Consider the following 139292-nt stretch of genomic DNA (forward strand, 5'->3'; position numbering starts at 1 on the left):
TAGAGGCCTGTAACATGAAAATAGCAACAGGCCTGCAATCTAGTGAGCAAGACTTTGGTTCAGTAACACAGGAGCCAAGAAAGAAGCCCTATTGATAACTGTGTGATTGTGTAAGTTAGGTTGAGCATGGAAGGACACAGGGAGGCACTGGGTACAGATTGTAAGCCAAAGGGGAGTAATGGAACATCTTAATAAGAAATGTCTTGGTACAAAAACTCCCTAAAAACTAATGCACATACTGACCTAGGTTCAGGACCGGGTCGGAATTGACAGCATGAAGGATAGTAAGTAAGCCCCCCTTCCATAAGGTGAGGGGTGGTAACTAGGCAACAGAGGGTGGTAACCTGGTACGTAAAGAAATGATGTAAGTTGTTTGTACCTGTCTATAAAAGGACACCGCAGAGGGTGCTCTCCGGCCGACCTTGGAGGGGGCTCACTAGGCGCCTGAAAGGCAGGTGTCATTGCCTAAACTTACAGAATGCACAATAGCTTAACTTTGACTAACTGCTGTTAATATCTGATATATGGCAATAGGCCTGCCCAGTGTTGGTACCTTGTCAACGCGGGCCATAGTGCCCAGTGGTGTAACATTGTACTGATCTCTTTACCAACTGGTAGAGCTTTGCATTTGACAATAAACCTGCTCAATTGATTTCAAATCTTGCCTGCATCTGTCGTTTCCGGGGCCTCTCAGAGATCTCTTGTGTTGACCCAAGTGCACGGGGTGCAACACTCTAGATAAAGGGAGTACCGATTGTTACGCATGCAGCCGAAAGTTTATCATCACCGATGGAGTAGAGGTCCTGTCAGGAGCACGCCAGGACGACCCTGACCAGACGACACTGACAGTTCAGACCACCGAGGTACGACACTCGATGCAGGCTCTAGCAGAGATGTTATAGCTGCTGGCTTAAAAGTCCTTGTTGCAGATCCTATAGCAGGATGGGTCCACAGTTCTTCCCAGCTCATGATTCCCCACGAGGCCGCATCTGGGGTCAGAAGCAAATCTGAAGACCGCATGGTGTCGACCACATGGCATATTTATATCTCCTTCCTCATTTCTTCCAGGCTTGCTAGAGTCACATGGCTAGTGGCCACGTGTGTCTTTGGCCTTCAGAGTTTCGCTTACTAGCATGTCCATAGGCAAACTTTCCTAGCCCATTACTCAAGCACATTCAGAGAGACTTCCAGTCTCCATACCGAGTACAGATTCCTAACTCCACACACAGCCATTATACAGATATATGAAGAGCAGATACAGAATCAGAAGAATGTAAGCTTTTGTTTGACCCCTCACATGGCCCCCTTTGTACCACTTTTGGGGTGAACAACCCTCCATGGGTGCAGCAGTAACCCAGCTGCTCCCCTCACAATCCAATAACGTGACAGGGTGGCAAAACAAATTCCCCAGCACCACTTTGCATCTGACCTTGTTGCAGATTCAATAAGTTCGGATGGTGTAAGCCCAAAAAGAAACAGGCGACCGCACAGGGAGTCCTCCTCCACACCCCAGTAGAGATTTCAAAAGGTCTCTTACCTCGTTTGGCACCTTCAGGGTGAAGGGGGATGGCCCGCAGCCCTCCGCTGTGTCAGTCAGGCATAGCCATCTGAGTCATGGCACCAAAATTGTGGAAGAAAACATTGTCCTCACTTTACATTTGTAAGCATCAAGTAGCCAGAGGCAGTTTATTTTGAGCTGCAGCAAGGGAAAAACTGATTCGTACGAGTGGGAGGGGGAGCCCCCCATCATAGAATCATAGGACTGGAAGGGACCTCGAGAGGTCATCGAGTCCAGCCCCCCGCCCTCAAGGCAGGACCAAGCTCTGTCTACACCATCCCTGACAGATGTCTATCTAACCTGTTCTTAAATATCTCCAGAGAGGGAGATTCTACCACCTCCCTTGGCAATTTATTCCAATATTTGACCACCCTGACAGGAATTTTTTCCTAATGTCCAATCTAAACCTCCCTTGCTGCACTTTAAGCCCATTACTCCTTGTCCTGTCCTCAGAAACCAAGAGGAACAAATTTTCTCCTTCCTCCTTGTGACACCCTTTTAGATATTTGAAAACCGCTATCATGTCCCCCCCTTAATCTTCTTTTTTCCAAACTAAACAAGCCCAGTTCATGAAACCTGGCTTCATAGGTCATGTTCTCTAAACCTTTAATCATTCTTGTCGCTCTTCTCTGTACCCTTTCCAATTTCTCCACATCTTTCTTGAAATGTGGCGCCCAGAACTGGACACAGTTCTCCAGCTGAGGCCTAACTAGTGCAGAGTAGAGCGGCAGAATGACTTCACGAGTTTTGCTTACAACACACCTGTTGATACAACCTAGAATCATATTTGCTTTTTTTGCAGCAGCATCACACTGTTGACTCATATTCAACTTGTGGTCCACTATGACCCCTAGATCCCTTTCCGCCATGCTCCTTCCTAGATAGTCGCTTCCCATCTTGAATGTATGGAACTGATTGTTCCTTCCTAAGTGGAGCACTTTGCATTTCTCTTTATTAAACTTCATCCTGTTTACCTCTGACTATTTCTCTAACTTGCTAAGGTCATTTTGAATTATGTCCCTATCCTCCAAAGAAGTTGCAACCTCACCCAGTTTGGTATCATCTGCAAACTTAATAAGCGTACTCTCTATCTCAATATCTACATCATTGATGAAGATATTGAACAGTACGGGTCCCAAAACAGACCCCTGCGGAACTCCACTTGTTATCCCTTTCCAGCAGGATTGAGCACCGTTAACAACAACTCTCTGACAACGGTTATCCAGCCAATTATGCACCCACCTTATCGTGGCCCTATCTAAGTTATATTTGCCTAGTTTATCAATAAGAATATCATGTGAGACCGTATCAAATGCCTTACTAAAGTCTAGGTATATGACATCCACCGCTTCTCCCTTATCCACAAGGCTTGTTATCCTATCAAAGAAAGCTATCAGATTAGTTTGGCATGACTTGTTCTTCACAAACCCGTGCTGGCTATTCCCTATCACTTTATTACCTTCCAAGTGTTTGCATATGATTTCCTTAATTACCTGCTCCATTCTCTTCCCTGGGACAGACGTTAAACTGACTGGTCTGTAGTTTCCTGGGTTGTCCTCACCCAGATCTTTGAATACAAATAATTATGAAGCAGTTTATATACTGTAACTTCCCATTACAAACACCAATGGCTAACAGTTATTTTAGTTCCACCCAGATGCTTCTTATCTCAAGGTCCCTGCCAGAGTCAGCATTCTATCCTTATCTATTAAAGAAAAACAGAGACAGCGTCTCTACAAATATAGCGTTGTCAAGCCTCAAAATTAATAACAGAGCAAGAGTTAGGCTAACAAACTTAAAAATGTCTGCACACAAATCCCAGCTTCCACAGTAGAACAGATCCACCCCCTGTCAGGGAGCCTCTGTGCTGTAGAGGAAGGTAAAAGGTTCAAGGAAGGAGAACATCCAACTGGAACAGAGGGAAATGATCTCATAGTTGGGAGCCTCTTTCCAGATGATGTCACAGTATCCTCTCACACTGAGGATACCCCCTCAAGGTGAGGGAATCCCAGTTATTATGAAAAGGCAGGTGTTAGTAATATGGGATTTGATCATTAGAAACATAGACAGCTGAGTGTGTGATGACTAGGAGAGCTGTATGGTAACTTGGCTGCCTTGTGCAAGGGTTATGGATCTCTATAAAGGTGGTATGTATACCCACTAAAGCTCATGAAACCATCTACATGTTTTCTTAGTCTTCCAAGTGCTGCTAGACTATTTGTTGTTTTTCAAGATATCTAGATAGACTTATATGTAGTGATTGGGAGGAGCCCCATGGTCATGGTACATATAGGTACCAATGACATAGGGAAGAATAGGGGAGAGGTCCTAGAAGTGAATTTAGGCTGCTCAGTAAGAGATTGAAATCTAGGACCTCAATGTTAGGGTACGTCTAGACTACATGCCTCTGGCGACAGAGGCATGTAGATTAGGCTACCCGACAGAGTAAAATGAAGCGGCGATTTAAATAATCGCCGCTTCATTTAAATTTACATGGCTGCCGCGTTGAGCCGACAGCTGATCAGCTGTTTGTCGGCTCAGCGCGATAGTCTGGACGCTCCCCTGCCGACATCAAAGGGAGTTGTCGACAACCCGGGTATGCCTCCTGAATGAGGCATACCTGGGTTGTCGACAACTCCCTTTGATGTCGGCAGGGGAGCGTCCAGACTATCGCGCTGAGCCGACAAACAGCTGATCAGCTGTTTGTCGGCTCAACGCGGCAGCCATGTAAATTTAAATGAAGCGGCGATTATTTAAATCGCCGCTTCATTTTACTCTGTCGGGTAGCCTAATCTACATGCCTCTGTCGCCAGAGGCATGTAGTCTAGACGTACCCTAAGTCTTCTCTGAAATGCTTCCAGTTCCACAGGCAGGGCTAGGTAGATAGGCAGAACTGCAAGGTCACAGTGTCTGCACAAGATAATCATGCAGCTAATTTTAGATGGGTTGTGGCATTGCCTCTCTTTCTTCTGTACCTGGTAGCTCTTGGCCAGGTGCCCAGCTCTGAATGCAACACAGAACGGTAGCAATACCACAACTCTCCCAACAATGTTGTGGCACCTCTCCACCCCCAAGAATTCCATTTTTGGTCAGGACCCTTACAATTATAGCACAGTTTTTTAAATCACCTGACCGTAACACAGGAAAAATTGGACCATGAATGTGATAACGAATTCCGCTTTTGTCTTTAGAAGAATTTTTAGACTCATGTACATTTATAATTTTTGACCTGAAGTTATGAGTATTGGCTCCGTACTTGTATTTCACATTTGCTTCTGGGGGATTATCAACAGGTTTCACCCACCTATTGTGAAATGGTCGCTAGTCAAATGAATATCAATTCTTCACTGACATTGCACCTCAAGTAGTGCCAGTCCACAGCTGAAGACTTTGATGTGTAACTTCAGACCAGCATGTATGCCATGGCTACTTGTCTAAAAGGACAGTCATGCATGGACAGGTGACTTGCTTATGTGACAAACTCCATTTTGTGAGGTACTTTCACACAATGATTACAATGGAATACCCTACATGTGAGCAAGGGTATAAAGAGATCCCTGGGGATTCCTCCATCTTTGTCTTCATTCCAGCTCATCACTTCAGGAACATCTTTGCTATGAATTGAGCACAAAAGCGATGTACGCCAGAGAGATTTAAGATAGTAGTTTATTCTACCTCCGCTACAAGCCTGCACCAGGAACAGTGCAATTAGTGTATTCAATTTGTTTTGTTTAAAAATTTTACTCTCAACATTTTCTTGTTTTTGTTATTAATAAATCTTTTGGTTTTAGATTCTAAAGGACTGGCACAGCAAGCTCTTTCAGGTAGGATCTAAAGTATAAATTGATCTGGAACTGTGGCAGATCCTCTGAGATCATGAGAACCTACCTGAATATTGTGTGACTAGTTTTTATAGCCTTCATCTGTGTAAAGTGTGGTACCAGCCGTGGCATAGGAGATGCTGAAGGGTTGTTCTTCAGTGTGGATTCTCCTGCATCTAAGTTCCTAACTCTCGCTGAAGGTTTTTTAACACTCAGGGCAGTTATACAATGTTCCACTTAATTTTTTCCACATGTGCAGAATGAGTTTTGTTAGGGGTACCCATAGGGAGGGATTATGTTACACACCATCTCTGTATTGGCACAAAAGGAAGTTCATGTGGCAGGAGTGAGGCTCAGGGAATTTAGATTGTGGGAAGGGACATAGGGCTGGGGCAAAAAGTTGGGGAGCAGAGGTATGAAGGCTGGCTCTGGGGTGGGGCTGGTGATGAGAGTCTCAGGGCGGCCATACTGGGTCAGACCAAATGTCCATCTAGCCCAGTAGCCTGTCTGCTGATAGTGGCTAGCACCAGGTGCCCCAGGGAGGGTGGACCGAAGACAACAATCAAGCGATTTGTCTCCTGCCATCCCTCTCCAGCCTCTGACAAACAACGGCCAAGGACACCATTTTATCCCCTGGCTAATAGCCTTTTATGGACCTAACCTCCATGAAATTATCTAGCTTCTCTTTAAACTCTATTATAGTCCTAGCCTTCACAGCCTCCTCTGGCAAGGAGTTCCACAGGTTGACTACACGCTATGTGAAGAACTTTCTTTTATTAGTTTTAAACCTGCTACCCATTAATTTCATTTGGTGTCCTCTAGTTCTTCTATTTAGGGAACTAATAAATAACTTTTCTTTATCGGCCCTCTCCACACCACTCATGATTTTATAGACCTCTATCATATCCCCCCTCAGTCTCCTCTTTTCTAAACTGAAAAGTCCCAGTCTCTTTAACCTCTCCTCATATGGGACCCGTTCCAAACCCCTAATCATTTTAGTTGCCCTTTTCTGAACACTTTCCAAGGCCAAACTATCTTTTTTGAGGTGAGGAGACCACATCTGTACACAGTATTCAAGATATGGGTGTACCATAGTTTTATACAGGGGCAGTAAGATATTCTGGGTCTTATTTTCTATCCCTTTCTTAATAATTCCTACCATCCTATTTGCCTTTTTGACCGCCGCTGCACACTGTGTGGAAGTTTTCAGAGTACTGTCCACGATAACGCCAAGATCCCTTTCCTGATTTGTTGTAGCCAAATTAGCCCCCATCATACTGTACGTATAGTTGGGGTTATTTTTTCCGATGTGCATTACTTTACACTTATACTTTAAACTTCATTTGCCATTTTGTTGCCCAATCACTCAGTTTGGCGAGATCTTCTTGGAGACCCTCTGTCAGGCGACGGTCAGGGCAGTGTGTGTGTGTGAATCTACCATCTATCTGCTGGTCGGGTTAGGTGTTTGATCTCCCGAGGTTCCAAGGGGACGCCCACCTCGTATTCATCTTTCCTAGGAATTGAGAGACCGGCCCTGGCCTGACACGCTGGAGTCGAGAGGCACAGAAAGGGGTAAAAATTGTACCTGGATGTGGTCCTTTGCTTAAGTATATATATACATAGTGTTAGAGCTCTTTAAAGATTAAGCTGCCACTTGGTACCATTATTTCTATTTTCTATCTTTACCTTTTTCCTGTAATCATTGTTAAGACCTATATATATATATATATTTGCTAGCATTTAAGAAATAGAGCAATAACCATTGTAACCATATGATTTATAAGCTTCTTTAATAAACCTGTAACTGTTTAAGCTTTAACCTGACTCCTTCAGTTGCTGTAATAGAACCATGCACAATTTAAAAGAACTTCAGCCGGTCAAAAAGGGACAGACATAGGGAGAGTTTGGGCGTTTGGATCTGTGTCACTCCCAGGTGACAAGATCTGTTGGGGCACCTTTCCAGCCTTTCCTAGGCTGCCCGCTGCGAAGGAACCCCTGTGTTCTAGCAGTTAAAATCTAAGGTGTAATAAGCTCTTCCTATATAACGGGGCATCTATTGGCCTGCTGGCCACCCTCTGCGATGGGACCCCGGTCCTAGCAGTAAAGACACGGATGTTAAACCTTTTCTCGGAAACACACACACACACACACTGTCCTGACCGTCAGCTGACAGAATTGGCATAGTCGGCAGGATTGTGCTATTGGTTCAAATGCAGCAGCATGAAGCCTGTCATGCTAGACATGGATTTTAGCTGTATAGAAAAGGAGTTTGCCCGAGAGGGATGGGGCAATCCTAAATGGGATAAAGAGATTTTAGGGAAAGGCACTTGCATCTGGCTGTTAAAGGGTGTGTGGCAAGCAGCCTGCTCTAGCTACTGGAACTTAGAAACAGAGCTGATCAGAGTGCAGAGAGAGAGAGAGACGAACTCTGGGAGCAATGCCAGAACCTGGATACCCGGGTGCGAACCCTAAATAAGGACATGGAGCACCTACAGGAACAGCTCCTCCTGAGGCTAGAGAGGGGAAGGAGAAAGTAATTAATAGAGAAAAATGAGCTTTTAGAGCTGGCTTTAGAACGTTGCTGGCTCAAGCCCCCGCTCTCCCGCCTTCCAGTGTAACCAAGATAAAACAGTGCAGCATTCCAGCCGAAGCTATGGCTCCAGTCTGTGAACTAATTAAAGATCTGGAAAAACGGGGAACCTTAATTCGTACCTACTCCCTGTATAATTTGCTCAGGAAGCGTACTCGCTGGGAACGAGCCCCCACCCACAAGGAAGCTCTGAGACAGCTGATAATGAGATACGCACTTATCAGTCTATGGTTCCGATTCACCTGAATGCCCCATTTCATTTGTACCTTACTGTGGGAAACACAGGGATGTCCTATGCCTTATGGCAAGAAGGAGAAACTGTACCCTGCCGCCCCAAACAGTTTGGCTCGAAGTTATGGAAAGGGTCACAGTTAAATTACTTGCCTTATGAAAAGTGCTTCTGGCAGCCTACACAGCACTAAGGGAAACAGAAGAGCTAACCCAAGCTCAAGCCATAACACTTCACACTCCTCTCCCAATCATTAAGCCCATATTGGAGGGAAAGGAGTTGCCACCGGGAATAGCCCAAAAGAAAATGACTGTCCAAAGATGAGCACTCTATTTACACCACAGACTCTGCTACAGCATGGATGTTATGAAAACCCTATGCTAAGAAGTTTAAAATTAGTAATAGCTGACTGCAATAAACAGTCAGATTTACCTATTGAAAGGACTCAGGAGGTGTGGGGGGAGCTAATTGGAAAGCCCACCCTCCTTACCAAATTGATACTAGATAAACCTGTGTCATTAGGAAAAGTCATTTAGCAAGAATTAAGACAGACCATAAGAGTAAAAAGTGAACTCTGAGGGAGTGTAGAAAGAATTAAGCGATTGTTGTAATATGTGAAGGGAAACCTGCTTTAAAAATGACACCTTGTTTCTTTGCAGCCTCTTCTCTTTCTTAAGCACTGTGCAAACCATCTAGGCAAAGAAACAATCAAATGTAAACATTTGTCTACGGACACTTTTGTTAAATCTGCAAGAGAAATTAAGGATTCTACTGAAACTTAATCGGTTAACTACATAAAAGAATGAGCTCTATATATTGTAACTCTATTTTGTGGGTTTCAACTGAACTAGTTTTATTTTGTTTTGAATTATGTCCTCTTGCTTAAAATTGCAAACAGACAAAGCACAAATTAGTTAGTGCTTGTGTTAGGCATTCAACTTTTAAGGTTAAATTTGCTCTCTAAGAAACCAAGTTATTGTTTTAAGAATCCAAATTCTGAAACTTCACTGTGTCTATGTTCAAGGCTAGTTGATAATACTTTTGGCTTGCTCTCAGATCCAAGGTTGTAAGTGAGTGTCAATCTACCATCTATCTGCTGGTCGGGTTAGGTGTTTGATCTCCCGAGGTTCCAAGGGGATGCCCACCTCGTATTCGTCTTTCCTAGGAATTGAGAGACCAGCCCTGGCCTGACACGCTGGAGTCGAGAGGCACAGAAAGGGGTAAAAATTGTACCTGGATGTGGTCCTTTGCTTAAGTATATATATACACATAGTGTTAGAGCTCTTTAAAGATTAAGCTGCCACTTGGTACCATTATTTCTATTTTCTATCTTTACCTTTTTCCTGTAATCATTGTTAAGACCTATATATATATATATTTGCTAGCATTTAAGAAATAGAGCAATAGCCATTGTAACCATATGATTTATAAGCTTCTTTAATAAACCTGTAACTGTTTAAGCTTTAACCTGACTCCTTCAGTTGCTGTAATAGAACCAAGCACAATTTAAAAGAACTTCAGCTGGTCAAAAAGGGACAGACATAGGGAGAGCTTGGGCATTTGGATCTGTGTCACTCCTAGGTGACAAGATCCGTTGGGGCACCTTTCCAGCCTTTCCTAGGCTGCCCGCTGCGAAGGAACCTGTGTGTTCTAGCAGTTAAAATCTAAGGTGTAATAAGCTCTTCCTATATAACGGGGCATCTGTTGGCCTGCTGGCCACCCTCTGCGATGGGACCCCGGTTCTAGCAGTAAAGACACGGATGTTAAACCTTTTCTCGGAAACACACATACACACACACTGCCCTGACCGTCGGCTGACACCCTCACAGTCTGCTTCGGTCTTGACTATCCTGAACAGTTTGGTATCATCTGAAAATTTTACCACCACACTGCTTACCCCTTTCTCCAGATCATTTATGAATAAGTTGAACAGGATTGGTCCTAGGACTGACCCTTGGGGGACACCACTAGTTACCCCTCTCCATTCTGAAAATTTACCATTTATTCCTACCCTTTGATTCCTGTTTTTTAACCAGTTCTCAATCCATGAATGGATCTTCCCTCTTATCCCATTGCCATGTAATTTACACAAGAGCCTTTGGTGAGGGACCTTGTCAAAGGCTTTTTGAAAAAGCTAAGTATACTATATCTACTGGATCCCCCTTGTCCGCATGTTTGTTAACCCCTTCAAAGAACTCTAATAGATTAGTAAGACAGGATTTCCCTTTACAGAAACCATGTTGACTTTTGTCCAACAAATTATGTTCTTCTATGTGCTTCACAATTTTATTCTTTACTATTGTTTCTACTAATTTGCCCGGTACTGAAGTTAGACTTACCGGTCTGTAGTTGCCCGGATCGCCTCTACAGCCCTTTTTAAATATTGGAGTCATGTTGGCTACCTTCTAGTCATTAGGTACGGAAGCTGATTTAAAGGATAGGTTACAAACCACAGATAATAGTTCAGCAATTTCCCATTTGAATTCTTTTAGAACCCTTGGATGAATGCCATCTGGTCCCAGAGATTTGTTAACATTAAGTTTTTCTATTTGTTCTAAAACCTCCTCTAATGTCACTTCAATCCGGGACAGTTCCTCAGATTCATCACCCACAAAGTACAGTGCAGACTTGGGAATCTCTCCAACATCCTCAGCCGTGAAGACTGAAGCAAAGAAATCATTTAGTTTCTCTGCAATGGCTTTATCGTCCTTGATTGCTCCTTTTATAGCTCGATCATCTAGGGGACCCACAGGTTTTTTAGCAGGTTTCCTGCTTCTAATGTACTTAAAAAACATTTTATTTCTTTTTGAGTTTTTGGCTAACTGTTCCTCAAAATCTTTTTTTGCTTTTCTTATTACATTTTTACACATGATTTGACAGTGTTTATGTTCTTTTCTATTTATCTCACTAGGATTGGACTTGCACTTCTTAAAAGATACCTTTTTGTCCCTCACTGCTTCTTTTACATGGTGATTAAGCCACAATGACTCTTTTTTAGGTCTCTTGCTATGTTTTTTAATTTGGGGTATACATTTAAGTTGGACCTCTATTATGGTGTCTTTAAAAAGTTTCCATGCAGCTTGCAGGGATTTGGCTCTAGTCACTGTCTTTTGTTTAACTAACCTCCTAATTTTTGTGTAATTCCCCTTTTTGAAATTAAATGCCAGGGTGCTGGACTGCTAAGGTGTTCTTCCCACCACAGGAATGTTGAATGTTATTATATTATGGTCACTATTCCCAAGCGGTCCTGTAACGGTTATTTCCTGGACCTGATCCTGCACTCCACTCAGGACTAAATCGAGAATTGCCTGTCCCCTTGTGGGTTCCTGCACCAGCTGCTCCAAGAAGCAGTCATTTAAGCCATTGAGAAATTTTATCTCCGCTTCTCTTCCTGAGGTGACATGTATCCAGTCAATATGGGGGTAATTAAAATCCCCCATTATTATAGACTTCTTTATTTTGGTAGCCTCTCTAATCTCCCTCAGCATTTCAATGTCAGTATCGCTGTCCTGGTCAGGTGGTCGGTAATATATCCCTACTGCTAATTTCTTATTATTGGAGCATGGAATTACTATCCATAGCGATTCTATTGAACATGTTGATTCATTTAATATTTTTATTTCATTTGATTCTACATTCTCTTTCACATACAGTGCCACTCCACCACCCACCCGGCCTGCTCTATCCTTCTGATATATTTTATATCCCGGTATGATTGTGTCCCACAGATTTTCCTCATTCCACCAGGTTTCAATGATGCCTATTATGTCAGTCTCCTCCTTTAATACGAGGTACTCTAGTTCACCCATCTGATTAGTCAGACTCCTAGCATTTGTGTAGAAGCACTTTAAAAATTTGCCACTGCTTATCTGTCTGCCCTTCTCTGATGCACTGGATAGAGATTTGTAGTGTGGCGGGTTGAGGGTATGGTTCCCTCTAAGGTTGAGGCCCACTCACCTCCAAAGCAGAGCCTCGCCATGGCTACTCAACTGCTCTGCGGTGGGTTGAGTGGCACACCGTGCTTGTTCTAGTGGCCCCAGCCAGGGCCAGGGCAAGAGCCACAGTGGGAATCTGCTCCAGCAGCCCAGCTGGAACCAGAGCCGTAACTGTGTCATGAGCAGTGTGTGCTTTGGTGCCCTCAGCCACAGCCTGCAGCCAAGGCCAGACCCAGAGGCACATGATGGTGAGGGACTGGCCTGTTCTAGCAACCAGGGCTGTGTGGTGAGGAGGTCTGGTTCCAGATCTCAAAAGGTAAATCTGCAGGTTATTTGAGGGATAAAATAGATGGCAAATGACTAGAAAAATGTTCTGTTCATATTTAAGAGCCTAAACCATGTCAAGAAGAACAATTATCTCTGACGTACAATAGTCTTGTCACTTGTGAAGGCATCAACTACATCACTAGTGCTGATTGTGCCAATGACTTTTTTTCTCCCCATGGAAGTTATTTCTCTCAGTCACACTCTCTCACACACGCATTGCATAGAAGCAACAAAAACTTTCTTAATGGACGTTGATTATTTTCTATTCATGCTAAATCAATATGCAATTGATGATGACATATTAAAGGGACTTTTCTATGATTCAAAGGGGTCTAAAGCATGCAGATACTTTAAGAAATAATCTAATTATAGATTATATGCCCTATATACAGTGTAGTAATATGGACTGAAAAAAAACACCTGGATGAAATTTTCTGGTGATATTCCTAAATTCATCTTCTGAATGTCATTAAGTTGCAGCTGCAGAATGAGCTTTAGAGTTAATGGTGAGGGATGGGGCATACCTTTTTATAGTTTACAAATTACTACACTGACTTGATTAGACTGGGAGGAAAGTGCAGGGGTTGGGATGAAAGGACACTACAGAAGTTAGGGGCAAAGGGAACACAATGCAGGGATGGTGGTAAAGGCTACACAGGATAGGGGTGCAGCGAATGGGGAGCTCATGGATGCAGGAACAGTGGAGCAAGGCTGAGTGGGAATGAGACTAGGTGCCAAGCGGGGAAGTTTCCAGGGTCAATGTGTGCAGGGACATGCACCTTGTTAATGATCCTTTGTTTCAGTATTTTTCTTCCAAAACCATTTGAATTGTGTGTGTGCATGCACGCGTGTACATGCACGCACGCAAAAATGCTCACTAACTCGTGTGTGGCACACATCCAAACAAGCACACAGGATGTCACTCTTTGTGCATAAGAAAATACTCACTCTATTCCTGGAAGGAAAATCTTAGAGCGAATACTGGTTGAGGGCTTCAGCTGGGGGTGTGATCTCAAAGATGGAGGGGACTGATGTGCAGGCCACTGAAAGGCTACATTGAGGAAAGAATTCCATAACCTCTCACTCCCCCAACTTAGGTGCTACTGTGAACAGGGAGGAGGAAAACACACCTCTCCCTGCCATGGTAGCTCTGGGGCTAAGGCCGTGGGATAGTCAATTGTACTCTGGCCACGGCAGGTGTGGGCTGGGGTTGAGACCACTGGGTAACGGTATCCCTCCCCACCAAAGCCCTATGAGCTTACATGGCATTTAGTAGGCTGTGGCACAGCCACCTGGCCACACAGCTTAAAGGGAACTCAGGTTATACGTTTCGCCCCTCTGTGGGTCATCCGAAGGCTAACAAGATTTGAGCTCTGACTGAAGCTTTCCCCACAGTCAGAGCAGCTGAATGGTTCTCTCCCCTCTGTGGGTTGTCGTATGTTTAACGAAGTCTGACCTGTGTTTGAAGCCTTTTCTGGAATCAGAGCTGTTATGAGGTGACTCTCTTGTATGTACTGTCCCATGACTAGTAATGCAGGAGCACTGACTGAAGCTTTTCCTGCAGTCAGAGCAGCTGAAGGGTTTCTCCCGTGTGGGTACTCCTATGACTAACAAGGTATGAGTTTCTACTGAAGCTTTTCCCGCAGTCAGAGCAACAGAAGGGTTTCTCTCCTGTATGGGTCCTCCTATGCGTAACAAGGTGTGACTTCTGACTGAAGCTTTTCCCGCAGTCAGAGCAATTGAAAGGTTTCTCTCCTGTGTGGCTCCTTCTATGGGTAACAAGCTCTGAGCTCCGACTGAATCTTTTCCCGCAGTCAGAGCAGCTGAAGGGTTTCTCTCCTGTGTGAGTCATCCTATGGGTAACAAGGTGTGACTTCTGACTGAAGTTTTTCCCACAGTCAGAGCAATTGAAAAGTTTCTCTCCTGTGTGGATCCTCCTATGTCTAACAAGGTGTGACTTTTCACTGAAGCTTTTCCCGCAGTCAGAGCAGCTGAAGGGTTTCTCTCTTGTGTGGATTCTCTTATGGTGAACAAGGTCTGAGCTCCCTATAAAGCTTTTCCCACAGTCAGAGCAATTGAAAGGCTCCTCTCCTGTGTGAGTCCTCCTATGGGCAACAAGGTGTGAGCTTCTACTGAAGCTTTTCCCACAGTCAGAGCAGTTATGGGGTGTGTCTCCTGTATGTATTTTCTGATAGTTCGTAAAGTCTGAGTGTTCATGGAAGCTCTTCCCAGAGTCAGAGCACTTGCAGGGCTTCTCTCCTGTGTGGGTCATCCTATGGGTAACGAGGTGTGATTTCTGACTGAAGTTTTTCCCACAGCCAGAGCACTTGAAAAGTTTCTCTCCTGTGTGGGTCCTCCTATGTCTAACAAGGTGTGACTTGTCACTGAAGTTTTTCCCACAGTCAGAGCAATTGAAAAGTTTCTCTCCTGTGTGGGTTCTCCTATGTCTAACAAGGTGTGACTTGTCACTGAAGTTTTTCCCACAGTCAGAGCAATTGAAAAGTTTCTCTCCTGTGTGGGTTCTCCTATGTCTAACAAGGTGTGACTTGTCACTGAAGCTTTTCCCACAGTCAGAGCAGCTGAAGGGTTTCTTCTTTGTATGGGTTCTCTTATGATGAACAAGGTCTGAGCTCCCTATAAAGCTTTTCCCACAGTCAGAGCACTTGAAGGGCTTCTCTCCTGTGTGGGCTCTTTGATGTTCAAGAAGAGTTTCACAGTCACTACAAATGCAGGGTGACTGTTGATGAGGGATTTCCTGTTGAGGGGTTTCTGTGTTTCTTTTCTCCCCTCTGCTCCTGTGACTGGAGTTACCCTGTCCCTCTCCTGGGTGGTTTCCCTGCTGCCTTTCTGGGCTATGCTGACTCTCACAGTTCTCTTTTTTCTCACATATCTGGAAAACATACCCTTCAGATTTTCCCAATAACATCCCACATGGAGACACTTGCTCCGGTCCTTCCTGCTGAAGACTCTTCTCATGGTTCTCAGTCAGCATCCCATCACCTGTTGGGATAGAGCAATAATCCAGACAGGAGTTATTCTCCATGATGAGCTGAAAGGAAGCTCTGAAAGAGGAATAGAAAAGGGGACACACACTCAAATAATGATCAAATTATCACCAGCTGAGTTCATCCTCCTGCTTCACAACCCTTCCACAGAGAAGAGAACCCAGTCTTTCCTCACCCACCACACACTAACTGGAGTTGAAGACAGACTGAACAGTCAGTTAGACTTCATGAAAACACAGAAGTTACATCTGCTATAATGAGACAGAAATTAGTTTGGAGAAATGGAGACTGATTGCTCACCTGTCTGGGTGTTGCTGATGATCTCCCCTTCCTCACAGCTCTGGGGATCTGGGACCCGCAACTCCTCCTCTAACTCCATCCAGGAGATCACATCAGTTTTGGAGACTTGAAATTCTGTTTGGAGAGCAATGAACCAAGTGCTGATCTTGTTCATTAAGGTCTGTGCCATTACTGCTTCCAGAGCCAGGATCCGAGTCACCCACCCAGAGAGTCTCTCTTCCCCACCTTGCAGACATTGGGCTCTGGCTGGTACAAGATCCCAGGATACACTCACCTGCAGTAAAGGTGCATCACTCTCTCCCCCCCCCCCCCCACCTTGGGAATGGCCCAGCTCATTCCTGAGGGGAGCTGAGCACTCTGTTGCACTCTCTAGGGTACAACTCAATCCCCCTCAGAGCCTGTTCCATCCCCCAGGCATCCCAGGGCTGGACAAGAACACACTGCTCAGAAGGGGAGCTCTAGTGAGGGCTTGCAGGTCTGACACCAAGGTCCCCAGACAGGGCTCAGACTGCAGCTGCCACATGGCAAGTCACTAGGACTTGGAGATGAAGGACCCAGCAGAGCTCTAGATCCCCAGGGCTCTGTCCACAAAACTTCTGGCTGGTGGCTGGGCTTCCCTTGATCTTTGGCTCAGATGCCCTACTTGGGCCAGAAGGAGACAGGGGAAGTTGCCGGAGTATCTAAGTGAATCCTTGGCTGGTTGCTTAAGGTCCTGCCTATGCGCCATACTCCTGATCCCAACTGCCTATGTCTGGGTGGGTCCTGCTAGCTACCCCAAGAGAAGCCCAGCGCCACCCTGGGCAGCCATGGGAATGGTAAGCCAGGGCAGAGCTGGGCCATGCTGCTCCTCTGGTACTTGGGGCTGTTGCTCAGCTCCCCCTCTGCAGCCTCAGTTCTACTCTGCCAGCAGCAGCCTTTGTGTGGTTTCCCAGTCTGGCTCTTGTGGCGAGCCTGGCCTTTGATTTGGTTCCCCTCAAGGCTGCACAGAATCTATCACCCTTACACCTTGTGAGTGTGTTCCCCTCAGCTTTGGCCCCACCCCTTCTCAGAACTTCATTTAGTGTTCAGAAGATCCACCTGTGACATGACCATGGAGATCATTATGCTACCGCTGTTACACAACTGCAATAAACCTTGTGCAAAGTGTGCTGAATGCTATGTCAATGGGAATGTTCTGATGTGATGACTATGATTATCTTGTTTATGTCCATTATTTTTTAACTAGAACAGGCTGGGCTTTGGCAGAATGGTGGGGCAGTGGGTACCAAGTAACCAGGAAAGTACATTCCTGAGCAGGAGGAAGCCAATCAACACAGAGATCTCCGTAGTTAATGCAAACACATAGTCCTAAGAGATGGCTCAGAAAGACATTGACCCTTGTGCACAAGAGTGGGATGAGGGGATAATGGATACGGATGTTTTGTTCAAACAGGTGGTAGAACAAATGGAATGCAACATGCATCTTGTTTGTGTCTATGTATGAGAGGGGAAGTCACAGGAGGGGCATATTGATGCTGGCTGAGGGACAGCATTCTGACTGCTGACTGAGCTAATACTGTTATTGGGCTGGGACAAGTCTCACTATACCTGTGCCTGAGGAGCTGGAACACTAGCACCCTGCTCCTTTTCACAATAAACTTGGCTGAGTGCCTTAGCCTCCGAATGGAGTCTGGGTCTTTCTTTGCATAACCCTGAGCTGTGCTGCATGGGCAAGCCACACGCTCTGCCAGTGCTGCTGGCATCAGAGCTCCAGAAAAAGCCACCCTGAACAGCCGTAATGACGCTCTGTGGCGCTAGCAGCAATTCATATGGCACTGCAGTCTCTACGGGAAGCAAAATTATCAATCACAGCAGTACCTGGGAATTCTGGTGTAAATCAGGACCCCACTGTGCTATTGGCAGGGCTCGCCAGCCGCACAGAAGCGCACATGCGTGGCCCCGTCAGCTTAAAATCTACTCGCCACAGGCGAATAGTTTGAGTAATTTGTCGAGCTTTGGCTATTGGGGTGCTCATATGGAGCTAAGCATCACTATTCTTTATTGTAGGTATCCTTCCCCAGCTCTGTGAAACAGGGACACACTGTAATAGCCAAGGCTCGACAAATGAGCTAATCTACTTGCCCGTGGCAAGTAAATTTTAGGTTGGCAGGGCCACATGGTCAGCTATTGCAGAGAGAGGTGATCACACACAGAGTCTAAGGAACTTCATCAAGGTCCCGCAGGAAGTCTGTGATGGGCAGAAAACTGAACACACGTCTGTTGAGCATGAAACCAGACATTCCCATAGGAATAAAAAGTCCCGACCCGAGGATATTTCACTCTAAAAAGACAACACAGATTATATGATTTATCTCCATTGCACACAGAGGCAAGTGAGCCCTAGAGAGAATGAAGCTGAACTTTTGAAAGGAAACCCAGCCTGTGCCTGAAATGCGAACGTGAGCAGAACTTTCCTTATCTACTACAGAGCTACCTCCAACAAAATACTTGCAGAGCTTGAACTGCCTCATCCACCCTCCCTCAGCCCCAACATCCAGACCCTCCCACTGGCAAGAACAAGCATGTCACAGACATTAGCTACAGGCAGGGAAGGACTCTGTGAACCGCAACCTCCTTCCAGTGGCTCAACAGACTACCACAAGGGGACACTGCAGCCAGACCCAGAACTCTGGTACCTGCTGTTCCTGCCTGAGCCCTTCTACTCACACCTCCGGTCAAGGCACTAGATGGGCAAGACAGGGGGAAGCGCAGTGAGACCTTAGATGTGGGAAGAGCAGCACCGCTGTTATGTCCCTAAACCTGCTCTCCCTGGGAGGGGGCAGGGAGGTGACAGTCTTGCACACAAGAACCAGGATGATTGTGGTAGATACTCCTGACATTGGGGGCAGAGGCAACAAATGACCCTGAACCAAACCCAACCCAGATGCTCCAGAGCCCACCCAGCTTCTGTTACCCAAGGAGACAGGAATCCTTACTCAGCCAGTTCACAGACTCATAATTCTCCTGCATCACATCGCCGTAGAGGGCTCTCTGGGCCGGGTGCAGCAGAGCCCATTCATCCTCAGAGAAATAAACAGCCACTTCTTCAAAGCTCACTGGCTCCACTTCCTGTCCCTGGCTCTGTAGGCCAGGGGCTGAGCTAGAGACAGACATAGGTGTTCTGCAGCCTGGCAGGTGGAGAAGAAGAATTGGAGACATTTCAGAAGGGGCTTTAATCCTTTCCACACCCCCATTCTCCCCAGACTCTGTCCCTAGTGACACGTGTTAGACTCTGCCATTGTAGGCAAAAGTTTTAGTCTAGAAATTACATAAACAGCGCATAGGAGTTAGATCCCAAATACACATTCATTTCTGTCTCTACCTGGCTTGAGTTATACCAACAGGCTGCATCTAGACTGGCAAGTTTTTCCGCAAAAGCACCTGCTTTTGCGCAAAAACTTGCCAGCTGTCTACACTGGCCGCCTGATTTTGCGCAAAAGCAGTGACGTTCTATTGTCCGAAATCAGTGCTTCTTGTGCAAATGCTTTGATGTTCCCGTTTGGGCAAAAGCCATTTTCCAGAAATGTTTTTGCACAAGAGGGCCAGTGTAGACAGCTAAAAACTGTTTTGTGCAAAAAAGCCCCGATGGCGAAAATGGCAATTGGGACTTTCTTGTGCAAAACCGCGTCTAGATGGGCACGGACGCTTTTCTGCAAAAAGTGCTTTTGTGGAAAAGCGTCCATGCCAATCTAGACGTTCTTTTCCACAAATGATTTTAACAGAAAAACTTTTTCGTTAAAAGCATTTGCGGAAAATCATGCCAGTCTAGATGTAGCCTTACTGCGTCTGCCACAATGGAATTTAGTTCTCAGCACCCAGTGTTTCGGATAACAAGCCTCATATTCATCTGCCTGAACATGGATATAAGTTAAATTTAGGCTGCTGTATTTAAAACCCTTAGTCTTCATTCATGGATTTGCAGCACAAACTTTGTTCTCTCATCTGACAGACGTTATAAACCCTTTCCACAACAGAGTCAGTGAAGTTAACACCACCATTCAGATGCTTATTATTAAACATGTGTGCTGAGTGTTTCCAGGGTGAGATCTTAAAATTCATGGTTTCATGGGATCAGAAGATACCCTTACTCACACAGTCTGACCCCCTCTGTGGCACAAGCCATTATACTTAGTCCAGTTACCCAGGCACAGAGCTCTGTTTCCCCACTGTGTATTTTCTAGAAAGTCCCCCAGTGATTTGAAGGTATCAAGAGATGGAGAATCCACCAGTTCTTTGATCATTTGTTTCAGCAGCAAATCCTCTTCTCTATCAAACATTTGTTCCTCTTTTCTAGCCTGAAATAGTCTGGCTCCAGTCGTCATTTATTGGCTCTCACTAAACCATATCCAGTCGATGGGGTGGGCAATTCATTTTGATGGGGGGCCAAATGGAAAGTGGCTAAGAGCTGCACTCTTCCATGACATTAATGCAGGAAATGCAAGGTCTGGTATGGACATTGGAAGAAGAAGGAAGTTTGGGGTAAGGATTTGGAATGCAGGAGTGATAGAGAGGTCTAGGAGGGAGTTTGGGTGAAGAAGGCAGACTGTGATCTACATCACTGGATTAGCCAACCACTCAGATAATTAAAGTAACTTTAATTTAGAGAAGTGACTTAGTGGACAAATAAGGGGCTGTGGGTTTCTGACCTCTGAGAGCTCTTGCATATATAGCTGCAGGAGGAGGACAAAGTTTGGGTATGCGGGGAGAGGGGGGGGGGAATTAGGAGGGGAAGAGAGAGGTTGAGGTGCCAGAGGTAAGCTCTGGACAGGAAACTTATGAGTGATTCCTGGCCAAAGGCAAATCACCTCAGGCAGGCAGGGAGCCTGCCCGATCCTCTCACAGGCTGCAGAGCCATGTGGGTATGTGAATAATTATGATCCAGAGGGGAGGGGACGCAGTGCTTTGTTTCTGGCCAGAAATCAGCCAATGAGATTGTCCTGGGGGTGGAAGCAGCCCCTGAAGCCTTTCCCCCTCCCCTCCGGGCTCACAGTCCCTTTCTGAGTGACTTACAGATGGGAAGTGGCATCCGTGGGGTGGATCCAGCCCATGGGCTGTATTTTGCCCAGGCCTGCACTAGACTTAACAGTCCTTGGGGACTCAGCAGTTTCTTGCCTTGAACAAACTGATACCGTGGAAGCCAGTCAGTTCTCAGCCTTTCAGCCTATTTATTGTTTGAAACCAATCCCATATGAAACTGACTGAGTAGTGAAATCTGAGCCTGAAGGTGCCATCCCTTGTGTGCTTTAACTTCACCCCTTTAGCATCACAAACCCATAGACCAGTGTGTCTCCAAGTGTCCACAGGTCCCCATGCAGTGCCACTAGGTCTCCTCACAGATCACCGGGTGAGATTTAGGGCTGTGAGCACCGTGGTCGCTGGGTTTGGTTGGTAACTTCAATGACAATCACATGAAGATGTTTTCACAGGAATTTTCTCACAGTTTAAAGAATTTCCACCAGCAAACTCACCTTGTCTGAAAGCTCCCAGGGATTTTCTTCTTGATCTCTCCAGTGCAGAGGGCAGAGTATCTGGTGGGAGAAGGAATAAGAGAGGTGAGATTCCAGGCTCTCCTGTTTATAACAATGTCCCACTCTGAACCCTGTGTTTCAACTGTATCAGAGACCAGACAGAGACACATGCAGGTATTTAGTATAAAAGAGTCTGAAATTTTCATTTCCTCTGTCACTCGGGAACCTCCCAGCAATGGAGCCAATATCCCTACAGCATCACACCAATCCCAGGAAAGAGAAGCTGTAAGTGAGACTTACTCTTCCCTCCTCACTCCCTCCCACTTGGTTTCTCATTCACTTACTGACTCTTATCATAACCTGGAACTGTGGTGGTGGAACATGTGGCTATCACAGTAACTTTAGCCATTTTGATCTCTGAATGGGCGGTTCAGAGTTTGCAGACCCCTGGCTATATCTGCAAGCAGATGGGTCTCTTCGCTCAGTGTCTCTAAGGAGAGCAGAGTGATGGCACTGTCATTCTCCATGTGAGAATTGAGGCAGGGCAAGGTTGGCTTCAGAAGCCAGATTCAATAGTCTCAGATACTTGAACCACTTTCCCTTCATACATCCCTTCTAGGTACCTTTGAACTCCCTCAGAGTCTCTGACAGAGCAATCGTTTTCTGGGAGAAACTGCTGACTTGTTCTTCTAGTTCAGGGGAAATCTCCTCTGGCAGCTGGAACTCCCCTGTCTCACACCTGGACAGAAACAATTCCATGTGATTGTATTTTGTTTACTGCTGATAAGTTCTGGCTAGTGAGTCTCAGCTCTAACTGTCCTGGAGCTAGAATTCCTCCAAATCTCCCATCCTGACAGCAGGGGTAACACATCTAATGGCCATGCAACCTTCCCTTGAGAGGTCCCACTGCTGTTCTTCACCTCTGGCCTGGGGAGACTGGCTGGGGGACTAAGGGGAAATTTAGTCTCCATGGCCAACTCACTCCTTGGCTCCCAGATGAAGGGCTGAAGGAATCTGTCCACTAGGGACTAGACTGAGACATCAGCTCCCCGTGCCCCAGCTCTTTCCACAAAGGTCTCCAAACAGCCCTTGAGTGGGACAGATTCTTGGTCCCTGCTACCCTGGGCTGAACGTGCCCAGTGCCCAGCAATAACAGGCCCATGTTCCATCCCACAGTCCTGAAGATGCCTGTCTCCAGGGAGGTGAGAGTTCTAGGAAACACTTTAGGTCAGACTGTTCCCTGAATGGGGAATTCCAGAGCCTGTAGTGCGAGGATGAGACTCTCAGAATTAGAAGAGTCAGAGATATTCATATCGAACATCTGGCTGTGGAGCGCTGGGAAGATGTGGTGCTAACATCAGCTCCAAGCCCTTTCCCTGCGCTGCACAGTATGAGGGGAGCAAGAACCACCTACCTGCTTAGGGTGCTTCTGATGTCCTAGAAAAGAAAAAGACACAGAAAAAAATTTCAGCCCCGTTGCACACACACAAGGGGACCTCAAGGAAGGGATTTTGCAAACATGGGAAGAGAGGCCCTGCACTGGCCCCAGGAACATGGATCCTCTGAGCGAATGGGGATTTGCCATCTCTAATAGTTCTGTGCCTGTATCTCTACAAAGCACAACAGTCACTCACATGGCAGCAATGAACAAGGTGTTACATTGAAATCTGACAGCTGGACCCCAGCACTTCGGATTCAGCAGCCTCCTTTCCCTGTGTGGGGAGATGGGATGTTTCTCCCTCAGTCTCACCTGCAGGAATTCACTTGCTGGCTTCTGACACATCTCCTCCAGCTCACCGATCCACTCACTGAGGGAGGAAATCTGCATGGAGAGCTTCCTGAAAGTGTCAGCCTGGAACCTCCCAATCTCCTCATCCAGCTTCTCCAGCTGCGTTAGGAGTCGCAGCTCGTGTTCCTCCAGGAACTGCCTCAGCTGATGAAACTCAGCCACAATCATCTGACTCTCAACTTGGATCCATTTCTGTGTGAAAACAGGGAAAGGGCTGGGCAGGGGCATGGACGGAGCTGAGGGCCCTTTCATGGGGAGCTGAGTGCACAGCAGGGAGACTTTCTTGGAAAACCCTAAAATTTGTAACATTTGACTATACTTTGTGATTACTAGGTAGAGGCATCTCTCCCAGCATCTCCTTTGGCCCGTGTACCTCTGAAACGGATGTTCCCATGTCTGTCATGGGCAGCATCTTCTGTTATTCATGGGCTCTGGGAATTCAGATCCAGAGCAGCAGGAGGCAGGACTTAGCACCAGCCTGACAGAGATACTCAGGGAGGAAAAAGAAGAAAACATGCTAATGTACCAAGTGAGCAGACAGCCCTTTAGGGGGACATTCAGCTCCCTTGGGGAGGATGTCTGAGACAACTAGAAAGGTTGGAAATTATCTCATGCACTGACATGGATGCTCAAGGCCTGTCTACATATGGATCTCAGCCAGCAATCCATGATCTAGGAGAAACACAAAGAAGCCCAACCTCACCAAGGCCACACAGGATTCTGCTTCCTAACACAGCCCTCCCACTGCCAGTCCCTACTGGTTCATAGCCACAAGAACCTACGAGATACTCCTGGCTTTTCCTTTCTGCTGTTGTTTTCCTTCTCAGCAGCTTTTCTCTCTCTTCCCTCAGCGCCTTCAAATGGGCCTCCAATTTTTCCTGAAGAAACAGAAATAAACACGAGGGCAAACCCTATGAGATGTTTGGAGCCCATTTGTCTGCCTTTAAGAGAATCCCAGTTTTGTGGAGCTCTGCCTCTGTCCAGCAGGGACTCAGCCCTGGATGTAGCTTTGTCCATAGAAAAAGACACAGAAAGAGACTGCAGATAAAGGACACCCGTTAGGGTGGTGGACGGATTGGTGGTGGCACCTTCATAAAGAATGATGCAGGTGGTTAACAATACTAATCATGTAACCAATTACAATTTTATCAGTGACAGTAATTTTTTTAACCTACTAACAGGCAGAGCAGGCAGTGGAAATGGGCTCTCCTGGTTCCAGGGTTCTCTCGCGAGGTCTGACGGGGGTGGCCACAAAAACTGCTGGCCGATGGTAACTCCCAGCAGCTGCAGACTGACGTTAGCTGCCTGAAGAACGCAGGCAGTGGGGAGTTTAACCGGTAACTGGCACCAATAAATATTAGCTCATCAATTAACCAGTTTGAACTCTTGCTACAATCCAGTTGAATCCTAGTTGTGCCTGGCATTGACCTGCACTTCCTGAAGCCCTGCTATGGGTGGAGTGAAGGTGCTCAGGGCCCCACACAGTATCCAGCCCAGCAACCTCATCTAGTGCCAGTTGCTGCATCAGAGTTTAACCCCTCATGGAGCAGCCCAGAAGCTCAGCATCCCAGTGGGAAACCTCTTCTCCCTGCTGGGCCTAGGGCTTTATCAAGGCATCTTTCTCTTCTAACAGCCACACTTCATCACTGTTCAGAGATGCTGAGAGAGAGAGAGCAGTGTAGTCTAACAGTTGGACCAGGGTTTGGAAATAAACTCTATCCCTGATGTGTTTGGCGACTATGAGCAACTTGCTGCCCCACCTACCCTCCCCACAGTTTGTCTAACTGGACTGTGACCTGCTCAGAGCAGGAACTTTCCCTCACTGGGTGTTGTGCAGGGCCCAGATCCCATTGTGGATCTATAAGGCAAATGACAGATTATTATTCCTGTTCATCCAATCAGTAGCAGCTTGTAACCGCCTCTTCTTCAATCGCAAGGCAGCTCTCTGACAGAGTAGCCTGTAGCTCCTGTAATCTAAACCTCTCTGATTAACACGTTCATTTGTGCAAACAGCCCTCCTGTCACCAGTGAGGGCTGGGTCTCAGGATTAAGAGAAACATTTCCCACAGGAGGTATCAGTAAAGAGTTGATGTAAGTTGCCACAAAGCCAGAACATTTACTTCTTACAGAATCTCTTGTATCATGAAGGCTTTTCAGACTTATTTCACACATGCTCCCGGTAACAGTCAATGAAATTAGCCTGTAATTAAAACCCAATGTTATTTCTCATTACATTGGACAGCAGTTCTGTACCTTGTACTCCTGGGAAGCTTCTTGTAAGGGCACCACCATGTGAGCTTGGGATCTGTCATACGCCACACAGATGGGAGTTTGATCCTCTTCACAGAACAGCTTCATAGCCTCCTGGTGCTCCTCGCACATCCCGTCCCATCTTGCTCTCTTTGCTGCTTGGAAACTCAGCTGCTTGGCTAGTTCCACCACCTTTACCAGCTGCTGATTGGGCTGGAGGGGTCCCTGCTGCTCAGTGCCTCTGCATTGAGGGCTGAGGGGGGCCTGGCGGAAATTGTGCTCACACTCCAGAGTGACAGGGGCTGTGAAATCCTCCAGACAGACAGGACATGTCACTTCCTCCCAGAAACTTTGCATGGGGCTCTCTAAAGCCATGGCTGCCTCTGGGCTGGGGAAGAGGAGTAGTTTCACTTTCCTGAGCTCAGCAATGGAGGGGCAGGTCCGAGGGGGCAGGTGCATGAGGTACCAGCACTGAGGATAAAAAAAAAATCAAAATTAAAAACCAAAAAAGCTCCCAAAGCTTTGTTCACCCACTGTCCACGCCAGGGCCTCTATTGGGCCCCTCAGCCACCTGCTCCAGCCAGACTCCCCCCCCCCCCCCCCCGTCTCTGTGCCCCTCATGCCAGGGCCCCTCCTCACTGTGTTCAAATCCCCCCGCCCCGCACACTCTGCAGCCCCCTCACAGCCCCTCTGTGCGCCCCCGGACTACACCCAGGTCTCAGACCGCCCCCACTTCAACAGCCCAGCCTGAGCATCAGGAAGCACCAACAGCCTGAGAGAGGGAGCTACACGAGCGGGGCTGGATGTTTGTGACGCGACCGCAGAGCCGGCCATTGCCCAGCCGGACCCCCCGGCTCCCAGCCGGACCCCCCAGCACCACAGGACGGTGGGTCACAGTCCCTCCCTCTGCCCCAGCCGCGCCAATCGCCACCCCCAGCTTCCTCACGCTGGGCTGCGGCCTCCCCCGCTCTGGCGCCCCCTTCCCCAGCCCCGCTGCGAGTAACGGCCCCTCCGGCCCCTGAAAACGGCTCCCGGCTTAGAGAGCGCGGCGCATGCGCACTAACCGCGGCGAAGTCCGCTACCTTTCCCTACCCGCGCGCGGAGTCAGACGCTGCTGCGGTCCGCAGCGGGATGGGCGGGGCCTGAACCAGGCCGGGGAGTGACAGCGGCGGAGCAGAAGGGGTGGCGCTGTCAGACCACGCATGCGCAGCAGCTCAGTGACTCCCACTGGGGTCCAGCGCCAGGGCGTAGCTCTGACCGGGAGCTGCCTGGTCACACCTCCGCCGGGGGGGGGGACTGTCCCTAGGCCAGAGGCTACTTCTGTCTGTCAGAGGCGGGCCGGGCCGGCCTGCAAGTGGAGAGAGGCATGTGCTGCTGGGCTGAGAGCTGAGCGAAGGGCGGGGGCTCGGTGCTGCCCGAGGTGGGAGGTTTCTGGCGGGGCCGGCGCGCGGCGCTGGGGCTCCAGGGTCCGCTCTGGGCCCCACGTGGCTGCGGCGGATTCGCGCGCGTTTGGTTGGTTGGTCTCGGGGCGGCGCGCGGCGGGAGGGGGGTGGATGCTCACCTGAGAGATTGTGCTACTTCCTCCTAGTGTGAGATCCGGGCACTGCGCATGCGCCGCAGTTCTCGTGCAGCTTTTGCCCTTCTCTCTGCCCGCACGCGCTGTGCGTTTTGCTTAGTCCCTGTTAAAAGCCTTTCGCAAGGGGGGAAAGTGGCTCAACGGAGGAGGCGGCTTCACATTGACTTGGCAGGGGGTGGAGCAGATGCAGGCGGGGCTAGGATGGGTTCTGGTGGGGGGAGGGGCGCCAGGTAAACGTTGCAACACAGAGAGCAAAGCCCCAGCACAGGCAGGGCAGGAGGACTTAAAACAGCTTCCCCAGTGGAAATGAGGCACAAGTCAGAGTGGTGGCAAAAGGGCTTTTTTATTTGCTTAAACATTTATTTTAATCATTTATTCACTTCTGCACAGAGCATGCTCAATAGGCCTGCAGACACCCCTGCACTTTGCCATGCCCACTCTATAGCTCTTGCGCAAAAACTTGCTGCCTGTCTACACTGGCTGTGTGTTCTTGTGCAAGAACACTGACGTTCTAATTTATAAAATCAGGGCTTCTTGCACAAGAACTATGACATGCCCGCTCAGGAATAAGCCCTCGTGCGCAAGAGCTCTTCCAGAAGAGGCCACTGTAGACAGGCAACATGAATTTCTTGTGCAAGAAAGCCCTATGGTTAAAATGGACATCAGAGCTTTCTTGCGCAGGAGAGTGTCTACACTGGCATGGATGTTCTTGCGCAAAAGCACATGCCAGTGTAGATGCTCTCTTCTGGAAGAGTTTTTGTACAAGAAGCTGCCAATGTAGACTTAGCCTTTATGTTTCTACTTACTACATTTTAAAGGTGTTCTAAAGACAGGACATGAAATTTCATAACATTTCTCTTGTCTTATTCCCGGGATTCCCAGAATTGCACTCCTGTCTCTGTATCCCATATTCATTGTTTTGCTCCTTGTAAATGTCTTGTACTGTAATTACTCTGTGCAATGCACAGTGTTGGGGGAAAAGATACGTAAGTCAAAGTACTGCTACTTTGCAACAAATATAAGTAAAAGCTAAAGTAACCTTCTGTAAATCTACTTGGCTGCGTCTAGACTGGCATGATTTTGCGCAAATACTTTTAACGGAAAAGTTTTTTCGTTAAAAGTATTTGTGCAAGAGTGTCTACACTGGCACAGATGCTTTTGCACAAAAACATTCGTGCCAGTGTAGACACTCTCTTGTGCAAGAAAGCTCCCATGGCCATTTTAGCCATCGGGCTTTCTTGCTCAAGAAATTAACATGGCTGTCTACAGTGGCTTTCTTGTGCAAGAATACTTGCGCAAGAGGGCTTATTCCTGAACTGGAGTGTCAGAGTATTTGCGCAAGAACCACTGATTTCATACATTAGAACGTCAGTGTTCTTGCGCAAATTCTTGTAGCCAGTGTAGACAGGTGGCAAGATTTTGTGCAAAAGCAAGTGCTTTTGCGCAAAATCCTGCCAATGTAGACACAGCCCTTGAGTAAAAGTACAAAAGTATCACATCTTAATTTGTACTTAGATACGCAAAAGTAAAAATTAGTTGTCCTATGGAAACCTATGCTTAACCACCTATGTTTTTGCAGGTAGCCATTATTTCTCTCTCTCTCTTTGTGTCACATACACAAACATGACCGAAGCCCCTCCTACACTCCAAACCTGTAGGCAAAAGCACAGGGCGTTCTCCCTAAACCCCTATCCCAGCCTGGTGCAAGTGATTGAGGTTGGGGGAAGAAGAGGGTTGCAGTGAGCATGGTGAGACCTCAGAAGGGACAGAGGAAGGGCAGGGCCTCAAAGAGGGGCTGGAATAAAGTGGGTGTTTCAGTTTGAGGAACATTTTACTTGCAAGTGATCTTGCAGTTAAAAAGGTTGGAGAGCAATGTTATAAGGAATGTGAGGCAGGAGAACACCAACATTTTAAAAATGGATTTAAAGAGGGCAAAAGAAACTGCTCCTGAAAGAAAATACTGGAAGTATCACTTTCCTACAGGGACCAGTGAGAAAGTAGTAGTGGAGGTAGGACATTCCTATGGGGAACAGTTACTTAGCCTGCAGTATAAGAAACTGCTATCATCTTTCACCCTAAGACCTAGCAAATTTCCATTCACCACTGTAGTGAGAAAGTCCTAGTGGAGATATGGAGAACAGTTACTTAGTCTGCAGTGTAAGAAGCTGCTACCCTCACAAACGCTAAGGCTATGTCTATACTGTGCATGGTTGTGCAAGAAGATATGCAGATGAAGTGCACGGCTCATTTGCATACCTAATGAGCCACCATTTTGCGGAAGGGGTTTTTGCGCAAGAAGGAGCTGCGTACACTACTCCTTGCACAGAAAACCCCTCTTGTGCAGAAGCCATTCTGCCTGAAAATAAGCAGCAGAACAGTTCCTGCACAAGAACGGTTCTTTGTGCAAGCAGTAGTGTAGACAACTCCTCCTTGCGCAAAAGTCCCTTCCGCAAAAATAACAGCTCATTAGGTATGCAAATGAACTGCAGCAATATTCATTGCCACAGCTCATTTGCATATCTTCTTGCACAGCAATGCAGAGTATAGACATAGACTTAGGCTGATTCCCGTCTAGCAAATTCCTGGAGTTCAGACCAACAATGACATTTGCTTTTTTTGGAGGACTTTTACAGAGTCTTTTACACTTTCATTAAAAGTATTTATAAGTGCACTTGTGTTATTTGTTTAGAGCTGTGTTTCTCAACTAGTGATATGTATGGGGGGTACTTCAGCACAACTGAAATTTGGAGAAAACTGAATTTGTTTTAAATTGTACAACATTTTATTATTTTTGTACATTTTACACGAAAAAAATCTCCTGCCAGACTATGATTAAGTTGTTTACCAAAAGTGTTGCAATGGTAGAAAAAAATTGTGTGTCTGAAAACTGTAGGTAATGGGGGTACTCAAGTTTTTTTAAATGGGGTACTTATACTTTTTTTTGGAAAAGGGGTACTTTATAAAAAAAGTTTGAGAAACACTGGTTTAGAGTAATCCTTTGTAAACAACTGATGGTCGACTCCAACATTGTTTTTAGACCAGTATTTCCAAAATGGTGTTCCATGGAATACTGGGGTTCAAAGATGAAAGTGATATTTCCAGTAGGAGTTTCTTACAGTAGCAATTTCTTATTTCTGGAAATCAGTAACTGCCCCCAAGAGCACAATCCTACAGGGAGCTGTTTTCAACACAGAAATTTTAGGAACTGCTGCATGTAGGATTGTGCTGCCCTAACAGCTGTTTCCTACAGTAGCACTTCCTTATGATCGTACCAATAAGACCGTGCTACCTATAGCACATTCCTATAAAGTAGAAGCTTTCGACATTACACCGACCATGGATTAACCTCGTGGTGGCCCAAGGGGGCCTGGTGGTTTGCTACCCAAACCTCTTCACGAATAAACAGTTCACACAAAAGGTCAGCCTACCACGCGTCATCAGTTCTGGGAGCACTGGAGTTCCAGTCCCGTGTATTGAGTTCCTGCTGGGGGCACGTGCCTCATAGGGGCTACGGCATGTCACTGGTGAACCTCTGTGCCCTGCTGCTTCACCTGGGTTCCTCTCCTGGCCACAGGTCTTCTACCTGTGTTGGTCAGAAGCATGTCAGCTGCGAGGGGGGTGTTCTGCCCATGATACTGCATGTGAAATTACTCAGGGGATGTTTGATTTGAGGATGATGAGAGGCACAGGCAGAATGCTGGGCGCACGGTGGGAATCTGGCTTCACCCCTGGTTATGCAGAATCCAGTGTTTTTCCAGAGTGAAATCAGACACCTGCCTGCCACTCTGGGACTGTCCCTTTCTCACCGTGTTCCCTCTTTGGAGCCTCAGTCTCATCCTTCATGAGCAAACCCAGGACTTCCTGGAATGTCACCTGCAGGAAACAATGTCAGCAACATGCTCCTGAAACTTACCGGAGTCAACAAAATATCTCCCTGATGTGACATCTGCATGGATATCTCCATCAGTAGATCAGGGCGGAGATGGCAAAAGATCTCCTGCAGGATTCAGTGATCCTTAATGAATATGGAGAGAACTGAGATTTCCCTCTTGTACCCCTGGGCAGCTTCTGTCACAGGGACTGCAGTGTGAGCCCCAAGGCCTGGCCTGGCCTGGCCTGCAGCCCACAGGGATAGGAGCTGATCCCCATCACAGCCATTTTAAACTCCCATGGAATTTCTCACACGATTGTCCCCTCCAAGGGTGACAGCTGGAGACATGCCCTACAACTGCTCCACACTGGGGTCAGCCAGGAATATTCAACACAAGGCCAGCAGTGTTACTGAGCTGTTATTGGCCAGCACAGCAAAATACACAGAGTAATAAAACAAATCTCAGATATTTAATTTATATTTAAATTCAAACTTACATTTCACATTGCAAAGAAAGATTCATACATTTAGTGGGACAATGCAAGTTCTTCCCTTGCTGACATTGTTCATATGCAAATGTTTTATCTTGGTATGGGCCCCTCACACTGAAGACAGTTTTATGGGGAAGAGTCTCTATTTCCAGCTTAATCTTCCCCTGTATGAAACAAGGGGAACAACAGGCAGCACTGGAACCTTGTGCCACCTGGAAACCAGTTCACTGGACAAAAACAACATGACTCCCTTGGTAGGTGATTATAGGGGATTTATTTTCAAATAATTTAGGTCATTCTTGAGCACCATGCCAGGAACTGCACATCGTGAATAAAGCTTCCAAATTCAATTACGACTCTGAAAACGTTCACATGGCATCAAATGGAAAACAGAACCAAGCCGACCTACCAATTCTGTGTGATATGTCTCCCCTCAGCCTTTGCTTGTTTGGTAGCTAATACCTCCCTCAAGAAATCAGCCCAATAAGTTATTTTTATCGCAGCACATTGCAGAGAGGAGATGAGTGGTGGAACCCGGAACAATGTGGATGATTTTTTTTTAGACATTTTATATTCTGTATGCCCTCAATAACCATCTTGTCACCTTGTGACAACAGTAATGTTTAACTGGGACCATTGGTATTTCTGTCTCTATGTTACATGGGATCTCACAGGGGTAGAACATTCTGACAGGAGGGTCCCAGTTTATCACCATTTGCTGCTCTGAGCCAGGTGGTGGGGGAAGGGAAACAGGCAGAAAACTTGGACAGAGCAGAACAAAACAGCCTGTAAAAATCTGCTGGGGCTGTGTCCCATGAGTGGGGGCTCCAGTCATCCAGCCTGGGCCTATCTTTCACACAGCCCTGAGGCTGGGGTCCCCCCTTCACCAGCTCACCCCTCCCCTCACTCCATCATGTTGGGACCAGCTCCCTCAACACAAGTGGGTTTGCAGCACAAAGCAGCCCCTATAGCAAGGCCACAGACCTTGCACTCCCGCCCCTGTGGCTGTTTGAGTCCTATCTTGGGCAGAGACTCCCCCAGGGCAGGAGATGCCAGGGCATTTCCTTCTTGCATTGGCCCCATTGCATGCACTGGGCTCCTCTGCCTGCTCTGTCATTTCTGCCAGGGGCTCTTCCTTGTAGGGGCTCTCTCACTTGCCTCTTCATTAATCCTCCATCCCCTTGTGATCTGGGCTCTTCCCTTCCTGCTGCTGCACCCACTCCCCAATCCTGGCCTCAACAGTTACCCTGACGTATCCGCACAGCTCTTGTCCCTGCGCCCCTCTGCCTCTTACCCCACAGCCTGCACCCCCTGCTCCTGACCCACAGCCCCCACGCCTTACAACCAGCAGTCTTCTCCCCCCTCCCCATCCCTTCTGCTGACTCTTCCACCCCTTCTCTGCCACTTTCCCCTCCCCCAGGTCACTGGTCTGGGGCTGGGAACAGAGGGGAAGGTCGGGGGTGGGGGGACGAGACAATGTCTTTGGTTCCATCTCCATGGGAACAGGCCTGGGGTTGGTCCTTGGGGGTTGCTGGTTCCATCTACATGACAGCCTGGGCCCATGCTCTGAGATCGACCCCCTGGCACTGGGTTTAGGGGGTGCAGTGAAGACCCTCCAAATCAAGCACTGGCCACTCTGCAGTTGCCCCCAGTGCTCTACCCAGAGGGGACGAGCAAGGGGACCCGGCAGATGGTCAGGGGAGTAGCATTTACACCATCCTCATCGTAACCAGTGTAGAAATACGGGTGGAGCATCCTGGAGAAGGTGAAGGTGAAGAGATGGGTCCTGTCAGTCATATTGTAAAATGAGACCTCACCCACCTCGTAGTCCAGGAAAATCCCCACCTGGCTGGGCCTGGCGCTCACGGGGAGGGGAGTGGAAGGGGCTCAGTATCCAACCTCAAGTGAAAGTGCGCTCTCCCCCTTCCTGCTCACAGATTCCTTGCAAACACCTAGACTGTGTCTACATTGGCATGATCTTGCGCAAATACTCTTTAACACAAGAGTTCTTGCATTAAAGTATTTGCGCAAGAGAGCGTCTACACTGGCATGTGCCTTTGTGCAAGAGATGTGCTTTTGCGCAAGAGCATCTGTGCCAGTATAGACACTCTCTTGCACAAGAAAGCTCCGATGGCCATTTTAGCCATAGGCTTTCTTGCGCAAGAAATTCATGTTGCCTGTACGCTGGCCTCTTGTGCAAGAACAGTTGTGCAAGAGGGCTTATTCCTGAGCGGGAGCATCATAGTGCTTGCGCAAGAAGCACTGATTTCACACATTAGAACGTCAGTGTTCTTGCGCAAGATCTCCCCACCAGTGTAGACAGGAAGCATGTTTTTGTGCAAAAGCGTCTGCTTTGGCACAAGATCATGCCAATGTAGACACAGCCCTAGAGCCCAGTCAGTTTTGTCTCCCACCTCCACCTCCCAGTAACACCTCCCGCTTGCGAACCCCTCAGCGCCCAGAACTTCAGGGTAAGTGTCAAATATCTCCGGGTTGTTGGGCAGAGCCTGGCACGTGTCTCCGTCTCTCACACGTTTCTGATCCTAAGACAGGACGAGGTCGGGATTTGCAGTGTCTAGATCCAGAGTCACGTCCACTGGGGAGGGACAGGTGATGGGGCCCAGGGGATGAGCAATGGGGCAGGTGCCAAGACCATGGGCGGGAGAGAGTGGGTAGACACGGGGGAGGGGGGGCTGGCTGGGGCAGGGGCAGGGAAAGGCAGAGGGGCAGGTCCCAGAGGCTGTAAGGGGGTGAGGAAGGGGCAGGTGTGGGGGACAGAATGGGGTGATGGGAGGGGCAGGCACAAAGGCCATAGGGATGCTGCCCACTGGGAAGACACAAAGGAGGGGGCATCAGAGCTCAAAGAGGAGGAGGAGGAGAAGTGACGGTCAGGGCAGTGAGTCCCTTATGACCAGCTGAAGTTCTTTTAAATTGTGCTTGGTTCTGTTACAGCAACTGAAGGAGTCAGGTTAAAGCTTAAACAGTTACTATTTTATTGTTACAGGGTAAACTTATCTGTAACACAGCAGTAGCATTTAACAGCTAACACAGCCACTACAAAGGACAGGACAGAAATTACACTAATAAGTCACTTACAGGTACCATGAAACCCCTTTGATTCTCTGAGCTCTTATTAAATGCATGCAAAATAGACACATAGCAGGTATATATTCTTACCCCTGCGTTCCAGACTTGGCATGGCCAGCGTCTTTCTCTCAATCCCTCGGGAAGAAGTAGGGCGAGGTTGGGCGTCCCACAGACCTCGGGAGACAATCAATACCTGCCAGCAGGTGTAGATGATTAAAGCTCAAATGGGGTAGGCTACTAAACCCCTCTTTATACCCCTTGGGTCATGTAGGCTTCTTCCTGGTCTCAAGTGGCCAATTAGAAAAAATGGCTTTGAATGCCAAGTTTCCCACGAAGGATGCAAAGCATAATTCACACCTGGGAAAATGCAGACAATGGGCACCTCTGATATGTGATGGGCGAAGATTTCTCTCCTGGGACAGTGCAGGCGTGTCAATTACTGGTACTAGCCATCAGGGCGACGGAAGCTAGCCCATTTACTGTCTGGTTTCTGTTTATGGTAGAGTCAGGGACAGGCAGCACACCTGCATTCCCAGGGCATCAAAGGCTGACTGCCTTTCTCTTGCTCTCTGGGCGGAGGGGGGGGGGACAAGATGGGGTTCATGTCTGGCTACAAGAAGGCATGGGCAGTGGGGCACAGAACAGGGAGAGGGGAGGGTCTGGCACTGGGGAAGGTGCAGGTGACAAGGAGACAAAGAGGGGTGAGGGGTAGGGCAGAGCCCAGGAGATACCAGGGCAGTGAGGGAAGGGGCAGTTATCAAGGGGGAGGGAGACAGAGATGGGCGAGGGAAGGGGAAGTCCCCAGGAGGAGTGGGAGGAGGGGCAGATGCAAGGAGGGCAGAGAGAAGGGGTTGGGCACTAGGAGGTAGAGGGGGACAAAGGAACAGGGAGGAGAGAGAGAGAGAGAGAGAGAGAGAGGTGTGGGGAAGGGCAGGCTGTAGGGAGGCAGAGGGGTGAGGAGATGTGAGCACCAGAAATGGGGTAGGGAAAGGGCCTCCACCACAGGGCCCAAAGAGGGGGCCAGGGAAAGGACTCAGGCAGGCAGAGGGGCAAAGGAAGGGGCAGGCCCTAGGGAGGCAGGGAGTTCACACTAGGGGACTAGAGCAGGGTGAGGGGTGCAGGGAGGCAGAGGGAGAGGGGAGGGGCAGGCGGCACTAAGGAGAAGGTGGCAGAGGAGGGGTGCAAGGAAGGGGCAGGCATCAGTGGGTGGGGGGACAGCGAAGGGTTTTGTGCAGAGGGCACCAGGGCAAGAGAAGATGGAGTAGGCAGCAAGGAGCAGAGTGGAGGAGAGGTGGGGGAAGGGAGGGGACAGCTGATGCTGGGAAAGAAAAGGGTGAAATGTGGGACCCTTTTAGTGTCTGAGTAACAGGCCACAGAGCTGTACTTAGCCTGCCCAATTGAGAGGATCCCCCAGTGGCTGGGCTCAGGGTACCATCTGTGACTCTCCAGAACGGCCCTGATCTCAGCCCACAGACCCGACTGCAGCCTGAACTCTGCTCAGAGCGACATGTCTCCTGGGCCCTGTGAGCAGCACAGATCCTCTGCCGCTGCCCCGGTGTCTCCCAGCACGGGCACTGGCTACAAAGCCCCTCTGAGCCCCAGGGGTGCAGGGGTCTCTAGCGACCGACCACTCCAGCCACCCCCCGGCTCCTCCCACCCAGCCCTGAGGCAGACATGCTGGGGATCTCACACCAGGCTCTGCGGGCACGGCAGGTTTGGCTACACAGCTGGACAAGTACTTCCCAGAGCCAGGGGAGGGGCAGACTCTGGCTGTGGGGTTCGTGCCCCAGCACTAAATAGCCCTGCAGAGCTTGGGGCCCAGGTGCTGTCACTGCCGATCTCATGTGACCTTCTCTGCTGAGCCCCCACCAGGTGTTGGGGCCTGCACAGTCACCCCCCTGCTGTGCGCAGTTAGAGCCTGCCCCCTGGCTTGGAGACTTGCTGCCCTGTGCCAAGCAGACAGACCCCTCGGCATTGTCTAGATTGGCCAGTTTTTCCAGAAAATCAGCCGCTTTTCCGGAAAAATTTGCCAGCTGTCTACACTGGCCGCTTGAATTTCCGCAAAAGCACTGACTTCCTACTGTAAGAAATCAGTGCTTCTTGCGGAAATACTGTGCTGCTCCCGTTTGGGCAAAAGTCCTTTTGCGCAAAACTTTGTGTAGACAGCTCAGATTTGTTTTCCGCAAAAAAGCCCCGATCACGAAAATGGCAATCGGGGCTTTTTTTGCGCAAAAGCGCGTCTAGATTGGCACAGATGCTTTTCCGCAAAAAGTGCTTTTGCGGAAAAGCGTCCATGCCAATCTAGACGCTCTGTTCCGAAAATGCTTTTAACTGAAAACTTTTCCGGAAAATCATGCCAGTCTAGACATAGCCCTCGTGTTTAAATAGGAGACAGGGCCCAGAGCCAGACCCTGGATTTGCCCCTGGGACCAGCCCCACTGGCCAGACACATCCAGAGTTCTCTCCCCAGGCTGCAGTGCATTGAGGGGACCCAGCTGGGATCAGGGGAGCCACTTCCTGTCCCAGGCCAAGGGAGCAGCGTTCAGATGGGAAGCATCTCTCAGCCTTAGCTCTGGAGTCACAACCCAGCTCCGTAACATCCCCCAGCCCCTCCTCTGGGCTCCAGCACCTGGCTTTGCCACCAGGATGCCTGAGGTCCCCCAGCTCCCAGCCCTGGCCTGTGGGGTCCATGCCCAGTGGTGGGCCCAAGGGTCTGGGGTTATTGCTTCCCCAAGGGCTGGGCTATCTCCCAGCCTGGGGCACTGACACAGCGCCGGAGGGAGAGAGGGGAGAAGGGGGCCAGTCTCTCCCGGGGGCAGGAGCTGGAGTCACCAACACTGGAGCAAGGCCAGTTACCTGAAAATCCTCAGGCTCGCCTGAGTCCTGGAATAAGCGGAGAGAGAGAGGTGAGAATTCCCACTGCAGAGCCCCCCCCCCCCCACAGCAGGAACACCCTGGCCCCTCCCGCCACCCCCAGCTCTACCCTGGATCCTCACAGAGCAGGGTCCCACCGCCTCTGACTCCCTTCGGCTGTTCTGTCCCATGCTCCCCAGCTGGGCTCCCTCTGCCCCGATCCCTCGTGCCTGCCCAACCCAGGGGCTGCTCCGGGCGGGGGAACAGGCTCCCAGCAGCTGCTGTGCCTGGCCCTAGGGCAGCGCCCCGGGATCCTCACCTCTCTCCGCAGCCAGTGCCCCTGGAAGGGAAGAGAAAAACCCATCACTGGCGGGGGCAGTGCACAGGGCTCATGGCCCAGCTCTGCCCCGCGCTGCCAGAGGGACCCTGGGGAGTGAGGCCCAGGAACCAGCTTCTCTCAGGCATTTCCACCCCCAGCCACTCAGGCCCTGGGATTTCACCCACACCAGAACAGGAGAGGTGCCCAACTCCTATGGGCACCAGTGGGAGTTAGGGTCCCAAGCTGCTCTGGGGCTTTTGAAACTCCCATCAGGCACCTGTGTGACTCGCCGGGCACCTGCCTAGCTCTGAGCATCTGGCCCAAGGGGTTCAGACACCGGGCCCAGGCATGTGGCTGGTGTCAGCCAGGGAGGCTCCATGAACATCCAGAGAGCTGGGACTCGGGCTCTGAGTCTGTGACATCTCCCATGGCAATCAGCTCCCAGCGTTCCCCAGAAACCTCCTGTCGGGAGGCTCGCCCTGGTCTCGGGGTTGCCACCCCCATCCGGGGCCTAACTCGGCCCGTCTGGGTCTAGCCCTCAAAGTACACTGCCCCTCTCTTAGGGGAAATACGGCCCAGCAGCCTAGTCCTCAGTTCGCAGGCCCAGCGGCCTAGTCCTCAGTTCGCAGGCCCAGCGGCCTAGTCCTCAGTTCGGGGTTTGTTGCCCTGCTCCCCACTTGCCCGGGTCTCGGGCAGCAGGGGTAGGGGGGTCCGGGCCCTCCCTCTCCACCGGACCCCAACCCAGGGCCCTAGTAGTTTCGGGTGGTTTCCACCACTGGCTCGGCGGGGGCTCCTCCCCGCAACGCCCCGAGCCCTCAGGGGCTTCTACAGCTCCCTGCCCTGGGTCGCAGCCTGCCGCGGTCCCACCTGTCGGCGTCGGTCGCCGGGCTGTAGTGGTCCTCCCCCTGGCAGCCGCAGAGTGGGCGGAGTCCGGTCCGGCGCTCGGGTCGCGGGTGGTCGGTCGGCGGCTCCGGCGTTGGGGCCGAGCCCGGCAGAGGCCCGGCAGCAGCACGCTCAGCTCCCTCGGCGACTCCCTCTCTAGCCAGTGGTCGCTAGCTCCTGCTCGGGCCACCGTCTGCCCCTTCTGAGCAGGCCAGCAGCCTTTTGTATCCCTGCTCCCTTTGGAGCATGCCCAGTAGGGCTGTGTGGGTGGGGCCTTCTCCGCCCCCGGCCCCAGGTGGTTTCCCTGGGCTTGAGTGCAGGGCGGGGCCGCCCCGCAACACCTCCCCCTGCCCCTCGGCCCACGCAGGCTGAGCTGGGGGACTCTCTGCTTAGCAGCAGGAGGGGGCGGCTGCAGGGACCAGGGCAGTGGGGGAGGCACTTTCACTCCCCGCACCTGTTCTCCACCATCCACGTCCCGCTGAGATCCTGTTGTTTTGCTCAGAGCAGCCCCACTCCTCCCCACCCCAGGCTCAAGAGCCCGCCAACCCCCCAGGAGCAGACCCTGGGATCTCAGGGACCCAGCTGGGCCTTTCCACGTCCCTTCCCACACCCTTATACAGTGAGAGAAGAGCCCCTAGCAGTGCCACCCAGTACCCAGGAATCTCATTATGTTTCCCTGGAAATTGTTCTCTCCTGGGAAGTCCCAGATTCTCCGCTCCAGTTCCAGGCACCTGGGCATCAGATGCGGCAACGTCGCCTCCTCACCCCTGCAGAGACACGAGGGTGTTATTGGTCTCCCACCTCGGCCCTTCAAAGCTAGACAAGGTTGCCAAGTGTCTGGTTTTGAACCGGACAGTCCAATACTTAAGCTTTCTCTCCGGGAAACAAATTGAGAAAATACCGGACACATAAATGTCTGGTATTTTCTAATTAAGTAAGTTTTATTATTTTCATGAGTATCAGTATGCAGTTGTGTACTCACACAGCATAAGCGTGTCTACCCGCAGGGGGGAAGGGGGGGAGTTGGGATGGGACGATGTGCAGGGCGGGCAGTGCCCCGGGATCTGCATGCGCCTGGGCTAGGCCCACTTCCCCCTGGCCGGTTCCCCCCCAGCCATCTCCACTCCCCCCCAACCTCCTCCCAGCTAGCCCTGCTCCCAGCTGGCTGGTTCCCTCCATCCCTTGATCTCTCCCGGTCAGCCCCTCTCCCCTCGACCCCCTCCTGACCAGCCCTGCTCCCCACTGGCCAGTTCCCTCCCCAATCTCTCCCACCAGGCCCTGTGGCTGGTTCCCCTCCCCCATCTGAGATCAAGTGTGTCTGGTATTTTTGTCAAAACCATCTGGCAACCCTAAAGTGAGACAGGGGAGTGAGTGGGGTCTGGGCCCCGGGCCCCAGTGACCTCAGCTGCCCAGGGAGTTTCCTGCCAGCACAACCTGCTGGGCCCAGCCTGGGGCCTCTCTCCAGCCAGAGGAAAAACAGCCTGGGCAGCACCCAGCTTGGCTCCTGCACATCCGGCCCGACGCATGTGCCCCACTGGGGCCTGGCTGGGCCACTCCCAGGGCTGAGAGAGGGGCCTGTTCTCCGGGCGCAGCCACTCCTCAGCTTCTCTGCTCAGCCCCCAGGGGCCTCGTCACTCCGCAGGGCGTGGGGGCTCTGGGATGGGGACACTCCTCCCAAGGCCTGGCCTGAGACACTCGGCTCTTTCCCCATAGCTCTCTCCCTATGGGTCATGCCAAAGCTGGGACCAGGTCCCAGCTAGGCCTTTGGGATGACAGGCCTCAGCCCTATTAACAGTCCCCTGAGCCAGCCAGGTCCCAGGGAAGGTTCCCCATCCCAGAGCTGTGGGACAGTCCCCTACAGGGTGGCTCATACCCTGGCAGTGGCCCCCCGGGCGGTGGGTACAGAGAGGGCAGGGTTCAGAGGGTGAGACAGTCCCATTGTGGGGGGCTGGATTCACAGCCCAGGCTCTGAGCCTGCTCCCAGCATGACGGGGGGGGGGGGGGGGGGAGATGGAGCCTGGACGTACCTGCTCTCGGTGCTTCTCACACCCTGGAAGAGAAGGAGACAGAGCAGAGAGTCAGTGCCCATGGCCCAGCCCAGCCGTCTGCTCTAGACGGGTCATGCTGCTCCCCTGCCCCACAGGGGGCTCCCCCAGGTGGGAGACCCACTGAAGGGCTGTGCTAGGGGAGCCGAGCCCCTTTTACATCTGCTGCTCTGCAGGAGGGGCAGGCCCAGCTTTTGACCAGCCTTCCCAATGGCCCAAACTCCTGTCCCTCGCTGCCCTGGGGCCCCGGCCCTGCAGCCACTGCGGGCCTGCTCCCTGTGCTGAATTACCCTGTGAGCCCCCAGTGACTCAGGGGGTCCCCTTCCTGCACTGGGCTCTGAGCGCATTTGACCCCTTCTCACCTGCAACAATTCCAGCACCGGCTGCTGACACTTCTCCTCCAGCTCCGAGATCAGGGCACTGAGCCAGGAAATCTCCTTGCCCAGGCAGGTGGCGTGTTCCTCCCTTCTCCTCCCAATCTCCTCGTCCAGCTCTCCCAGCCAGAGGCGCTCTCACTCCGCCAGGAACTGCTGCAGCCGCTCACACTCCCAGCCCACCAGCTGCCGCTCCACGTCCATCTGCCTCAGGGGGCACAGAGAGGGTGGGGCAGGAATGCAGGTGAACAGGGCCATGGGAAGTGGCAGGGCCTTGTCCGCGCTGCACGGAGCATTTCACTCCATGTCTTTGCCAGGCCTGCTGGGTCTGTCCCAGGTGTTGTTCCAGGGCAAAAGTGTCACCAAAAATCACCCCAACCTCCATCACTGCACCAACAGACTGAGGCAGGGGCGGCAGGTTTATATAATTTTTGGTGGTGCCCCATTAGCCACACCCTCTGACCCCTGCTAACCAGACCTCTGGAGGTAACACATTCAGGGCAAGATGGACACATGACCAGAAGTAAAAGGTGTAATGTCACCCCTCTCGAAGGACTTTTCCCACCATCCTCCTACCAACTGGGATTAGTTTGGCCCCCACCAAATCCCCCTCATGCAGATATCCTGAAATTGCTTTAACCCAATGTATGTGACATTAACTCGGGGACAGAGAGGCTGGCGGAAGTGTTCCCTCTAAAGCTATGTCTACGCTCGCGGCTTCTTGTGCAAGTACAGCCATTCTTGCGCAAGAACCCGCAGAGCATCCACACTGCCCGCCTGCTCTTGTGCAAGGAAATTAACAGTACGGCGTGGTAAGAGAGGGTGTCTTGCATAAGAGCTATGCTCTTTTCTAACAGGTGTAAGGGTATGTCTATACTACCACTCTAATTCGAACTAGGGTGGTAATGTAGGCAACCGGAGTTGCAAATGAAGCCCGGGATTTGAATTTCCCGGGCTTCATTTGCATCTTGCCGGGCGTCGCCATTTTTAAAATTCCGCTAGTGCGGACTCCGTGCCGCGCGGCTACATGCAGCACGGACTAGGTAGTTCGGACTAGGCTTCCTATTCCGAACTACCGTTACTATAGGAAGCCTAGTCCGAACTACCTGTCCGTGCTGCGTGTAGCCGCACGGCATGGAGTCCGCACTAGCGGACATTTAAAAATGGCGACACCCGGCAAGATGCAAATGAAGCCCGGGAAATTCAAATCCCGGGCTTCATTTGCAACTCTGGTTGCCTACATTACCACCGTGTAGACATACCCTAAGCTCTCTTGTGCAAGAGGGCAGTGCGGATGCTCAGCAGGGATTTCTTGCGCAAGAAACCCCTATGGCTAAAATGGCCATTGGAGCTTTCTTGCGCAAGAGTGCGTCCATACTGCCATGGATGCTCTTGCGCAAAAGCACAGCTCGCATATGGCAGTGTGGACATGTTCTTGTTCAAGACTTCTTGCACAAGAACCCTTGCGCAAGATGTTCTTGGGCTATGTCTGCAATGGCGGCTTCTTGCACAAGAGTTTCCTCCCATGAACAGAATGAATTGTGTTGTGCACCAGTACTGAGTTCATGTGGCTTGTTTGGATGTGCCACTGTGGCACCCAAGTTATTAATAAATACTTTATAAACCTCTACCGTTTCTCTCTGCTGCCATGTCTCCTCCCCTTGGTCCATCAGCTCTCCCAGTGCCTGCTGCCCCCCCAACTCCTCACCCTCCTCTGCTGTCCTGACTCCTGCCCTTCTCACTGCCCTCAGCCCTCCTGCAACCTGCCCTCCTGCAACCTGTCCCCCTCCACCAGCCCTTCTCTCCCCTCTGTGCGCACTCCTCCAGTAGCCCCACTCTGATCATATGAGCTACCCCTCCTTATCCCCTCTTCTAACACCTCCCTCACCTCTCTCCTCTGGTGCTGGTCCCTCCCCTGCAGGTGTCTGCCCGTCTGCTTCATCTCCAGAATCCCCTGGCATCTGCACCTTCCCTTAGCCCTGCACCCTCCTGGTGCCCCCCCTTCCCTTACTGTCCCTGCCCCTTTGCCCTCTTTTTCCCTGATGCCCACCCCCTCACCACTCTCTGCCCCCATTCCCCTCATGCCCCTCTGTGCCTTCACACAACTTGCTCCATCCCCACCTTTCTCATGCCCACACCTTCTTTCAAGCCTTCTCCCAGAACCTCCCCCTCCCCCCTGTAGCCCGCAATGCCCTTACACTCTCCTCTCCCAGCATCACTCTGTCCCCCCTCTCACTGACACCTCCCCTCCTGCCCTTTTCCTCATTGTCTGCACTTGGACACCTGGCATTTGTCTCTCCTCCACCCTGCCCCTTGGTTCCTTCACCTTTCTTCCTCCTCCCCCTCCACACAAGCCACTTCCTCTCCCACCCCTTCCTCTTCGCACAAGCCTCTTCCTCTCCCACGCCTTCCCCCTAGTTTTCCCCCTTCCTCTCCCCTACCTTCTACCTTCCACCTTGCGGGGCCGGAGTCTGCGCTCGGGCCCCAGAAGTTCCCGGACTTTGAACCCAGAGCTAGGCTGCGTGGCGCAATGCCACGCCGAGCAGTTTTAAAGTCCCGGGCTATGATGTCACGTGGCAGTTTTAAAGTCTTGGGCCATGATGTGACATCACACCCGGGTGTCTCCCCGCTCACCTGAAAACGCCATGCATGGCAGCAGCCGGCAAGGGGGAGCCGGACTGAAAGCTGCACATGGCAGGGACGGTCCGGGACCGGGGGGACACGTTCTGGGGCTGGGGTGGGAAGATGCGCAGGGAGGCTGGGGCCCGCTCCAGGCAGGGCCGGGGGAGAGACCCAGCTCTAAATATTGCTGGAGCATGGGCACTGTCCATGGACTGAGGTGCAGCCCAGGCCTTGGCAAATGGTGCCCAAACCAGCCGCTGGCATCTCTGGTGTATCTGACACTCACACCTCTGGGCTCAGCACAAATCTCCCCTCAGCCTGACGTTGCCACCTCTCTGCAGCAGTTTTACCAGCCTCACCCCTGTCTCCTGCAGGAGAGAGGCAGAACCAGAGGCTACTCCCAGTCAGCCTGGGCTGAACCCATTGTCCCCAGAGGCAGATGGACCAGGGTCCTCCAGGAGCCTGACCTGAACCCCACTGACCCCAGTGGGAACTAACGCCAGAGTAACAGAGGAGCCTGACTGTCACATTGCTGGATCTTGAGGGGAGCAGCCAGATCACTGATGCACCCATAGGTGGGGGTGTTGGCCCCAAAAATGGTATAGAAGGGGGCCATGTGAGGTATTGCTTATTATCTGATAATCCTATGTACGCTGTTCATGTGTTTGTATAATGTCTGTGTGTGCAATTATTAGCATGTACTTGTATGGACACTGAAGATTTCCCTGCATGTGGTTAAGCATTGGGCAGGGCCGAGGCTGTGGATATGCTAATTACCGAGGCCCTGTGAACAATGGCTCTCAATGGGCCAAGGACACACCCAAAGAATGGGGGCTGTCACCTGAGAGCAGCCAGCAGGGAACATAGAGAGGCTGAGGACCAGGTGACCTGCTGCATACCAGAAGAGGCCAGGAAGGAGGTATAAAGAGGCCATGAGGTCGATGCCATTTTGTTCTCAGCTCAGCACTTCATCCCAGAGGCAGCACTGCAGGGATCGAAGAGCCTGGAAGACCTGTGAACCCATCCTGACCCTAGGATGTGCAACAAGAACTTTTAAACCAGCAGCTGTAACATCTCTGCTAGAGCCTGCATCGAGGACTGGGAGATTCGGTGCATGTAACGTACTGTACTTTAATAACCTTACTCTCAGGCTTTTCTTTCTTGTAATAATAAACCTTTAGATATAGATTCTAAAGGATTGGCCCAGCGTGATTTGTGGGTAAGATCCAGAGGGTAAATTGACCAGGGATCTGTGGCTGGTTTCTTGGAACCGGACAGAACTTGTTCGGGGTAGGTGGGATTGGGTGCTAGGACCCCCCCACCTGTGTATAGGCCCGGGGCCATCTGGGGCACGGATATTGCTGGGGTGTCGGAGGGGTTTTGCTCGTGAGGCTTCAGGCAGGCTGCTGAAGCGCTCTGTGGGACTGGTTTGTGGCCTGTGTGGAGAGGTCACCAGTCTGGGGGCTGTAAGGAGCCCCGGATTCGAGCAATTCACCCTGAGCGGACGCCCTCAGCTGTGCCCAGACACGGCCCGGTGTGTCACACTGACTCAAACCCCAGTGGGGTCACTGTCCTGATTTACACCAGGTAGCTCTGAGCAAAGGCTGCCCCCCCACTGGTTGAAGAGACCCTGAGATGTGTCCCTGCATCGACTCTGAAACCCTTTAACCTTCTGATCAACCCAGATACCAGCCAGCACAGAGACCCCTGGCTGCTGTCGCTGCTCACCCTGTGCAAAGCAGCTGGGCAGGGCTGGGCACCTACCAGGAGCCCTTCACTCTCCTTGGCTCAGTCAGATTCCAGGCCCCGGAGCGTGTCTCTCTCCTCCTGCAAATGCTGCAGGCAGCTCAGGATTTGCTCCTGCAAACACAGAGGCTCTGGGGCTGCTTGGGGCCATTGGCTTGTGCCCAGCGAGAACAGTGCCATGGAGCAGTCAGGCTGGGGGAGCAGGTCCCCCCTCTCCAGCCCCCAGTAACTCCCCAGCAGCGCTGCTGGGCTTGGCCTAGCCCCATGTGGCTGGGTCGTGTTCCCAGGCAAGCCCCTGGCTCTACCCAGGGCAGGTCAGACACATGCAGGGGGCTCTGTTGCTACCCCTCTAACTCTCCGCCCTGCACAGCCTGGTCACTACCTTATACTCCAGGTCTGCCTCCTCGATGGGCACCGTTGTGTGCGTGCTGTGCTCCCAGGACTCTCTGCAGATCACACAGATGGGGGCTTTATCCTCCTGGCAGAAGAGCTTCAGGTCCTCCTGGTGCTTCTTGCACCCTTGTTGCCCCTCGAGCACTGGCTGGCCCCACTCGGAGCCGCAGGCATTTCACTAGCTCCACCAGGTTGCTCAGCTGGTAGTTGGGCCTCAGGTGTCTCTGCGGGGTGGTCTCTCTGCACTGGGGACAGGAAAAGTTGGGCTCCGACTCACCCCAGCACTAGCTGAGGCAGGCCTGGCAGAAGTTGTGCCCACACTCAATAGTCACCGGGTCTATGAAATACTCCAGGCAGATGGGACACGTAAACCTCATCTTGGAAGCTCCCGGCCAGGTCCCCGGCAGCCATGGCCCCTCTGCAACCCAGCCCTGCAGGTTGGTTTCATTTCTGAGAGTGAGGAAGCAGCATAGCCTGCTTTTTTTTTTCTAAGTAGGTTGCACAACTGGGAGTCAATCACACTCGCAGGACAGAAATGAAGAAAGTAAAAAAGCCCCACAGAAGTCAGTGCTCCAGAAATGCTCCCAAACAAGCACCTAAGAAAACTCCCAAGCAGGTACAGACACAGAATCTGAGGCAGTGGGTTGTGCCACAAAAGTTCATGACACTCTCCAGATTTTTTGCTAGTCTCTCAGATGCTACAGGGCCAAGGGTTTCTTAAGGCACCCAGAAGCCAGCGCTGCTCCCGTTTATAAGCATAGGCAGGAGCTGAAGGACTGTGTCCCTTACAGTGAGCTGGGACTGGGGAGGGACCCTGGGGCAGCTATGCAAATCGTTTGCTCCTGCTTTCTTAGGTGTGTTCACTGTCCCACAGATGCACTGGGGTTTTCCCCAGTGTCATCAATGGGCTGGTCCCACGGCCATTGCCAGTTACTGAGCAAAAATCCTCTCAGCTCTGGGGCTTTTCCTCACAGCTTTTGATTGTAGCATCGTCCCCTTTCTGGAGGGAAGCTTCTGCCCTGAGTCATTTTCCTTATTGGGGGGCTGAAGGGGCAAAGGGATTAACCCCCCTATTTACCTCTCATGTTTCACAATCAAATTCTGTTCCCCTTTGCACCCAATAAAAGCAGGGTGCTGCTGAGGCACATGACTCACCCCGTCATAATGATCATCAGAGCCAGGACCCATTTGGGGACCAATGTCTCCCAGCTGCTAAGGTAGGGCAGACCACCCCCAACAGGCTGTTTTACTGCCCCAGGTGGGGTGGAGAATGGGGGTGACAAGGACTGCCACACCCCCTCCCCAGGGGGCTGCTCTCTGCTTTGTTGCCCCGTTTCCCTGGGCAGGGGAGGGGCAGCAGCTGGGACCCGCAAAGTGGGGCTGAGTCTCAGTGGGGGATGTGGCTCAGTTGTGCTGTCACTGGCACAGAACAGCCACGTGCCTGCCCAGGCCCTAGGTCTGGGCAATGTGGACAGCTACCCCTCTGGGGCCACTGGGCCTGAGCTTCTACGGCCTGAGGGGAGGGGAACGCGAGGGGCTGGAGCAGGCGGGGGCGTGGCCAGGCAGCTCCCGGTCTGAGCTAAGCCCGGGCGCTGATCCGGGAGCGGAGTCACTGACGCACTGCGCACGCGCGGTCTTAGCGCACCGGACAGGTTTTCAATGCGTCTTCCCCGGCCCCTAACCAGGCCCCGCTGCGATTGGCCCCTGGGCGGAGCCCGCAGCAGCGTTTGACTGCGCGCGCGGGTAGAGAGGCGGCCGCCACCGCGCATGCGCCGCGCACTCTCCTGGAGGACTTCTAGGGGAGCGGTTGGGGCTGTTACTCGCCGTGCTCTTTCGGGCGGTGCCGGGACGAGAGCGGAGGCGCCGAGCGGGGTGAGGCGGTTCAATCGCTGCAGGGACAGCGGGGGATCCCTTTTGGGCCCAAATCTCGGGGGGTCCCGGCCCGTGTTGGTGCGTTGGGCTCCAGCTGCCGCGGGGGGGGCACGTGACTGACGGGCCGATGGAATCCCACCGTCCCGCTGCGGCTGCGTTGGGCTCGTGCTGCCCGGCAGCCGGGTTCGCTCTCCCCATGTTGCAGCCCCCTCCCCCGCACTGCGGGTTAGCGCTGGCACCCCCTCCCGCAGCCTAGGGCTGGCTCTGCTACGGGGGGGGGGGCCCAATTGCTCACCTCCTGGCCCTGTGTAGCGATGTGAACGGTTGGTGGCCTGTATGAGGAGCAAATGCTGATGGTCTGTCAATAGCCTTCTCCTCCCCTCCCCCCCCCCTTTCTGTCAGGAGACGCTGAGTCTGGCTCACAGTAAGGGGGTGGTTTGGTGGGGGTGAGGGGTCCGGAGGGGCGGGGCAATAACTGCAGCATCCCTGTACCTGCCCTTGCACTGCTCACGTGGCTCTTGCAGGGGAAGAGGGAGGGGAGCTTTAAAGGGGCCATGCCCTGGGCTGCCTCTTTGAAACACCATGGCTGTGTCTAGACTGGCAAGTTTTTCTGCAAAGTCATCTGCTTTTGCGGAAAAACTTGCTAGCTGTCTACACTGGCCGCTTGAATTTCCGCAAAAGCACTGACGATCTCATGTAAGATTGTCAGTGCTTTTGCGGAAATACTATGCTGCTCCTGTTCGGGCAAAAGTCTTTTTCTGGAAAACTTTTGCACTAAAGGGCCAGTGTAGACAGCAGAGATTTGTTTTCCACAAAAAAGCCCCGATCGCAAAAATGGCGGTCGGGGCTTTTTTGCGGAAAAGCGCATCTAGATTGGCTACGGATGCTTTTCCGCAAAAAGTGACTTTGCGGAAAAGCGTCCTGCCAATCTAGACGCGCTTTTCCAAAAATGCTTTTAATGGAAAACTTTTCCGTTAAAAGCATTTCTGGAAAATCATGCCAGTCTAGACATAGCCCATGTGCAGCCCCAGGGCCTGTTGGGGAGTCCTCCTGGGAGGCCCCATGCTCCCTGCAGCACTTTTACCTTTGAAAAGTAATAACAGCCAATGAATCTAAATGTAACATCTCTCCCCTACTTGACACACAAACCAATGGAAAATTCTTCAGCTCATAATGAGAGAGACCCAGATGCCAGGTAAGAATAATGCTGCCTGAGAGCTTATTTGTTTGCATCTTTTGAGAGGTGATGCTGCCATTCTGTCGATAAAGTGTTAACATTTGGAATCCCAGTGCCTGCTGACATGCATTGTGGTCTGACTTGCTAGTGACCTATTCCCCCTTCATTCCCTGCACCTGTGAAAACTCAGATTGGTAGCAAGGGCACAGAAATGCTCATTTTCGTGCCATTGTGAAAAGTTAACTCAAGGGTTACTGAAAAAAATGTTTCAATCTATCAGTGTTGATACCCATACTTATATATATATCGATGAATCTTGCCTGGCCTGGTTGTCCCTGCATGACCACAGATTATGCCCCCAGGGATTTTTTTTGTTTTGTTTTTAATTTTGTTTTGTTTTTTGTCATCAGTGTTGGTGCATCACGCACACACCCTCCAGACCTTCCCCCACATTGCTGAGCTCAGGATATTGAAACTACCCCTGTTCCCCAGCCCAGAAGCAGCCATGGCTGCAGAGAGTCCGGTGGAAAGTCTCTGGGAGGAAGCGCCACATCCCATCTGTCTGGAGGATTTCACAGTCCCTGTCACTCTAGAGTGTGGGTACAATTTCTGCCAGGCCCCCCTCAGCTGTTGGTGCAGAGATACTGAGCAACAGAGACGCCTCCGGCCCAACCGGCAGCTAACAACCATGGTAGAATTAGCCAAGCCGCTGAGTTTCCAGGCAGCAAAGAGAGCAAGATGGGACAGGCTATGTGGAGAGCACCAGGAGGCTCTGAAGCTGTTCTCTGAAGAGGATCAAACTCCCATCTGTGTGGGGTGTGACAGATCCCAGGATCAAACAGTAGCGCCTATCCAGGAAGATGCCCAGGAGTACAAGGTACAGAGTTGCTGTCCAGTGTAATGGGAAATAAGGTTGGGTTTTAATTAGAGGCTAATTTCATCGACTGTTACCTGGCAGAGGTGTGACATGGCACTTTAAAGCCTTCATGGTACAAGAAATTCTGTAAAAAGTAAATGCTCTGGCTTTGTAGCAACTTACAGCAAATCTTTTCAGTTACCCGATGTGAGAAATGTCTCTGAGGCTCTGAATCCTGAAACCCAGCCCTCACTGGTGACAAGAGGGGATTTTGCACAAGGGAAGGTGTTAACAATCAGAGAGGTTTAGCTCACAGGAGCTACAGGCCAGTCTATGGAAGTGAGCTGCCTTAGGACTGGAGAAGAGGAGGTTACAAGCTGTTACTGGCTGAGAAGCAGAAGTAATCTGTCATTTGCCTTATAAACCTACAATGGAACCAGGGCGCTACACAACACCCAGCAAGGGACAGTCCCTGCTCTGAACAGGTCACAGTATAGTTAGACAAATGGTGAGAAGGGAAAGTAGGGTAACAAGTTCCCTCATGGTCACCAAGCAAAGCAGTGACAGAGTTTAGCTCCGAGCCTTGCTGTCTCCAGGCTCATTCCAAGGCTATACTAATGACTAGGCTGCATTCCCACTGCCCCTCAGCATCACTGAAGAGTAATGAAGTGTGGCTCTTGGAGGGAAAGATGCTTTGTTACAGGCCCCAGGCCAAGCAGGAAGAGGAGGTTTCCCACTGGCATGCTGAACTCCTGGGCTGCTCCATGAGGGGTTAAACTCAGATGCTGCAGCCGGCACTAGAGGAGGTCGCTGGCCTGGACACTGGGTGGGGCCCCAATCGCTTTGAGTCCACTCACAGCACCACTCCAGGCAGCTCAGGTCCATGCCAGGCACTACTGGGATTTGACTGGGTTGTAGCCAGAGTTCAAACTGGTTAACTGATGCGCTAATGCTTATCGGTGCCAGTTACCAGTTCAATTCCCCCCTGTTCCCGGCAGTGCCCGCTTCCCCTGGCATCTAACGTCAGTCTGCAGCTGCTGGGAGTCCCCATCTGCCGGCAGACCTTGTGGCCACTCCTGGCAGATCCCACGAGAGAGCTCTGCCTCCAGGAGAGACCAGGTCTGCTACCAGCCTTGCCTGTCAGGAGGTTAAAAATACTGTCCCTGATAAAATTGTAACCGGTTACGTGATTAATATTTTTTACTCGTTTTATCTCCCACATCCCCACCTGCATCATTCTTTACGAAGGTGCCTCCACCAATCCGTTCCCCACCGTGAAAGGTATCTGCTACATCCACAGTCTCCTCCTGTCTCTTTTTCTATGCATAATGCCACATGCAGGGCTAAGTCCCTGCTAGACCGAGACAGAGCTCCACAAAACTGGACAGTGCAACTTAAAGGCAGACAAACGGGTTCCCAACATCTCATGGGGTTTGCCCTGGTGCTTATTTCTGTTTCTTCAGGAAAAATTGGAGGTGCATTTGAAGACTCTGAGGGAAGAGAGAGAAAAGCTGCTGAGATGGAAAGAGACAGCAGAAGGGAAAAGCCAGGAATGTCTGGTAGGTGCCTGTGGTTATGGACCATCAGGGACTGGCAGTGGGAGGGGCTGTGTTAAGAGGCAGACTCCTGTGTGGCCTTGGTGAGGTTGGGCTAATTTCTCTCTCTCCTGGATCATGGATTGCTGAGTTAGCTCTGTCAGCTTCCTTGTCAGTGGATGAGTTAATGTCTACACCTGTGACTCCCAGAAATCATCCCTGAGGGAGCTGAATGTCCCCCTGAAGGGCTGTCTGCTGGGTCTGCTCACTTGGTGCATTGCAATGTTTGCTTCTTTTTCCTCCCTGAGTATTTCTGTCAGGCTGGTGCTGAGTCCTGCCTCCTGCTGCTCTGGATCTGAATTCCCAGTGCCCATAAAAAACAGAAAATGCTGCTTATTACAGACATGGGAACATCCCTTTCAGAGGGACACAAGGGCCAAAGGAGATCCTGGGAGAGATGCTCTGCCTCGTGCCCACAGAGTAGAGTCAAATATCACAACTTTTAAGTTTTTCCAAGAAGTTCTTCTGCTGCGTATTCACCTCCCAATGAAAGGGACCCGGGTTCCATCCATGCCCCAAACAGCCCTCTCCCTGTTTTCATACAGAAACAAACACAAGCTGAGAGGCAGAAGATTGTGGCTGAATTTCAGCAGCTGCAGCAGTTCCTGGCGGATCAAGAGCGACTCCTGCTAGCCCAGTTGGAGAAGTTGGATGAGGAGATTGGGAGGCTCCAGACTGGAGCACTCAGGAAACTCTCTGCACAGATTTCCCATCTTAGTGAGCTTATAGAGGAGCTGGAGGGGAAGTGTCAGAAGCCAGCGAGTGAATTCCTGCAGGTGAGACTGAGGGAGAAACATCCTAGCTTCTCCTGTATCACAAGCGCTGGGGTCCAGCTGTCAGATCTCAGTGTAACACGTGCATTGCTGACATGTGAGTGACTGTTGTGCTTTGCCGAGTTACAGGCACAGAGACATTAGAGATGGCAAAGCTCGATTTGCTAAGGGAATCGATGGCACTGGGGCCAGGCCAGGGCCTCTCCTCCCCATATTTGCAAAATCCCTTCCCTGAGGTCCCCTGTGTGTGTCCAATGGGACTGAGATTTTTTTCTGTCTCTTTTCTCTAGGATGTCAGAAGCACTTTGAGCAGGTATATTGCTCTCGCTCCTCTCATGCTGCACCACACAGAGAAAGAGCTTGGAGTTAATGTTAGCACCAGATGTTGAATACAGATGTCTCACCCTCGCACAGTAGACTCTGGAATTCCCCATTCAGGGCACAGTCTGATGTCAAGTGTTTCCTAGAGCTGTCAGCTCCCTGGGGACTGGCTGCCTCAGGACTCTGGGGCTGGAACATGGGCCTGTCACTGCTGGGCACGTTTAGCCCCAGGGCAGCAGGGATCAAGAGTCTGTCCCACCCGAGGGTTGTTTGGATACCTGTGTGGAAGAAGCTGGGGAGGGGGGAGCTGGTGTCTCAGTCTAGTTCCCAGTGGGCAAATTTCTACAGCCCTTAAGGTGCTGAGGGCCAGGTGGAGGCCAAGGAGTGAGATGGGCATGGAGACTCAATTTTGTCCCCCAGCTGGTCTCTGTGGGCCAGAGGTGAAGAACAGTAATGGGTCCTTTGAGGGGAAGGTTGCATAGCCATGGACTTTTGCCCCTGCTCTCAGGCTGGGGGAATTCGAGGAATTCTAACTCCAGGCCTGTTAGAGCTGAGACTCACTCACCAGAACTTATCAGTAAATGAAATACAATCACATGGAATTGTTTCTGTCCAGGTGTGAGATGGGGCAATTCCAGCCACCAGAGGAGATTTCTCTTGAACTGGAAGAACAAGTCAGGGGTTTCTCCCAGAAAATGATTGCACTGTTGGAGACTCTGAGGGAGTTCAAAGGTATCTAGAAGGGATGGATATGGGGAAAGTGGTTTATGTATCTGAGACTATTGAATCTGGGCTGTACAACCAATCTTCCCCTGCCACAATTCCCACATGGAGAACGACAGCCCCATCATGCTGCTCTCCCTAAAGACACTGAGGGTATGTCTAGAGTGCATCCCTCTGTCAGCAGAGGGATGCAGATTAGGCAGGCTGACATGGCAAATGAAGCGGGGATTTCAATATCCTGTGCATAAGGGATCTGTTGAAAAAGGCTTTTTTCCTCAACAGATCCCCCTCTGCACTGCCTCTTTTTGCTGACCAAGTGCTGAGTCGGCAAAAACGGTGGCAATTTTTATGCAAATTAAGCACGGGATATTTAAATCCCTGCTTCATTTGCAATGTCAACCTGCCTAATCTGCATTCCTCTGCCGACAGAGGGATGCAATCTAGACATACCCTGAGTGAACAGACCCACCTCCTTGCAAATTGAGCCAGGGGTTTGTAAACTGACACTAATGGGAGTGTTCAGAAAGGGATCAAAATGGGTAAAGTTCCTGTGGTGGCAACACCTTCCGCCACCACAGCTCTAGGTTATAACAAGAGGCCGTAAGTGACTGAGACACCAAGTGGGAAGGGACAAGGAGGGAAAAAGTAAATCTCACTTACAGCTTGTTTCTCCTGGAATGGGGGTGAGGCTGCAGGGATGTTGGCTCCATTGCTGAGAGGTTCCTGGATGAGAAAGGAGACAGAAGGTTTCAGACCTTTTCATATTAGACACCTGAGTGTGTCTCTGTCTGGACTCTGATACAATTTAAATGCAGAGTTCAATGTGGGGCTATTATAAATAGGAGAGCCTGGAATCTCACTTCTCTTATCCCTTCCCCCACTAGACACTCTGCCCTCTACACTGGAGCGAGCAAGAGGAAAATTCCTGGGAGCTTTCAGACAGGGTGAGTTTGCAGGTGGGGATTCTTTACATAATGAGAAAATTCCTTGTGAAAACATCTTCATGGGCTTGTCATTAAAGTTACCAACCAAACCCAGCAGCCATGGTACGCACAGCCCTAAATCTCACCCAGTGATCAGTGAGGAACCCCAGGGGCATTACATGGGGACCTATGGACACTTTGAGAAATGCTGGTCTGTGGGGTGTGATGCTAAAGGGGTGAATTTAAAGCGCGCAAGGAATGGCACCTTCAGGCTCAGATTTCACTGCTCAGTCAGTTTCCATACAGGGTTTATTTCAAACAGTAAATAGGCTGAAAGGCTGAGAGCTGACTGACTTCCATTGTATCAGTCTATCCATGGTGAGAAACTGCTGATCCCCAGGGGGTGTTGTGCAGGCCTGGGCAAAATACAGCCCATGGGCCTAATTAAACCCGCCAAGCCATCGGATCTGGCTCACGGACGCTGGGGGAGCCGTGGGCTGGTTCAATCCTTTACATGTCCCAAGAGCAAGCTGCTCAGAAAGCCCAGAGGGGGGGGGAGGGTGGCGTCAGGTGCTGCTTTCACCCCCAGGACAATCTTATTGCCTGACTTCTGGCCAGAAAGGAAGCACTGTGCCCCCTCCAGCTCTTAATTATTCTCACACACACATGGCCCTGCAGCCTGTGTGAGGGATAGGCAGGCTCCCTTATCTGCCTGAGAGAGGTGCTTGGCTGCTCGTCAGGAGTCACTCAGGTAAGTCTCCTGGCCAGAGCTTACCTCTGGCACCCCAATCTCTCCCTTCCCCTCCTAATCTCTGCCCCCCTCTCCCCATATTCAAACTCTCTGTCCTACTACATCTATATATACAAGAATTTTCAGTGGTCAGACACTCATAGCCCCTTATTAGTTCACTAAGTTACTACTTTAAATTAAAGTTACTTTAAATATCTAATGAGTAGTTGGCTAATCCAGGTCATACCTGCTTCCTTCACCCAAACTCCCTCCCAGACCCCTCTCTCCCTCCTACATCACAGTCCCTTACCCCAGACTCCCTTCTGCTCCCAATCTCCATCCCAGAATCTGCATTTCCTCTAGTTAATGACATGGAAGAGTACAACTCCAGGCGCTTTCCAAAATTTTAGGGGGGGAAGCACTCTGTCCGCCACACATCAAAATGTAGTGCTCACCCTTGGTCTAATGGATATGTCTCAGGAGAACCAATATCTGAAAGCTGAAGCCAGACAATTTCAGACTAGAAAGGAGGCACAAATGTTTGATAGGGAAGAGGATTAGCTGCTGAAACCAATGAGTGAAGAACTAGTGGATTCTCCATCTTTTGATGTCTTCAAATCAACACTGGGCAATTTTCTAGAAAACACACTGTAGGGAAACAGAGCTTTGTGCCTGCGTAACTGGACTAAGTGTAATGGCTTGTGCCACAGAGGAGGTCAGACTGCATGACTAAGGATATCTTCTTATCCCATGAATCCATGTATTTTAAGATATCATCCTGCAAGCACTCAGTACATATGTTTAGTAAGCACCTGAATACTTGTATTCAGGTGCTTACTCTCTGTTGTGGAAAAGATTTATAAAATCTGTCATATGAGAGAGCCATAGTCTGTGTTTCAACTCAATGAATGAAAACTAAGGTTTTTAAATACAGCTGCCTAAATGTAACCTGTCTCCGTATTCAGGCAGGTGAATGTTTGGCTTATCGTATGGTTGAATGTGAATGTTGCATGTGTAGTACTGTTGTAACTCAAGCTAGGTACAGAGAGAAAAGAATATGGATTAGGGATCTAACTGGTGTGTGGTGTTTATGGAATATATAGACTCAAACTTTTGCCCACAATGGCAGAGTCTAGTATGTCTGTCACCAGGGACAGAGGCTGGGCAAAATGGGTCTGTAAAATCAAATAAAGCCCCTTCTGAAATTTCTCCAATTGCTCTTCTCCCCCTGCCAGGCTGCAGAACACCCATGTCTGTCTCTAGCTTAGTCCCTGGCTTACAGAGCCAGGAAGAGAAAATGGCTGTGGCAGAGCCGGTGAGCTTCGAGGAGGTGGCTGTTTATTTCACTGAGGAGGAATGGGCTCTGCTGGACCCAGGCCAGAGAACCCTCTACAAGGATGTGATGCAGGAGAATTATGAGGCTGTGAGCTGGCTGGGTAAGGATTCCTGTCCCCTCGGGTATGAGAAGCTGGGTGGGCTCTGGAGCAGCTGGGTTGGGTTTGGTTCAGGGTCCCTCATTGCCCCCACCACTAATGTCGGAAGTATCTGCCCCATTGGTCCTGGCTCCTGTGTGAGAGACTGTCACCTCCGTGCCCTGTCCCAGGGGAAGCAAGATCAAGGACATAAGTGGTGCTGCTCTTCCCACAGCGAAGGTCGCAATGTGCTTCCCCATCATCTTGCGTATGTAATGCCTTGGCCGGAGGTGTCAGTGGAAGGGCCCAGGCAGGAATGGCAGGTATCAGAGTTGTGGGGCTGGGTACAGCTGTTGTTAGGGCCTGCAGGGTCTCCTTGTGCTATTGTGCTGGGTCCCTGGAAGGAAGGCTTGGAATGCCCTGGTTGGCCTTGGAAGCTGAAGCTGTTGTGGGCAGCTGGCAGGGCTCCCCCAGACACAGGCAGTTGGGATCAGAAGTATGGAGCCATAGGCAGGCCTTGAAGCAACCAGCCAAGGGTTCATTTTGCTGCTCACATCACTTCCTCTGCCTCCTTCTGGCCCAAGTAGAGCATCTGAGCCAAAAAGCAGGGTGAGCAAAGCCCCCCAGCCAGGAGCTTTGTGGACAGAGCTCTTGGAGAGTTAGAGCTCTGCTGGATCCTTCCTCTCCAAGCCGTCGTGATCCGCCATGTGGCAGCTGCAGTCTGAGCCCTGAGTGGGGGCCTCAGTGTCAGACCTGCCAGCCCTCCCTAGAGCTCTTGGGTATGTCTTTCGAGGGAGAAATGCAAATGTAGACATATGAAATTGGAAATGAAGCATGGTTTTAAATATCCTACGGTTCGTCTGCATAATCGCGGACTGCTCATCTGCGGGCAGGACAGGCCCTGAGGTCATTGTACCCTAGAGTGTGCAACTGAGTGTTCATCTCACCTGGGATATCAGCTGGGCAATTCCCAAGGCAGGGGTATGCACATTTCCTGCAGGTGAGTGTGTCCTGGGATCTTGTACCAGCTAGACCCCAGTCCCTGAAAGGTGGGGAAGGATCCTCTCAGGGTGGATGACTGCGATCATGGCTCTGGAATCAGTAATGGCACAGAACTTAATGAACAAGATCAACTCTTGTTTAATTGCACACTGAGCAGGATTTCCAGTCTTCACAACTCATGTGATCTTCTGGGTGGACCGAAGGGAAGAGCTGCGGATCCCAGCTCTCCAGGGCAGTGAGGAAGGGGACATCAGCTGTGACACCCGTGCAGGTGAACAATCAGCTAAACTGACTCAAACTAATTTCTGTATCCTCCTAGCAGGTATCACGTGTGCATTTTCATCAGTTCTATCTTGAAACTTCAGTCTGAGGGTGCTGGGTGGAGGAAAGAGTTATGGGGAAGAAGGGTGAACTCAGCTCATGGTTATTCAATTTTTCCAACCGTTCTTTGGACATGTTCCCCCTTTTCTATTTGTTTTAGAGTTTCCTTTCAGCTCAGCACAGGGAATGACTCCTGTCTGGATTCTCTCTGTCCCAGCAGGTGATGGGATGCTGAGTGAGAACCAGGAGAAGAATCTTCAGCAGGAAGGACTTGAGCGAATGGCTGCTTGTGGGATGTTATTGGGTAGAGCTCAAGGGCATGATTCTCAGAGTCTTGAGCAAGGAGAGACCTGTAAGAGTCAGTGCAGCCCACACAGGTTGCAGGGAAACCATCCAGGAGAGGGGCAGGGTAAATCCAGTCACAGAAGCAGAGGTTTAAAAACAAACACAAAAACTGTTCAACAGAAAATCCCCCATCAACAGTCACCCTGCGCTAGCAGTGACACTGCAACTCTTATTACACATGAAAGAGCCCACACAGGGGAGAAACTCTTCAGCTGCTCTGACTGTGGGAAATGCTTCAGTCGGCATTCAAATCTTGTCAGACATAAGAAAATCCACACAGGAGAGAAACCTTTCAGCTGCTCTGACTGTGGGATATGCTTCAGTCAGAGCTCACTTCTTCTTATCCATAGGCGAGTCCACACTGGAGAGAAACCTTTCAGCTGCTCTGGTTGTGGGAAATGCTTCAATCGGAGGTCACACCTTGTTATCCATAAGAGAACTCACACAGGAGAGAAACCCTTTAGCTGCTCTTATTGTGGGAAAAGCTTCACTCAGAGCTCACTTCTTCTTATCCATAGGAGAACCCACACAGGTGAGAAACCCTTTATCTGCTCTGACTGTGGGAAAAGCTTCAGTTGCAGCTCACACCTTAATAGACATTTTAGAAGCCACACAGGGGAGAAACCCTTTGTCTGCTCTGACTGTGGGAAAAGCTTCAGTCGGAGATCAAATCTTCTTACCCATAGGAGAAGTCACAAAGGGGATAAACCCTTTATCTGCTCTGACTGTGGGAAAAGCTTCAGTCGGAGATCAAATCTTCTTACCCATAAGAGAACCCACACAGGGGAAAAACCCTTTATCTGCTCTGACTGTGGGAAAAGCTTCAGTTACAGATCGCACCTTAATAGACATTCGAGAAGCCATAAAGGGGAGAAATCCTTTACCTACTCTCACTGGGAAAAGCTTCAATCGATGCTCACTTCTTATCCATAGGAGAAACCCTTCAGCTGTTCTGACTGTGGGAAAAGTTTCAGTTGGAGACCACAGCTTTTTAGACATAGAAGAAGCCAAAGGGGGAGAAACCCAATACCACAGTTAGGGAAAACTTCTCAGCAAGCAGAATTAGGCCCACCTAGTGCTTTGATCCTGCCCATGAGGCAGTGCTAGGCCCTCCCCCTAACGGGCATGTGCTGTAAAGGAAGGAGCTCAGCCGTGCTCTTTCCTGCTGTTCAGGCACTGGAAAGGAGGCAGCCCTGGGGCTTAGACTCCACCACACAATGTGGGGCCAGCCCCAGAGGCCGACATACCGCTGTCGCTGTACTTCTGGCCTCAAATGCTGGCTCATGGCCACAGCCATAGAATCTTGTGCTTCTGGGGCCATGTGGCCATGGCAGGGGTGCCTTTGGGGTAGTTTCTGGGCTGCATAGCTGTGGCAGTGGCACCTCTGGTCACAAGCTACATGGCTGCAGCAGTAAAGCCTCTGGCCTCCGGGGCTGGCGCTGGACTTCGTGGCTGCCACAGCAGCAAAGCCTTCCTCCAGGGTGGCTGGGACAGCTTGATGCGAGATATTGTTGCTAGGGGGCATGAAGGCAGGTATTGTTCCCCCTCGTACCCAGAGCCCCTCCCATCCCAATCCCCATTTTCCTCCCCCACCAACACCCCGCACCCCCAGCTTACTCTTGACACCCCATCTTTCCTGGCCACATACTGCCCTTTGTGACAGAGCAGGTTAAAGGACTTGGGGGTAGGGGAGAAATGCTGCTCTAGCAGAGGGAACAGCAGCAATCCTGGCTAATTAGGGGCAGCTGAGAGAGGGTGGATGCAAATCAATTAAGGGCCAGGTGATGTTGATTGAGGCTGCCATGGAGCCACTTTAAGAACCCTCCCTGAGGGAGAGAAGGAGCATGGAGAGGAGGAAAACTATCCAGTGTAAAGAAGACAGAGTGGAGGAGCAGGAGGAACCAGCAGCTCTGCTAAATGCTACGGGGGAAGTGAGGAGTTGAGCAGGGGTGTTGGAGGGCTCCCTTACCCTCCACCATTCGGGGCAAAAAGAAGGCTTTCTGGTCAGTCGTGACTGGCCCAGGGCTTCAGTCCCATACAACATCCTTTATGCTAAGGGCCAGGAAGGCCCAGGGACAAAAACCTCTGCAGGTGAGAGCCCTGCTGTAGCCCTCAAAGTGTGGGATAGTGGACAGAACAGTGGTCAGGGTCTCAGGAAGGTCCCTGCCACACCTTGTTTCCTCCACCTGGCCAGACACCGCACTCCCAGCCAGCTTCTGTACTTTAGCTCCCTCCTAGATCCTGCACCCCATCCCTATCCTCTTGTCAGCCCTGGCGCACACACTGTATCCCTCTTTTTTGTCCCATCTTAGAGCCTGAGGAGGTCCATAAAATCCACTAACTCCAGCCCCCCAGAATAGTGAATCTGGGCTGTGGGAAGCCATGAACCTCACTCCCCCCTCCCTCTTCCCTTCCTTTTACCCCATGAGGCTGGGGCACTAGAGTAAGGTGTCTTAGTTAAGACTGCATCAGAGAGCGTTGGGAAGTTTTGGAGGGGTGGTTCCCCCCCTCCCTTCTCACTTGTGTGGTGCCCCGTGCTTTTTTTCTCTCCCCCTGAGAATCAGTTACCCCCAACCAAAAAATGATTCTCCACTCCTGCCTTAAATAAAGAAAACATTTAAATCTTTTGTGTTGGACATAATGTTTTACTTTATTTAAAATGAAGTTTGACAAAGTAACACAAGCAAGTCAAAACAGTTAACCTCCATGAATTTATCTAGTTTTTATATAATTACATCTGAGCCATTATGCTAGTGCTGCAGGTGTGCCTTTGAGTGGCACTTTCTGCCAGCCAATCAGCTTTGTGGGGGGGGGGGGCAACAGGCCTGGGATGTTGTCTTAGGCCAGCAAGAGAGCGGCCAATGCCCTACCCCCCAGGAGCTGGCTGGGGATCATGTGGCGGGAGCTGCTGCCACTTCCCCATCTGAGCAACTCTGCCCCCTGGGGCCTGTCTCCATCGCTCCTGTCACTGCTGGGCAAAGGGAGGCTGAGTCCCAGCAGCTTTCTGCCCCAGCAAGGCTGGCTTTTAGGGAGAGCAAATAGGAAGTGGGAGGGGCCACTGGAGGCTCTTAGTCCCCTGGCTGGCTCTGCCTGTGGAAAGAGGAAACAAAGATTCCTCATCACTGGAGAAAGTGGATACCGCTCCCACTGCCTCACGCATGCTAAACAAGCCCTCTGCCACTTGAGCTAACTCCACTCCAAATAATGTGTCCCACAAGCAGGGGATTCTTGTATATTTCAAAAGTGGCATGCCCACGTGTAGCCTAGAGTCAGATGGATTGTCCTGCTGGCCCAGGCCTGCATGCAGAATTCTGCATTCCTGCTGTGAAATGTTTGAAATGTGGACGTGCCTGCTGAGTAGTCAATGGAAATTCCATTGACTACTCAACTAGGACATTAACAAACATTTAACATCCTTATTTAAAACAAACAAAAGGAAGTTTTTCTTCACTCAGCACACAGACAACCTGTGGAACTCCTTGCCAGAGGATGTTGTGAAGATTAGGACTTTAATAGGGTTCAAAAAAGTGCTAGATAGATTCATGGAGGTTAGAATCCTCAATGGCTATTAGCCACGATGGGTAGGAATGGTGTCCCTAGCCTTTGTTTCTCTGGAGGTTGATGACAGGGGAGGACTTATGTGAGGGTTACCTCCCACTGGGGCATCTGGCATTGGCCACAGTCAGCAGACAGGACACTGGGCTGGATGGACCTTTGGTCTGACCCAGTCTGGCCATTCTTATGTTCACAGTGAGGCCTGTGTTTTGGTGAGTGGCCAACCACTCACATTAGGTCAGCAAGAAAGCGGCCAATGCCTCAGCCAAAGGGAGCTGGCTGGAGATCATGTGGAGGGATCCACTGCATCTCACATGCCTAGTGGCACTTTCCCAATGTGGCAACTCTGCCCCTCTGGGGCCTGTCTCCACTGCTCCTGCCAGCGCCAGGCAAAGGGAGGCTGAATCCTAGCAGCTTTCTGCCCCGGCAGGGCTGGCTTTTAGGAAGAGTAAGTAGAAAGGCAGAGGGCCCACTGGAGGCCCTTAGCCCCCAGGCTGTAAAAAAGAGGAGTGGGGCACTGGCAAATGTAGGTATCAATGCCATTGCCTCTTGCAGCGTTCTTGCGCAAAAACTTGCAGAGCGTATACACTGAACACGGGTTCTTGTGCAAGCAAATTTACAGTAAAGCGGCAGACCAGAGGGCTTCTTGCTCAAGAGATATTCCTCTCACCACAAGGAATAAGCCCTCTTGTTCAAGAACTCTTCCACAAGAGGGCAGTGTGGAAGGGCAACAGGGGTTTCTGGCACAAGAAACCTCTATGGCTAAAATGGCCATCAGAGCTTTCTTGTGCAAGAGAGCATCCACACTGCCATGGATGCTCTTGCACAAAAGCACATGATGGTGTGGATGTGCTCTTGCTTGCACAAGAACTCTTGCGCAAAACAGTTCTTGTGCAAAATGCCTGCAGTGTAGATGTAACCTCAGTGTCGGTCTGAGCATCCATCTTGCTTTGGGACGTGTCTCTGAGTCCAGAGCCTGCTGAGGCGGCTCTAGCAGTGAGGCCCCTCCCTGGCAGCACCAAGCAGTGAGAGCTGAGTGAAGGGGGAGGCAGGATCAGGGGGAGAAGGCTCCATGACTGTGTAAGAGGGAGGCTCTGCCCTGCCCAGTGGGGAATTGTTGGCCTCAGGTCACCCCATTGGGGACAATGGAGGGAGGAGAAGAGTTTTCCCTGCTATTGGGGGAAGCAGGCCAGGCCAAGGGCCTTTTAGCCACTGGGTCTGTGCAGGGCGGAGCCTTCTCTTGCCAGTTTCCTGAAAGGCTCTTAGCCTTTTGCTTATTTCTGTCCATAGCAGGCAGCTAAAAAGGGGGAAGTCACCAAATCCAAACCTCCCTGTGGCCACCATGGGGGTTGAACCCATGACCTTGGCATTATTAGCACCATGCGCTAACCAACTGAGCTAGTTGGCCTATGGGAGCCCAGCTCACAAGTGGCCCTTTCAGAAAGGCACCTCAGGCAACAGCAAGGACATCTCTGCAGCTCCCAATGGCTCTTCTGTAACAGGGCCACAGGAAACTCACTGTGATATAGGCTGGCTAGTCCTGCTGGTTTGAGGTTTGGTCAAGATGGCTGGTGGCCGGCATGGCGCACGGAGACCTAGGGCAAAGAGGCAGCTGGAATCTCGTGCTGCCAGCATCTTGCCTCCCAGATTCTTCCCTGTCATTGGCAGCCACAGCCCCTTTACCCCTGGGTCAGCCCAGGAAGGGAGGCAGGAATGGGGCAAAGTAGTGAGTCAGGCAGAGGGAGGCAGGAAAATTCATCATTCCTTGAAGGGCCACTGGCAACAGCTTCTCTCTTGTGCGCTGCTGCTGCTGCGAAAAATGCCCTGAGAGAGAAGTGGCAGCCTCAGAGCTGAGGGCTCAGCTGCCAAAATAGCTCAGTTGGGAGAGTGTTAAACAGAAGAGCTAAAGCCCAGGTGGAGCTGAGGCTGCATCACTGAACAGCTGGAGCCTACAGTGCAGAGATTGCACCTGCCTGGGCATAGCCCCCTTACACTCAGCACAGCAGAGTGTTTCTAGTGACATGTGACAAGGCAGGGGCTGTGCCGGGTCTCTGCCTTCCACAGCCTCTCCCCTGTCAGATCCGCATTCCCCATTGTGCACAATGGGCCACAACCCAGTTTCATTCTGCCAGGTGGGTGATTCTGCCAGGGGAGCCCTTCCTCTTCCTTTTCTCTCTGCACAGGGAGCATTGGAACTTGTGCCCAGACCCACATTCCCCAGGGGCAGGGATCTCCTTCTTGCTGTTCACAGGCAGAGCCAGCCAGCGGGCTAAGCACCTCCAGTGGCCCCTCCCTCTTACTATGGGCCTCTCAATAAGCCAGACCTGGCAGGGCAGGAAGCTGCTGGGCCCCTGCCCTCCTTTGCCTTCAAGTGTCTGTTTCAAAACCAAAGGTGAATCTGGATCATTGTGTCCTTGAGGGACAATCCGGCTGAATCCCTGTGTCCCTGCTGGGCGGAAGGAGGGGTCCTGGGCAGCTCCTGTTGCTTTCAGTTTGGCTTTGGGTTTGTGCATCTGGGTGAGCCACAGATTTGATGCCACATTCACGGGACCGTGAGTTCAAGTGAATTGGAACCTTAAGAAGCCAGCTGGGCTGAGTGGCCCGCTGTGAGCAGAACCTGCTGGGCTGGGCACTACTGCAACGTTCAGGCCAAAGGGGACTGTATTAATGTCACAGTGAGAGTAAAGGCAGGAATAGGCTGATCTCATTCTTGGAGCATCTGGGCACTGAGAACAAGCCCTTTGCCTCAAATCAAAGAACCAAGCACAGTCCTTACAAATCTTGTGGGGAGCCTCTTTCTCCCAAGTGTTCATTTGACATCAGAGTTTAATGTGCCAACTACTCTGTGCTGCTGCACAAGTGACACTACTTCCACCCAGTACCATGCAGTACCTGGAGGATTTGCTGTAGGCAACAAGACAAAGTCCTCAGTTACCTCTACATCATCCTAAAAGGTTCTCTCTGTGGCCCACCAGACTGTTTCCTATTGTCCACAGACAAGAGTAAACCAGATTCCAGCACAATTACATGTCCCACTGGGGGGTTTGATGCTGAACCCCACAGCTCAAATATGAGACCCCCACACTCTACCTGAGCTCTAGGAGCCAGGTTTGCTGGTTGAATTCTGTGTGGCAGATGATTTCAGGCTGAGAAAAAGGGCTCTTGGCATCTCCCTGGTGGTCTAGTGGCTAGGATGTAGCACTCTTGCTGCTTCAGCCTAGGTTCAATTCCTGGTTGGGGAAACAATCTCATCTATTCCTGTGCCAAGTCTTTCCTTACTCCTCCATGGCTGATGTTGTACCACCTATGACACAATAGTGGCTTATGGGGGGGGGGGGGGCCTTCTAATCTCAACAAGACAAGTCTTTCCAAAGGGGCAGAGCAGCTCACTTGTGCTGCCCTTCTCCTTTTACATATGGGCAGCCCTGCAGAAGCTTGGTGGCGCACACAGCACTAGCCCAGTGCACAGTCAGGTTATCATAAGATCTATTTGCTGAGTTTTGTTGTTGAAGGAGACAAAACAGAACTGGCTCCAGCCCCCACTCAGTAACCTGGGGAAGTGATGCACCAGGCTTAGGCCCCTCAGAGAGGCAATGATTCCCCACTGGCCAGGGCAGAGCCTCCCTCTGACACAGTCATGGAGCCTTCTCCCCTGGTCCTGCTTCCCTCCCCTTCTCTAAGCTCTCAAGGTATGTCTACATTACACAATTTTGTCCGAAAAACTGCCATTTTTCCTGACAAAACTTGAGGAACGTCCACACTACAACTGTGTTCTTCTGCAAGAAAATTGAAAGAACAGAGGGTTTTTTCTGGCATTGCTAATCCTCATTCTATGAGGAAGAAGCCATTTTCTGAAAGAGCTCTTTTGGAAAAAGGCATGTATAGTTGGGGAAGAAAGTTCTTTCAGAAGAAGAGGAAAGGGGGAAAAGCACAGGTGCTCTCGTGGCCATTCCATCCATAACAATCACAGCTTACATGCAAGAAAGCGTCCATTCGGTCCGGATTCTCTCTTTAGAAAAAGCAGATTGCTTTTTCAATGCACTTTTGCAGTGTGGACGGTCTCTTGCAAAAGAAGTTGGTTTTTTTTAAGGCCTTTCCAAAAAAAGCTTCTTTCAAAAGAAGCTGGCAGTCTAGATGTAGCTTCAGGGTACATCTACAAAGCACACTTATTTCAAAAAACGCTATTTTGAAAAAAAATTATATAGCTTGTTTTGAAACAGCATATCCACACTACAGGGAAGCCTCAAAATTAGTCCAAGGAAGGCTCCCCTAATGTGGACATGCTATCTTGATTTAGGAAGTACTGGGGAGTAATTACTTTCAATGGCCCTGGGCAGGAGCTATTTCAAAATAGCAGCAGTGGAGCAGAAGAGGCGTTATTCCTCGTGCAATTAGGTTTACAGATTTGGAACTAAGCCGTGGGTGGCTTTTGGGTAGAGCAAGTAGGAAGAGGGAGGGGCCACTGGAAGCATTTGGCCCTCTGGGTGGCTGTGCCTGGGAAAAGAAAAATGGGGACTCCTCCATCACAGGAGAACATGGGTATTGATCCTACTGCCTCTCATCTGCTAAGTAAATGCTCAACCACTCAAGCTAACTCTTCCACTCAGTGCTAACTCTTTTGGTGACTTTTACCTTCTCCACAGGGACGTCTGTCTTCTAGGTCAGTTATTCGTGGGAAAGGAGACGGCTCCAATGAGGCTCCTCCTCACACTCATGCTTATGACCCTCATTCTCTCTCTGGCCTCAAGGGCAGATCTCAAGAAGGAGACTCCCTGCAGCAAAGTCATTGGGGTCTCTGAGATGGCCCCTGACCTGCAGCCTGTCCCACCTGGCCATTGTCATGGACTCTCTGCGAGGTCATCGCCTCCCAACCTCCATTAGCCAAAAAGCTGAGATGCTGCAAAAGACCCTTGTGATGTCACTGCCACACCCACCCCTGCCATTCAGGGCTAATGTCTTGCCCCAGGCAGCCCCTTTGCATGACTGAGCTGCTCCCAGGGGTGAAAGTGACACATTTGTAGAGGAACTGTTCTACTGGGCACCACCCCTTGGGCATAGGGAGGCTCAAGGAAGGAAGGGGCGGGAGGGGTTGTGATAGGACAGTATCTGTAAGAAATTACAGAGCAGAGTGGGAGGCTCAGGGAAGGGATTTGGGGTGCATATGGGTGAGGTAGGGCTCAGAGTAGGGTTGAGGATATAGAAGTCAGGATTCAGGTCTTGAGGCTGAGCATTGAGGGGACCAATGGGACTAGAATCCCAGCTCCCTCTGTTCTGGGCTCCCTGAGGCCCATTAAGAAACAAGGGATTTCTCTGCAGTGCACTGAGGAGAGAAACCCCTGAGCCAGTGACATGGACTGATCTGGGTGCAGGCAACCAAGTGGGGGCAGGGCAGAGTGTTCAGTAAATCTACATGTGAATAGATCCATCTAGCAGCCACAAGGGCAGGGGTCTTTAGTCAAGGCAGCAGTGACTCTGAGGAAGGGTTGGGGGCTAATCAGATGAACATGAGTTTCCAAGGCCAGGCAGAAATGGATGAGGGGATGTCACAGGCTCTAGCACATCAAGAGGTAAAGAGAGGCTCCTGCTGCTCTTCCAGACATGCCAAAGCTTGGACAGAACCAGGGATTTTCAGCTGTTTAATCTAAGGTACTTGCCACTGAGCTACTGCCAACAGGTCAGGGGAGAAAGGCCAGAACAAGACCTGTTTAGCCACTGGATCTGTGCAGGCTGGAGCTTCCTCCTACCAGATCTCTGGCTTGGCTTCCTGCAAAGCCTCCAACAGATGCCTGACCTGACTTCCCCAGGCTGGCATCCAGAGGCATTCTCAGCTGATGTCACCCCCTCTCTCATGTGGGAGTTGGGCTCATCCCAGGCACAGGTCCAGGAGCTGTGCTTACCTGGGCACCAAGGGGAGCTGCAATAAGTGAAGAGACTGTGTTTCTGCCTGGCTTTGAACCAGGGACCTTTTGTGTATTAGACAAACATGATAACCACTACACCACAGAAGTGCTCCTAGACTTAAACTTGGACAAATATTCTGTTACTAACTCTTGGCCAATACTTAGGGGGAAACGGCCAAGCAAGAGCAGGGAACAAGACACCTGCCTTCCCCCGCTACTTCTGTAGACCTTTGCTCCTAACACTGGGAAGGTGGCAGAGGCTTTGTGACACAGGAGGGGTGACCCACGTCACATCCCCAGCATTTCCCCCCTGCATAGATGGACCTTTGGGGACAGATCCAGACTCCCCGACCTCTCACCCAGCTCCTGTCGCACTCTAGAGCAGAGCAGCCCCCAGGGGCAGGGCTGGGCAAGGGGCAGGAGCCGAGTTTACCTGAGACCTCAGGAACCCAGCATGAGGTACCATCCCAGTCATCTCTCTGACAGGAGCAGAAGGGGAGTATGTCTCAGGGGTTGTGTAGCTTGTTGCCCTCATTAGGGGTGTGGCCAAAACACAGTGCTTCGCTGTGAGCAGGATTTGAACCTGCACAGGGAAACCCTAGTGGATTTCTAATCCAACACCTTAACCACTTGGCCATCACAGCTCTAAGAAACTAAACTTCTGTACATAAATGTGGAGAAAAATTCTGTTACTAATTCCTTGGCCAACTCAGATTGCTGTGGGGTTAAGAAATTCTCTCTCATTAATTCTGTGCCCTCAGGAAGGGACCAAATCGCAGGAGGCCAGGTCCCCACCTGGAGACTCCAACCCAAACCCTGAGACCAAGGGGGTTGGCAATCCAGATGATCAATGTTTGCTGCACTTGTCCCTCCCCTCAACCCTGCCCAACCTCAAGGCCAACTCTACAGTCCCAGCAGCTGGGGGAGATGTGCATGTTAGAGCCTCTGCCCACTGCATTGTAGCCTTCTGTGCCCAGGGAGACAGACACCGCCAGGATGGGAAAGCTAGAAGGAAATAGGGAATGGCTGCACTTTAGGAGTCAAAGGTGTTGTCTGGGACCATAGAGTAGAACAGTTTTACAATCCTACCTGAGGAGGGCACCATAGCTTTGTTGGGTAAAGCACCTACCTAATAATGGGGATATCGAGGGTTCAGTTCCCAGTGACTCCTTGCTGTGGCCTTCACTCACATTTTCCTAGGTCCTTCTGGGACACAGAAGAGGCCTAACCTGACCAACCATGGAACTGCTTGCTCCTGAAAAGGCTGATTGGAGAGGAAAGTTGGAAAGAAGGAAACCACAAGCCCCTAAAGGCTTCTCTCCAACAGGTGAGAAGCACCTGATGTCCACATACCCTAACTCTCCATGGCTGCAGGAGCTGTAGAGATTGCACCCTCAGGATCTCTGAGCACTGACACCCTCAGGGAATCACAAGGGCATGTGGTGCTGGCTTCCTGTCCTAGCAATTGCAGTCAGAGCCCTGCCTTGCCTGTGCTAGTCACAGCAGCCTCTGCACCCGCTCCAGGCTTGTGGTTCCCTTCTTTCCAACACTCCTCCTCAGTCAGCCTTTTCCTGAACCAGCAGTTCCATGGTTGGCCAGGGGAGGCCCCTTCTGTGTCCCAGAAGGACATAGGAAAATGTGAGCAGAGTCTATAAGGCAGTACTGGGACTTGAACCAAGGATTTCCTGTTTATGAGACAGGTGCATTAGCCAGCTAAACCATGGCACCCACCCACAAAGCAAACTTAAAACTGTTCTACTTTATGGTCTCAGACAACACCTTTGATTCCCAAAGTGCAGCCATTCCCCATTTTCCTCCAGCCTTCCAGCCCTGGCAGTGTCTGTCTCCCTGGGCACAGAAAGCTACAGCTCCGTGGGCAGGGGGCTTTGGCTTCCTTGACCATGGGATGCTTTTGCAGGAAGGGCTGCTCAGCAGGGATGGGGTTCACCTGTCGAGGAAGGGAAGAGTATTTGGATTCAGACTGGCTAACCTAGTGAGGAGGCTTTAAACTAGGTTTGATGGGGGCAGGTGACCAAAGCTCACAGGTAAGTGAACAACATGGAAACCTGGGAGATGGGTCAGAAATGGGAGAGAGTGTGGGCTGTAACAGCAGAAATAAAGGAGGGATGCGGACCACTGGGAAGCAAACTCTAATCTGTGTCTTAGGGTACGTCTAGACTACTGGGTTTTGTCGACAGAAGTTCTGTCGACAGATACTGTCGACAAAACTTCTGTCGACATAGAGCGTCTAGGCACATTCAGTTCTGTCGACAAAGCAAGCTGCTTTGTCGACAGAACCCTGTAGTCTAGACTCAACCCTACAGGCAATAACACCTTCTGTCGACAGAACTCTGTCGACAGAAGGTGTTATGCCTCGTAAAATGAGGCATACCAGCGTCGACAAAACTGCTGAGTTCTGTCGACATTATGTCGACAGAACTCAGCGGTAGTGTAGACGCTGGTATAGTTTTGTCGACAAAAGTCCACTTTTGTCGTCAAAACTCAGTAGTCTAGACACACCCTTAGACACTGATATAGAAACACACAGGAATGATGGGTAATAAGTAGGAAGAAGTTGGTATCACAGGTACTTGGTGGGATAATACATGACTGGAATTTTGGCAGAGAAGGGTACAGCTTGCTCAGGAAAGGTAGGCAGGGAAAAAGGGAGGAGGAGTTTCCTTAGATATGAAACATGCAAACACTTGGCCTGAGGTGGAGAGGGACACAGGAGACAGACTTGTCGGGAGTCTCTCGGTGAGGTTAAAGGGGTAAAACCCAAGGGTGATGTCACTCTAGGAATCTATTACAGACACCTCCCAGGCAGAAGAGGTACATGAGGCTTTTAAAACAATTAACAAAATCATCCAAAGCACAGCTGGTTTCACACACACACAGCCTCACCTACAGCTGGGGACAGTTTGTAGTGAGCTGGAAAGAAACAGAAAAGGGGAAACTGGAGCCTGGCACAACCAAGTCTTAGGATTCTTCTGTGTCCAGATGTGCTAAGCAGCTGGCAGCTAAGCTCCCAAGTGCTGGTCTGTTCCTGCCCTCCCCAGGCAGGCAAATCCCCTCCTCTGGGTGTTACAGGCTGGACTTTACTTTTGGAGCTGTTGCATGTGAGGCAAACGTGACACCCGCTGCACTGCAGAAACCAGCCTCCTGCCTTTTGGGAAGAGGCCCCTGAAAACACTTAGCCCTCTGGCTGGCTCTGCCTGTAAAACAACAAAACAAACAACTCCTTTCCACTGGAGGATGTGGGTATTGATCCCACTGCTTCCAGCAGGTAAAGCAAGTATTCTACTAGTTGAGCTAATTCCCCTGCCTGTGATTTGCTCTCTTGCCCCACCCACCTTGTTCCAGAGCCAACAACGTCCCTTCTGATAAACCCTCATATAAAAGTCAGCAAATATCCAGAGAAGTTGCGGTTCCGTTTACAAGACTCTGCACAGCTCAGTTCCAATCAGCCGGTCTTCCCTAGAGCCTGGAACATCGACCGCGGCAGCGTCGCTCTTACGCCTAGTGTAGACACGGCCTTAGAGTGTCACAAACCAGCCCCAGACACATTCCTGGCTAGGACCAGTCACAGTCTGGGCTCAGTGAGGGTCCATCCTACCTGAGATGTGTGTGACACAAAAGCCTCCTGTTCCCTGCCCAGTACCCAACACTGGCTGCAGACACAGTGATATTTGGTGCATTAGCTGCTGTCCCTGCTGGCAGGGAGCTGTCCTGCACCTGCAGTTCATCCACCTCCCGGAAAGGCAGCAGCTCTGTGAGGGGGAGAAAAGCGGTGGTGGGGGCAGAGTTCAAGCTGGGGCATGTCCCTGCTTGTATAAATCGATCACTGCTGGGCCAGTGCGCTGGCATCCCTCATGTCTGGAGCATCCCACCAGGGAAAAACAAAAACTGTATCAAGAGATAAGGAGTCAGTGTCCCTCCTAGCAGGAGCTATAGGGCTTGGGGTCCCTCCTCACCAGGAACTATGGGGCCAGGGGAACCTTCACCCCCCAGCAGGAGTTGGCAGGTGCCATGGCGGCTCACACAAAAACAGGTGCATATGCCCTCAATATTGGTGCCCAGGACAAAACTTGCTCTGCTCCTGGAACAGGAACAGTGACTAGCAGTGAGACCCTTCCCTGGAAGCACCGTGTCAGATGGTTTCTTCTCAGCCTGCTACCTCCTGGATGCTGGGAGCAGCTGCCTGGTCTGAGGGCCTGAAGTTCCCTGGAGAGAGGGGCTGGGGCTGGTGACTGCAGGAAAACCCTTCTGCTGTGTCTGCGGCTGAGCTGCACAAAGGAAGATACAAGATCCCTGGTGGAGTCTTTGCCGGATGAACGTGCCTGAGGAAAGAAGCTGGAAGCACAACAGACACACAAAAGGGGCACGAGGGACAGTTTGAGTCACACACACGGCAGGGGGCACAGCACATCCAGGGACCTTATCCACTCACAGAGCCTCACAGCTTCTCCACGCTCCCAAACCCCACCATTAAATTGTCCCATGGGCCTCGCCCGCACCATGTTCAGGGCCTGGGGATTTTCCATCAGTTTGCCAGACCAAATAACTAGCCCCCCACTCATCTGGAGTCTCTGCCTCTCATGGGCCTTCTCACCCTCAGGCTCCGCTTGGTCTCCAGACAGACGCTGCTTTGTACAGCCACCTCCCTCTGTCTGTCACTCCTGGGCCTTCTAGAGCAAAATATACCCCTTCTTTCTGACACCTGGGCTTTTAGATCTGCATCTTACAGCAGCATTTGCTAGTGAGAAGTCTGAACAGCTTCCTTAGTGAGGGAGACAGCCACTGCAGAGCAGCCTTGCCAACTGTCTCAGAGAGCAAAGGAAGGTAAGTTCTTTGTCAGTGAAGGGACACTGACAGCCCAGGTGGGATCTGAACCCAAAATCCCTGGTTTAGGAGGCTAGTGCCTTGTCCATTAGGCCACTGGATCACACAGAAAACCCTCCCAGGTACAGAAATTCACCCTTCTAAATGTCCCTTCTTCAACTTTTAACTCCTGATTAAGCCCCTTTGAAGAAGCCAGATGCACAGGATGGGCTGATCACACCCCTCTGAAAATCAGCTTTCGATAGGTATTTGTAGCTGGCTCCAGGTCATGGGCCTTGAAATCTCATCTCCCTCCCAAAACCAGGGAAGTGTCTCCCACCGCTGCAGCCTCCTGAGGCTCTATGGCCGTGTCTGTACAGCAGGGACACCAACACTCACAGGTGCCACAGGAGGGCCCATGGCCTAGCAATGTGGCAGCCTGAGCAGCCTCTGATGTTCCCTGCTTGAGCCCCAGAACCAGCCCTGAGTGAGTGGGGGCAGAGGGAGCAGCTCACACGTGCCAAGGGGCTGGCCAGGGGCAGATGAGCCTGCAAGGCAGCAAGGCAGCAGTGACATCACAAGGAAGTTTTGCAGGACCTCAGCTTATTGGTTGGGAGGCAGTAACCTCGCAGAAGGATCATGGTAACCTCCAAGTGTGATAGGCTGCAGGGCTGGGGCAATCTCAGAGACCTCCATGGCCTGGCTATCTGGACTCTCCTTTGTGAGGTTTCCCCTTGAGGGCAGACAGGTTTAAGGGTCACATCTGGGAGTGTCTCTGTCTCTGTGAAGATTTCCCCTTTCCTCAGGCTGCAGTGGGAGGGGTCTGGGGTAGGTAGGTTTACAGGAGGGGCTGGCACTGAACTTCTGGGAGAAGCAAGAGAGAGGGTTGCAAACACCCAATGAGAATGGGATTTGAACCCATGCCTGCAGAGCATAATAGACTAACAGTCCATCACCTTAACCACTCAGCTACTTCATCTGTGCTGTAGAGAGTTGTTTCAAACCACCTGAAGTCAGCACTTCAGGGAACCTTTGTGCCACTCACTGGCAGGCCACGGACAACAGGGTGGGAAGGTTTTGGCTTTTCACAATTGTAACCCTTCTGCTGGGTAGGCCTGGCAGTAACCAGGGCTGGGTTCAATATCTTGGGGTCCATCTCACATAGAACCGGCTCGAGCCCCCACCCAGTAATCTGGGAAATTTATGCACCCCATGGCGCCTCTGAGAGGCAATGCTTCCCCACTCGCAAGCACTGAATCTGAGTGTAGGAAAGAAACATTTAATGAAACAGAGAGAGAAGTCATACGGCATTAACTTGGGGAAAACACCACAAACAGAGTTCATAACCCAAACATGAGCCAAGCCCCCCACCCCAGCCAAGAATCGCCAGAAATCCAAAAAGTCCGACACCCCAAAAGTCTCTGTCCCTGGTCCGTGCCACCCAGAGTCCCAAGGTTCACCCACAGGGTTTCACCTCCCAGCCTGGGTAGAAATGGCGGTGGGGGGGGGCTAGATAGGGGGCACCGTAGGATGCTAGGAATTATTAGGAAAGGGATAGAAAATAAGACCCAGAACATCTTACTGCCCCTGTATAAAACTATGGTACGCCCACATCTTGAATACTGTGTACAGATGTGGTCTCCTCACCTCAAAAAAGATATTTTGGCCTTGGAAAGGGTTCAGAAAAGGGCAACTAAAATGATTAGGGGTTTGGAACGGGTCCCATATGAGGAGAGGCTAAAGAGACTGGGACTTTTCAGTTTAGAAAAGAGGAGACTGAGGGGGGATATGATAGAGGTCTATAAAATCATGAGTGGTGTGGAGAGGGCTGATAAAGAAAAGTTATTTATTAGTTCCCATAATAGAAGAACTAGAGGACACCAAATGAAATTAATGGGTAGCAGGTTTAAAACTAATAAAAGGAAGTTCTTCTTCACACAGCGTGTTGTCAACCTGTGGAACTCCTTGCCAGAGGAGGCTGTGAAGGCTAGGACTATAATAGAGTTTAAAGAGAAGCTGGATAAATTCATGGAGGTTAGGTCCATAAAAGACTATTAGCCAGGGGATAAAATGGTGTCCTTGGCCTCTGTTTGTCAGAGGCTGGAGAGGGATGGCAGGAGACAAATCGCTTGATCATTGTGTTTGGTCAACCCTCTCTGGGGTACCTGGTGCTGGCCACTGTCGGTAGACAGGATACTGGGCTAGATGGACCTTTGGTCTGACCCAGTATGGCCGTTCTTATGCTCTTATGTTCTTACCTTATACGAAACTCCACCACGCTCCACCAGCTGTCTCCTTCCACGCCTCTGGACGCTCCGCTGGGCACCTGCTGCTGCTCCTCACCTGCCACCGTGCCATGCCACACTGCTGGTCGTCACTCCTCACCTGCCGCCGCTCCACACCATGCCGCTGATGGCCGCTCCTCGCCTGCTGCCACGCCATGGATGACTGCATCTCACCTGTCACCACTTCACTGGCTGCAATAGGTCTGGCACTCAGCCCAACCAGTGGCTTCAGCTCTTTAGCCACCAGCTGGACTGGCAAATGAATCCAGCTTTCACGGAGCTAGCAAAAGAAAAGACTCCTCAGGGAGTCTGCTTTAGATTGGTCCTTAAAACAAAGAGGGAAAGGTACAGGCCCAGTCTTATAGCTCACACCTGCTAGGTGTGAAGCAGGCTGACTCACACCCTTTAATCCTTTCCCCCAGCTCTGTTCACTCAACTCTGGAAGGGGGGAGGCTTGTTCTTCCGAGACCTCTTGCCATGATGGTGGTGTCTCTCCTGCAAGCATTGGTGGCATGTTTTACAGTTCCCACATTTAGGGGTAGCTTGATTAGTTACCCCCACAACAGTCCCAAATTATATACAATACTCCACATTCTATTCAAACACTGACCCTCCATCAGCACTGGCTGAATGGGATTTACATAGCCACACCTCGGATTCCCTCCTGAGCAGTATTTACATGTCAACAGTTAAAAGTTAATTATCTTGCAGAGCTAAACAACTGGGCTGTGTCTACACTGGGCCACTTATTCCGGAAAATCAGCCGCTTTTCCGGAATAAGCTGCAAGCTGTCTACACTGGCCCTTGAATTTCCGGAAAAGCAATGGTGCTCTACTGTACAAAATCAGCCGCTATTCCGGAAAAACTATTCTGCTCCGCTCGGGCATAAGTCCTTATTCCGGAACACTGTTCCGGAAAAGGGCCAGTGTAGACAGCCCAGTAGTCTTTTCCGGAAAAAAGCCCCGATCGCGAAAATGACGCTCGGGGCTCTTTTCCGGAAAAGCGCGTCTACATTGGCCACGGACGCTTTTCTGGAAAAAGGGCTTTTCTGGAAAAGCAGCCTGCCAATGTAGACGCTCCTTTTTCGGAAAAACTGAAAACGGAATAGTATTCCGTTTTAAGCATTTCCGGAAATTCATGCCAGTGTAGACACAGCCCTGTAGTGGGCACACCCACCCCTCCTTTTAGCTGGCTGACAGCAAGCAGCAGTTCAGCCCCTGCTTACACAATGTTCCCTGGGCTATTGTACAAAGCTCAGTGCTAGTAAAAAAACCCAGACACCCCCTGGCTACATCTACCCTGCAGACTTCTTGCTCAAGAATGGTTTTGTGCAAGAGTTCTTGTGCAAAAGGTCTTTCACAACGGTATGTCCACACTTCCATGTACTTTTCCACAAAAGGGATGAGAAATGCAGGTCCCACGTTCAGGGAGCTGGGTCATGTTCTCCTGCCTGACAGTCTCAGTCCTGGCTGAAGCCTGGCTACAGAGAGAAGAGGCCAATGCAAACAGCCCCATGGCTGCTAGGGAGTCAGTACATGGGTGAGTGGAGCAGGGAGCTGGGGGCAAAGTTGGGCTCTAACTCACTAGGGGTCGTCCCATAGCTCAAAGTAAGCAATGCAATTGTGTAGCTCAGTGGTCCCCAACCTTTTGAGGTTGTCGGGTGCCAGGGGGCGTGGCCGTTCGCCTGCCGGGTGCCAGGGGGCGGGGACACTTGCGCGCCCGGGGGTGGCCCCCCCCATAGCCACATGCCCGGAGGCGGCCCCCCCATAGCCACTTGCCCGGGGCCAGGGCCCCCCCATAGCCACGCGCCTGGAGGGCCGGGGCCCTCCCATAGCCATGCGCCCGGGGCCGGTGCCCCCCCCCCGCAAGCACCCCGCAAGCGCTGCGCGCCCGGGGCCGAGGCCGGCGCTTCCCCCTCCCCCCCGCAAGCGCCGCGCCATGTGCCCGGGGCCAGGCCAGCCTCGAGCACCTGGCGGGCGCATGCAAGTGCCCCCGCAGGCGCCATGGCGCCCGCAGGCACCGTGTTGGGGACCACGGGTGTAGCTTATTCCGTGTCTATGTTGAAATAGCTTATTTTGTAATTTGGTGCTGGCTACACAGCACTTATTTCAAAATAAATTGCAATTCTGAAACATCCCTCAGTCCTTGTACCATGAGGTTTACAGGGATGTCGGAATAGTGAGCCCGTTATGGTTTGAAATAAGGGGCTAGCTCTTAAAATGCGTCTGTGTGATATGAGCACCACGTTCTAAACCTCCAAGCTAGCCGGCCCACGGGTGTCAGTCTCACAAGTGGCCCTTTCAGAAAGGAGCCTTGGGCAGCCTCAGGGATGTTGTGGGCTCTGGAACAAGGTGGGTTCAAACAAACTGCAGCTCAGTTCTCAGCCCTTATTTTCACTGGTGGGGGCTCAGTGGCCCCCTCCCTCTTCCTACCAGCTCTCCCAAAAGAGACAGACCTGGCTCCCCTTCCTTTTCCCCCAGCAATTGTCATGCTGAAAAGCAGAGAGTGGAGGTATCAAGAGCAGTGCTCTATCAGGCTCTGTGGTGCACTGGAAAGCATGTTGGACTTCTAAACTGCAGTGGCTAATGTGAGCTCAGCCGAATGTTCAAAGACTGAGGGTTCAAGTCACTTGAGCTGCTTTCTCATTTCCAGGGCACAGCTTTTACAGAACAGGCAATCCTTAGTCTGATACTGGGGTGGGCTTGAGTCCAGACAGTTCCCAGCAGACCCCAGTGAGGGTGGAGGGAAGGGCTGGGGGTTGTTCTGAAAGGCTGCAGGTGCTGTTAGATGGTTTTGTCCCTCCCTGTCTTCTACTAGTGCTGAGCAACACTCAGGCTATGTCTATACTACACTGTTCTTCTGGAAAAAGTTATGCAATTTTTGAAACCCAATTTGTGTAGCTTTCTCTTCTGCTTTTTTTGGAAGAGGCTTTTCTGGTCTTTGTACACTGGGCCAAATGTCGGGCACAACCCCTTTTTAAGAACAGCCCTTCTTCCTCATAAAATGTGGTTCACAGGGATGCCGAAAAAGCACATCTGCTCTTCCAAAAAAAGCTTTCGGCAGAGCAGATGTGTTCTCTGGACTAAAGTGTCACTCTAGTGCAGACAGAGCCCAGATGTAGCATCTTATTTCAAGTTTAGGGTGCAGCGTAGACAGAGAGGTGACATATGATATGCAATTTGAGCTACGGAAGTTGTCATTTTGAGCTTATTTCAAAAACACTTTGGTATCTTTGCAGCACCAAATATTAAAATAACCTGCTATTCCGAAATGTCCCTTCCTCCTCATGGAATGAGGTTTTCAGGGACGTTGGACTACTTAGTCCATTGTATTTCAAAATAAGGGGGCACTGTTAACATACAGGATGGCTAGTACAGGTGTCTCCGTACCCCGAAATAGCACTGCAGCGTCAAAGTCGCCTTACAGGCCCACAGCAGGGAGCATGTTTGATGCTAAATTTTCATCCTTTTGCTCTTGGGATGCTCTGTTGCTGTCTGCAGCCACGCATAGGCCTGACTCTGCATTGCCAAGGCCCGGCTGCCAGACAAGAGAGAGGGCTGCAGAAGGCACAAATTCCTCTCTGGGGAGCCTGCAGGAAAGGAAGATGGAGTGTGAGGGGTTTGTGCAGCACCCAGCTCAGCCACCCCACTGAGATCTGAACTCAAATTGCACTAGTCAGAGTCCCGAGTGCTGCCCCTTACACCATGGGACCTATGCCAGTCACTGTTGCCTTAGCTGGGTGAAGCTGGAGTCCTGGCCCAGGCCCACTGGGACCAGCTTTGCTTGTTTTCCTTCCACCTAGAGCCCACTTCTTCTCCTGGGCTGCAAGGAGCATTCCTGGGAAGCCCTGAGACAGACACAGGACTCTGCTTCCCCACAGCCAGCCCCACCCCACAGCTTTTGGCAGAACAAGGTGGGGCTCTGTTCACCCTGCTGAGGTGCTGAGGTTCTGTCCTGCCCCTTCAGTTTCGCTTCCCTGCTCTGCCCCATTCCTGCCTCGCGACCTCCTTGGGCAAGTCACACAAGGGAGGCAGCAGGCAGAGGTGGCCCAATACACCAGCTTCCCAGGGCAGGGGAGGCCAAGCCACAAGCCTCCAGCAACTGCCTGGCCTCATTCATCTCGCTTCCCCAGGCTGGCACCAAGGGGCATTATCAGCTGATGTCACCCCCCTCTGTCACATGGGAGTTGGGCTCATCCCAGGCACAGGCTGGTCAGCAGCAGCTGCACTTACCTGGGCACCCAGGGGAGCAGCAATAAGAGAAGACCCCATGTTTTTGCCTGGCTTTGAACCAGGGATCTGCTGTATGTTAAGCAAATGCGATAACCACTACATCACAGAAACACCTATGGGCAGTGAAACTTGGCTGACTATTCTGTTACTTGCTCTTTCTAACACCCTGCTCTGCAGGGGAGGGGAATGCACTTTGTGAACACTGCACCTCTTGTTCTCATGGAAGTGATTAACCCGAGCTACCAGCTCCTCATTTCCTCACCAGCCCCTTGATATTTGTAGCTCTAAGCTAGAGCTGCTGTGGCAGGAGGTGAAGCTACAGAAGCTGACAGGGGACAATCAGCAGGTGGAGGGTTATTTTTTCTCTTCCCTGGGCTGATGTGGCTAGAACTGAGAAGAAAATCCTCTTCCCTTCTCCTCAGAAGATGGAAATTGCAGTTTGTTCTCTCTTTGGCTCTACTAAAGCTGGACCCCAGGCCTAGACTTTTTCTTTCTAAAACCCTGGTGAAAAGTGCGATCTAGTAGACTGAGAATGCGAGTTAAAGAAGGATATCAGCCAGCATAGTGCTTGAACCCCTGACCCTGACATTAAGAGGCTCATCTTTTACCAACTGAGCTAGCCAGGTTGTACACAATAGGCTTCCTAATATCCCATCACAGGGTATCAGGAGCCAAGTGTTCTCAACTGCCTGATTCAAGGATCTTTCTTGCTCCCAGTGGGGTGTTCTGGTCTTTGTGGGGAGGTTTGAGCTCAAATCCCACTTGCAACACACCCACTTCTTTCCCTACAAGGAACGGCCCCATTTCCATCTCTCCAGTGACAGGAGAAGGGGCAGGGTTCAGGATTTCATTTAGCACAGCAGCAAAGGGAGGTGGAGGAAATTCTTTGCAAATTCTCCTTTGCAAGCTTTGTTCTCATGACACTGAGTGTGACAGGAGGGGTGTGAGCTGGGGAGCCTGCCCGCCCCCACGGACGGGGCATTTGGGTGCACCCTGGGGCAGCAAGAATTCAGGCCTTCAGGCCAGTGCTTTGGGGACAATGTGTGAGCCCTTCCATAAGTATTTTCTGCTCCCACTGGGGAAGGTAGCTGGGCAGGACTGGTCTGTAGCCCACATCCCTTTCAGCCCCAGGTGCAGGAGGTAACAGAGAAGGGAGGAAAGTCCATGGCCAAAGCCTCCTCCCAGCAGTATGGCCCTGTGCAGAATCTGTGCATGATGGAGCCTCCTCCCAGCAGGGCTCTGGCCTGTTCTCTGCAAAGTGCTGAACACTTATTTTTTTGCAGGAAAGAGTGGGATCCATGCCCCCTGCTCCTCACTGACAGGAGTGTCATCTTTCCTCCTTTTCACAGAGGGTGGCTGTGTCTACACTGGGCCACTTATTCTGGAAAATCAGCCGCTTTTCCGGAATAAGCTGCGAGCTGTCTACACTGGCCCTTGAATTTCCGGAAAAGCAACGATACTCTACTGTACAAAATCAGCCACTATTCTGGAAAAACTATTCTGCTCCCGCTCGGGCATAAGACTTTATTCCGGAACACTGTTCCGGAAAAGGGCCAGTGTAGACAGCCCAGTAGTCTTTTCTGGAAAAAAGCCCTGATCGCGAAAATGGCGATCGGGGCTCTTTTCCGGAAAAGCGCGTCTACATTGGCCACAGACGCTTTTCCGGAAAAAGGGCTTTTCCGGAAAAGCAGCCTGCCAATGTAGACGCTCCTTTTCCGGAAAAACTGAAAACGGAATAGTATTCCGTTTTAAGCATTTCCAGAAATTCATGCCAGTGTAGACACAGCTGGTATGTCTACACTGCACTCCTCTTTCGAGGGAGGAATGACTAAGACTCACTAAATCAAACCCAGAGGACACCCCCACCGGTTTCCAGCACTTCTTTTCTTTGCTCCCTTTGGCTTCTCACTGTGGGGACATGGCCAAGCTCGACTGAAGGAACCGACTCCAGCTACGTACTGAGGGATGGTGAGAAGAGCAGACACATTGGCCAGGCACCACTGGGGGCTGCATCCCTCACCTCCCCCAACCTGGCAGGTGTCTGGGACAGCTTAGTCATGGGGCCACTCTCTGGGACTTTTCTCCCAGCTGCTTCACGTGTTGCCATTGCCCATCCAGAGGGAGGGAGGAGGAGAGTCACTCTCCATGGCTGCAGGAGCTGCAGAGGTTGCAGCCTCAGGATCTCTGGACACTGACACCACCAGGGAATCACAAGGGTGTGTGGTGCTGGCTCTCCTGTCCCAGCAATTGCAGTCAGAGCCCTGCCTTGCCTGTGCCAGTCACAGCAGCCTCTGCACTGACTCCAGGCTTGTGGTTCCCTTCTTTCCAACACTCCTCCTCAGTCAGCCTTTTCCAGCACCAGCAGTTCCAAGGGTGGCCAGGGGAGGCCTCTAAGAGCTTTTAAATTGTTTCTTATGGTCCCCCTCAAGGCATTTTTCTCCTCAGCACAGAAGAGAGAAGCTGTTGCCAGTGGCCCTGCAAGGCAAGATGAGCTTTGCCTGCCCCCCTCAGCCTGACTCACATCTTGGCTCCATTCCCACCTCCCTTCCTGGGCTGATCCTGAATGTGCCACGGGAGGGGGGTTTGGCCGCCTTCCTTCTGGGGGAGGGGGGAGAATCGTGGGAGGGCGCAGGCACAGGGGACTCTCTGCGCCCACTCCCCTCCTGTTCCCTCTCCCCACTCCCCTCTTGTTCCCTCTCCCCAGTCGCAGAAACCTTTTCCCACTGGCCCCCTGTTCCCTCTCCCCAGTTCTCTCACGCCTCTCCCCTGTTCCTTCTCCCCAGCCACAGAAACCTGTCCCTACTGGCCCTCTGTTCCTTCTCCCCTCCCGGCAAGGAAGATAAAGTTTTAAAAACATATAGGTGAGGTGTACAATAAAGTCCCTCTTAACCAGCTTGATATGTATAATATATGACACAATGTACTGAAACTTTTGTGTGTGGTGTGTTTTTTTTTTTCCTCAACAAAAAATCCTGGGCACCGGGGCCCCATGAAAACTATTCGAATTGGGCCCCGCACTTCCTAAAGCCAGCCCTGAGCAGGTGGCTGGGCTGGGATGGGCACTGGAACTTAAAACCTGGCTGGAGCTTGCTGCTTTCCCTGATGCCCCCATGTGTGCCAGGCTTTGACTCCTGCCCCCTTGGTGCTAATAGGTGCCCCCCTTTAAGCACTCTTTTAAATTGTTCTTTCTTGTCCCTTTCAGGGTGTTTTTCTCCTCAGCAGCGCACAAGAGAGAAGCTGTTGCCAGTGGCCCTGCAAGGCAAAATGAGCTTTGCCTGCCCCCCTCAGCCTAACTTGCTACTTGGCCCCATTCCTGCCTCTCTTCCTGGGCTGATCCAGTGGCCGAAAGGGGCTGTGAGTGCTGCTGACAGAGAAGAAGCTGGGAGGCAAGGTGCTGGCAGCAAGAGATTCCAGCTGCCTCTTTGCCTGGGTCTCCGTGCGCCATGCCGGCCGCCACCCACCTTGACCAAACCTCAAACTAGCTGGACTAGCCAGCCCATGTCACAGTGAGTCACTAGTGGCCCTGTCAGAGATGAGCCATTGGCAGCTGCAGAGACATCCCTCCAGATGCCTGAGGTGTCTTTCTGAATGCTAAGCTACTGTAGGATGGCTAGCTCAGTGGGTTAGCACGTGGTGCTAATAACACCAGGGCATAGGTTCAAGCCCTATGTTGGTCACTGTAGCCAGCTAAAAATCCTCTTGCTTTCCTCTGAAATCCTTGGGAGGGAGAATCTGTGGGAACAGAACTCTGTCTTCAGGGCCTCCAGAGGTGCTGGAATAACTATGGCCCTGGATGGTAACCAGATAACAGTGGCAGTTGGGCCAGCAGATGATGGGGGGGGCTTGGGCTGCCCTTGGTTGATACCAGTAATTGATATGCCTACATGCTGTCCCAGAAGAGGCATCTGCTGCCCCATCAGAAAAGAATGTCTGGTTCTAATGATTTAGTTACCTCCACTTCACAGGTGCAAATTAAGCTTGGGCAACTCCCTGTGGGAAAGGGTGTCACAAAGATGTTCCAACTTAATTGGCATTTTATGACAAGAGAAGCATCTATGTGACCAACAGGGGTATAAAGTGGGGTCCTATGCCCCACTCTAATTGGAGATCCAACCACATGCCTGCTGGCCAGGCAGTCCTGGACCCCTGAGACTTTTGGGACACCTTCATCTCGTACGGACTGCTTCCCATTGGGATTAAGAGAAACACTGGCTTTGCCAGAGTAAGGATCACAGAGGTGAGAATATACCTGCTAAGTGTCTGTTTTACGGGTATTCAGTAAGAGCTCAGAGAACCAAAAGGGTTTCATGGTACCTTTAAGTGACTTTTATTGTAGTTCTGTCTTGTCTTTGTAGTGACTGTGTTATCTGTAACACAGCAATAACATTTAACAGCTAAGCTTGCCTTGTAATAATAAAGCAGTAACTGTTTAAATCTTAACCTGACTCCTCCTGTTGCTGTAACAGAACCAAACACAATCAAACACATCTGCAGTGCCTCTTGGCCCTAGCGCTAGGCCCTGGGCTCCCAGCGCAGCAGCTGGTTTAAGGCCGGAGAGTGTTTCCGCCCCGCTCAGGGGTCCCGTAGGAAGCTCTCACCTGGGAGACCGTCACCGCCCCATAGGGAGCAGCTCTCGGGCACAGACACGTGGGGCGCTGCTGCGTGTAGGGCGGTGCCGCCACTGGCCGCTGTTTCCTATAGGAGCGCACCCTAGCGAGCGTACCCGTGAGAAAGTACGACCCGCAGCGCATTGCCCAGGCCTGGCTCCCAGAGGCAGCAGCAACATCTGTCCTGGGGAGCCCCTCCCCGCGGGGCTGGGGGCGTGGCCCGGCATCTCTCGATCTGAGGTAAGCCCTGGCACTGGATAACCATCAGAGTCATTGACCCGTTGCGCATGCGTGGTCTGACCGCGCCCGCCCCATTCCAAACTCCACGGCCGAGTTTTCAGTGCGTTCCCGACCGTGCTCAGGCCCCGCTCACTCCGCAGCGGTCTTCTGCAGCGTCTCGCGCCGCGCGCCCTTAAGCCGTTCTGAGGGGCCGTTGGCGCCGTTACTCGCTGCGGGGTTGGCGCGGTTGGGGGAGGGACTGTGACCTACCGTCCTGTGCTGCTGGTGGGTCCGGCTTTCGGTATCGGGGCGGGCTCTGGGCGGCTCCGGCTGGGCAATGGCCTCCCCTCGGGCTGGCTCGCTCCCGCCCCGCCCCGCCTCTGTGGTCGCGTGTTGCTCCCTCTCTCGGGCTGTTGGCGCTTCCTGACGCTCACGCTGGGCTGGGCGGGCTCTGAGCGCTGGGTGCGGTCCGGGGCTGTGAGGGGGCTACAGAGAGTGGGTGGGTGGACGGGGGAGTTAAACACAGGGTGAGGAGGGGCCCTGGCCCGAAGGGCGCAGAGACGGGGGGGAGGGTCTGGCTGGGGCAGGTTGCTGAGGGGCTATGGGGAGGCCCTGGCGAGGGCAATGGGTGAGCAAAGCTTTGGTTTTTAATTCTGATTTTTTTTGTATCCTCAGTGCTGGTACCTCACACACCCACCTCTCCGGACCTGCCCCTCCATTGCTGAGCTCAGGGAAGTGACATTGCTCCTGTCCCCCAGCCAAGAGGCAGCCATGGCTGCAGAGAGCCCTGTGGAAAGTCTCTGGGAGGAAGCGACACATCCCGTCTGTCTGGAGGATTTCACAGCCCCCGTCACTCTGGAGTGTGAACACAATTTCTGCCAGGCCCCCTTCAGCCCTCAGGGCAGAGTCACTGAGCAGCAGGGACCCCTCCAGTCCAATCAGCAGCTGGTAAACATGGTGGAACTAGCCAAGCAGATGAGTTTCCAGTCAGCAAAGAGAGCAAGATGGGATGGGGTGTATGGGGAGCACCAGGAGGCTCTGAAGCTGTTCTGTAAAGAGAATCAAACTCCTACCTGTGTGGTGTGTGACAAATCCCAAGCTCACATGGTGGTGCCTTTACAGGAAGCGGCCCAGGAGTGCAAGGTACAGAGTTGCTGTCCTTTGTGATGGGGAATAACACTGGGTTTTAATTACAGGCTACTTTGACTGACTGTTACTGGGCACAGGTGTGAAACAGCTCTGTAAAGCCTTTGTGGTACAAGAGATGTTGTAAAAAGAAAATCCTCTGACTTTGTGGCAACTTAAGTCAAGTTTTTATTGATACCTGATGTGGGAAATGTTTTTCTGAGGCTCTGAATCCTGAAACCCAGCCCTCACTGGTGACAGGAGGTTGTGTTTGCACAAGGGAAGGTGTTAACAATGAGAGAGGTTTAGATCACAGGAGCTGCAGGCCACTCTGTCAGTGAGCTGCCTTACGACTGAAGAAGAGGTTATAAGCTGTTACTGATTAGATGAACAGGAATAATAATCCGTCATTTGCCTTATGGACCTGCAGTGGCATTTGAGCTCTGTACAACACCCAGCAAGGGACAGTCCCTGCCCCTGATCAGGTCACAGTCTAGTTACACAAACTGTGGGAAGGGAAGGTGGGGCAGCAAGTTGCTCATAGTCACCAAGCGTGTCAGTGACAGAGTTTAGCCTCGAAGCCAGGTCCAACTGTTAGACTACACTGCTCCCTGTCCCTCAGCATCACTGAACAGTAATGAAGTGTGGCCCTTAGGAAGGAAAAAATGCCTTAATAAAGCCCTTGGCCCAGCAGGGAAAAGAGGTTTCTCTCAGGGATGCTGAAATTCTGGGATGCCCAATGAGGGGTTAAACTCAGATGCAGCAGCTGGCACTAGATGACGTTGCTGGGCTGGATGCTATGTGGGGCCCCAAGCGCCTTCAGTCCACCCATAGCAGGGTTTCAGGAAGTGCAGGACCATGCCAGACACAACTAGGATTCAACTGGATTGTAGCAAGAGTTCAAACTGGTTAACTGATGAGCTAATATTTGTCGGTGCCAGTTACTGGTTAATCTCCCCACTGCCCCAGCAGTGCCCGCTTGCCTCTGACAGCTAATGCCAGTCTGCAGCTGCTGGGAATTCCCACCGGCCAGGAGTTCTTCTGGCCACCTGCGGTAGACCTTGCGAGAGATCCCTGGCCCCAGGAGATCCTGTTTCTGCTACCAGCCGTGCCTGTCAGCAGATAAAAAAACTCCTGTCACTGATAAAATTGTAATGGGTTACATGATGAGTAGTGTTAACCACTTGCATCATTCTTTACGAAGGTGCTACCACCAATCTTTCCCCCACCGTCACAGGTGTCCTGCTGCATCCTCAGTCTCCTCCTGTGTCTTTTTCTATGGACAAAACCATGTCCAGGGTTGAGTCCCTGCTGGACAGGGGCGGAGCTCCAAAAAACTGGGACTTAAAGGCAGACAAATGGGCTCCCAGCATCTGATGTGGTTTGCCCTCATGCTTATATCTATTTCTTCAGGAAAAATTGGAGGCCCATTTGAAGACTCTGAGGGAAGAGAGAGAAAGGGTGCTGGGAAGGAAAACTGTAGCGGAAGAGAAACACCAGGAGTATCTGGTAGGTGCCTGTGGCTATGGACCAGCAGGGACTGGCAGTGGGAGGTCTTTGTTAGGAGGCAGACTCCTGTGTGGCCTTGGTGAGGTTGGGCTAGTTTGTGTTTCTCCTGGATCATGGATTGCAGGGTGAGATCCATGTCAGTGCTTGAGTTAATGTCCAGATTTTGTGGCTTTCCCAGACATCCTCCCCAAGTGAGGTGAATGTCCCTCTGAAGAGCTGTCTGCTCACTTGCTGTATTAATGTGTTTCCTTCTTTTTCCTTCCTGGGTATCTCTGTCAGGCTGGTGCTGAGTCCTGCCTCCTGCTGCTCAGGGTCTGAATTCCCAGAGCCCATGAATAACAAAAGATGCTGCCCATGACAGACATGGGAACATCCCTTTCAGAGGGACATGGGGCCCAAAGGAGATGCTGGGAGAGACGCCTCTGCCTAGTAACCACAAAGTAGAGTCAAATGTCACAAATTTTAGGGTTTTCCAAGAAATTCTCCCTGCTGCACACTCAGCTCCCCATGAAAGGGCCGTGGACTCCATCCATGCCCCTGACCAGCCCTTTCCCTGTTTCCGTACAGAAATGGACCCAAGTGGAGAGGCAGATGATTGTGGCTGAGTTTCAGAAGCTGAGGCAGTTCCTGGAGGAAAAAGAGCGACTCCTGCTGGCTCAGCTGGAGAAGCTGGATGAGGAGATTGGGAGGCTCCAGATTGACACTGTCAGGAAACTCTCCATGCAGATTTCCCATCTCAGTGAGTGGATCAGTGAGCTGGAGGGGACGTGTCAGAAGCCAGCAAGTGAATTCCTGCAGGTGAGACTGAGAGAGAAATGTCCCAGCTCTCCACACAGGGAAGGGAGGCTCCTGAATCACAAGTGCTGGGATCCAGCTGTCAGTTCTTGGTGTAACTCCATGTGCATTGCTGCCGTGTGAGTAACTGCTGTGCTTTGTAAAGTTATAGGCACAGAGCTATATAAGAGATGGCAAATCTCGCAGGGAATCCATGTTCCTGGGGCCAGGGCAGGCCTCTCTTCCCATGTTTGCAAAATCCCTTCCCTGAGGTCTCTGTGTGTGTCCAATGGGACTGAGAGTCTTTTCTGTATCTTTTTTTCTAGGACGTCAGAAGCACCCTGAGTAGGTATGTGGCTCTCACTCCCCTCACACTGCACAGCGCAGGGAAAGAGCTTGGAGCTGATGTTAGCACCATGGGTATGTCTAGACTACATGGCTCCATCGACGGAGCCATGTAAACTAGTTTACCAGGCAGAGGCAAAGAAGCAGGGATTATTTAAATCCCCAGTGTGGCAGTCTAGACGCGGATCAGTCGGCTGGGGAAGCCTTTGCCTTAATGAATTCTAGACATACCCCACATCTCCCCAGGGCTCTACAGCCAGATGTCAGATACGAATATCTCTGACTCATTTAATTCTGAGAGTTTCATTCTTGCGCAGCAGACTCTGCAATTCCCCATTCAGGGCACAGTCTGACCTCATGTGTTTCCTGGAGCTGTCACCTCCCTGGGGACTGGCTGCCTTAGGACTATAGGGTGGAACATGGTCCTGTCACTTCTGGGCACATTCAGCCCACGGCAGTAGGATTCAAGAGTCTGTCCCACCTGAGGGTTGTTTGGAGACCTGTGTGGAAGGAGCTGGGGAGCAGGGAGCTGGTGTCTTTGTCTAGTCCCTAATGGACAGATTCATTCAGCCCTTCACCTGGGAACTTCTTGTCCCTCAGTGCCTGGAGGTCAAGGAGTGAGTTGGCTATGAAGAGTCATTTCCTCTTTTGTTCCCCAGCCAGTCTCCCCAGGCCAGAAGTGAAGAACAGCAATGGGACCTTTCAGGGGAAAGTTGCATGGCCATGGGATGTGTTACCCCTGCTCTCAGGCTGAGAGAGAATCAGAGGAATTCTAAGCCTAGGCCTGTTAGAGCTGAGACTTACTAGCCAGAACTTATCAGCAGTAAATGAAATACAATCACATGGAATTGTTTCTGTCCAGGTGTGAGACGGGGCAATTCCAGCTGCCAGAGGAGATTTCCCCTGAACTGGAAGAACAAGTCAGAGATTTCTCCCAGAAAACAATTGCACTGTCGGAGACTCTGAGAGAGTTCAAAGGTATCTTGAAGGGATGAAGGAGGGGAAAGTGGTTCAAGTATCTGAGACTATTGAATCTGGCCTCTGAAGCCAACCTTCCCCTGCCTCAATTCTCACATGGAGAATGACGGCCCCATCACTCTGCTTTCCTTAGAGACACTATGTGAATAGACCCAACTGCTTGCAGATAGAGCCAGAGGTTTGCAAACTCTGAACCTCCCATTCAGAAATCAAAATGGCTTAAGTTACTGTGATGGCCACGTGTCCCACCACCGAAGCTCCAGGTTATGATAAGAGGCAGTAAGTGAATGAGAAACCAAGTGGGAGGGGGTGATGAGGGAAGAGTAAATTTCGTTTACAGCTTGTCTCTCCTGGGACAGGGGTGAGGTTGCGGGGATGTTGGATCCATTGCTGGGAGGTGCCTGAGTGAGAGAAGAAATCAAAGTTTCAGACTCTTTCATACTAAATACCTGAGTGTGTCTCTGTCTGGTCTCTGATACAATTGAAACACAGAGTTCAGAGTGGGGACATTGTTATAAGTAGGAGATCCTGGGATCTCACCTCTTTTATTCTTTCCCTCACCAGGCACTCTGCCTTCTGCACTGGAGAGAGCAAAAAGAAAATCTCTGGGAGCTTTCAGACAGGGTGAGTTTGCAAGTGGAGATTCTTTAAATGATTAGAAAATTCCAGTGATAACATCTTTATGGGATTGCCTTTAAAGTTACCAGCCAAACCCAGTAATCACGGCGAGCACAGCCCTAAATCTCACCCACTGATCAGTGAGGAGACCCAGGGGCACTGCATGGGGACCTGGGAACAGCTCTAAGAAACACTGGTCTATGGGTTTGTGATGCTAAAGGGGTGAAGCTAAAGCACACAGTGGACGGCACCTTCAAGCTCAGATTTCACTGCTCAGTCAGTTTCAATATGGGGTTGGTTTCAAACAATAAATAGGCTGAAAGGCTGGGAGCTGACTGGCTTCCACTATATCAGTTTGTTCAAGGCAAGAAACTGCTGGATCCCCAAGGGCTATTATGTCTAGTGCAAGCCTGGGCAAAATACAGCCCATGAGTCAGAACCACCCCACCAAGCCATCGGATCCAGCCCACAGATGCCACTCCCCATCTGCAAGTCACTCAGAAAGCAACTGTGAGCCTGGAGAGGAGTGGGGAAGGCTTCAGGCGCTGCTTCCATCCCCAGGACAATCTAATTGGCCAGTTTCTGGCCAGAAACAAAGCACTGCGCCCCCTCCGCTCTGCGTCATGATTATTCACACACCCACATGGCCCTGCAGCCTGTGAGAGGGTCAGGCAGGCTCCCTGCCTTCCTGAGATGCTTGGCCTCTGCCCAGGAGTCACTCAGATAAGTCTCCTGTCCAGAGCTTGCCTCTGGCACCCCAAGATGTCTCTTCCCCTCCTAATCTCTGTTCCCCACTCCTGCACTGCACTTTGCATACCCAAAATCTGTCGTCCTGCTACAAGAGCTCTCAGTGGTCAGAAACCCACAACCCCTTATTTGTCCTTTCAGCCACTTATCTACATTGAAGTTACTTTAAATATCTAATGAGTAATTAGTAATCCTGAGTCCTAGATCATAGCCTGCCTCCTTCACCCAAGCTCCCTCCTAGACCCCTCTATTTGTCTTGCATCCTAAACCCTTACCCCAAACTTCCTTCTTCTCCCAACGTCCATCCCAGACCCTGCATTTCCTGCATTAATGTCATGGAAGAGTGCAGCTCTCAGCCACTTGCAATTTGGCCCCCCCATCAAAATGAAGTGTGCATGCCATCAACTGGATAAGGCTCAGTGAGAGCCAATAAGTGAAAGCTGAAGCTGGAGTATTTCAGGCTAGAAAAGAGGCACAAATGTTTGATCGGGAAGAGGATTAAGTGCTGAAACAAGTGAGCAAACAACTGGTGGATTCTCCATCTCTTGATGTCTTCAAATCACTGGGGGACTTTCTAGAAAATACACTGTAGAGAAACAGAGCTTTGTGCCTGGGTAACTGGACTAAGTGTAATGGCTTGTGCCACAGAGAGGGTCAGACTGCTTGACTGAGGATATCTTCTGATCCCATGAATTTAAAGATCTCATCTTGCAAACAGTCAGCGCACGTGTTTAATAATAAGCATCTGAATGGTGGTGTTATCTTCATTGTCTCTCTGTTGTGGAACGGGTTTATATCGTCTCTGTCAGATGAGAGAGCAAAGTTTGTGCTGCAAATTTGTGAATGAAGACTAAGGGTTTTAAATAGAGCAGTCTACATTTAACCTATGTCCATGGTCAGTCAGATGAATATGTGGCTTATCAGAAACACTGATTGCTGAGAACTAAGTCCCATGGTTGCAGATGCATTAATGTTGTAACTCATGCCAGATACAGAGAGAAATGAATATGGATTTGGGATCTAACTCCTGTTTATGGAATATCTAGATTAAAACTTTTGCCCACAGAGTCTAGCTTGTGTGTCACCAGGGACAGAGTCTGGGGAGAATGGGTGTGTGGAAAGTATTAAAGCCCCTTCTGAAATGTCTCCAATTCCCCTTCTTCTCCTGCCAGACTGCAGGACACACATGTCTGTCTCCAGCTCAGCCCCTGTCTTGCAGAGCCAGGGACACAAAATGGCTGTGATGGAGCCGGTGAGCTTCGAGGAGGTGGCTGTGTATTTCTCTGAGGAGGAATGGGCTCTGCTGGGCCCTCGCCAGAGAGCCCTCTACAGGGATGTGATGCAGGAGAATAATGAGGCTGTGAACTGGCTGAGTAAGGATTTCTGTCCCTTTGGGTAACAGAAGCTGGGTTGGCTTTGGAGCAGCTGGGATGGGTTTGGTTCAGAGTCATTCATTGCATCTGCCCCCAATGTCAGGATTATCTCCCATAATAATCCTAGCTCTTGTGTGAAAGACTGTCCCCGCTGTGCCCCCTCTCAGGGAAAGCAGGTTCAGGTGACCATAAGCCTGGGCTATTGTGAACGTGCTGTCCTGGGCATCTTTCCTCAGTCACACCCAAATTCCCATTCCCATCTAGATTGTGGTGCAGTGCCCAGGAAAGCTGAGGCACACACATGGGGTTACTACAGGACAGTAGAAATCAAATAACAAAGTGAATAGAGTGATTACATTCCTGACTTTGTCACATCCCCCACCCTGTTCTGCCCTTCTGCTCTCAAGATGTCTTAGTTACCCCAGTCCCAAGTAGGATCAGATTGTGCTCAGGGAATATTTGTTGTGACACACACTCTGCCCAGATTGCATGTGCCTTCACCTTGCCTGATTTTTACCCTGTGCAGGATTCTCCATTCTCAAACCTGACTTGGTTGCCCAGCTGGAACGAGGGGAAGAGCCGTGGGTCTCAGATTTCCAGTCCTCGAAAGAAATGGAAATCCTGAGAGTCACCCGCACAGGTGAGGAATCAGGGAAACTGACACAGAAACCATTCGGAAAATGCAGAAAAAAGCTGGGACTCCCAAAAATGAGCAGTGAGCAAGAGCCCTCAATTTTACCCCATATCTCCCTGGTAGGGCTGCAGGTATCATCCTAACAAAGACCTGTCACAACTCCCTAGTCATTCTGTTAGCTATCAGGAGTTTCCTCCCTATGTTTCCTTCCCTGGAAATGTTTGGATGGGATGTGGAGGCAGAATCCAATGTCGCGGTCTCTCAAACTATTATTGTGTTGTGCTTTCTGTCTTTGCCATTCCCCTGTGCGTTCTTACTTCCCAGCACAGACAGTAACTCCTGCCTGCATTCTCTCTCCCAGCAGGTGATAGGACAGAGAGGGAGAAAAAGGAGGAAAATCAACCGCATGAAGGTTCTGGCACCGTAGAATCACAGGACTTTTCCCAATATGTAGAACAATGGGAAGCCTGGGGAAATCAACAGAGGGCAGAGAGGCATCTGAAAAACAATTCAAGTAGGAAAGTGGAGAAATCCAGTGAATGTGGGAGAGGATCTAGTGATCCCAAGGAAACACCAGCCCAGCAGGCAAATCACAATGGAAAGAAACCCTGTGAATGCTCAGACTATGGGAAAAGATTGAATGAGGAGTCAGGCCTTATTCTGCCCCAGAGAGGGCACACAGGAGAGAGAGACTGCAAGTGCTTGAAGTGTGGAAAAAGTTTGATTGAACTGTCATCCCATATTGAACATGAGATTGTCTGCAAGGGAGAGAAATCCCATAAATGCTTTGAGTGTGGGAAAAGCTTCTCTTCGAGATCACACCTTAGTAGACATCAGCAAACCCACACTGGAGAGAGGCCATATAGATGCTTGGAATGCGGGAAAAGCTTCAGTCAGAGTTCATACCTTTTTATACATGAGAGAATCCATACAGGGGAGAGACCATATAAATGTCATGAGTGTGGGAAAAGTTTCACTTGGCATTCAGAGCTCATTAGACACGAGAGAACCCACACGGGAGAGAAACCATACAAGTGCTCTGACTGTGAGGAAAGCTTCAGTCAGAGCTCAAACCTTACTGTCCATCAGAGACTGCACACAGGCGAGAGACCACATAAATGCCATGAATGTGGGAAAGGTTTCTCCAAGCGATCAGTCCTTACTGTCCATGAGAGAACCCACACGAAAGAAAAACCATATAAATGCCATGAATGTGGGAAAGGTTTCACTATACAATCAGCCCTTACTGTCCATGAGAGAACCCACACAGGAGAGAAACCATATAAATGCTATGCATGTGGGAAATGTTTCACTAGTCAAACAGTCCTCATGAGACATGAGAGAACCCACACAGGAGAGAGGCCATATAAATGCTGTAAATGTGGGAAAGATTTCACTTGGCAATCTGCCCTCATTGGACATGAGAGAACACATGGGAAAGAGAAGCCATATAAGTGCTTGGATTGTGGGGCAAGCTTCAGTCAGACTTCACACCTTATTATCCATCAGAAACTGCACATAAGAGAGCCTGTATAAATGCAATGTGTGTGGGGAAAGCTTTCGGCTCACCTTATACCTGACTAGACATCAGAGCATCCACACAGGTTTTGCATCAGCAAATTCCTCAGGGAAGAACCCTCTGGCCCGTATGCAGGGAGGGAGAGAAGGCTGCAAAAGAACCCCCCTACAGTCCCGCAAATAAGTATACTGCAGCCAGTCAAGGGAAAGCAGGGGAGGTGCACTGCCTGAGCCTTCCTCCCCCATGTTCTGGTGGACTGGGGGAAGGCTGAAGCTGATTTCCCCATTTACTTGGAGGACCATGGAGGGAGGAGGATCTCCAGTTTGCTGCTATACCACTCCTGCACCACATACCTATCCCAAATCCCCTCATATACAACCGACTCCTGAATCCCCTCATCGCCAGCGCCCATCATCAAATTGGCAGAAAACACCCTGAATACATGCATGAAACTGGATTTGACTAGTTATGATGTAAACTTCAAAGAAATGTGTGAAAAGATGCAGAAATCCCATTAAATAGTCTGTGAGTGTGTTTCATTTATGCTATTAATAATCTCCATGTCAATTATCAATCATATTTAGTTATATACTTTCAGTCATGCAAACAGGCATTTTTATATGGCTCTTTGAGAATCACTTGTTCTGAGTTTTGATGTAGTTCAGCTCTTTGGGGTTTGAAAAGATTGCTGACCTGCACTCTAACAAAAGTATTTTACACACCAGGCCTTACACAGGAATAATTCTGAGTGTGAGTGTGAGAGAGAAATGTGAGGTGCAAACATTTGACTGCATCCCCTTTCCTCCATGGTAAAAAGTTATTCCTCTCCCCATGAGGAATAAACCCTCTTGTGCAAGAACTTGTCCACAAGGAGGCAGTATGGACAGGCAACAGGGGTTCCTTGCTCAAGAAAGCCCTCTGGCTAAAATGACCATCAGAGCTTTCTTGTGCAAGAGAGCATCCACACTACCATTGGCGTTCTTGCAGAAAAGCACTTCTCTTGTGCAAAAACACATGGAAGTGTAGACGCACTGTTGCACAATACCTTTTCCACAAGAACTCTTGTACAAACAGTTCTTGCACAGGAAGCTTGCAGGGTAGATGTAGACAGGGAGCTACGTCTAGACTGGCATGATTTTCTGGAAATGCTTTTAACAGAAAACTTTTCCATTAAAAGCATTTTCGGAACAGAGCGTCTAGATTTGCACGGACGCTTTTCTGCAAAAGCACTTCTGTGCCAATTTTGCGGAAAAGCGTCCGTGTTTTTCTGCAAAAAAGCCCCAATCGCCATTTTCGTGATCGGGGCTTTTTTGCAGAAAACAAATCTGGGCTGTTTACACTGGCCCTTTTGCTCAAAAGTTTTGCGCAAAAGGACTTTTGCCCAAACGGGAGCAGCATAGTATTTCCGCAAGAACACTGACAATCTTACATGAGATCGTCAGTGCTTTTGCAGAAATTCAAGCGGCCAGTGTAGACAGCTGGCAAGTTTTTCCAGAAAAGTGGCTGATTTTCCAGAAAAACTGGCCAGTCTAGACAGCTGGGGTGTTTGCGTTTGTTACCAGCACTGAGCTTTGTACAACAGCCCAGGGAACATTATGAAAAGGCAAAACCTTCTTTCCCTGGGTGTCCCTGGCCAGCCAGCGAGTGGCACAAAGGTTCCCTGAAGTGCTGACTTTGTGTCGTTGAAGCAGGTTTCACATAGCTGCAGTGAGGTGGCTGAGAGGTTAAAGCAATAGACTGCTGATCTATTGCACTCATGGGTTCAAATCCCATACTTGTTGTGCATCTGCAGTCCTTCCTCTTGCTTCTACCAGAAGTTCAGTGTCAGCCCCTCCTGTAACACTGCCTGCCCCAGCCCCCTGCAGTCTGGGGAAAGGGGAAATCTCAACAGAGACGTTCCCAGATGTAACAAAAGACAGGCCTATGCAGAACTTTAAAGACTAACAAGATGGTTTATTAGGTGATGAGCTTCTTAAAGTGCTACATAGTCCTGTCTTTTGTTTCAGCAAGACCAGACTAACATGGCTACATCTCTAGTACTACTCCCTTTCTGCCCTCAAGAGGAAACTTCACAAAGGAGATTCCAGGCAGCCAGACCATGGTGGTCTCTGAGTTTGCCCCACCCCTGCAGCCTATCCCATCTGGCTGTTGCCATGGACCCTCTGTGAAGTCACTGCCTCCCAACCAATGAGCTGAGGTGCTGCAAAAGGACCTAGTGATGTCACTGCTGCCTGGCTGGGCCCATGTCCTGCCCCTGGACAGCTCCGTGGCATGTTTGAGCTGCTCTCAGGGCCGACTTATCCAGTAGGCATAGTGCCTAGGGCCCATGATACTTTTCGGGGCCCACAAAAATGTTTTAATTTCTTTTAAAATTAGAAGAAAAAAAATGAACTTTTAGGGTTAAAGAAAATGTTTTAATTTTTTTCTCAAATCAGAAAAAAATGAAACTTTTAGGGCCCACAAAAATCTATTAAATTTTGCCTAAAACAGGAAAAAAAAAATGTTGGAGTACTTAAAGTTATATCAGAAATAATTTTTAATATTTTTTTTATGTAGGAAGGGGCCCATGAAAGCAAAAGTGCCTAGAACCCATGAAAGTCATAATGTGGCCCTGGCTGCTCTCCTTGTGCCCCCCCACTCAGTCAGGTCTAGTTCTGGGGTTCACTCGGGGAACATCAGAGGCTGCTCAGGGCACCACATGCCCCCAAGGTCGCTTTTTAAATGTCAGGGCAAGCCAGGATCTATCCCATCCCTTTTCCCCAAAACCCCACCCCGTTGTTGAGCCCCTGCTCTCTCCAAACCGTTCCATGGATTATCCATTGCTAATAGACACTCTCCACTAATGACATAATTATATCCCAGCCATTTTGCTAGGGCTGCAGCTGGGGAGAACAGTTTAATTTAAATAATTAAACAGATTAAGTGTTTGATCATGTTAGTTGATCAAACTTCATTTTAAGTAAAAGAAAACATTTCGGCTAGCACAAAAGGTTTCGATGTTGCTTTATTTATGGCAGGGCTGGGGAACATTCTTTGGATCAGGGGCCACTGATTCACAGAAAAATCAGGGGCCACAAAAGTGAGAAACAAAAACACTCTTCCAAAGGCCCCCAGCCTTTTCTGATGTTGGCCCTAATTAAGACACCTCCCGCCTCTGGCGTTCCGGCCCCCATGGTGTGAGGGGAAGGCACAGGAAGGACTGAGGTTCAGATTTACTTTTCTGGGCCTCCAGAGCTAGTGGATTTTGTGGACTTGCTTAGGCTCTGGGGTGGGGACAACTCTGAGGGGTTAGTGTGCAGGACAGGGCTGCCAGCAAGTGGGATGCAGGACGAGGTTAGGAGGGCAGGATCTGGAAGGGAGTTTGGCAGCAGGAGAGGGTGTGGGATGGGGGTATGAGAAGAAGTTTGGGTGCTGGAGGGGGTTGGGGCAGTAACTTAGAAGGCTGAGCCTGGAGACCCAGCACAAGCTCCCAGCTGCATGGGAGCATGGGGTAGAGCTGGGAAATTGACTTGTTTGCCACTTGTGGGTTATCGACCCCTCATCTAAGCTGTTTGTTAGTAACTGGCGGGTGCCAAAGGACACACGTCCGAACAGGTGCATACGAGCTCATTATTGCTGCACAAGACAAAATTCACTCACTTTGTGGATGGAAGCTCCTAGGCTATGTCTACACTGGTAGGATCTTGAGCCAGAGCTATGCAAATGAGGCTAAACGTGGCATATTGCTGAGCCTCGTTTGCATATCTAATGAGCCACCATTTTTGCAGAAGAGGCTCTTGTGCAAGAAGGAGCTGTCTACACTGCCCCTTCTTGCGCAAGAAAAACCCTCTTGCGCAATGCCATTGTTCCTGAAAATAATCAGTGTAACAGCATTGCGCAAGAGCTTCTTCCACAAAAATGGCAGCTCATTGGATGTGCAAATGAGGCTCGGCAATATGCCACGTTTAGCCTTCTTTGTATAGCTCTGGCGCAAGATCGTGCCAGTGTAGACATAGCCCTAGAGGGAACAGTAATTGGGAGTGTCTCAGGGGTTGTGTAGCTTGGTGCCCTGGTTAGGGGTGTGGCCAAAACACAAGTCTCACTGTGAGCAGGATTTAAACCTACTCAGGGAAACCCTATTGGATTTCTAATTAACCATTCGGCCATCAGCCAAGAGCACAGTAACACCTCAGGGCCAGGGAAACTGGTAAATAATCCCAGTGTCCAGGCCTGATGTCACCTGCCACATAGAATTCACACAGCAAACCTGGCTCCTAGAGTATAGGGGGAGCTTGGGAAGGTCGTTGCTAGGCAGTGGGGTGAAGCATCAAACTAGAGCCTTCTGTGGGGCCTGTGAGTGTTGCTGTTCCTGCTGTATAGACTCAGCCATAGAGCCAGGGAGAGATTCACTGAACAGGCCAAGGTCACTCAATGAGTTAGAGCCAAGATCTGCCCCCTGCTCCACCCACCAACGTGCTGACTCCCTTGCTGCCATGCAGCTGTTTGCATTGGCCTCTTCTCTCTGGAACCAGGTTTAAGCCATGGCAGGGGGCTGGGTATGGGGGGGTCTGAGTGTGGGAGGGGCTGGGTGTGTTCCTTAGGCTCAGCTTTTCCCTTTTTTCTACCCTAGCATGTGCCCTGCTGTAAAGCAGAGAAAGGAGATGCGGGAGAGTTGTAAACTACAGGGCTTCTAAGTTGTGGTTCTAAGTATGAGTCAGAGCAGGCATTCAAAGATGGTGGGTTCGAATCACACCAGAGTCACTTTAGCTACTCTCTGATTTCCAGGGCAGCTTTTACAGAACAGGCTGGACCTGCACCTGTTGCATGATGGGAGAGATAGGGAGCTTGTGATCCCAGGACCTCTGTGTGCGACTTCCCGGGGGGTGGGGGGGTCACTACACACAGAAGAGAGCCCCTGGGTACCACACACTGACGACCGAGTCCTACTCCAGGTTCATCCCAGTGCTCTGGCTGTGAGAGACGTGCCTGTAACTCCCTGCTGGGAGCGTGGGCCCTGCCCTGCCTGATGTGAGAGAGGACAAACACAGGGCCAGTTGACAGTGGGGCCGTCCAGCCCTTCAGCCGGATTCAGACCAGGCCGGCGGGAGCCTCTCGCGCTGGCCAAGGGGGATTCTGCACTTGCTGCCTTGGGAGCCAGGGTCACATTGCAGAGCTCCCCCAGGGCTATCCCACAGTGCTGCCAGGCCAGCTCCAGCTGCTCTCCTGCTCCTTCAGCAGCATGGCTGCATTTTATCCTTCCCCTTCAGTAACAACCAGCCATTCCCCACCCAGCCTCAGCCACTGTGGGACCCGCTGGGCTGCAGCTGTGGGAGACAAGCCCCTGATATTGGGAGGGAGACGAGATGTCAAAGTGTTGAGTTTCGCCCATGACTCGGAGCCAGCTGCAGATACCTACTGAGAGATCATTTTCAGAGGTGTGTCATCAGCCCTTCTTGTACATCTGGCTTCTTGAAAGGGGTTCAGTCAGGCATCTAAAATCTGAGGAAAGGACATTTAGAAGGGTGAATCTCTGTCTCCGGAGGGCTGTTTTCTATTTGCTGCAGTGGCCTAATGGGCAAGACACTGGCCTCCTAAGCCAGGGATTGTGGGTTCAAATCCCACCTGGGGTGACCGTTTCCTAATTTTCAGTAAGAGTCTTCCTTTTTTCAGCGAAACAGTTGGCAAGGATGCTCCACAGTCGCAATTTCCCTTAGTACAGCAGCTGTCCAGACCCCCCTCAGGAGCAAATGCAGACCCTGGTGTTAGGTGCTGGGATTTGCTAAAAAATGGTGTTGGGGGGATTTGCTAAAAGCTCAGGTGTCCGAAGTGAGAAGAAAGGGGAAAACATTGATCCAGCAGGCCCAGGAGTCAGACAGAGCTGGGTCTGTCTGGAGACAAAGGGGAGTGTTAGGGTGAGAACCCAGAGGAGGGAGGGGCTAGTTATTTGGTCTGGCAAATGGACAGAATATCCCCAGGCCCTCAGTGTGGAGAAGCTGTGGAGCTCTGTGAGTGGATGACGTCCCTGGCTGTGCTTTGTGACCTGCCATGTGTGAGATTCAAAGGCTATGTCAACACTGGTGGATTCTTGCACAAGAACCCCTTTGCAGAAGAATTCTTGTACAAAAAATCGTCCACACTGCCAAGTGCTTTGGTGCAAGAGCATCCATGGCAGCGTAGATGCTCTCTTGCACAAGAAAGCTCTGATGGCCATTTTAACCATAGGGGCTTCTTGCACAAAAAATTCATGTTGCCTGTCTACACTGCCCTCTTGTGGAAGAGCTCTTGTACAAGAGGGCTTATCCTCGTGGGGAGAGGATTAACTCTTCCAGAAGAAGCCCTGTTTTACAATGCTGTGCTGTAAATTTCCTTGCGCAAGAACGCACATGCAGTGTATACAGCCAGCACCTTTTTGCACAAGAACATCCATTCTTGTGCAAGAAGCTGCCAGTGTAAACATAGCCAAACTGTCCTTTTTGCCCCTTTTATGTGTCTATTGCACTTCAAGCTTTTTTCTCAGGCACATTAATCAGACAAAGACCCCACCAGGGATCTTGTGTCTTCCTTTGTGCAGCTCAGACACAGACACAGCAGAAGGGTTTTCCTGCAGCCACTGGCCCCAACCCCTCTCTCCAGGGAACTGCTGCCCCTCCGACCAGGCAGCTTCTCCCAGCATTCAGGAGGCACCATGCCAAGAAGCCACTGTCTCACTGACACGGTGCTGCCAGGGAGGGGCCTCACTGCTAGTCCCTGTTCCCATTCCATGAGCGGAGCAAGTTTTGTCCTGGGCAACAATACTGAAGTTGTGTGCACCTGTTTGTGTGTGAGCCCCTATGGCACCTGCCAGCTCCTGCTGGGGGATGGGGGGGACCCAGGGCTCCATAGCTCCTGCAGGGTAGGAATGGAGAGACCCTGGGACCTATAACTCCTGAAGGGGAGGACCCTGACCCCTTATCTCCTGATGCAGTTTCAGTTTTTCCCTGGCAGATACTCCAGACATGAGGGATGCCAGCGCACTGGCCCAGTCTGGGCCAGCAGTAATGGTTTTTACACATGCAGGGAAATGCCCCGGCTTGAACACTGCCCCCACTCCCCAGCACTTCTTCCCCTCACAGAGCTGCCACCTCTTGGGGCGGTGGATGAAGTGTAGGTGTGGGACAGCTTCCTGCCAGCAGGGACAGCAGCCAAGGCACAGATATCGCTGTGTCTACAGCCAGTTTTGGGAGCTGGGCAGGGAACACTCAGAGGAGGGGATTCGCCTGCCTGGGGAGGGCAGAAACAGACCAGCACTTGGGAGCTTGGCTGCCAGCTGCTTAGCACATCTGGACGCACAATAATCCCAAGACTTGGTTCTGCCAGCCAGCGGTTTCCCCTCTTCCGTTTCTTTTCAGCTAACTACAAACTCCTGTATCTCCTGTGTCCATCTCCACCTCAGTCCGAGTTTGTGCATGTTTCATATCTAAGGAAATGCCTCCTTCCTTTTTACTTGCCTACCCTTCCCGAGCAAGCTGTACCCTTCTATGCCAATATTCCAGTCGTGTATTATCCCATCAAGTCCCTGTGATACCAACTTCTTCCTGCATATTACCTGACAAACTAGAGGCTTGAAAGATTGTCTAGGGGTGGCGTATATTGTGGCAAGGGACTGAAACCGGGGGGAAGAAAAGCCCGAACTTAAATGCATTTTACCAATTACAAACTTTATTGATTACAGCCTAGCTATATTAAATCACTGTCTCTGATTCGTTTAAGACAACGCAGAATGCAGATGAAAAATACAATGAATATAGCTAATACAATAATAATAAAAACGCCTCCTATGGCCAATCCCTCTATGGTTATCCTGGGGCAACCAGTGGGGTTAGTCATTAAATCACTTACGTATTACGTATCTAAACAACCTTTTCAATTTTTACTTTTAAATCCTGAATAAGCCTAAAGATAGTACGATTATGCAAAGAGTTAGTACAACGCAATATAATATCCTATTGCTACCAATTTTAAATAATTCTAGACTAAGCTATTAATAACACATTAAGCAGTACTTACAAATCCAGCAACAATGATAATACAAAAACACAAAAGAATGTGCAGCATGCTCAGGACTCATGCACCCCTTCTTTCGACTCGGTGGGGTGGGGGGAGGCGGCCTCAGGTGATCAGCTCCTCTACCAGGCAGGATGACACGCGCCTTCTTATTGTAACACGGAACCTCCTCGAGCTTAGGGCTCAAGATCTTATATACTATGATTTGATATCCGGTAACATATTAGGGTCTGTTCTTGGCATAACTTGATAGGCTAAGGGGGTTCGTATAATGAGATAATGTGACAATATTGCCCTATATAGTTTGCCTGGTGTCTACCTGATAGCCTCATGGACAGTGCCTGATGTAGACATGACTGGTGTACATGACAGCTATGTTTCATTTTTCCTGTTTTTGATGCTGGCCTTGGCCGAACTGATATATGTGACAGCTCGCCTCTCTGTCCTTGATGCCAGCCGGGTTAAGCTTTTTTGGCCGACCGCAGCTGTATTTCATCTCCTTATTCTTATCTCCCTGTTTTGGATACCTGCCGAGTTAAGTTCCGTTTACTGAAAACTGCATCAAGTGCTCAGAAATTATGCTTCTCAGAGTGCCTTTTAACTTTCGTCTCTGGGTTTGCTTTAACAGCCTACATTCTCTGTGAGAGGCCTTAGTGTGGCAGTATGGGCAATACGCACAAGGCCATGGTCAAAAAGACCTGCTCTGCAACATTACCCATTGTTCCTGTGTGTCTGTACCAGCATGTAAAACACAGATCAGATTTTGCTTCCCAGGGGTCCTGCGTCCCTCCTTTATCTCTGCTGTTACAGCCCGTGCTCTCTCCCATTTCTGGCCCATCTCCCAGGTGTCCATGTTATTCACTTACCTGTGGGCTTTGGTCACCTGCCCCATCAAACCTAGTTTACAGCCTCCTCACTAGGTTAGCCAGTCTGCATCCAAACACTCTTCCCTTCCTCAACAGGTGAACCCCATCCCTGCTGAGCATCCCTCCCTGCAACAGTGTCCCATGGTCAAGGAAGCCAAAGCCCCCTGCCCACGGAGCTGTAGCTTTCTGTGCCCAGGGAGCCAGACACTGCCAGGGTGGGAAGGCAGGAGGGAAATGGGGAATGGCCACACTTTGGGAGCCAAAGGTGTTGTCTGGCACCTTAAAGAACAGTTTTAAAGAGCCATTGGATGTGTGCACCATGGCTTAGCCGGCTAAAGCACCTGCCTTATAAACAGGAGATCCTGGGTTTAACTCTCAGTGGTGCCTTGTTGTAGCCTTTGCTCACATTTTCCTATCTCCTTGTGGGGGACAGAAGAAGCCTCCCCTAGTCAAGAACTTATTTCAGCTGGAATGGATGTTTCAAGGGCTTGATTCTGACATGCGCTAAGGTTGTGTCACATTATTGGATTTTAAGGTGAGCAGACAGATCACCTATGGGAGGTTGTTTGCCCCAAAGTCTGTACAAAGGGGGCCATGTGTGGTGTCAAATGAAAGCTTATGTTCTACTGATTCTATATATGCTTCTCATATACTTGTGTGATGTTTGTGTGTGGAGTTATGAATATGGACTCGGTGCTGATACTGGCCTGCACTGCCTGTTATAAAGAAGGAATGTCGAGTGAATGACTGTGCTAATTAGCAGGGCTCCCAAGGACAATGGCGCTGAAGGAGCCAAATACACACCTGAGGAATGCGTCTGGAGATCTGCAAACCAGCCAATATCATGGCTGCTAACATGGGACACAGGGATAGGTCTCTTGGCATGTGATTTGCTCCAGCTTGGAAGGTACCAGAGATGGATATAATATGCCTTGAGGTGAACTCCATCTTGACTTCAGTTCTGCTACTGATCCAAGATGCAGCCTTGTGAGGGACAGAGAGCTAGGAAGGATTGTTGGCCCATCCTGACATAGGATGTACACCAGGGGCTTTTAAGACAGAAGTTTACAACATCTCTGCTGAGAGCCTGCATCAAGAACTTGGTGTCTGGTGCATGTAACAACCTTATTCTCAACCTTTTCTTTCTTTTATTAATAAATCTTTAGATTTTAGATTCTAAAAGATTGGCCCAGCATGATCTTGTGGGAAAGATCCAAAGTGTAAACTGTCTGGGGATCTGTGGCTGGTTCTTTGGGACCAGAAGAACCTGTTCAGGGTAGGTGAGATTGGGTACTATAACCCCTCACCTGTGTGATAGGCCTGGGGCTGATTGTGGTACAGGGAGAGCTGGGGTGTCTGGGGAGTTTTGCTTGTGGGGCTTCCTGCTGGCTGGATTGGCAGCTGAAGCGCTCGGCGTGACTAGTTTGTGGCCTATTTGGGAAGGTCTCTAGTCAGGGGCTGTAAGGAGCCCTGGTTTTGAGCAATTTGACCTCAGTGGTGCCCAGACCCGGTCCGGTCCATCGCAGGCTGCTCTGGCTCTTTCTAAAGGAGCCTCAGTGTCAAAAGCATTGCCAATATTAATGACTTTATGGGTGAACAAAGTTACGGCCAGGTTGGGTCAGACCAAAGACCCCTCTAGCCCAGTGTTCTGTCTGTCTACAGTGGCAAGTGCTCCAGAGAGAGTGAACAGAACAGGGAATCCCCAAGTGATCCACCCCCTTCGCCCATTCCCAGCTTCTAGCAAAAAGACCAGGGACACCTCAATGCTCTGGTTTGCAGGACATTGGGGTGTCTGTCAAAGCACGTGTGTGATGAAAGGGAGGCTTTGGGGGTGGGATTCAAAGTGGTTGCCTGCCCAAGGCAATGACCCGCTGCCTCCTCATGCACATGCACAGATTTTTTCTCTGATAAACAGAGATGACAAGTTCTACGGCCCTGTAGTGAGTCAGCATGGCCTGTCGCTGACTCAGAGGTGGAAACTCCCTTTAAAACCGTTTGGTGGGCAGTGCCAGAGTCACCCAGTCGACCCACAGGAAACAGGAAACCAGGACTGGGTGTATCAGAAGTGCAGCTCCCAGATCAGTTGGCTCTCAGCCACCGAGCAGGGCAGAGGCTCTTCTCCAGCGGCAAAGGGCCTTGCTAGGTTGCTCTCCGATGGATGACTGGGTTGGGCCACCCAGGCCGTTACCAGACCTCGAACTGAGGCCTTGTCCACACCAGCGGCAGCTAGGACAGGACCCTGAGACACACTGGCAGGAAGAACCGCTAGTACCCATCCTCCAACCGAACCCCCAGATGGTCTGCAGGACCCAGCAGAGTGGGCCAGACCACCTGGGCTGGTAACAGACCCAGACCCCAAGCCCATGGACACTCTGCCACACCTGTTGTCTTTGCCCAGTACCAACGAGCAGCCTCCAGCCCAGGTAGGCCCCCAGGGGAACTGGGAAGTTGCCCAGGGACAGCTGACCTTGAGGCAGCTGAGGAAATGGAGGTTGGTTAGGCAGCACGTTATGGCCGGGAGCCCCACTGATCCACTGACCAGAACGGCATGTTATGGGCAGGAGCCCTGCCAATCCAGTGGTGGCTATGCACCACTACTAGGGCTCTGAGCTACGACATGGTGGAGTAGTCAGGGCCCACGTCTTCCCCACCCCCTTTTCCTTGAGTGGCAGATTCCCCCTGTGGGGCAACCCCCCCTGCTTTTCTTGGCTCTCCACTTGGAAGGAGATCTGACCCGTGGTGCTGCCTGTGATCAGGCCTGCACCATTTAACGGTCCTAGTGTTTGACTTCTTGTATCTTGCTTTGCCCTGACGCAGGGCTGGGGCTCACCAACTATTCTGCAGTTCACCGGCCCACTATTTACAGTTAATTATCACCCAGACCCGGATTGGTCACTAGGCCCGTTAATTGGCCGGTTGTTAGGCCCACAAGATTCCAGACTTGGGGAGTTATGTGAGTCAGCAGGGCTCCTGCTGACTCTAACTACTACAGGCCCCTTAGTGCCCAGGCTCCAGGAAATACCCTGGCCTGGGACCTGCCTTCAGTGCCGGCTCTAGGCTGATTCAACCAATTCCCTCGAATCGAGCCCAGTGCTTAAGAGAGCCCCACGCCCTAAAGCTGTGGTCACCAACCGGTCAATCGCAATTGACTGGTTGATCACAAGGCCTTGACCAGTTGATCGCGAGGCGTTCAGCCCCCCTCCCCACCATTTCCCCCCCACTCCCGAGAAGCCCCACCACCTACTTCCAGCGTAGTGCCGGCTTCCCACAGGGTGGACGGAAGTCCTGCCTGCAGCTTTGTGCCATTTCTGGGGGTCCCAGAAGTGCGCTGGCTTCTCCCCTCCCACAGCTCTGTGGTGTGCCGGGCTCACTGCGGGAGGGGGTGTGGGCCCCAGAGGAGGAGCATGGCGCCAGCGGCTTCCCTGTGCTGCAGGAGGGGTGAGTCGAGCACAGGAGTTTCCCTGCACCACGGGAGGTTTGGCTGCACCACAGGAGGGGGGTTTGGCCCCGGGACAGGCACGCGGGGGGGAGTTTGGCTGCGCTGCAGGAGGGGGTTTGCCCCAGAGCAGGGGTGCGCAGGGGTTTGGCTTCAGAGCAGGCGCTTGTGGGGGGGTGTGACGGCGCGTTGGGGGTCCCCCGTCTCCTGCACCCTGAAATGGCACAAACAGACTGCACCAGCCGGTGGAATAGAGGAAGTTTATTGCCTCTCCAGGATACAGCACAGCACAGCTGGAATCTGGTCACAGAGCTGGGCTAGGATGCCTCAGGCCCCCTTGAGATGGGGGAGACTGGGCCCCTAAACTCCAGCCCCTTTCCCTAGGCTGTCTCCTCCATGCTTCCAGACAGCCACTAACTACCTCTCTTCCAGCCCTGCCCCCCAGCCAGGGCAGCATTCCACCTTCCTTTGTTCCTCTCCATGGGGGGTGTCTGGCCATACTGGGTTGCATAGTGACTCATCCTGTTTTGCTGGGTCGTGGTACCCACGGCAGCCAGGGGGGGGGGGGTTACCCCAGAGCCAGCAGCATAGAAACCAGCCAGGTACCCCCACTACGTCACAGTTCTCCCCCCTCCGAGAGCGAACTGAGCAGGGTCACTCCGCTCGTGACCTAGGGAAGTTCGGGTCCTCTGCGTGGGAACCCGCCCTGGGGACATGGGTGCTCCCCTTGACTCGGGTCGGCCGCGGCGAGGCCCCACATGAATTGGCTTCCCTCTGTCCACTCGCCACCCCGCTCCAGGGCGACTGGCACAGGCCTGTCCTTGGGGGTCACACCCACCCTTCCGCTGGCCTTGATCTCTGGCCAGGGTCTCTCGGGCCGGGGCCATGAGCCCAGCGAGCCTTCTCTGGACAGTCAGGGCGGCTTCCACCCCTGATGCTCCATCCAGGGAGGACTTCCCCTCCCATAACTCTCTCAGCAAGCCCAGAGGGCCCTCTATCTGGGGTAGAGACCCCCAAGCTGCTTTCCTACTGTCTTGGGCCTTCCCGCCCCTCTGGCAGGAGTCACAGGACCGGCAGTACCGCTGCATGGCTGTAAAGATTCCCGGCCAATAGAAGTGCTGGAGCAGCCTCAGCCAGGTGCTCCGGATCCCCCGGTGGGCCCCAATGGGGACGTCGTGGGCCAAATACAGCAGCTTGAGGCGATACTTTTGGGGTACGACCAGCTGCCGCTGGACCCCCCATGCCCTCACCTTCCTGGGGGGAAGCCATTCCTGGAACAGGAGTCCACGCTCCTGCAGGAATCTCTCCTGGCCACCTCTCCCCCGGGGCTGAGCTACACGGAGGCCAGCCTGGTCCCTCAGCCTCTGCAAGGAGGGGTCTGCCTGCACCTCAGCCTGGAATCCAGCTGCTGAGGCAGGGATCGGGACCTGTTCCCCACCTTTACCTAGGTCCGGAGTCCCAGCCTGGCTGGACCCCGTGTCCACTGGGATGGGACCCTGAGGACGCTGCCAGGAGTCCTTCCCTGGACCCACGTTGTCAGCTCCCCGCTGGCTCTGGCTCTGGGTAGTGACTAGAGCCCGCTGGGATTCATGGGGCCACTCCTCTAGGTCATTCCCCATCAGCACCTCGGTGGGCAAGTGTGGGTGCACCCCCACTTCCTTGAAGCCTTCCTTCGCCCCCCATTTCAGATGCACCCGGGCTACAGGCACCTTAAACGGGGACCCGTCTATGCCCTTCAGGGTCAGCTGCGTGTGGGGTAGTATCCGCTCTGGGGCCACTATATCGGATCGGGCCAGAGTCACCTCCGCCCCTGTGTCCCAGAAGCCCGTCACCTTCCTACCATCCACCTCCAGGGGTATGAGGCACTCGCTCCGCAGGGGCCGTCCTGCCCCCACCCGGTACACGGAGAAATCCGCCTCCTGAGAATCAGACCTCCTAGGGGAGGTGCACTGAGCACCCTTCCCCTCTCTCTGAGCTGAGGTTTGCCTGCCAGCCCCTGCCTCTGGGGCAGCCTGCCCTTCCTCCCGCCCCAGCCAGTTAACCCTGGAAAGTCCCCGGTCCTGGGACCTGGTGCACTGAGCCCTCTTGTGGCCTTTTTGCCCACAGCAATGGCAAGTTAGGCTTTGGGCTGTCTCTGTCCAGGCCCTGGCTGGTTCGCTGGGGCACAGACGACCTGTTCCTTAGTCTCGCCCCGTAGTTGACTCCCTCCGTCGCTCAGCTGAGATCCGGTCTCTGCGCGGTTCCCTTTCTCTCCGGGACTCCCGTTCACACCCGGACCGGCTCTCCGTGAACTCATCCGCCAGTCTCCCGGCCTCCTGGGGGTTCTCTGGTCTCCGGTCCTTGAGCCACAGCCTCAGTTTGGGTGGGCACGCTTCATAGAACTGTGCCATCAGGACCAGCTTGAGCAGCTCCTCTGCGGTCTGGGCTCCGACTCCAGACACCCACTTGCGGCCATATTGTGACAGGCGGGAGGCCAGATCCACATAGGTCTCCCGTGGCCCTTTCTGTACCCCCCGGAACCTCTTCCTGTACATCTCGGGGGTCAGCTCGAACTTGTGCAGCAGGGCCTCCTTGACTCAGTTGTAATCCCCTGGCTGTAGGTCCTCTAGCTGACTGAGCACTCCGGCCGCCTCCTGGTTCAGTGCGGGGATGAGCTCCTGCAGCCAGTCAGCTGGGGGAACCCGTTGCAGTCCACAGGCCCTCTCAAAGGAGCTGAGGAACCCGTCTAGGTCGCCCATGTCCTTCAATTGGGCCACCACGAGCCTCTCCAAGCGTCTGGCAGTCCCGGGACCCTGGGGCCCATCCGCACTTGGCGCAGCCGGGGCCCCGCCGGTTCTCTGCTCTGCCATGGCCAGCTCATGCTGTCGCTGCCTCTCTCAGTCCTGGCGATCCCTTTCTCGATCTTGGCACTCCTTCTCTTGGTCCTGGCGGTCCCTCTCTCGGTCCTCTACTTCCAATTCCTTGATCCGCAGCTGGATCTCCAGCCGCTGCAGCTCTGCTTGGCTGGCCCCTGCCCTAGATGGGCTACGGCTTGCAGTCCTCCCGGGAGACGCTGTCTCATCTCTCCAGTGGGTTCCAGCGCTCCTCCCCCTCTCTGAGACTGACACACTCTCAGGTGGGGTCTGGCTGCCTCCCCTGGGGATAAGATCCTGGCCCTGTGGCTGTTCATTCTCTTCCAGCTGGGCAATCAGCTGGGCCTTGGCTGCTTTCCGCACAGGCAAGCCCCTCTCTCTGCACAGCCCCACCAGCTCTGCCTTCAGGAGTCGGGCGTAGGCCATCTGCCCGCTGGTCCCCTCGGTGCAGACTCACCAGTCTAGTGCTGCAGCACCCCACGATTCCCAGGAACCGCTTCGCTCTGTCTCCAGCACGCCTGGCTCCAGGGCTCTTGCTTCTACTGCGCCTTGTCGCTCACCGCTGGAAGCTCCATCCATGGGGTGCAGTGCATCCCACTTCTGACACCAGTGTGACGGCGCGTTGGGGGTCCCCCGTCTCCTGCACCCTGAAATGGCACAAACAGACTGCACCAGCCGGTGGAATAGAGGAAGTTTATTGCCTCTCCAGGATACAGCACAGCACAGCTGGAATCTGGTCACAGAGCTGGGCTAGGATGCCTCAGGCCCCCTTGAGATGGGGGAGACTGGGCCCCTAAACTCCAGCCCCTTTCCCTAGGCTGTCTCCTCCATGCTTCCAGACAGCCACTAACTACCTCTCTTCCAGCCCTGCCCCCCAGCCAGGGCAGCATTCCACCTTCCTTTGTTCCTCTTCATGGGGGGTGTCTGGCCATACTGGGTTGCATAGTGACTCATCCTGTTTTGCTGGGTCATGGTACCCACGGCAGCCGGGGGGGTTACCCCAGAGCCAGCAGCATAGAAACCAGCCAGGTACCCCCACTACGTCACGGGGGGGTGGCTGTGCCGCGGGAGGGGGGTTTGGCCCCAGAGGAGGCATGCACTGGCTTCCCTTCGAGAGGGGGCGAGAATCCTGGGAGGAGGTGGGTGCAGTGGACTCCCTCTCCCCAGCTGGCCCCCTGTTCCCTTTCCCCAATCCCCAGCCACAGAAATCTATCCCCGCACTTCCTAAAGCCGAGTGGCTGCGTCTAGATTGGCATGATTTTCCGGAAATGCTTTTAACGGAAAAGTTTTCCGTTAAAAGCATTTTCGGAACAGAGTGTCTAGATTGGCACATATGCTTTTCCCCAAAAGCACTTTTTGCGGAAAAGCGTCCATGCCAATCTAGACGCGCTTTTCCCCAAAAAAGCCCTGATCGCCATTTTCGCGATGGGGCTTTTTTGCGGAAAACAAATCTGAGCTGTCTGCACTGGCCCTTTTGCGCAAAAGCTTTGCGCAAAAGGGACTTTTGCCTGAACGGGAGCAGAATAGTATTTCCACAAGAAGCACTGATTTCTTACAGTAGGAAGTCAGTGCTTTTGTGGAAATTCAAGCAGCCAGTGTAGACAGCTGGCAAGTTTTTCCGGAAAAGCGGCTGATTTTCTGGAAATACTGGCCAGTCTAGACACAGCCCTTGTGTATAGCTTTGTATAGTGAGGGGCACAGTTGCTTATTAGCTCAGACATTTAGTCTCATTGGCCCTTATGGGGAAGGGGTTCTTCCCCTCCCTTGCATGACCTGTGCAAAGCCCAGACAAAATGGCAACACCTTCGGAGCTGGGTGGGGGCGGGAAGGCGAGACATGACTCTGCCCTGTAGCTGGGGATTTAAAGGGGCCATGACTTTTTGTGTGTGTGTGCGCAGTGTTTTGGTTTTTTTGTTTTGCTCAACAAAAAATCCTCGCTGCCAGGGCCCCATTGAAACTGTTCAAATTGGGCCCCGCACCTCCTAAATCCAGCCCTGCCTGGCTCTAGCAAAGTTCAGGGCTGGGTCTCTCCTTTCTGCCCCACCTGCTCACCCGCTCCTACAACTTCACCTGCCATCCCCAGGTGATTTAAAATGGCCCAGGGACTCCCTCCACCAGGGGCAGATGAGGATTTTGCAGGCCCCAGGGCAGCACAATTTTGCGGGGCCTCCCCTTTGACACGACGCATGCACAGGGCTTCTTGAAGCGCAGGGCCCGGGGCAGCCACCCCGCTCACCCCGCCCTATATCTGCCACTGCCCTTCACCAGCAGCAGCACAGCAGGGCAAGAGCAGTTTCTTGCCTGCTCACTCCATGTGCAGCTGCTGGCACATCCCTGCAGCCCCATGGTGGGGCCCCACCCTGAGTGCTCTGTGGCCAATGGGGGCTGCAGGAGCTGTGCCTGCAGGTAGCTGCACATGGAGACCCCTGGTCTGTTTGGATCAGTGATGGGATTGGATCTGGTGCCTGTCCTTGGGTAGCGACTACAGAGTCACAGCCTGGCCAGCTCCCAACTTCTATAGCTCCTGAGTCAGGAGCCCTGAAATTATGAGATTGTCCTTACCATCAGCCTTAACATAAAACTATAAGGCTGTGTCTACATTGGCATGATCTTTAACGCAAGAGTTCTGGCATGTGCCTTTGCACAAGAGATGTGCTTTTGCGCAAGAGCATCCATGCCATTTTAACCATCGGGCTTTCTTGTGCAAGAAATTCATGTTGCCTGTCTACATTGGCCTCTTGCACAAGAACAGTTGCACAAAAAGGCTTATTCCTGAGTGGGAGCATCATAGTTCTTGCGTAAGAAGCACTGATTTCACACATTAGAACGTCATTGTTCTTGCATAAGAACTTCCCACCAGTGTAGACAGGCAGCATGTTTTTGCGCAAAAGCAGCTGCTTTGGCGCAAGATTGCACCAATGTAGACACAGCCTAAATGTTGGGTTCTTTCTAGCCACCCTCTGCCTTCTCAGACTATCAGCTTGCACTCTGATCGTGCACACATATACATATTATACAATAATGAAACTTCCTTTGTTTAGGAGAGAGAAACTAAGAGACTCACCTCATCACAGGCTTCCAGGAGCTGGAGCTTTAACAAACACCAATTATCATAAGACCCATTATAGAATCATTAGTGTTGGTGACACTGTGGCTGCTATACAGAGAGCCAGAGCAGCCTTAGTGCACATAAGAATCGTGCCTTTGAAACACTGAAACCAGCTTAACCATGGCTTTGTCCTTTGAATTTTATATAATTAGACATGGAAGTATCTGACTGTATCAGTAGGTACCTCTAAATATTGATTTCACTCCACACACACCAACCATGAAAATACTCCCATTGTCAATCATTAAAATGTACCAAGGGGCACAGTTACGAGCAATGTTCCTAAGAACTTATTAGACTTTGATTTACAAATATTCATTTTGCTTATCTAGACATGTGCTGTGGGCAGTCTGCATTTTAATGGTTATAAAGCTTTGGCTTTTGCAATCTCTCCCTCTTCTCATGAAATCGTTATTGTCTGATCAAAACAGCTTCTGATTTCAACCCCCCCCACCCCCTCCCTGCCACTGCTGCTGCCATGATCTCCTACCAATAACAAACTGTAAATGGATAAACATGTATTGAATGCTTCAAACTCATATTTTTGTGCAACTGTGTGAATGTAAATGATTAATACATATAAAATTGCTTAAAATACACATGCCAACATTTTGTATTAATAAAAGAAAATTCTGCCCACCTGTCACTCCTTACCCACAGCCCCTCCTCCTGCAGGCTCATGGTGCTGGGAAGGACCCGGCCCATCACCTGCTACTGCAGGGAATAGAAAAGGGGATACACACTCAAATAATGGTCAAATTATCATAAGCTTAGCACCCTTCACAACTCTTCCACGGACAAGAGATCCCAGCCTTTCCCCATCCACCATGCTCTGGCTCAAGTTGAAGACAGGCTGAGGGGTCAGACAGACTTCAGGAAAACACACAAGTTACACCTGCTATAAACTGGTTTCTGAGGCAATTTAACTGATTCCTCACATGTGTGGGTGCCGCTGATGATCTCCCCTTCCTCACAACTCTGGGGATCTGGGACCTGCAACTCCTCTTGCTCCACCCAGGAGATCACATGAGCTTCAGAGAATGGAAATCCTGTTTGGAGAGCAATTAATCAAGTGCTGATCTTGTCCATTAAGGTCTGTGTCATTACTGCTTCTAGAGCCAGGATATGAGGCACCGACCCAGAGAGGCTCCTTTCCCCACCTTGCAGAGACTTGGATCTGGCTGGTATGAGAACCCAGGGCACACCCTTGCAGTAAAGGTACATCCCCCCGCCACCTTGAGAATGGCCCAGCTCTTTCCCCAGGAGAGCTGAGCACTCTGCTGCACTCTATAGGGTACAACTCTGTCCCCCTCAAAGCCCATTCCACCCCCCCCCCCATTCCCAGTATCTCAGGGCAGGTCAGAGACACACTGCTCAGAAGGGGAGCTCTAGGGAGGGCTGGCAGGTCTGACACCAAGGCCCCCAGACAGGGATCAGACTGTAGCAGCCACATGCCAGGTCACTATGACTTGGAGAGGAAGGACTAGCTCTAACTCCCCAAGGCTCTGTCCACAAAGCTCCTGGCTGGTGGGCTGGGCTCCCCCTGCTCTTTAGCTCAGAGGTTCTACTTGGGCCAGAAGGAGGCAGAGGAAGTTGTCTGAGCAGCTAAGTGAATCGTTGGCAGGCTGCTTCAGGGCCTGCCTATGCTCCTGACTCCTGATCCCGACTACCTGTGTCTGGGTGGGCCCTGCTAGCTGCCCACAACAGCTGCCGTTCCCACGGCTGCCCAGCGTGGCATTAGGCTTCTCCAGGGACCAGCCAGGGTGGAGCTGGGCCATGCTGCTTCTCTGATGCTTGTGGCTGTTACTCAGCTCCCCGTCTGTAGCCTTGGTTCTACTCTGCCAGCAGCAGCCTTTGTGAGGTTTCCCAGTCTGCCTCTTGTGGCGAGCCTGGCCTTTCATTTGGGCCACCTCCAGGGAGGCACAGAATCTACCACATTTGCACCTTGTGAGCACCTTCCCCTCAGCTTTGCCTCCACCCCTTCTTGGACCTGCATTTAGTTTTGGGAAGATCCACCTGTGATGTGACCATGGAGATCATTGTGCTACCACTGTTACACAATGACAAGAAACCTTGTGCGAAGTGTGCTGTGTGCCAAATCAATGGGAAAATTCTGATCTGATGATTATGATTATCTTGTTTAAGTGCATTATTTTTGAACTAAAACAAGATAGGCTTTGGCAGAATGGTGGAGCACTGGGTACCAACTAACCAAGAAATCACATTCCTGAGCAGGAGGAGGGCAATCAACCCACTGCCTGAGGAGCTGGGACACTAGCACCCTGCTCCTTTCACAATAAACCTGGCCGAGTGCCTTAGCCCCCAAATGGAGCCTGGGTCTTTCTTAGCGGCAACAGGAAGATTGTGATGGGCAGAGAACTGAACGCAGGTCTCCTGAGCATGAAACCAGACATTCACACAGGAAGAAAAAGCTCCTACCCGAAGATATTTCACTCTAAAAAACAAGACAGATTACATGATTTATCTCCATTGCACACAGAGGCAAGTGAGCCCCAGAGAGAAGGAAGCTGAACTTTTGAAAGGAAACCCAGCCAGTGCCTGAAATGCAAGGAAAGATCTGCTCACGTTTCTCTACTACAGAGCTACCTCAGACAAAATAATCACAGAGCATGAACTGCCTCATCTACCCTCACTCAGCCCCAGCATCCAGCCCCTCCCACTGGCAAGTACCAGCATGTCACAGAGATTAGCTACAGGCAGGGAAGGACTCTAGGAACTGCACCCTCCTTCCAGTGGCTGAGCACACTACCACATGGAGACCCTGCAGCCATTAACAGCAGCCAGACCTCTGGTATCTGCTGTTCCTGCCTGAGCCCTTCCACTCATATCTCTGGTCAAGGCACAAGATGGGAAAGATCGGCGGGAAGTGCAGCGAGACCTTCGGTGTGGGAAGAGCTGCACCATTGTTACATCCCTGAACCTGCTCTCCCTGGGAGGAGGCACGGAGGGGACAGTCTTTCACACAAGAGCCAGGATTATTATGGCAGATACTCCTGACATTGGGGGCACTGGCAATGAATAACCCTGAACCAAACCCAACCAAGATGGTCCAGAGCCCACCCAGCTTCTGTTACCCAAGGGGACAGGAATCCTTACTCAGCCAGTTCACAGCCTCATAATTCTCCTGCATCACATCTCCATAGAGGGCTCTCTGGCCCGGGTCCAGCAAAGCCCATTCTACCTCAGAGAAATACACAGCCACCTCCTCGAAGCTCACAGGCTCTGCCACGGCCATTTCCTGTCCCGGGCTCTGCAGGCCAGGGGCTGAGCTGGAGACAAACATGGGTGTACTGCAGCCTGGCAGGGGGAGAAGAGGAATTAGAGACACTTCAGAAGTGGCTTTAATCCTTTCCATGCCCCCATTCTGCCCACTCTGTCCCTGGTGACACACATGCTAGACTGCCATTGTGGGCAAAAGTTTTAAGCTAGATGTTCCATAAATAGCGCACAGGAGTTAGATCCCAAATACACATTCATTTTTGTCTCTACCTGGCTTGAGTTACAACATTACTGCATCTGCAACAATGGGATTTAGTTTTCAGCACCCAGTGTTTCTGATAATAAACCATATATTCATCTGCCTGAACATGGATGTTGGTTAAATGTAGTCTGCTGTACAGGCAGTCCCCGAGTTACGCGGATCCGACTTATGTCGGATCCGCAGTTACGAACAGAGTTTGCTGCCCGTCTCCCTGGTCTGCTGGTTTCCAGCAGACCAGGGAGACGGGCAGCAAAGCCGCGGAGCATGCGGGCAGCGGACAGCCCAGATGCGCCGCGGCTGTCCCGCTGCCGGCGTGCTCCCTGGCTTTGCTCCCCGTCTCCCTGGTCTGCTGGAAAGCCGCGGCGCGTCTGGGCTGTACCGCTGTCCCTGTGCTCCGCGGCTTTGCTCCGGACACCTGTGGTACAGCAGCTGGGGCGCTGCCGGTTGGTCCCGTAACGCCGCTCTGGGCGCTACTGGACCAACCCGGCAACACCCCATCTGCTCTGCCCCAGGCGTCCTGATTCAGCCACTGCTGATCAGTTTCAGCAGCGGCTGAATCAGGACGCCTGGGGCAGAGCAGCTTGGGGTGCTGCTGGGTTGGTCCAGCAGCACCGAGGAGCGGCGCTACTGGAGCAACCCAGCAGCACCCAAGCTGCTCTGTCCCAGGCATCCCCAAGTCAGCTGCTGCTGAAACTGACCAGCGCTGACTACAGGAAGCCCGAGGCAGAGTTGCTCTGCCCCGGGCTTCTTGGAATCAGCCGCTGATCAATTTCAGCAGCAGCTGACTTAAGAACCCCAGGCGTCCCTAAGTTGAATCTGTATGTAAGAACTGGCGTCCAGATTCAGCCTGTTGAAACTGATCAACGGCTGATTCCAGGAAGCCTGGGGCAGAGCAACTCTGTCTTGGGCTTCCTGTAGTCAGCTGCTGGTCAGTTTCAGCAGCGGCTGAATCTGGATGCCAGTTCCGACTTACATACAGATTCAACTTAAGAACAAACCTACAGTCCCTATCTTGCACGTAACCCGGAGACTGCCTGTATTTAAAACCTTTAGTTTTCATTCACAGATTTATAGCACAAACTTCGCTCTCTCATCTGACAGAGACGTTATAAACCCTTTCCACAACAGAGTCATAAGAACGGCCGTACTGGGTCAGACCAAAGGTCCATCTAGCCCAGTATCCTGTCTACCGACAGTGGCCAGCACCAGGTGCCCCAGAGAGGGTGGACCGAAGACAACGATCAAGCGATTTGACTCCTGCCATCCCTCTCCAGCCTCTGACAGACAGAGGCCAAGGACACCATTTTATCCCCTGGCTAATAGCCTTTTATGGACCTAACCTCCATGAAATTATCTAGCTTCTCTTTAAACTCTATTATAGTCCTAGCCTTCACAGCCTCCTCTGGCAAGGAGTTCCACAGGTTGACTACACGCTGTGTGAAGAAGAACTTTCTTTTATTAGTTTTAAACCTGCTCCCCATTAATTTCATTTGGTGTCCTCTAGTTCTTCTATTTAGGGAACTAATAAATAACTTTTCTTTATCGGCCCTCTCCACACATCCACAGCGGAATTGCCCCATCTCACACCTGAACAGAAACAATTCCATGTGATTGTATTTAGTTTACTGCTGATAAGTTCTGGCTAGTGTGTGTCAGCTCTAACAGGTTTGGAGTTAGATTTCCTCCAATTCTCACAGCCTGAGAGCAGGGACAACACATCTCATGGCCATGCAACCTTCTCCTGAAAGGTCCCATTGCTGTTCTTCACTTCTGGCCTGGGGGACTATAGAGGAATTGAGTCTCCATAGCCAAGTCACTCCTTGGCCTCCAGGCACTGAGGGGCAGGAGGTTCCTAGGTAAAGGGCTGAAGGAATCGGTCCACGAGAGACTAGACAGACACCAGCTCCCCCCTCCCCAGCTCCTTCCACACAGGTCTCCAAACAGCCCTCGGGTGGGACAGACTCTTGGTCCCTGATGCCGTGGACTAAATGTGCCCAGTGCCCAGCTATGACAGGCCAATGTTCCACCCCACAGTCCTGAGGCAGCCAGTCCCCAGGGAGGTGACAGCTCCAGGAAACACTTGAGGTCAGACTGTGCCCTGAATGGGGAATTCCAGAGTTTGCTATGCAAGGATGAGACCCTCGGAATTAAATGAATGAGAGGTATTTGTATCTAACACCTGGCTGTAGGGCCCTGGGGAGATGTGGTGCTAACATCAGCTCCAAGCCCTTTCCCTACACTGTGCAGAGTGAGGGGAGTGAGAACCACTTACCTACTCAGGGTGCTTCTGACGTCCTAGAAAAAAAAGACACAGGAAAGAATCTCAGGCCCATTGGACACACACGGGGACGTCAGAGAAGGGATTTTGCAAACCTGGGAAGAGAGGCCCTGCCCTGGTCCCAGGAACATGGATCCCCTAAGTGAAGGGGGATTTGCCATCTCTAATAGCTCTGTGCCTGTAACTCTACAAAGCACAAGAGTCACTAACATATCAGCAATGCACATGGAGTTAAATTGAGATCTGACGGCTGGACCCCAGTGCTTGTGATTTAGGAACCTCCCTTCCCTTTATGGGAACCTGGAATGTTTCTTCCTCAGTCTCACCTGCAGGAATTCACTTGCTGGCTTCTGACACGTCCCCTCCAGCTCACCGATCCACTCACTGAGACGGGAAATCTGCATGGAGAGTCTCCTGACAATCTCCTCATCCAGCTTCTGCAGCTGGGCCAGCAGGAGCCGCTCTTGTCCCTCCAGGAACTGCCACAGCTGCTGATACTTGGCCACAATCATCTGCCTTTCCGCTTTGGTCCATTTCTGTATGAAAACAGGGAAAGGGCCGGTCAGGGACATGGATGGAGCCCGGAGCCCTTTCATAGAGAGCTGAGTGCGGAGCAGGGAGAACTGATTGAAAATCCCTAAAATTTGTGATATTTGACTCTACTCTTTGGGTATTCGGCAGAGGTCTCTCCCCCAGCATCTCCTTTGGCCCGTGTCCCTTTGAAAGGGATGACTCCATGTCTGTCATGGGCAGCATGTTCTGTTCTTCATGGGCACTGGGAATTTCAGACTCAGAGCAGAAGGAGGCAGGACCCAGCACCAGACTGACAGAGATACCCATGGAGGAAAAAGAAGCAAACATGTTAATGCACCAAGTGAGCAGCCCTTCACAGGGACAATCAACTTCCTTGGGGAGGATTTTTGGGAAAGTTACAAGGACTGGACATTAACTCATCCACTGACATGGAAGCTCAGGGCCTGTCTACACACGGATCTAACCCAGCAATCCATGATCCAGGAGAAACACAAACAAGCCCAACCTCACCAAAGCCACACAGGAATCTGCCTCCTAAAACAGCCTTCCACTGCCAGTCTCTGCTGGTTCATAGCCACAGAAACGTACCAGATACTTCTGGCTTTTCCCCTCTGCTGTCATTTTTCTTCCCAGCAGCTTTTCTCTCTCTTCCTTCAGAGTCTTCAAATGCGCCGCCAATTTTTCCTGAAGAAACAGAAATAAGCAACAGGACAAACCCATGAGATGTCTGGAGCCCATTTGTCTAAGATAGTCCCAGTTTTGTGGAGCTCTGTCCCTGTCCAGCAGGGACTCAGTCCTGAATGTTGCTTTGTCTGTTGCAAAAGGGACAGGAGGAGACTGCGGATGCAGCAGCACACTTGTGAGGGTGGGGGACAGATTGGTGGTGGCACCTTCATAAAGAATGATGTAAGTGGGGATGAGGGAGGTAAAAAGGGTTAAAAATACGAATCATGTAACCAATTACAATGTAATCAGTTACAGTATTTTTTAACCCGCCGACAGATAAGGTCAATAGCAGATGTGGGCTCTCCTGAGAGCAGGGCTTTCTTGCGAGGTCTGCCAGGGATGGCCACCAAGGCTGCCAGCAGGTGAGGACTCTCAGCAGCTCCAGACTGACATTCGCTACTGGGACAAGAGGGCACTGCCAGGGACAGAGGGGGGGTTTAACCAGTAACTGGCACCAACAAGCATTAGCTCATCAGTTAACCAGTTTGAACTCTTGCTACTATCCAGTCGAATCCCAGTGGTGCCTGGCATAGCCCTGCACTGCCTGGAGCCCTGCTATGGGTGAACTCAAGGCACTTGGGGCCTCACACAGAATCCAGTCCAGTGATCTCCTCTAGCGCCGGCTGCTGCATCTGACTGTAACCCCTCATACTGCAGCCCAGGAGTTCAGTATCTCAGTAGGAAACCTCCTCTACCTGCTGAGCCTGGGGCCTGTAGCAAGGCATCTTTCCCGCCTAAGGGCCACACTTGACAGAGAGGTGGGAGGAATGCAGCCTAGTGGCTAGTGGAGAGAGCAGGGTTCAGGGCTATACTCAGTCACTGATGTGCTTGGTGACCATGAGGGAATTTGCTGTCCTACTTTCTCTTCCCACCACTTGTCTAACTAGACTGTGACTTGCTCAGGCCAGGGATTGTCCCTTGCTGGGTGTTGTGCAGGGCCCTGATTCCATTGTGGGTCTATAAGGCAAATGACAGATTACTACTGCTTCTCAGCCAGTCAACAACAGCTTGCAACCGTCTCTTCTCCTGTCCCAAGGCAGCTGACTTCCACAGACTGGCCTGTAGCTTCTGTGATCTAAACCAGTGTTTCTGAACCTTTTTAAAAATAAAGTATCCCTCCCTCCGCCCCAAAATATAAGTATCACTACTACCTACAGTTTTCAGACACACTTTTTTTTTTCTACCATTGCAACACATTTGTTTAAATAACTTAATTGTAGCAGTGCAGGCGATTACATTTTAAGAAGTACAAAAATAATAAAGAGCTGTAAAACTTAAAAAAAAAAAAAAGTTCAGTGTTCTCCAAATTTCAGTTGTGTTGATGTACCAAGTACTCTTAAGGGTACTCATACCACTGGTTGAGAAACACTGATATAAACCTCTCTGATTGTTAACACTTTCCTTTATGTTAAAACCCCTCCTGTCACCAGTGAGGGCAGGGTTTCAGGATTCAGAGACTCAGAGAAACATTTCCCACATCAGGTATCTGTAAAGATTTGATGCAAGTTGCCACACAGCCAGAGGATTTACTTTTTACAGAATCTCTTGTACCATGAAGGCTTTAAAGAGCCGTGTCATACCTGCGCCACAGATAACAGTCAGTGAAATTATCCTGTAATTAAAAAACAATGTTATTTCCCCTTACACTGGACAGCAACTCTGTACCTTGTATTCCTCGGCAGCTTCCTGTTTGGGCACCACAGTCTGAGCCTGAGACCTGTCACACACCACAGATGAGAGTTTGATCCTCTTCACAGAACAGCTTCAGGGCCTCCTGTGCTCCCCACAAACCCCATCCCATCTTGCTCTCTTCGCTGCCTGGAAACTCAGCAGCTTGGGTAGTGCTACCATGTTGGCCAGCTGCCAATTAGGACGGAGGGGTCCCTGATGCTCAGTGTCTCTGCACTGAGGACTGAGGGGGGCTTGGCCAAAACTGTGCCCACACTCCAGAGTGACAGGGGCTGTGAAATCCTCCAGACAGACGGGACATGTCGCTTCCAAAGACTTTCTATGGGGCTCTCTGCAGCCATGGATGCCTCTGGGTTGGGGAACAGGAGCTGTGTCACTTCCCTGAGCTCAGCAATGGAGGGGCAGGTCCGGGAGGCTGGTGCGTGAGGTACCAGCACTGAGGATACCGAAAAAAATCAAAATTAAAATCCAAAAAGCCCCCAAAGCTTTGTCCACCCATTGCCCCCGCCAGGACCTCCACTGGGCCCCTCAGCAACCTGCCCCAGCCAGACCCTCCCCTCCCCCGCTGTCTCAGAGCCCCTCATGGCAGGGCCACTCCTCACCCTGTGTTCAAATCCTTCCTCCCCCTCGCGCGGGCTCTGCAGCCCCCTCACAGCCCCTCTGTGCGCCCCCGGCCCGCACCCCCCATCCCGGCGTGAGTATCCGCGAGCTTGCGACCCCTCTCCCCCGCCATTGTCCCCGTGAGCCGCCCGACCGTTACCCCCCCGTCCCCTTCCCACCGCGCGGCAGTTGTAGCCGTTGTGCCCAAAGAGCCAACAGGCGCCGCGCGCAGGCTGGTGTCAAGATCCCCCCACAGTCACCGATTCAACCTCCCAGCCCCCCCTCGCTCTCCTCCTCCGCCCCCCCGGCGCTGCCCAGAAGCGGAAGTAGCAGCGCGGTGAGTAACAGCCGCACCAGCTCCCTCAGGATGCAGCCGGGCTCGTGGCGGGGTGGGCGGGGCCTGAGTAGGAGCAGAGAGGAACGTGGGAGCGGGCAATGAAAAGCCGGCAGAAGGGGGTCAGACCGCGCGTGCGCAGTGGGTCAGTGACTCCGGTGGCGGGCCAGCGCCAGGGCTTAGCCTCGAGCCGCGCACCCAGCGTTCCGCTCCCTCCACCCCCACAACCACGCGCGTTCCAGCCCCGGTCTGCGCCTGCGCGGTCTCAACCGCGGCTATTGCGCATGCTCCAAGGAGGGGGCGTCCTAGGGCGCTGACTCCGAGCCCGGCTGCTGGGGCGGGGGCTGCTCGGGGCCGCACTGACCGCGCGGGTGCAGGGGGGAGCGGATGTGACGGGCGACCCATGCACTGGCCGGGGCTGCGAAACGTTTTAGCTGCAGCCCCTGAAAACCCGCCGAGGCCCGGCCTGGCTCCAGGGCCGGAGAATCCTTGTTCGGCGTCAGCTCCAGGCGGCCTGGCTCGCGCGGGCAGGCAGGTGCCGGGAACCTACGGCCTGGGGACCAGTTATGGCCCCGCCCCGACCTGCCTGGATCTGGGCCCTGAAGCTCGGGGACCCCCCCCCCGATATTGGGGAGTCTGCCCTGGCTTTCTAGACACCCCCGCCGTTGTATGCACCACCACAAAATTTACTAGGCTGAACCGCCCGTGTGTGGTGGATGTGAGGAGTCAGGGGCCCTGTCAGTGAGGTTTTCTGGGTTTTGTTTAGTTTTGCTTCTCGCTTGAATGCCTTTGGCCACAAAAGTCCCCCCCCCCCCCAACACACACTTATGTTTAGGAGGGCGGGGGGGTTTGCAGGAGAGGCAAAGTCTGTGCGGGGGCCACGCTGATGGTGTGGGTGAAGAGATCCTTCAACTGGCTGCACAGCCAAGAGAGGAGCCAAAGAGTAAAATTGGGACAGGCGGCAGGATTAAGAATAAGATCCAGGCCTTCCCAGGAAAAAATACCCAAGGGTGGGGTAGGGGAGTGCATTTGCAGTGTTTGTAAAAATACAGGAGAAGGGACAGCACCCACTTCCCAGCTCTGTGTGGGTGGCTAATGCCTGGAGAAGATGCCCCTTTCCTACTTGACAGGTGGATGCTGCCCAAGGGGGTGAGATTCAGCAGCTGGGGGTTGACTGTGAGAGCTGTTGTTTTGCCTCCTGCCCAGCACTCTAGTTAGTGAGAAGATGTCCTGGGTTAAAGGCCTGGTGCAAGGTTCTGGTTTGTTCTTGTTCCATATTTTCTGTCTCCCTCCCCCCATCAGAGCTGGTGAGTCCTGCTGCTGCCAGATCCCTGCTCCCCAGCTGCCCACCCACAAATAGAGAGCAGGTGCGACTGGCTGCCCCAGGGAGTGTCTGCCAGACTGGGTTCAGAGGAGAGCACCAGGTTCAGTTTTAGAGTTGTAATAGTCTAGTCCATGGGTTCCCAACCTGGAGGAGTGGGTGTGAAGAAATTCCAGGGGGAGTGCGAGGCAGCTCTCCCCCATCAAATTTTGCTTTCAAAAATCAAAAAGGGGGCTTGATGCCAAAAAGTTTGGGAACCAGTGGTCTAGTCAGTTAACCAATTAAAGAAAAGCTTATAGGTTAATGCTATAGACAACATATGCCAGTAAATTTTTTAGCAGGCTGGCCAGTCCTGGCTTAAAGTGGATCTGAGACTTCCCCATGCTGTATGTCTGCATTTAAAGTGTTTTAGGAGATAGATCCGAGAGCTCAGAGGCTGCTGTCACCCTGTGCTACTTTCAGAGGTAGCAGAACAGGGCGACAGGCAGCTGGTCCACGAGAAGAGCTGCTTTTTAAATGGGCTCCTCTCTCAGATCAGGTCTTGCCTGGCACTCTGCACTACTGCTTCTCATATATAGCAGCAGTGTGGAGTCATGGGGGCCTCCTCAAGAGTCAAGCTGGAACACATTGGCTGCTGGCCGCACCCCGAGGGGCTATAGAATAGTTGAATGAGATAAGAATTCTTGAGGTTATTTGACTGTTCTATTAACCAATATTTAACAACCCATGTCAGCTTTGCCAGACACCCAATCATGTGACAGAAGTGGGTGTGGGGGGGGGGCAGGGGTATACCCCTTCCCTTTTGAATCCTAAAGCCTTAGTGATAAGAAGGCTCCAGCTACACAGTCATTATGCTTAACAGGGATTTGATGTCAATTTGAACTTTTGTGCAGCTCAGTTCTGATGGATTGCCGCTGAGCTCACTTGAATACGAGTCATTTTACCCTGTGTCCAGTATCCAACATAGGGAAGTATTGTCACCCTCAACCTGGTGCTTTCTCATCTCACCGGCCACTTAGGTAGATTTTGCTTCCTCAATGTTCACTACCGGCCAGGGTTTAAATGTGAAAGCTCCGAGATACTTTAGAAAATAATTTTGTACTTGCAAACTTATTACCAAGATCTCTGTTTCTGAAAGTTATTCCCCATCCTGCAGCCACTGAAGTACCCACCTTACTTTTCTCTTACTTTATTGTATATACGGATATTTTTCAATTTGCTCGTATATTTGTACTTCTCACGTTTTTCAGTGCTAGTTTTCCTGTGTGCTACATCTGTTGTTACAATACATTCCAATGAGGTTCTTCTCCTGACGGGCTGCAGAACACCCATGTCTTCCCCCAGTTCAGCCCCTGCCCTGCAGAGCCAGGAACGGGAAATGGCTGTGGCTGAACCAGTGACCTTCGAGGATGTGGCTGTGTATTTCTCTGAGGAGGAATCGACTCTGCTGGACTCGGGCCAGAGAGCCCTCTACTGCGATGTGATGCAGGAGAATTACGAGGCTGTGAGCTGGCTGGGTAAAGATTCCTGTCCCCTCACGTATCAGAAGCTGGGTGGGCTCTGGAGCAGCTGGGTTTGGTTTGGTTTGGTTTAGGGACCCTCATTGCCCCTGACCCCATAATCTGCCCCAATAATCCTGGCTTCTGTGTGAGAGACTGTCCCCTCCATACCCGCTCCCAGGAGAAGCAGGTTCAGGGACATAACAATAGTGCGGCTCTTCCCACAGCCAAGGTCTTCATGTGCTTTCCACCATCTTGCCCATGTTGTGCTTTGACCGGAGGTGTGAATGGAAGGGCTCAGGCAGGAATGGCAGGTACCAGAGTTGTGGGTCTAGGTCTGGCTGCTGTTAGTGCCCTCAGGATCCCCTTATGGCAATGGGCTGAGCCTCGGGAAGGAGGGTACAGTTCCCAGAGCCCTTCCCTTTCTGTGGCTAATTTCTGATATGCTGTTTTCTGCCAGTGTGAGGAGCTGGAGCTGAGGGACGATGGATGAGGCAGTTCACGCTCTGCGAGCATTTTCTCAGGGGTGGCTCTGTAGTAGAGAAATGTAAGCAGAGCTCTCCTTGCATTTTAGACACAGGCTGGGTTTCCTTTTAAAAGTTCAGCTTCATTCTCTCTGGGACTCACTGGCCTCTGTGTGCAGTGGAAATAATCACGTCATCTGTCTTGTCTTTTTAGAGTGAAATATCTTCGGGTAGGGACTTTTTCTTCCTCTTTGATTGTCTGGCTTCATGCTTAGGAGATCTGTGTTCAGTTCTCTGCCCGTCACAGACTTCCTGTGTGACCTTGATCAAGTCACTTAGACTCTCTCTGTGAGGTCACCTCTCTCTGCAATAGCTATTATAGTGTGTCCTTGTTTCTCAGGGCTGGGAAGGATACTTATACTAAAGAGGTCCATATGAGCACCCTGGTAGCACAGTGTGGTTCTTATTTACACCAGAATTCTCAGGTGCTGCTGTGATTGATAATTTTGCTTCCCGTAGCAAATGTAGTTCCATATGAATTGCTGCTAGCACCACAGAGACTCTTTACAGCTGTTCAGGGCACCCCTTTCTGGAGCTGTGATGCCAGCGGCACTGGCAGAGCGTGTGGCTTGCCCATGCAGCACTCCACAGGGTTGTCGCTAAGAAAGGCCCAGGTTCCATTCAGAGTCTAAGACCCTCAGCCAGGTTTATTGTGAAAGAAGCAGGGTGCTAGTGTCCCAGCTCCTTGAGCACAGGTACAGTGAGACTTGTGCCAACCTAATAACAGTACCAACTCAGTCAGCAGTCAGAAGGCTGCCTCTCAGCCAGCATCAACATGCCCCTCCTGTGACTTCTCCTCTCATACATTGACACAAACAAGATGCGTGTTGTGTTTCATGTGTTCTACCCCCTTAGCCTCCTGTCTGTTTGAACAAAACATCCGTGTCCATTATCCCCTCATCCTGCACTTGTGCACAAGGATCAGTGTCTTTCTGAGCCATCTCTTAGGACTGTGTGTTTGCAGCTACTGCGGAGATCTGTGTGTTGATTGGCCTCCTCCTGCTCAGAAATGTACTTTCCTGGTTAGTTGGTACCCAGTGCCCCACCATTCTGCCAAAGCCCAACCTGTTATAGTTAAAAAATAATGGACATAAACAAGATAATCATAGTCATCACATCAGAACATTCCCATTGACATGGCACTCAGCACACTTCACGCAAGGTTTCTTGCAGTTGTGTAACAGCGGTAGCACAATGATCTCCATGGTCATGTCACAGGTGGATCTTCTGAATACTAAATGAAGGTCTGAGAAGAGGTGGGGCCGAAGCTGAGGGGAACCCACTTACAAGGTGTAAAGGTGATAGATTCTGTTCTGCCCTGGAGGGGAACCAAATCAAAGGCCAGGCTCGCCACAAGAGCCAGACTGGGAAACCACACAAAGGCTGCTGCTGGCAGAGTAGAACTGAGGCTGCAGAGGGGGAGCTGAGCAACAGCCACAAGCACCAGAAAAGCAGCACAGCCCAGCTCCGCATTGCCTCATCCCAGGAGAAGTCCAGCACCATCCTGGGCAGCCGCGGGAATGGCAACTCTTGTGGGCAGTTGGCAGGGCCCATCCAGACACAGGCATTTGGGATCAGGAGTGTGGGGCATAGGCAGGGCCTAGAGCAGCCAGCCAAAGATTCACTTAGCTGCTTGGACAACTTCCCCTGCCTCCTTCTGGCCCAAGTAGAGCATCTGAGCCAAAGAGCTGGGTGAGCTGAGCCCCCAGGCCAGGAGTTTGTGGACAGAGCTCTTGGGGAGTTAGAGCTCTTCTGAGTCCTTCCTTTCCAAGTCCTAGTGACCTGCAATGTGACCGCTACAGTCTGACCCCTGTCTGGGGGCCTCAGTGTCAGACCTTCGAGTCCTCACTAGAGCTCCCCTTCTGAGCAGTGTGTTCCTGTCCTGCCCTGGGATGCTGGGGATGGAATGGGCTGTGAGGGGGATTGAGTTGTATCCTACAGTGCAACACAGCGCTCAGCTCTCCTGTGCCATTCCCAAGCTGTGCCATTCCCAAGGTGGGAGGGGGAGGGGGAGGTGCACCTCTACTGCAGGTGAGTGTGTCCTGGGCTCTTGTACCATTCAGATCCCAGTCTCTGCAGGGTGGGGAAGGGGCCTCTCTGGGTGGGTGAGTCAGATCCTGGCTCTGGAAGCAGTAATGACACAGACCTTAATGAACAAGCAATTGGTTAATTGCTCTCCAAACAGGATTTCTATTCTCTGAAGCTCATGTGATCTCCTGTGTGGAGCAAGAGGAGTTGCAGGTCCCAGATCCCCAGAGCTGTGAGGAAGGGGAGATCATCAGCAACACCCAGACAGGTGAGCAATCAGTTAAACTGACTCAGAAACCAGTTTATAGCAGGTCTAACTTGGGTATTTTCATGAAGTCTGTCTGACTCTTGAGCCTGTCTGCAACTCGAGCCAGAGCATGGTGGGTGGGGAAAGGCTGGGTTCTCTTCTCTATGGAAGGGTTGTGAAGAAGGCAGATGAACTTAGCTCATGATAATTTGACCATTTTTTGAGTGTGTGTTCCCTTTTCTATTCCTCTTTCAGAGATTCCTTTCAGCTCAACGTAGACACTAATTCCTGTCTGTATTATTTTTCTGTCCTAACAGGTGATGGCACGCTGACTGAGAAGCATAAGAAGAGTCTTCAGCAGGAAGGACTGGAGCAAGTGGCTCCATGTGAGATGTTATTGGGAAGATCTGAAGGGTATTTTCCAGATGTATGAACACGAAGAGGGCTGAAACAAAATACAGGACTATGTAGCACTTTAAAGACTAACAAGATGGTTTATTAGATGATGAGCTTTCGTGGGCCAGACCCACTTCCTCAGATCAAATAGTGGAAGAAAATAGTCACAACCATATATACCAAAGGATACAATTAAAAAAAAGAGAACACATATGAAAAGGACAAATCAATTTTCAGAGCAGAAGGGGGATGCGGGGGGGGGGGGGAGGGAAGGTAAATGTCTGTGAGCTAATGATATTAGAGGTGATAATTGGGGAAGCTATCTTTGTAATGGGTAAGATAACTGGGGTCTTTGTTGAGACCCACGCGTAGAGTGTCGAATTTCAGCATGAATGATGAGGAGAGAGCTGTGAGAGTAAGCATAGCCCAGAAAGGCATCAGGGAAACCATCCAGGAGAGAGACAGGGTAAATCCAGTCCCAGGAGCACAGGGGAGAAAAGAAACACAGAAACCATTCAACAGAAAATCCCCCATCAGCAGTCACCCTGCACTTGTAGTGTTTGTGAAACTGTTATTGAACATCAAAGAGCCCATACTGGAGAGAAGCCCTTCAAGTGCTCTCGCTCTGGGAACAGGTTCAGTGAGCACTCGCACTATATGAACCATCAAAAAATACATACAAGACACCCTCCCATAACTGCTCTGATTGTGGGAAAAGCTTAAGTAGCAGCTCACACCTTGTTAGATATAGGATGACCCATACAGCAGAGAAACCTTTCAATTGCTCTGACTGTGGGAAAAGTTTTATAGGGAGCTCAGACATTGTTACCCATAGGAGAACCCACACGGGAAAAACCCTTCTAGTGCTCTAACTGCAGGAGAAACTTCAGTAGCAGCTCACACCTTGTTAGACATAGGATGAACCACACAGGAGAGAAACCCTTCTACTGCTCTTACTGTGGGAAAAGCTTCAATTGCAGCTCAGACCTTGTTACCCATAGGAGGACCCACACAGGAGAGAAACCTTTCAATTGCTCTGACTGCGGGAAAAGCTTCAGTCAGTGCTCCTGCATTACTAGCCATCAGATAATACATACAAGTGAGTCACCTTATAACAGCTCTGAGTGCAGAAAAGGCTTCAAACACAGGTCAGACCTTGTTAAACATACCCCACAGAAGAGAAGCGGTGAGGAGTCCTGTGGTACCTTATAGACTAACCGAAGTGTTGGAACATAAGCTTTTGTGGGCAAAGAGTCATTTCGTCAGATGCCACAGAGGAGAGAAAACCATTCAGCTGCTCTGACTGTGGGGAAAGCTTCAGTCAGAGCACAAATCTTGTTAGCCTTCGGAGGACCCACAGAGGGGAGAAACCTGTAATCTGAGTTCCCTTTAAGTTGTCTGGCCAGGTGGCTGTGGTGCAGCCTATTAAATGCCATTCAAGCTTATAGGGCTTCGGTGGGGAGAGATACCTCTACCCACTGGTCTAAACCCTGGCCCACACCTGCCGTGACCAAAGGACAGTTGGCTATCTCATAGCCTCAGTCCCAGAGCTACCATGGCAGGGAGAGGTGTGTCTTCCTCCTCCCCTTTCACAGTAGCACCTAAACTGGGGAAGTGAGAACTCATGGGATTCTTCTCTCCTCAATGTAGCCTTTCAGTGACCTACATGTCAGTCCCCTCCATCTTTGAGATGATACCCCCAGCTTGAGCCCTCAACCAGTATTCCCTCTAAGATTTTCCATCCACGAGTGGAGCGAGTTTTTTCTTGAGCACAAAGAGTGACATCCTATATGCTTGTTCGGATCTGTACCACCATGGCGCGCGCGCGCGCGCACACACACACACACACTATTTAAATTATGGAAGAAAAATACTGAAACAAAGGATAATTAACAAGGTGTATAATCCTGCACACACACACCCTGAAAACTTCCCAGTTTGGCACCCAGTCTCATTCTCACTCAACCTTGCTCCACTGGTCCTGCATCCGTGAATTCCCCATCTGCTGCACCCCCATCCTCTGCTCCCTTTACCACCATCCCTGCATTATGCCTCTTTGCCCCTAATTTCTGCAGTGTCCCCGTCATCCCAACCCCTGCACTTTCCTCCCAGTCTAATCCAGTGAAAGTGCAGTAATTTGTAAAGCATAAAAAATGAAATGCTCCATCCCTTGCCATTGACTCTGAAGCTCATTCTGCAGTTGCAAGTTAATGACATTCAGAAGATGAATTTAGGGATATGAGCAGAAAATTTCATCCAGCTCTTTTTCGTCAGTCCCCATCACTACACTGTATAGAGGACATATAACCAATAATTAGATTATTTCTTATAGTATCTGCATACTTTAGAGCCCTGTGAATCACAGAAAAGTCCCTTTAATATGTCATTATCAGTTGCATATTGATTTAGCATGAATAGAAAATAATCAACATCCATTAAGAAAGTTTTAGTTGCTCCTACACAGTGCGTGTGAGAGAGTGAAATTGAGAGAAATAACTTCCACAGGGAAAAAAATAGTCATTGACACTATCAACACTATTGAGGTGATTGATGCCTTTACAAGTGAGAAGACTATAGAGGATCAGACAGAATTGTTCTCCTTGACATGGTTTAGGCCAGTGGTCCCCAACCTTTCGGGGCTGCCAGGCATCCGGGGTTAGGGCTACTCATGCGCCGGGCGTCCACGGGCGGGGCCACTCGCGCACCAGGCATCCACGGGAGGGGCTGCCCATGTGCCACATGCCCGGGGCCGACACCATGCATGCGCCGTGTGCCTGGGGCCGGCACTGCGCATGCGCTGCGCGCCCAGGGTAGGGACCGCCCATGTGCCGCGTGCCCGGGGCTGGCACCACGCATGTGCCGCGCGCCCGGGGCAGGGGCCACCCATGCACCGCATTTCCGGGGCTGGCACCGCGCATGCGCTGGGGGCGGGGCTGGCCCAGGTCATTCAGCAGGCACACATAAATGCCCCGGCGGGCGCCATGGCACCTGGGGCACCACGTTGGGGACCACTGGTTTAGGCTCTTAAATATGAACAGGGCCCAGGACATTTCTCTAGTCATTTGCCATCTATTTAATCCCTCAGATAACCTGCAGGTTTACCTTTTGAGATCCTGAGGTGGAGCTCTTTAGTGAAGTGGAGCTGGAACCAGATGTCCTCACCACACGGCCCCGGTCACTAGAACAGCCCAGTTCCTCACTAACACATGTCCCTGGCTCTGGCCTTGGCTGCTGAAGCAGCTTCTGGAACCACCCCACCACCACATCACTCTAGGCTGGGGCCACCAAAGCCCGGGTGAGGTGCACACCGGCTTCCCTCTGGGCGGGTGGGAATCCTGGGAGGAGGTGGGTGCAGGGGATTCTCTCACCCCACTGGACCCTGTCCCCACTGGAACCCTTACCCGACCAAGGATCTGTGGCCCATGGAGGACTTTAGTCATGGGTGAAACTTGACGCCTTGATGTCTCTTCTCCCTCCCAAAGTCAGGGTCTTGTCTCCCACAGCTTCAGCTTCAGCATGGAGCCACGCTGGTGCTAATGCTGCTCATGGGGAAGGGAGCAGGTTCCTCAGTGGCTGGGACTGGGCGGGGAATGGCCAGTTGTTACTGAAGGGGAAGGCTAAAAAGCAGCGACGTTGCTGAGGGCACAGGAGAGCAGCTGCGGCTGGCCTGGCATTGCTGTGGACAGCCCTGGGGGAGCTGTGCAATGTGACTGTGGCTTGCAAAACAGCAACTACAGAATCCCTCTCGGTGAGTGTGATAGACTCCAGCTGGCCTGGTCTGAATCCGGCTGAAGGGCTGGATGGCCCCACTCCTGGAGTGTCAGAGCCCCTGTCCACCGGCCATGTGTTTGTCCCCTCCCCCACCAAGCAGGGCAGGGCCCATGCTCCCAGCAGGAGTCCCAGCCAGTTACAGGCACCTTGCTTGCACCCAGAGCACTGGGATGACCATGGAGCCGGAATGGGCAGCCCATGTGTGGTACCCAGGAGCTCTCCCCCTGGGCTGTGATCCCCAGGGGACTTTCACACACATGTGTCCTGGGGTCACTACCTCCCTGTCACTCCAAACCAAGCAGAAATGCTCATCTCTTGCTCTCTGCAGCTCCTCTTTCTGCCCTGGCAGGTTCTGCCCCTTCTCCCACTGGTCTGGGCCTGGCATCCCGCCCCGAACTGGAAACACAGAAAGCCCCTTGGCATGAGCCTGGGCAAACTAGAGGCCTCAGACCTGTAGTTTCTGAGAGGCTTGTTTGTGCCTTGCCTTCTCTGCCCTTGGTGGCCTGCTCTTCCGACTGCCTCATGGGTGCTGCTCGGCAAAGGAGGCAGCAAGGCAGGAGTAGGGGGAAGGAACAAGTCCCCCTGAGGCCGACAGCTCGGGCTTAAGACTCCAGCCCCAGCACAAAACCTTCAGCTGGGCCCGTGTTGATCCCTTCTGCCCCCGCACAAGCTCTGAGGAGACAGGAGGCCTTCTCTCTCTGGCTCCCAGACCTTTTGTTTTCTGTTGCCCAGGTGCAGGGACCCAGATTCTACAACACTCACAGGCCCCACAGCTGGGGGCTGGTTTGATGCTTCAGCCCATGGCCCAGCAACAAGCCAAGTTTGCTGTGTGAATTCTGTGGGATTGGTGATGTCAGGCTTGGGCACTGGGATTATTTACCAGTTTCCCTGGCCCTGGGGCACTGCTGGGCTCATAGCTGTCGTAGCTGAGTGGTTAGTGTGTTGGGCTAGAAATTTCATAGGGTGTCCTTGCATAAGTTTAAATCTGCTCACAGTGAGGCGTGTGTTTTGGCCACACCCCTAACCAGGGCAACAAGCTACACAACCCAAGACATTCCCCATACTCCCCGTCCCCCATCAATCTCCTTCTGCTCCTTTCAGAGAGATGCCTGGGATGGTGCCTCACACTGGGTCGCTGAGGTCTCAGGCAAACTCTCAGCTCCTGCCCCTCCCCCAGTGCCCAATGGTTCAGCCTTACCCCTAGGCTATGTCTAGACTAGCATGATTTTCCACAAATACTTTTAACAGAAAAGTTTTCTAGATTGGCACGGACACTTTTCCGCAAAAGCACTTTTTTGTGGAAAAGCATCCGTGGCCAATCTAGACGTGCTTTTGCGCAAAAAGACCTGCCATTTTCGCAATTGGGGTTTTTTTGTGCAAAACAAATCTGAGCTGTCTACACTGGCCCTTTTGTGCAAAAGCTTTTGCGCTAAAGGACTTTTGCCCAAACGGGAGCAGCATAGTATTCCCGTAAGAATCACTGATTTCTTACATGAGATCATCAGTGTTCTTGCAGAAATTCAAGTGGCCAGTGTAGACAGTCTAGACACAGCCCTAGAGTGTGACAGGAGCAGTGTGGGCCAGAGACACTTCCCCACAGGGGACAGTGGGGTGCATATGGTGAGGAGCAAGAACCCAGGTCATCAGGTCAGTGGGTTGGGGGCAAAATGAGAGCCCTGCCAAAAGTTTCTTTTCTGTCCACTGGAGAAGGCAGCTGGTCCCAGGGCACAAGTCCCTTTGAGCCCCCAGATGAAGGAAGAAGCTGAAAGAGAGGAGGGATGGAGGCTGGGCCTGCACAGGGTCTGTGCATGATGGAGCCTCCTGCTACCACATCTCTGGTCTCCTTTCTGCAAAGCCCTTGGCCTCTTTCTGGTTTCTGCTTCCCTGTCCTTAGCAGGCAGCTAAAGGAAGAGAGGCCACCATCCCAACTTTTTCAGTGGCTGGCATGGGGCATAAACTCACAGCACTGGCATTATTAGCACCATGCACTAACCAGCAGAGCTAACCAGCCCACAGGTGTTAGCCTCACAAGTGGCCCTTTCAGAAAGGAGCCTCAGGCAGCTGCAGGGATGCTGTGGGCTCTGGAACAAGGTGCAGAACGCTTGCTTAGCATGCAAGAGGTAGTGGGATGGATGCCACATTCTCCAGTGGCCCCTCCTTCTTCCGACTTGCTCTCCCCAAAAGCAAGCCATGCTGGAGCAGAAAGCTGCTGGGCCCTGGCCTCCCTTTACCTGGCAGTGACAGGAGCAGTGGGGACAAGCTCCAGGGGGGCAGAGTTGCTCCACTGGGGCTTTCAAAACTAGACTGAAAGAGCCATCTTCTCCCCCCTTCTTGCGTGCAATTTCTTTTCTCTTCTTTCAGTCCCACTCATGTCTCCCACAGCCCCAGCTTCTCTGCTCTCTGCCTCGGAGTGTTTTCCATCCCTGGCGCTGTCACTCTTTGGGAGGGGATCACCTTGCCTGGGGAGAGAAGGAACAGACCATCCCTTGGAAGTTTGCTGGCTTCTGCACAAATCCAGCAGTAGAGAAATCCCAGCTTTTCCTGTTTCATTCCCAGCTGGCAGTTTCCCTCTTTTAGTCCTTTGCAGCTTCATGGACCATTTGAAAGTGAGAAAACAGGTTTCTGGCCTGAAGTATCAGAAATCTCCAACTCACCTAATTAATACAGCACATCCCTTCCCCCTTTGCAATCACACTATTCCCCATTTTCCTCCAGCCTTCCCGCCCTTATGGTGTCTGGCTCCCTGAGCACAGAAAGCTACAGCTCAGTGGGCAGAGGCTCTAACAATCACATCTCCCCCAGCCAGTGGGACTATAGAGTGGCTAGTGCTCCTCCTCTCACCTGCAGCTAACTTGGCTCAACGCTGAGCCGTGTGAATCTTCCCATCTGTTCCTTATTCATCATTAGCCACTTGCCCAGATGTAGCCGCAAGGGGGGGCTCCCTTTGCTTTCCACAATCACTGGCAGGGTTTCCACGGCCAGGTCATTTTCTTTTCACAAGAAGAGATACAAACATGGAGCCTCATAGACATGCCGGGTTTAGCAAGGAAGATGAATGTCACCAGGACATGATGCTCTGGAGTGTCTCTGCCTTGGAAAGTCATTGGAGTGCTGTCTGGGGCTTCACCTTTGCTCCCTTTACACAGGGTAGAGACGATTTCCTAGAGTGAGAGGGGAAAAGTGAAGCGCAGCAGAGATATTCTGAGATAACTCTGGAAGCGTCCACACAGCCTTTCCATTGTTTTGAAGTAATTTCAGAATAACAGATGACTTATTTTGACTTCTGTAAACCTGATTCTACAAGGTATAATGCCTATTCTGAAACAGCTATTTTGAAATGAGGCATGTATCTACACTCCACTGCTTCCATTTTGAAATAGCCCCTCAACAGGGCCATTCTAAGTTATTCCTCCTCGGTGCCTTCTGGGGCTCTAAGTCAAGACAGCAAGTCTACATTAGGGAAACCTGTCTTGAACAGATGCTGAGGATTCCGTGCAGTGTAGACGCGCTATTTCAGAATAACTATTCCAGACTAGCTTATTTTGAAATAGCCCTCAGTGACTGATGATGATGAGAGCAATAAGGTGAAACAAATGAGAAAGGGGGGTGTAGCAGGAGGGACAATGTTTCCGTGAAGTGCTGCCTGTTTTGGCAGTGAGAGGAGCAGCAAAGGAGATGTGTTAATGATGAAAAGGAAGGAGAATAGTTGACCTACGGTTGGTAAGGGCACATCTACACGCAGCAAGTTTGTTATTTCAGAATTATTTAGAAATAATAAGCCCTCATTTCAGGATGAACAGCACTTCTTTCAAAACTGTTATTAATGCCCAGTTCTTCCTGGGGTTCTAAACTGATGTAGCGCATGCACTTTAGGGAAGCCTGCTTTGGACTAATTTTGAGGCTTCCCTGTTTTGTGGACAAGTTATTTTGAAATACTTATTATGGGAGCTATTATTTTGAAATAACCGTGTAGTATCAACATACCCTGAGGCTGTGTCTACACTGCACCCCTTTTCCGGAAAAGGGATGCAGATTAGACACTTTGGAATGGCAAAATCCGCGGGGGATTTAAATATCCCCCGCGGTATTTGCATTAACATGGCTGCCGCTTTTTTCCGGCTTGGGGATAAGCCGGAGAAAAGTGCCAGTCTAGATGTGATTCTCCGGAAAATAAACCCTTTTCCGGAGGATCTTTTATTCCTACTTTCAAGGGAAAGTACTAGTTGTGCAAGAACTTCGAAGTAGGAATAAGAGATCCTCCGGAAAAGGGCTTTTTTCCGGAGGATCGGGCCGGATCGGGGCCAGTGTAGATGCTCTTTTCCGGCTTTTCTAAAATGCATTTTTATTTATTTTTATTTAAATGCCGCAGGGGATATTTAAATCCCCCGCGGATTTCCCTATTACGATCTGAAAAATTAGCATGCCCCTTCCGGAAAAGGGGCCAATGTAGACGAGCCCTAGGGGTTTCTCGCGCAAGAAATCCCTGCTGAGCATCCACACTGCCCTCTTGCACAAGAGCTCCTGCGCAAAAGTGCTTATACCTGATTAAAAAGAAGCATAGCTCTTGTGCAAGAAGCCTTTTCTTACCACAGCATACAGTAAATTTCCTTGCACAAGAGTGGGCAGGCAGCATGGATTCTCTGCGAATTCTTGCACAAGAACAGCTGTACTTGCCCAAGAAGCTAGAAGTGTAGACATAGCACAGATGAGGACAGGATTTAAACCCATGAGTGCAGAGCACAATGGACTAGCAGTCCATTGCCTTAACCATTCAGCCACCTCAGCTGGGCTATAAAAGTTTTTTTCAAACTCCCTAAAGTCAGGGCTTCTGGGAACCTTTGTGCCACTCGCTGACTGACCAGGGACACCCAGGGAGGGAAAGTTTTGGCTTTTCATAATGTTCCCTGGGCTATTGTTCAAAGCTCAGTGCTGGTAACAAACCCAAAGACCCCCTGGGTGCCCAGAGATGAACTGGCTTGTCACAGAGCACTCTGCAGTGGGGAGATGCCCATGGAGCAGTCACATGACAGCGGCACATGGCTCTGTTCATGTGATTCCTGCTGTGCTGTTCTGTGGTAAATCTGTGTGTGCCTCAGTTTCCCTAGGCATGACACTGCTATCTAGGGGGAGGGGAATTTTGGGTTTGACTCTCTGAGGCCCACTCTGTACTAGACCTGGCAGGTCAGTTTAAGGGACGTAAAATGTCGACCGGCCAGGGAAGCCGAATCCAAGTATGCATGGTGCATGTCTGGTCCCTGGGCTAACAAGTCTATTCTACGCTGTCCCCCTGTGATGTAACAAACCTTCTGTTCTACCTGCCAGCTGAGTGTCACATCAGGCTGTGGAGGGGGGTGCAGGGACTGCTGACTCTCCACCCCTCAGTGACACCTGGTGACTTACTGGTGTTTCTCAATTGATGCTTAAACCTGCATTAATGGCACCTCAGCCTGGGAGCCTCTGCCTGAGCCTCTTCCTGCTCTTCAGCATCGTTCTTGATCCAAGGCTCATGCCAGGGCAGGAACCCTCATCAGCCCCATTTTGCCGATGGGAGAAGGGAGGCACACAAGACCTGCCTGGAGTCGGCCAGGAGAAGTTCTATGGAGGGGAGGGACAGAGGGGACAGATGCTTTTTCTTAGGGGGAGGGAGGGTGGGTGTGTTCCTGTTCCCCCCTGTGTCTCCTTTCTGGCTGGTTTGTGGAGGGCTCCTGCCTCCCCCCACTTCCTTCTTGCACCTTCCCTGCTTTGGCTACTGAGGGGCTGCTGGTCCTGGGTCAAGAGGGTGACGTGCCCAGCTGGGTAGGGCTGGGGTGACAGAGGTGAGACTGGCAGCCACATTGCCTAGTGCCTCTTGAACAGTAGCCCCTGACAGAGCCAGCCCCTCCTCGGTGTGGGCTACAGCTGGGTAGAGCGAGCGCTCGTGGGGTCAGACATAGCCAAGGAAGCCAAACACTGGCATTACCAACGATTTGCAGCAAACCAACATTTCACCAGCAGGTCCCAGTGAGGTTGTGGGGCAGGATTCAGACTCACTTGCCTAGGAAGGCACTAGAATCTCCCTGCTTCACAGAAAAATGTTTAAGCTTAGAGAGAAAGCACAGGGGCTATGTTTACACTGATGGGTTCTTGTGCAAGCAATATGCAAATGAGGCTAAGCATGGATTCACACTGCTCCTTCATGCACAAGAAAACCCCTCTTGAAAATAAGCAGCGGAATGACTCTGCACAAGAAGGCTATGTCTACACTGGCAGTTTCTTGTGCAAGAAGTCTTGTGCAAGAACACGTCCACACTGCTATGTGCAAGCTGTGCTTTTGCACAAGAGTATCCATGGCAGTGTGGACGCTCTCTTGTGCAAGAAAGCTCTGATGGCTGTTTTAGCCATTGGGCTTTCTTGCGCAAGAAATCCCTGCCAAGCGTCCACATTGCCCTCTTGCAGAAGAGCTCCTGCGCAAGAGGGGTTACACCTGTTTTAAAAGAGCATACTCTTGGGAAAAAAGCCTTCTCTTACCGTGCCGTATTGTAAATCTTCTTGCGCAAGAGCGGGCAGGCAGTGTAGACACTTTCCGGAAGAACAGCCTTTCTTGCACAATAACCTGCCAGGGTATGTCTACACTACAAAGTTAATTCGAACTAACGGATGTTAGTTCGAATTAACTTTGATAGGCGCTACACTAGCATTCTGCTAGTTCGAACTTAATTCGAACTAACGGAGCGCTTAGCTCGAACTAGGAAAACCTCATTTTACGAGGATTAAGCCTAGTTCGAATTAGCTAGTTCGAATTAAGGGGTGTGTAGCCCCTTAATTCGAACTAGTGGGAGGCTAGCCCTCCCCAGCTTTCCCTGGTGGCCACTCTGGCCAACACCAGGGAAACTCTATGCCCCACTCCCAGCCCCGGACCCCTTAAAGGGGCACGGGCTGGCTACGGTGCCCGTGCCAGGTGCAAGCCTGCCAGCACCCAGCCAGCAGACCCTGCACCTGGCACGGATCGAGCCACCCACCCGATGCCCCTCAGCCCTCCTCCTCTTCCCGGGACCAGGCTGGCGGCTCCCGGGAGCTTGCCTGGGACTGCAAGAGGCGGGCACCCGCCTGGACTAGTGCGGACATCGTGGACTTCGTCCACAATCTCCGCACTAGGCACAGGAAAGTGGCCGGCTAGGGCAGAAGAGCTGCCAGTCTGGCCACCCAGGAGCAGGTGTGCAAGAGAATCAAGGGGTTCCACTGAGACCCCCAACTCTGAGCCCTGAGCTTACAATGGCCGTTCTGGGTCAGACCAAAGGTCCATCTAGCCCAGTAGCCTGTCTGCCGACAGCGGCCAACCCTAGGGACCCTGGAGGGGAAGGACCGAAGATAGTGACCAAGCCATTTGTCTCATGCCATCCCTCTCCAGCCTTCCACAAACCTTGGGCAGGGACACCACTCCTACCCCCTGGCTAATAGCACTCCATGGACCCAATCTCCGTGACTTGATCTCGCTTCCCTTTAAACTCTGTTCTAGTTGTAGCCTTCACAGCCTCCTGCAGCAAGGAGTTCCACAAGTTGACTCTTTGCTTTGTGAAGAACAACTTTCTGTTTCTAGTTTTAAGCCTGCTACCCATTCCTTTCCTTTGGTGTCCTCTAGTCCTTCTTTATGGGAACTAATGAAGAACTTTTCTGTATGCACCCTCTCCACCCAACTCCTGCTTTTAGAGATCTCTATCCTGTCCCCCCTCCGTCTCCTCTTTTCTAAGCTGAAAAGTCCCAGTCTCTTTAGCCTCTCCTCATATGGGACCTGTTCCCAACCCCTGATCATTTTAGTTGCCCTCCCCTTTCCCAGCCTCTCTCTTCCCCTCTCCCACCTCCTTTTCCCAGTCTCCCCCAGTTTTGTTCAATAAAGACAGATTCCATTTTGGAAGACACGTTATCTTTATTTTGTACATCAAGAAGAGGGGCTAGGGAAGGGTAAGTGGAAGGAGGTGAGGGAGTAATGGGGCACGTGCCCCCGATGGGGAGGACTGGGATGGCTCTGCAGGCTTCTCAGGGTAGAAGCTCTCCTGAAGCCCCCCAATTGCTCCCTCTCCCCAGATGGCAGCCTGCGGCAAGTGCAGCCAGGCTGATGGCTGAGTGGTCTGATATGCCCAGTGTGGGTAGTCCGGGCAATCCAAGCCAGGACTGCTTTGCAAGCGGGGCACCCCTGAGAACTGTCTGTCCGGGGTGGGGGTCGGGACCCTTTAAGCACAGCCCTCGGCTAGCCTGAGACAGCATCTCCACGCTCTAAGTCCTCCTCTGATGCCCTGCTGGCACTGCTTCCGGCCATCCTTAAGCCTGGTTCAGGGTCCACTTAATGTGGACATGCTAGTTTGAATTAGCAAAACGCTAATTCGAACGAGTTTTTTAGTCTGGATCCATTAGTTCGAATTAGCTTAGTTCGAATTAACTAATTTGAACTAAGTTAGTTCGAATTAACGTTGTAGTGTAGACATACCCCCAGTGTGGAAATAATCAGGGAAGCCAGCCTCTCAGGCCATGTCTACACTAGCAGTGTGGACATAGCTGAAGGGTTTTCTTGCACGTGAAGGGGCAGTGTAGACAGCTCCTTCTTGCGCAAACCCCTGTGTCGTGAAAATGGCAGTTCATTAGGTATGCATTTGAAGCACAGTGATAGTCCATGCTTAGCCTCAACTGCATATTGCTTACACAGGAACCCACCAGTGTAGAAAT

The 139292-nt window shown here is 51.4% G+C and overlaps 5 protein-coding genes, 2 long non-coding RNA genes and 1 other non-coding gene across 27 annotated transcripts; 3 read left to right on the forward strand and 5 right to left on the reverse strand.

Annotated features, from left to right (window-relative positions):
* Window positions 1-5206: 5206 nt before the first annotated feature.
* LOC142821436 (uncharacterized) lies at window positions 5207-26962 on the reverse strand. Its single transcript, XM_075912326.1, is given in 11 exon segments — window positions 5207-14048; window positions 14050-15460; window positions 15766-15879; window positions 18741-18932; window positions 21273-21332; window positions 21896-22011; window positions 22687-22709; window positions 23023-23253; window positions 23844-23939; window positions 25315-25782; window positions 26873-26962. Coding segments are annotated over 10 exon segments (2892 nt in total). The 5' UTR covers window positions 25771-25782; window positions 26873-26962; the 3' UTR covers window positions 5207-13855.
* A 3465-nt stretch (window positions 26963-30427) lies between these two features.
* LOC142821459 (uncharacterized) lies at window positions 30428-41691 on the reverse strand. The gene is made up of 7 exons (XR_012898241.1): window positions 40798-41691; window positions 40418-40440; window positions 38732-39157; window positions 37509-37967; window positions 37193-37219; window positions 34427-34529; window positions 30428-30760 (listed from the first exon to the last, which is right to left on the reverse strand). It is a non-coding gene; the product is annotated as an uncharacterized LOC142821459 (long non-coding RNA).
* Window positions 41692-48518: 6827 nt separating this feature from the next.
* On the forward strand, window positions 48519-60247 carry LOC112544453 (uncharacterized). Of its 3 annotated transcripts, none has more exons than XM_075912333.1 (10): window positions 48519-48637; window positions 49030-49496; window positions 50939-51034; window positions 51616-51846; window positions 52134-52156; window positions 52781-52896; window positions 53772-53831; window positions 55776-55976; window positions 57112-57225; window positions 57436-60247. In XM_075912333.1, the coding sequence occupies exons 1-10, from the start codon at window positions 48616-48618 to the stop codon at window positions 58551-58553; spliced, it is 2448 nt and encodes an 815-aa protein (XP_075768448.1). In that variant the 5' UTR covers window positions 48519-48615; the 3' UTR covers window positions 58554-60247. The 3 variants fall into 3 exon arrangements, with proteins under 3 accessions (XP_075768448.1, XP_075768449.1, XP_075768450.1); XM_075912334.1 differs by having other exon boundaries at window positions 57493-60247; XM_075912335.1 differs by having other exon boundaries at window positions 57496-60247.
* Window positions 52762-67926, reverse strand: LOC142821457 (uncharacterized). The gene is made up of 3 exons (XR_012898238.1): window positions 65808-67926; window positions 53548-53610; window positions 52762-52900 (listed from the first exon to the last, which is right to left on the reverse strand). It is a non-coding gene; the product is annotated as an uncharacterized LOC142821457 (long non-coding RNA).
* TRNAS-AGA (transfer RNA serine (anticodon AGA)) lies at window positions 67638-67719 on the reverse strand. Its single transcript has one exon. It is a non-coding gene; the product is annotated as a tRNA-Ser (tRNA).
* A 15257-nt stretch (window positions 67927-83183) lies between the features above and the next one.
* On the forward strand, window positions 83184-93662 carry LOC102461374 (uncharacterized). The gene is made up of 10 exons (XM_075912340.1): window positions 83184-83260; window positions 83915-84382; window positions 85778-85873; window positions 86441-86671; window positions 86974-86996; window positions 87855-87970; window positions 88535-88594; window positions 90508-90708; window positions 91235-91348; window positions 91704-93662. Exons 2-10 carry the CDS (start codon window positions 84011-84013, stop codon window positions 92876-92878), a joined length of 2388 nt encoding a protein of 795 aa, XP_075768455.1. The 5' UTR covers window positions 83184-83260; window positions 83915-84010; the 3' UTR covers window positions 92879-93662.
* Window positions 93663-104982: 11320 nt separating this feature from the next.
* Window positions 104983-120965, reverse strand: LOC102460889 (E3 ubiquitin-protein ligase TRIM7-like). 15 transcript variants are annotated; one of them, XR_012898219.1, is made up of 8 exons: window positions 120736-120839; window positions 119852-120311; window positions 118049-118144; window positions 117253-117462; window positions 116921-116943; window positions 112085-114464; window positions 111787-111860; window positions 104983-108684 (listed from the first exon to the last, which is right to left on the reverse strand). XR_012898219.1 is itself a non-coding variant. In XM_075912453.1 (7 exons), exons 5-7 carry the CDS (start codon window positions 114448-114450, stop codon window positions 108491-108493), a joined length of 492 nt encoding a protein of 163 aa, XP_075768568.1. In that variant the 5' UTR covers window positions 114451-114464; window positions 116921-116943; window positions 117253-117462; window positions 118049-118144; window positions 119852-120623; the 3' UTR covers window positions 104999-108490. The 15 variants fall into 15 exon arrangements, 4 of the variants coding, with proteins under 4 accessions (XP_075768568.1, XP_075768569.1, XP_075768570.1 ...); XR_012898218.1 differs by having other exon boundaries at window positions 104984-108684; window positions 120830-120965; XR_012898217.1 differs by having other exon boundaries at window positions 104984-108684; window positions 120655-120791.
* LOC142821450 (zinc finger protein 620-like) lies at window positions 120767-127035 on the forward strand. 4 transcript variants are annotated; one of them, XM_075912450.1, is made up of 4 exons: window positions 120767-120812; window positions 123381-123647; window positions 126339-126449; window positions 126746-127035. In XM_075912450.1, the coding sequence occupies exons 2-4, from the start codon at window positions 123461-123463 to the stop codon at window positions 126859-126861; spliced, it is 414 nt and encodes a 137-aa protein (XP_075768565.1). In that variant the 5' UTR covers window positions 120767-120812; window positions 123381-123460; the 3' UTR covers window positions 126862-127035. The 4 variants fall into 4 exon arrangements, with proteins under 4 accessions (XP_075768565.1, XP_075768564.1, XP_075768561.1 ...); XM_075912449.1 differs by lacking the exon at window positions 120767-120812 and adding an exon at window positions 120849-120954; XM_075912446.1 differs by lacking the exon at window positions 120767-120812 and adding an exon at window positions 121087-121336.
* Window positions 127036-139292: the final 12257 nt, after the last annotated feature.

This window comes from Pelodiscus sinensis, chromosome 31 (genome assembly GCF_049634645.1).
Source record: "Pelodiscus sinensis isolate JC-2024 chromosome 31, ASM4963464v1, whole genome shotgun sequence".
Taxonomy (NCBI): Eukaryota; Metazoa; Chordata; order Testudines; family Trionychidae; genus Pelodiscus; species Pelodiscus sinensis.

Excerpts from the sequence above, each read along its gene's own strand:
- LOC112544453 (XM_075912333.1), top strand. The coding sequence starts at position 48,616 with ATGAGAGAGACCCAGATGCCAG. Across the intron at positions 52,157-52,780 it reads GTCAGAAGCACTTTGAGCAG|GTGTGAGATGGGGCAATTCC; the intron begins GTATATTGCTCT and ends GTTTCTGTCCAG. Across the intron at positions 57,226-57,435 it reads CAGCTGTGACACCCGTGCAG|AGTTTCCTTTCAGCTCAGCA; the intron begins GTGAACAATCAG and ends TATTTGTTTTAG.
- LOC102460889 (XM_075912453.1), bottom strand. The coding sequence starts at position 114,450 with ATGTTTGTCTCCAGCTCAGCCCCTGGCCTGCAGAGCCCGGGACAGGAA. Across the intron at positions 112,196-114,263 it reads TGAGGCTGTGAACTGGCTGA|GATTTCCATTCTCTGAAGCT; the intron begins GTAAGGATTCCT and ends CTCTCCAAACAG. Across the intron at positions 108,685-112,084 it reads CATCAGCGGCACCCACACAT|GGTGCAGGAGACGGGGGACC; the intron begins GTGAGGAATCAG and ends GTGCCATTTCAG.
- LOC102461374 (XM_075912340.1), top strand. The coding sequence starts at position 84,011 with ATGGCTGCAGAGAGCCCTGTGGAAAGTCTCTGGGAGGAAGCGACACAT. Across the intron at positions 86,997-87,854 it reads GTCAGAAGCACCCTGAGTAG|GTGTGAGACGGGGCAATTCC; the intron begins GTATGTGGCTCT and ends GTTTCTGTCCAG. Across the intron at positions 88,595-90,507 it reads TCTGGGAGCTTTCAGACAGG|ACTGCAGGACACACATGTCT; the intron begins GTGAGTTTGCAA and ends TTCTCCTGCCAG.
- LOC142821450 (XM_075912446.1), top strand. The coding sequence starts at position 121,213 with ATGCACTGGCCGGGGCTGCGAAACGTTTTAGCTGCAGCCCCTGAAAAC. Across the intron at positions 121,337-123,380 it reads AGGCGGCCTGGCTCGCGCGG|TGCTAGTTTTCCTGTGTGCT; the intron begins GCAGGCAGGTGC and ends CACGTTTTTCAG. Across the intron at positions 123,648-126,338 it reads CGAGGCTGTGAGCTGGCTGG|GATTTCTATTCTCTGAAGCT; the intron begins GTAAAGATTCCT and ends CTCTCCAAACAG.